The sequence below is a fragment of the Cupressus sempervirens genome, chromosome 1 (assembly GCF_028749045.1).
Source record: "Cupressus sempervirens isolate cs-2001-9-10 chromosome 1, ASM2874904v1, whole genome shotgun sequence".
NCBI lineage: Eukaryota > Viridiplantae > Streptophyta > Pinopsida > Cupressales > Cupressaceae > Cupressus > Cupressus sempervirens.
In genome coordinates, this window is record NC_143118.1 from 549,465,136 (window position 1) to 549,609,314 (window position 144,179).

Genomic DNA, 144,179 nt, shown 5'->3' on the forward strand with positions numbered 1-144,179 from the left:
TTATTGATGTTGCGACTTATCTCAACTTGTCACTTTCTCTATATTAGAGAGAACTTAAATGGGAAAGTAACTCATCACGAACAACTGAGATTACAAAGCACACTAACAAACTCGTCAATTGAGTTTGCTTTACAAAAATTCTAATATAATTTAATAATATGGACGGAATAAAAGTTTCTCACATCAATTAATTAGTACGAAAAAAAATGGTATGATAGACAATGTTAATTAAGAGTAGTCTAAATTTATGTAATCTAGACATTGACCTTATTTAAAAATAATAATAGACTAATTGGACTCATTCAAGTATAAACAAGAGCTCTTTGCAAGCTAGAGTCCCTTCCTTTTGGCAGGATATAAAAATGAACTATTAGAAGGATTATTTAGGAAAATGCATTTAGTAAAATTACCATTGTCGATTTGCAAGTACATTGTTTAACAAAATATAGTAGGAACAAGTATTTTAAGTTAGATGGTTTGTTTGTAAAAATTTAATAGTAATGACAATTTTATTAAAATCAATAACACACAACTTATTTGTAAAATTATAATGTTTTTCTTTAATAACATAGACAACAATGATTCAAAGCTCCAATCGAAAGTCATTTCCAATCAAAAAACAAAAACTCTTTAACATATGGATAATATTGAAATATACACCGTCAAATCCATACAAATAAAAATAGAAAAAGAAAACCATAAATTAATTTAATAATAATAATTTAAATTTATTATATTTAATCAACCTAAATATTGAATACTAAAACACAAGACTAATACCTATTCATGATGATTTGTTCACTACTAATATTTCTTTCATTTCTAAACTTTTACATAGCATACTCTCATGAATTCAAAATCTTAGTAGAAAAATAGATAAATTACTATTAAAAATGTCAAATATGCCTCCATAATTTATTTCAATGGAATATTGGTTTTCTTATTAATGCCCTCACTCGTTTTTCCCGTTAACAAAACCCCATGAACCTACTAAGCTAAAAACTTAGCCTCTTTGGCTTGATTTTTAGGCATTACAACACAAATTAGACTAAACAGCTCAAAATTTAGAGTCATTTACTATGATTAAGATGCATTAACAACAAAACTTAGACAGGAACTACTCAAAATGTATGGTCTTTTACCATGATTATGATGCATTTACGACACATATTATAAAAATAAATTGGTTGAACTTACCTCGCTGAGCATGACGAGATAAGCCATCGCCACATCATGGGTAGGTGCCTTTCACTTCCATTGGGTTTTTCTTTATTCAAAATTGAGAAACTTGGATTCATTTAATGGCCACAAATTACAAGGTCTCAAAACAAACAATCATATTTGCAATCCATAGGAAAAGAGCATGTACAACATATACTGCTACACATCAATGGATTTCATGAGAGCCCAAACAAAAACTTTACCTTATAAAAGTTTTTCTTGAGTGTTCTCTAGCCCAAAGGTCGTGAGTTTGAGTTCGAGCTCAAATATTGGCATGGTGGGGTTCAAGATTTGCAAAATTCTTGTTATTTTTCTCTGTGTTTTCAGCAGCCATGCGTTGTCAGTTTGACTTGCGAAAAAATCACGATGGATTGTGGATGAGCAAAGTGGTGTGAGAGTAAAGCTGGTGTGCGTGAATTTGATCTGGCATCTTGAGCACATGGTCATAGAGAGGCTGAATTGACAACCACTGAGCTAGATTGCAAGCATAGTGGCTTTGTAGGGGTTTAACTATGTCTGGCTTACTTATGCAATGTTCATGGTGACTAGGCTAGAATACTAAACCCTGACAGTGAAATGAGATTAGAAATGACAATTCATAAATGAATTTTGACTAGTATATTAATTGCATTCTTATCTTTATTGATTTTTCTTACATTTTTCAATTCAAAAAATAAAAGATATCCCTAGGAAGATAGCATTTAGCCAATTAGAAAAATATATTTTTGTTTTCATAAATGAATTACAAAATATACAACATAAAAACCTTAGCAATATGATAATTGTTTCCAGGAAAAGAAATAGAGGGGAGGTAAATAAAAATATTAGTTCCCTGTCTTATTATAAGGCAGGGACTAATAAATATGAAAAACAATAGTTTAGTTTGAATGTTGGGATGCATTAGATTATCTCATAAAGTCACAACTAAAAGATCCACCACTTTTCTTCATGAACACATTCATCTTCATCTAAATACTATAGAATCATTAATCACTATAGACCTAAGGAGATTGGTTTGTACTAAGGAAAAATAAATAAATTTATGATCCTTTGCCTCATTTAAATATATTTAAAGGCTATGTTGGTTATGTACAAATTATTGGAGGCTCGGTTTTATATATTATTTTTCTATTTAGGTTTGTATAATATTTTCTTATTTGACATATGATATAATATAATTGTATATTATTAAGTGATATATATATATTGCTAATTTTGATTCATTTCTTAATTCTTATTTATTCTTATTTTGTATTCATATATATTTGTATTTATGTATGTTGTGGTATATGATTAGTTATTTACATTCAATATATTCATTATCTTTAATTATTTAATCTATTAATTAACATATTCATACACTTTATTCTTATATCAAGGTTTACAATTTCTTATTACAATTTAATCTTATGTGATATTTATGTTTGATTTCAAGTGAACTCATGTTTATAATCCTTATTCATTAGGAACTAATTAACACATGTTTCCCATCTTAGTGCTACATATCAAAACGTAAAGACATTTATTTAAACAATAAATTTATTTGGAGAAACCTATAAACATTTGGTTACCAAGGAGAAACTCCTTTTATGAATGTAATTTATTTAGAGTTTAAAATAAATTATTGTACGTCCTACATTTGCATTTTGTTCCATGATTATTTTGACTTGAGAGACACTTTGATTATTATTACTTGTTTATTTAAATTATGATATTCTTTGATGACAATATATTATTTTGATTACCAATATCATAATGGTTAGATGCCAGATGATGTTGGTATTCAATTTGATCATATTTGCATGATATGCTAGTAATGTGACACGATGCTTAGTGATGATACTTGATTTATTTTGTATCCAAACTTAGATTATGGTTTATATTTTATTATATGAATGTTATATGATTTATTTCTAGTGTGCTTTTATGTTGTGGATATCTATCTTTTACTATCAATAGATATATGCTCATATGATTGTAAATGATTATATAAATTCTATATCATGTGATTATATATTGTTATGTTGTACTATACCAATGCTATGTGTTGTTAGTTGTTGGTGCTAGTATAAAATGAGAACGGATTTGTAGTTTCTTGCGAGATCTACACAATGTCTCATTTTCCTTCAATGTGACTATGTGTCTAGTTGTGCTTCAACAATTTATATATTGAGCACCTATACTTGATGTTTTCTTGTTCACTGAAAATGTATCAAGTACATTCACCTTAATTATGGGATCTGAGTGTGTACTTATATCCTCTATAGTAGCACTAGGAGATCTAGTAACCTTGACCTTTCATTATGAGTCAATCTTGTCCTTGTATGGGCAATGTATTTGTAATATTGTATTATTATTAACAGTCTAATTATTGTGGTAAATCTAGATTTATAATTGATTATGTGATTAGACTAGTGAATGTGTTTGTGCATTTAGGGTTCCACTGTTGCCATGAAAAATATTAATTAATATGCTAATTAATTGAATGTTGAGGGATTTTATTTTATTTACCAGCTAATTTTCTGTATTTGAACACCAAATATCTTAAATTATTTAATTTAATTTTGGAAAGCAGCCAATTAGTCTATTAAATAGTCCAACTTATAGGTCACTTTAATAAAAGTGCTTATATAAAGAAAAAGTGAGTTTTAATACTCCTCACTTTGTAGATTTGAAAAATTGCTCCAAAACCCTTTTGGAGAATTTAGATTATTTTGTTCATTGTAGGAGATTTTCTTAGCGGATCATTGTGAGGATAAGAATACTAGATTTTTAGTAGGATTCCTCATCTTCCTCAAGATTTTCTTCATCTTTGGAGTTCTCTCCAATTATTTCTTTCATTTCTCGATTTCTAGCTTTTGGAGTAAGGTAGGGCTCTCTCATTTATTTATTTTCCTTCATTTTAATGTGTTATTTTATTTTCTAAATGGTTAGATGCTAAGAATTAGTGTTCCTCTCCATTTTCATACAATTCCATAACCCAGTTGGACAGTTATGACTATTGATATTTTTTTACAATTGAAATGTAAGTTTTTATGTTGTTATGCTGCCAAATTTTTCATGTGGTCTTGGAATAAGATTTTTAATTTAATTTTGGAAATTTGAATATATTTGAAAAGGGGGTTTTTGATTTTATTAAATTCAAATATTTTTATTTTTTGTGAATTTTTCACGTCTCATTTTGTGCACCATTCTAACTTGGGATTTTTTGGTGTGATTTGTGAATATGAAAATGCATTACCCTCCATATTTCCATTCATCTCATGATTTTACTTTATAGCCTTTGTATTTGTTGGTTAATTTGTGCTCCCAACAAAGTGCCTAGTTGCGAGTATTTGTATACTTCTTTCATTTGATTACATTTCTTTAATCTAACCCTTACATTATTGTATATTATTATTTACATGGAGTTGGTTGTGCCTACCCATGTGCACATGAGCGTACCTATGGAAAGATCTTGCGAGACCTGGACTATTAGATTTAGTCTAGTTGAATGTTTGCTCATTTTGGGGATTGGGTTTGGAACTTGCATTTCCTTATGACACTAATTGTATAATGAGAAGGGTATGCAGGGTAGAGAGGTGGAGTAGCCTCTTGTGGGTACTCTAAATTGAAAGTGGTTAAAAAGGTAACACGAGGAGGTTCTAAAAAATGGCAACCAAACCAAACATATGGGATAATAAAACCTAATAAAAGATAAGTGATCTACACATTTTTATGGTCCTCAAGTATCACAAGGGAGCTGACATGAGGGTTTGGTATCTGTACGGTTGCTAGTCTTCTCTGAAAGTTGGTGAAAGGACATAATATGATGTCTCTAGAGGGCATTGAGTGACCATACCCATATACAACTTGGGCTAGTACAAGCCAGTAGTACCTACAAGGAAACATTATGTTATTGGAGACAATATTTTTTCATATAAGAAAACACATGCTCTTACTAATCTAGTAATTTTGTCATTTAAACTATGAGAATCATCATGCTAGGGCCAATTTTATCTTGTACAACAATCTAATGTAAATTTTCATGCCTTAAATAGTGGACACTTTTGCACATGTTTGAAAGATCCATATTGGATTTTTGGATACTGTTTTGCGATGTTCTTCTTCCAAATTCAAAATAGATTAGATATCAACAACCATTGGAGTAGTTGGATGTGACACATTGTTTAATTATATGGTTTACTTTGGAAATGAACTTGTTTTCTTAACCACATAGGGATTTTTACTTTAGGTTTAAAATTATCATTGAATGAATTGTTAACTTAGCAATTGAATGAACCTTGCATGTTAATCACTTAGTAATGAATTGTTGACTCATAGTTGTGGGCTTGGGAATCTTTGGTGGTGTATTAGTCTCCACTCGAGTTACCTTTATATGTTGGATAATACTATATTTTAATAAAATAAAATATGTTATCAGATATGCTTGATTCTTTTTTGAAAGGATCCTTAGGTGGGGAATTACATAAACTCGTTGTATTCTTGTTTGAAAGGATCCTTGAAAATATCATTTCATAAGGGAATGGCCAAAGGTCATTGTGGTCACTATTAGATAACTAGGAGGGGAGGGTGAATCAGTTATAACTAGTTATCCTACAAGCCTTAAAAAAAATTCTATACCAACTTCAACTTCATAAACTTTAATTTAAATTAAACGACAAACACAAAATGTTATACTTCATTATTGCCATACAAAATTTTAGGTGCCTACCATTCATGTCTTATGTAGAGTGAAATGTTAGGGTAAAAGAAGGCCATATAGCATTACAAGACCCAAAATATAGAGAAGAATCAACTAGAGAAGAAATTATAGGTGAAACACAATATGCATTACTAAAACTAATTAGAAATCTGGACAACCAAGCACATGTTGATCAAATTGATGATAACTTTTGTTTCCATTTAAAAGTAAACACCAACATATAAGAGCATATGTTGGCAAATACACATAAGGAAAAATGCATACAATATTTTCAAACAAGGAATTGGCAAAAAGAACAAATTTAACACAATAATCAATTATTTTAAATTGCAAAATGTGCCTATTTATAGTGTAAGCTGGAAAGAAACTTCAATGCAACATGAGGCAAAAATTGACACCTAAAGTTTGTTAATTAGCAATTGCACATCTTTGGATGTGTAAACCTAACAATTATAGGAGTAACAGAAAGGATGTATAGTTGTCATGAGTGGGTACCATTGGTGTAGAATTTTATGAATAATGTTATGATAGTTTATTCTTTTTAATTTTTATAATTTTTATTTTTGATTAAAAAAAAGTTAAATTAAAAAAGTTATATAGTGATAGAGTGTAGAAAAGAAAATATAGTAACGAAGTATTTAGAATGCTAATATTGTATCAGGGTGATAGAATATTTGTGTATTGATAAAATTTGTAATTTCAAGAGAAATATTAATTAGCAGATTTTTTTTTAATATTTACCTTTTATAATAGTAAGTTTGCATCATAATGAATTTAAAAATAAAATGCCAATAGTGAATTTAAGAATGGCATAAAATAATTAGTAGATACAAGTAAACTTGTTTATTTACATTTTATTTTGTTAAGTATAGTTAAAGATAAATCTTTATAACGAATTAAAAATTAAATTGTTGGAAATTAATAGTGCAACATGAAGCATGACAAATTTTACTTTAATTTAAGATTTAATCATAATATGTGATATTTGAAAAAATAGCATGGAGGTGTAGCATTTCCTAAAATATGGTTAATAAGGCACCAAAAATTTCAACCAATCACCAAAAAGAAAATAAATTTTGATAACTTTTAAAGTAAAAATTTAGTATGTATACTATACGAAAATCCAATAAATTTTGTTTTAATTTTTTCTCAATCGTTATTCATAGAATTTGAATAATTTAATCAATAGTTAATCAAAAGTGATTACAATAATATTTAGCTTATGAAAATACTAACAAATACTAATAAATAAATATGAGAAATAATAGTTTGGTTTGAATATTGGGATGAATTAGATTATCTCATAATGTCATAACTAAAAGACCCGCCAGTTTTCTTCATGAACACATTCATCTTCATCTAAATTCTATATTTAATCATTAATCATTATAGGACCTAAGGAGATTGGTTCCTACTAAGGGAAAATACCAAAAATTTATGGTCCTTTACTTCATTTAAATATATTAAATGGTTATGTACAAATGATTGGAAGCTCGATTTTATATATTATTTAAATCTACTTAGGTTTGTATGATATTTTCTTATTTGACATATGATATAATATAATTATATTGTCTTAAAATGATAAAACTTCCATGTTAAGAGTGTTTAGCCCTCCGAGTAAGTGGTCTGGGGTCATGTCAAGCACCTTTAATGGGTCTTTATAAGGATCTAGTTGCTTTCCCCCTGTTTTGCTTCTCTCTCTATTTTTAGCTTGTTTCTAACAACTTTCTCTATGAAACTAAGCACTTTGAATTTCTTAGTCAAGGATGACCTAAAGGGTCAAGGTTGACCTTGATCTTGATCTAGGTCAAGGATGACCTCAACCCTAATCTAGAGCAAGGTTGATCTCATCCCTGACCCTAGGTCCAATTTTTAAATTCCAAAGGTTTTGAGATATCAGGCTTTGGAAAGTTTCATTTTCCTGCTTCTAGGTCAGGTATTTCGAGTTTCAGAATGGTACACTCTTAAATTACATTTAATCTAGGTCCATTTCTAGGGGTGAAAGTTAATAGGGATTTAATTCTCCAATGTCGACCTTCTCTAGAAGTTTGTGCCCTAGATCTATATATAAGGAAGCCTTCTTCTCTCATTTTGACATCCATGAACCATAATATTATCATCCACCTACTATAAAGTTTACACACACTATCTATCAAGCATTCGAGCATTCAATCATTTCAAGCATTCAAGATCGAATTCAAGGAGGTCCATTGTTAGCTATTGAAGGATTCAATCTCTATGGAGCTCTCTTGTTGAAGATTTATCCATCCACACTCATCCAAGCCTCTTTCTATTCAAAGATCCATTCAAGATTGGTGTTGAAGATCTAATGCCATTGATTTGAGACATCCTACATACATTCCTACATTCATTTGGAGCATCTATACTTGTGGATTCAAGGATTCGAATCCCCCACATGGATTTCAATATAAGAAAGGTGAATAGTTCCATTTACTTTGTTTATTCATATTTCAATTTCAATTACATTTGAAGGTTGATTCCAAACTGAGGTTTGACCAAGGCAAACCCCCCACCCAAACAAAAAAACCCTTTTTCTTGTAGATATAGGTACTAGACAATGAATTAAAGTGCAAATTTGGATACCCTTTTCATCAAACTTGCAGGATCTACGAACAATTTTTTTATCAGAGCTGTACAGGTCAAGTTTGACTTTTTGGGGCACAATTATGCTCTAGGGTAAGATTGTTCCCTAATATCTGGGTCAAGGTCAACCTACCTTCAAAAGGACAAAATTTTTATGGGTTTTCTCCATTTCAACATTTCCAGTTCGAAATAGGTTGCAAAATTTCCCAAAATTGTACATAGATTTTAGAAATCAACATTTTCTAGATTCATCCTACATTGAGGTTAGTATTTTCCTTTTAATCATTCAAGGTTTCAAGTACTTACTTTCTATAGTGGATTATAGGATTTTCTCCTTTCTTCATATTCTCCATTGTTTGATTCATTTGTGCATTGATCACTTTCTTGTGGTTAATCAAATTGGATCATTCCTTTTGGGAATTTGGGTAAGGATAGGTCCTATATTCCCCACACAAATTTCTTTCCATCATCTATATTTTCCTCTATGCATTTAGGTGAGCACATTTTCACCCAATTCATTTTCGTGAACTGGACATGCTTACCCTCTTTTCTTTTGTAGAATTAGATGCCCTATTGTGTTTTGCAGTGTTACATTTCATTTCATATTTTTTAGGTCTTTTCTTGGATTGAGATTATATTTAGTTTATAGTCTTTCACTTTAAAATTTAAAAAATACAAAATATTTGCAAAATCTCTTTCAAAATACAAAAATATTCATGTTTTATGTTTTCTTAGTTTAGTTCATTTGCATTGCATTGGTTTATGAGATTTATTACTTCTAGTCCTAATTCTAATCTTCTAGTTAAATGCAGTCATAGAATTAAGGGTATCTTGAATCTAACCCTTACATTATTATATATTATTATTTACATGGATTTGGTTGTCTTTACCCATGTGCACATTAGTGTACCTATAGCAGGATCTTGCTAGACCTGAGCTCTTAGATTTAGTCAAGTTGAGCGTTTGTTCATTTGGGGGTTGGGTTGGGAACTTGCATTGCATTATGACACTCATTGTATAATGATAAGGGTATGTACGGTAGAGAGTTGGAGTAGCCTCTTCTAGGTACTTTTACTTGGAAGTGGCTGAAAAAGGTAACATGAGGAGGTTCTAAAAAATGACAACCAAACCAAACACATGGGATAATAAAACCTAGTAAAAGATAAGTGATCTACACACTTGTATGGCCCTCAAGTATCCCAAGGGAGTTGACACAAGAGTTTGGTATCTATACAGTTGCTACTCCCCTCAAAAGTGTCTGAAAGGAGATAATACATGATGCCTCCTAAGGGAATTGCGTGACCACACCTATATACAACTTGGGCTAGTAAAAACCAATACTACATACAAGGAAACATTATGTTATTTGAGCCAATAGTTTTTCATATGAGAAAACACATGCTCTTACTAATCTTGTAACTTTTTAATTTAGAACTATGAGAATCATAATGCTACGGCCAATTTTAGCTTGTACAACAATCTAAGCAAATTTTTGTGCCTTAAATAGTGGACACTTTTACACATATTTAAAAAATGCAAATTGGATTTTTGGATACCCTTTTGGAAGATTCTTCTTCCCAATTCAAAATAGATTGGATATCAATGACCATTGGGGTAGCTCAATGTGACACATCATTTAATTATTTGGTTTACTTTGGAAATGAACTTGTTTCCTTAATCACATAGGATTTTTAAGTTTAGGTTTAAAATTAACATTGAATAAAATATTAACTTACCAATTGAATGGACCTTGAATTTTAATCACTTAGTTAGTAACTGATTACTGATCCATAGTTGCAGGATTTGGGAATCTTTGGTGGTGTGTTAGTATTCCACTTGAGTTACCTTTATATGTTGGATAATACTATATTTTAATAAAATAAAATATGTTATTCTATGTTTGAATCTTGTTTGAAAAGATCCCTAGGTGGGGAATTACATAAAGTCATTATACTTAAATTTTCATATAGATCATTTGCATCCTTGAAAATATCATTTCACAAGGGAATGACCAAAGGTCATTGTAGCCATTGTTAGATAACTGGGGAGAGGGTGGGAGGGTGAATCAATTATAACTAGTTATCCTACAAGCCTTAAAAAAAATTCTATATCAACTTCAACTTCATAAAATTTTAAATCAATAACTTGGTAGCCACATCAAGCATATTAATTACAGCTTATAACAACTTCACACCAAACTATTATCTCATTGTTCTTTAATATATCAAGTATCAGAGTAATTATCTAGCTTATACTAAATTGCAACATTAAATAGTTAACATAAAATAGCATTTTGAATGTAGTAGGAAATCACACATTTGACACAAGTATATAACTTGTAAACCCTGTAAAGGGAAAAACCACCAGGGAACTGACAATCCAAATATTTTTCTCTAATGAAGTGAGATCTTTTGGATTCCAACCTTGTTAAAGGCTAGACAAACAATTTTAGTGTGACCTTGTTAGAGTGTTTTCACCAAAGATCATCTAGACCTTATCACTCTTTGACATTTCTAAAGAATGGTTTCTCTAAAGAACTTACAAACATTAGTATTGGATGTTTTTGATAAGATAAACAGGTTTTAAGGGATCCTGAAACCCATAAGTTTTACAAAAAACAAGGCTGATAATAAGCAAAAGAAGCCCAGCCAAAATAGAGGACCAACAGCTGAAAAAAAGCCCGAAGGCCCAGCCCATAACAAAGGTCCACAGAAAGGCTAGAAAACAAACAAACTAAAATAGACTACAATAAGCCTGTCCAAAAGCCAAAAGCCAGAAAGACAAAAATTCAAAAGACAAGAAAACTAGTCTTTAGTAATCTTCTCCATTTCCTGCATAGTCTGAGCTACCTTGACTATCTTTTGTTGCTCCTTAGCCATTTGATCCTGGACCTTCTCCATGCCCTAATCCATACTGGAGAACACACTAGTAGTAGCCTTATCATCATCCGGCTTGGCCTTCTCCCTGTTCTGTCCTCCCTCATCCACCAGGAAGACCCTGTCCTTAAGTTTACCAGCTAGGGATTAGATGTTGTCATTCATTGAACTCAGGAGAGAAATCATCTGACTTTCCAAATTGTGGTTATAGTTTTCAAGATTTCTAATTCTCCTTTCACTTAAGCTTTCCCTGTTATCCTGGTCCTCTTGGCTATCAATACCATTCTTTTTCTTAGTACTTTCCATCTGGGATACCTTTTCTCTAAATTCCTCTAGCTCATGGAAGAGCCATTTGATTGATCTGAAGTTGTTAATCATACTACTATGGGCATTATTTAGAAGGTTCATTCCAGTCTCCCTTTCATTGTCTGAAATGGCCAAGATAGCTGGGTCTATGAGCTCATTGAGCCCAGGCTCCTCCAGATTGTCCACTAGGATCTGAGGGTTCATAACTTCCCTAAAAATCCTCATAGTAGCAGTCCTCATAGTGAAATTTTTACAGGCCTTTCTCCTATTATTGACCTACACTTCCCCCTCATTCTCACCAGTGATGACATTCACTTTTTCCTCTGAGGGAGGCTGAGACTGGACAGGGGAGAGGGGAGGAGGAATAACATCCGTCCTTTGATTTCTAGTCTCCTCAACTCTTGGTACCTCCCTCTTCTATTTTTTCCTAGGTTTCTCCTCTTCCAACTCCTCCTCCGACTCATTGTCAGAATCTTCCATATCCATTTCCTCTTCCTCCTCAGCATAACTCTCTTTTGCTTGAGCTTGGCCATGATCCCTAGGGCTTTTCTTGCTAGGAGTTGTAGCCGTGGACTATTTCCTGCCTTGACCTTTATTCTTCTTTCCTGAGGTAACATTCTCCTCCTCCAATCTAATGCTCTCAATTTCATCAGAGTTTGAAGAAGAGCTGGAGCTGCCTTTGTCAACATCCTCAACTTGAGGAGGGCTTTTGCATATAGACTGAGCTTTGAAATGTTCATGGATGAGGAGCAATAATCCCTCATGCAAAGCAGGGTTAACAGTGGCTTTCTTCTTGAAACTAGAGATAGCCTTGTTCATAGAAGTGAGAAGGTAAAAGGGAATGGAAATTCTACTCTTATTGCAAAAATGGTTTAAAATCACAAAATGGTGAGTTCTGAACCGATCAAACCTAGGGTCCAGGGTAACATAATCAATGAGGGCATATAAAACATACCTCCAGAACTTCTTTATAGTCTCCATCACATAGAAAGACTCTTTCTTTTCTAGCTTGTTTGTCTCTGTAGAATTTTTCATGAACTCCTTGACAGCATTGGACGAAAGTTTCTTGTCCCTGTAGAATTTAAAACCCTCCATAGGGATACCAATGACCTCCGCAACCACCTCCTCTGTGATTTGGAAAGAAACCCTGTTCACCTTGACCTTGCCATTGTTCCATGAGTTCACCATGGTGTTGGTGACCTCAGGGTCAAAACCATGGAGTTTCTCAAAAAAATTCACAACCCTACGCTTTTCTAGTTTTTTCCAGACTTTGCCCATATTCTTCCACTTGTCCACTTCACCCACTAGTTCTTTTATGCTCCGTTCTTCAGTCATGGCATCCATTTTTTCTTCAAATATTCTCATCAACCCCAATCTCTACAAATTTTTTCCAGCCAAGATTTTGGCTCTATTTCTATTATTGGGTTCGTGATCCTTCGCCTCTCTGAAACAATAGCAAGTGAAAATGATAATGATCCTCCAAACATGTCGAAATGATGGAAAAAATCCCTTGAGATTATGACAACCAAGAAACTTATTATGGCTCGTACCAACATCTAATATTTCTGTATTAAATTGATAACAGTTAGATTGACCCATACTTCCATGGATTTTCTCCAGCTCGATTAGTGACTTAGCCTCCATCGAAATTTTTTTTTCGGAATGCTAGGTCATCTCTTTGTCTGCTCCCACCCCTTTGTTAGTGAACTAGTCAGCAACTGGGTTTGCCTCTCTAAACACATGAGTGACGTGGACCTTCTCAAATTTTATGAGGGCGGCATGTGTCTCATCAATTACATTTGCAATCAACCATGAGGGGGAAGAGATTCCATTAATTTTGTTAATTATGTTTTTGGAGTCCCCTTTAAGCCAAAGTTTGGAAACACCAGCTTCAAAAGCCAGCTTTACCACACTACACACAGCTTTGGCTTCTGCCAAATGGTTGGTCTGGGTACCAAGTGGGAGAGAAAAGGCCACAATACCCTCACTAAAACTGTTTCTTATAATTCCACCGCTTCCAGAGGGGCCTGGGTTTCCCTTAGAAGCGCTATCGAAGTTGGATTTTGACCACCCTTCTAGGGGTAGAATCCATCTGGCATCCTGTCTTTTTCTTTAACCATCTTCCTATCCCCTATATCAACTTCCCCCTCCTTCATCACTTGAAGGTTTTCTTTTATGTTTTTCAAAATCTTCCTGCCCAAAATTATTGTCGGCTCCTCGCTGTCCTTGAAAATTCTATTGTTCCTTTCCTTCCAGATGCTCTAGCAGAAGTGAGGCAAAAACTAGGCATAATTATCCTACCGACTAGCAATTTTACAAAGGCTTTTCCAATGACTAAAAAAGTTGATAAGGTTATCCAGCCAGCACCAGAGAGTCTCCATATCCTGATTAAGAGAACTCCACACCTCCCTAGCAAAGTCACATTGAGTGAAGATATGATTTCCCAACTCAGACTAGTTTTTACAAAGCGGGCATCTGCTGGGCATAACATGGCCTCTCTTCATGAGATTATCTTGCATTAGGATTTTGTTCTAAAGGGCCAGCCAATAAAATATGTTGATCTTTGGAGTGACGCCTGTGAGCCAGGCATCCACCCAAGGGGGTTTCTCCTTTAAACCCCAGAGAGAGTTGTAGCCAGAAGAAACATAATAACTTCTGTTGGGATTATCCCTCCAGACTAGCTCATCCTTATTATTACTAGGGATCAAAGAGTTAAGCATAGTCATTATTAGTTTCAAATCCTTGAAAATGAGGGAAAGGTCTCTCCGTTCCTGACCAACCTTGTAATTGCTTACTTTAAACCCATATAGCTCCATGCATTCTTGCATCCATCTCGCAAATACTGGGTTGTTAGAAAGAGGGCCTTGACATAACCACCTGTCTGACCAAAACTGAATATCCTCTCCATTGCCTAGTTTCCAAGAAACCCTTGCCTTAGCTAGGTCCCTGGCCTTCAAGATACCATTCCAAATAGTCAAACCTTTAGGGATGTCCTCATTGAATAAAGTAAAATGAAGAGATGGTCTTCTGAGGTATTTATTTTCCAGAATGTCTCTCCATTCACTAGTGTTATTGAAGATTCGCCAGATTTGTTTTGCAAGAAGCACTTTATTGAGATGGGTAAGCTTTCTGATGCTCAGACCTCCATACCTCTTGGGGAGGTAGACCTTCTCCCAGGCAACAAGAGGGTACCTTTTCTTTCCTTCAATTCTGGTCCATAGAAAGTCTCTTTGGATTTTCTCCATTTTCTTTGCAAATTTCATAGGAATTCCAAAGAGGCTAAGAGCATAAATGGGAAGGTTCTGAAGAGTGGATTTGACCAGTAAACATTTCCCAGCCTGGTTGAGAGAAGCACCTTTCCATCCAACCATCTTCTTGTTAAATCTATCTAGAATGCCATTCCAGAAAAAGTCAGGGGGAGAGGAGCCCAAGGGGAGCCCTAGATAGGATGAGGGAAGAGAGCCCACCCCACATCCAAGGATTCTGGCAATTTTCCTTTGTCTAACTATAGGGGTGTTAACAAAGAAGGTCGAGCTTTTTTTTTAGTTAATCAGCTATCCAGTCCCTCTGGAGTAAGTATCAAGAACCTCTTTCAAAGTCTTAGCTTCTTTCATAGAAGCTTCCCCTCCATAATAGTGTCATCCACAAATTGCTGATGAGAGAAGGGGGCATTTCTCAAAGAAGGCTTAATCCCTTTAAGACTTCCTTTAGAATTTATACATTCAATAAGCCTCCCAATGTATTCAGCTAAAATAATGAAGAGGATAGGAGAGAGGGGGTCTCCCTGCCTGAGACCTCTAGAAGGTTTAAAGAAATCAGAGGGGGCTCCATTAATCAGAACAACAAGAGAGGAGGTAGTCACCAATTGAGAAATGAGTTTACACACTTTATTGTCAAAATCAAAGGCCTAAAGAACCTTCCCAAGAAAGGACTAGTCCACTCGATCATAGGCTTTTGAAAGATCCAGTTTGAGCAACATACCTTCCCGCTTGGAACCTTCTAAATAATGAATAACCTCATGAACCATCAACATCGAGTCCAAGATTTCTCTCCCAGGAACAAAGCCAAATTGTTGCTATGATATGATCAAATGCAGGATTTTAAGCATTCTAGAAGTGAGAACTTTAGAGATGATCTTGTAGAAAGAGTTGCGCAAACTTATAGGCCTGAACTTGTCAAAAGAGTCAGCCCTTGGGGATTTAGGGGTGAGAACCAAGAAGGTAGAATTTATCTCCTTAAGAATACTTCTAGCTTTGAAGAACTCTTGAATTTCCTTAACCACATCCCCATGACCACCGGCCAGTACATTTGAAAGAAAAAGGTGGGAAACCCGTTCGAACTAGGAGATTTATCACCAGGTAGGGAGAAAAGGGCCTCTCTAACTTCCAAAGCATTAGGAATAGCATACAGAAGTTTATTTTGGTGAGATTGAATAATCTGAGGAATACAAGAGATGATATCCTCTTGGTCCTCCTTGGAAAGCAAGGGGTTCTCAAAGAGAAGAGAAGAGAAGAAGGAGATCACTTCAGTCGAGATATCTGGATCTTCAGACAGCAACACCTGCCCCTTCCTGATTCTAGAGATCCTGTTGTTAGCCCTATGTTTTAGGGTGGAGAGATGAAAGAACTTCGTGTTCCGATCTCCATCCTTAAGCCATGTGATTCAAGATTTTTGCCTCAAGAACTTTTGCTCCCTGTTGATTAAGTTGTGAAGATCTGACAGGATCAACAGCTCAGCCTCCCTATTACTCTCATTATATCCTTCCTTCTATATGCTATCTTGGATAACAGATAGATTGTCTAACAACTCCTCCTTGTCATGGAAAATATGGCCAAAATTAGACTTGTTCCAAATTTTTACCATCCTCTTTACATTGCTAAGCTTTTTGGTGACTCTGAACATGGCTGAGCCATCAACACCAATCCCCCACCATCTTTTGATATTATCAAATAAGTCAGGGTGAGTAGTCCACATTTTTTTGAACCTAAAAGGGCAATTTCTCCTAGGCTCAAGAGGGGACACTACAAGAGAAATGGGGGAGTGGTCAGAACCAACTCTAGGAAGCATAGATAATCTACAGCTAAAAGGATGCAACCAATCTAGAGAGATTAAAGCTCTGTCCAATCTGACCTGAATGTAGTCCTAACCAACTCTCTTGTTAGACCAGGTTAAGGTACCCCCCGAGAGCTCCAAATCCATTAGGGCCAGGTCATTGATGAAATTGGAAAGATCCTGCTTACTTTCCCAATCTGGGGGCAATCCTCCCATCTTCTCCTTGTCCTCCAATAGAGAGTTGAAGTCTCCCAGGATTATGCCTTTCTTAATGTCACTGGTATGCACCAAATTTCCAACTTTGACCTAGTAATTTTTTCTATCTCTCTTGTTGTTGGGAGCATAAATGTTCACTAAAAACTAGCAATAATTAGTTTGCAAATGTTGAACTCTACAAAAGAGGATATTATCCTCATCATACTCGAGCACAATATTGAAATGTCTATTATTGAATAATAGCAGCGACCCTCCAGATGCTCCTTCTAAGTTTGAGGCAATTCCATTCATGTTGCTGTTGAATCTAATATTTTCCAATTTTTCTTTCTTCATTTTCATTTCTTGAATAAGAAATATATCAGGCCTTTGATCCCTTATCATATTCCTTATAACTTCTTGCTTGTGGATTCCATTGAGTCCATGAATATTCCGTGAGAGGATCTTCATGCTTTAATTGATGAGCAGGCTTCCTGGATGGTGCGCTGCGTTCCATTCATGATGTTTCTTCTTGCTTCCTCCTTTCGGATTTCATTCTTGTTTTTCCTTCCCATCGGGTTGGTTTTATTACCAAGATTTGCCTTGGCCTTGCTTCTAGTTGAAGCAGGAGAGGCAGGAGAGGGGTCTTGTCTATTCTTCTTCTTTCTCCTTCTAACTTCTGTCCAGGGTGGCTCTTCTTCTTCTTTACATAAATCAAACAAAGCATCTAGCCTGGCCAATTATTCTGATGTTGAAGCAGACATCCGTTCTAAGATTCTATTCACTATCACAGGGGGTTCCCTACTAATCGAGTTTGTGGAGTTTTGAGACATTGGTTCCCCTTCCTTTTGTTCCTCCACAAAGTCTGGGATAGAGGAAAGGTTTGGATCAACTTCCTCATAACTGTCAGGGATTTGAGACTCCATAATACTTGCCTCTTCAAGATTATCCTTGGTTTCCTTCACATGGGAAGGGTTGGTTTTGTCCTCAGTTGTCTCATTCCATTCTACTTCCAGTGCTTTCACTACAACCTGGAGGTCCTAGGGTTCAACTTGGTGATCAGGAATAGAATCATTAGCTTTTCCTTTAGCCTCTCTATTTTTCTTGACTTGTATTTCTTTCTTCTTCCAAATCTTTTTGGGAACATGAGCAGCTTTCTTCCCACCTTTAGGGCAGGCCTTTCCCCCCATTCCCTTTCCTTTGAATAGTGGGAAAAATCTAGCCTTGTGGTCTGCCTTCTTACAATGGAAGCACGCAAAAGGCACACTTTCATAGTCAATATTTTGGATTCTGCTTCCCAATCGAGATTGAAATTCTATAACTTGAGGCATATCCTATCCTTTGGTCACTCCTACACATATCCTTGCATAGGTGAGTCTCTTCTTAGCTGCCATTATAGGATCAATGGAAAGAAGCTCTCCAAAAGACCTGGAAATGCCATCAAAGACATCCTTATGCCAGTATTCCATGGGCAATTTTAGGAGTCTAATCCAAATTGGAGCTTGGGATAGGAAATCATTATTCAAGTCTAGATTGGAATACCATTTCTGCAAGATTAAAGTAGATCTACCCAAAGACTAGTTCCCTGTGCACAGGATTCTAGAAAAGTCTTCCAAGCAAGAAAACTCAAAAGTCATGAAACCTTTAGCCATTTTTGTCACCTCTACATGCCCCTTTAAATCCCATTTGTTTCTAGAAAAAACCCTCATAACATCTATGTTGGGCCTTGGCCCTATAAATTTTCCCACCAGAGTATTCGCCATACTGAGGATATTGTGGTCTATAATTTCCCAAGGAACTTCCAGAGCAAAGATACCCTTCTCCTTGTTTGATTTATCAATGAATTTTGAGAATGTCGACTTACCTGATGGTTTGACTCTGAAAAGGTTCGACCAGTGCCCCTAGGCCCTAGGCACATACCACCCGAGTGAAGGGGAGGAATCTTCTCACCTGGGTGAGGCAGCAACTCTTGTGGGTCCCCATCCTTTGAGGTGTCTGCATCATTCACCTCTAATTCCTGCCCTACAGCTGCGAATTGCCCCCAACGCCCATGTTCTCCTGATTCCCGCCTAGCTGTTGATTCAAAATCCCATTCTCACCTTGCTGCTGATTCAAAGACCCATACCCGCTCACTCCGCACGCTCCCCTCCCCATCTAATTGTTATCCCTGCTAGTCCTAGTTGTTGGTAGTGGTTTTTACATTAGTATTAAATGTTAGCATGTAGGATTTCAAAGACTTGTTAGGTCCACTCAGTTAAGAATATTTTTTCTACAATTGTAAAAAAGTAAAAATCAAGTGATCTATTAGGTTTTAGCACTACCTTTCTTTTTCATATCTCTACTTCACTCTGTCTCTTCCTTGTGATCTCTGTTTGGCTGATTCACACACTCACTCTTTCACTTAACACTTCCTCTGCTTGATCTTCTCAATTCTATTCTTCTTAGTTCACATTCTGTCTTATTTTTCCACTTCAATTCACATAATAACTAATCACCATTGATTGAAAACATCAGCATAATCAATAGAAAAAAACATCATGTTCATCCCCTCAAATAACTAGCTTTTTCCTTTCTATAATCTTCTAGATTTTCTTGCTTACTTATAGTGGTAGATCTCAAATTCAATGAATTTAGTCACTTGAAAAATAAACTTCCTTCTTGAAATTTTTGCTCCATTTCATATGTTAAATCTTCTCCATTATACCTCCTTTGAATTATTATAGTCGTCAATCTCATAATTGACTTTTTCATTATCTTTTGGACTTCTTAAACATTCTTGATTTTCACCAAATGTCGTCCTTAGGTTGATCTTTAAAAAAAAAATTCTTTATGTTCATGCTCGGTGAACACTAAAACTTGTTTGTTTAATACAAGAGTTAGTTGACATTAAATTTTCATGGTTAACACTAGCATTCAACACTTCTTCCTCATATGCTCAGTGAAAACTGTAGTAGCTTTGTTAATGCTATATTCCTTAATCCACCATGTGAGCTGTCTTGTATATAGATCTTGCTCAAGATCATGTAAAGCAATCAAATCACCATTATATTGTTTGATTCTAACTCACTCAAGTTTCCATTGAATACCATACACTTATCAACACTTATATCATCATACTTTCTACAAATCCTCTTCATCAATCAAATGAATGATACTCTAGTAAATTAACATAATGTATAAAAAACTAAGGCTTAACATGAATGCCAACATAACAAGTGATATGATTCTTACATATACATTAATTAACATTGTCAATTGGGGAAAACAATCTCCCCCTTTGGCATTGATTGCAACACATAAACATAAGATCTTACATTACAAAAAATTACATTGTAAGATATTCAAATGTATGTATTGACAAAAAAACAACTTTTCATCTCTTTGACTTTATTCAGGTTCTCTACAATTGATTCAACATTTCCATCTCAATTTATACTTTGACAAATTCTACCCCTTCAGGTGCCCTTCACTTTATGTTTAGCAAGATAACTTCATATCAGGTTCTCTCCTTCATACAAATTCTCTTCCTAATTGGCTCATTATATTTTTTCCCTTATTGATTCTCTCCCCCTTTGACAACAATGCCAAAGGTAACTATAAGTTCCAATTTGAAACTTATAAAACCATATAGTAATACCTTGTACCTTGCATGCACATAATACATCAATTTCATCACATTGACTTTTCACAACTTCAAGAAATAGTCCCTAAAGAAGGAACTCTTGCATCAACTCCAGAAATATATACCTGATCATCCATGAATTGATGCAATGTACATCCTTACTTAGTGAATATTGGATAGGGGAAGGACCCCTAATTTACCTCTCATATAGTTAAAATCATCCTTAGGTAGCGACTTTATGAATATGTCTTCAATTTACTCCTTAGACTTCACATATTCAAGACTTATTTACTTCTTTTGTACTCACTCCCTAAGATAATGAAACTTGATAGATATATGCTTGGTTTTTTCATGCATTATAGGATTCTTGGATATGTTTACTAAACTTGTGTTATCATAATAGATAGTAATAGGCTTAATAACTTATTCTTACATTCCTTCAAATAATTACTTAATCCAAACAATATTTGAATAGTTAAATACAACAAAAACATACTCAACACCAGCTATAGATTGTGATATGTGGATTTTTTTCTTGATCAACCATGTAAATAATATTTCTTCTAAAATAAAAAATCCACCATTTTTTCTTTTCCCATCATCAATATTATTATCTCAATTAGTGTAAGTGTACACTCTAAGGGTATGTGCAAGATCACGGTGTACCAAACTATGGCCTTAAGTGGCAGTGAAAAATTAGCAAATCAGGTTTATGTCAACTTGACACATAATTTTGAAGTGGTTATGGACTTTATATAAAAAAGTTGTAAGAAAATAATATGTAAAAAATTGAATATAGTTTCTAAACTACTAGGCCTTATCAAGAGAAAAAAAATAATTAATTGGTCAAAAGTTTGAATTTTAATGTAGTACTAAGAAAATTTTAGGGCAAAAATAAAAAGTAGGTGTATGTCTAACCACCTTAATCAAAATCAAATCATAATATTTTTAAAATATAATTATAGATATGAAAAGTAGACTCATGCCCGGATGTGACACATATTTTTTGATATTTTTATTCCAAATAAATAATTAAATATGAATTTTCTACCAAAACTTTTTTGGAAACAAAAAAGTCCCATGTCTGACCACCCTAACTAATAGAAAATTTTACCAAATTAATATATATATATATATATATATATATATATATATATATATATATATATATATATATATATATATATATATATATATATATATATATATATATATATATATATATATATATATATATATATATATATATATATATATATATATATATATACTAGGCGAAGTATAGAATGTGACACAACTTTTAGATTTAAAAAATATTATACCATTTGAAAGTTATAGCTATTTTTCAATCAGTATGTCAATCAACACTTTATAATAATTTTCATTGATAATTAACTAATAAATACTTATCGAACTCAAAATTTGATAGAAATTATATTGATGGAATCTAGAGAGCGATATTAAAAAACCCTTTTCATTTTATTCAATTTTGATCAAAATAACATTGTCAGATGACTACCTGAAGTCTGAGTATCACTAAAACCCTTTTCAAACACGTCTTTTGGGTTGATTGGGAAGGCTTGGTAAATACCAAGCCTAATCGAATATCCAATTTCAAATCGGATATCTTTTATGCTGCAATGGAAAAATTTCAAATCCCAATCCATTTTGAAAGGAAAATTGGGTTTAAATGTTAGAGCTTATGATTTATAAATTATTTCACTTATATTACTATGTAAAGATGTATTTTAATATTATATATATATATATAATAACATAACGTAAAGATATAAGATATAATCTAGTAATATATAATAATATATTATGTTAATCTTATTACAATCTATAAATATAATTTATATTATTATTATTTTTACTAAATATAATAACGTAATTTATATATATATAATGTAATATTTTCATTAAATTTAATATGTATTATATATTATTATATTAATATGTATAATAATATTATATATATATATATATATATATATATATATATATATATATATATATATATATATATATATATATATATATATATATAATAACATAATATTTTCATTAAATATAATATGTATTATATATTATTATATTAATATGTATGTTATTAATATATATATATATATTAAAGTAGCATTTTCATTAAATATAATAACATAATACATATATATATAATTATATATTATTATATTAATATGTATGTTACTAATATATATATATGTATATTATTAATATATATGAGTCAAAGGGGGTCATAGGTCAACCATTGACCCCCTTTGATGCATTAAACGAAAACTACCATTAAATGACGACATATGTCCCTACAGGTCCTAAGACCCCAAAGGACATATTTGAATCATTCATATGGGTCAAAGGGGGTCATAGGTCCCTTTGACCCATTAAATGATGACATATGTCCCTAGGGGTCCTTGGACCCCTAGGGACATATTCAAATGGGTAATATGGGTCAGAGGGGGTCATAGGGTGACCTATGACTCTCTTTGACCCATTAAACAATGACATATGTCTCTAGGGGTCCTAGAACCCCTAGGAACATATTCGAATGGGTATTATGGGTCAAAGAAGGTCATAGGGTGACCTATGACCCTCTTTGACACATTACTTGATGACATATGTCCCTAGAGGTCCTAGGACCCCTAGGGACATATTCAAATGGGTTATATGGGTCAAAGGGGGTCATATGGTGACCTATGACCCCCTTTGACCTATTAGATGATGATATATGTATTTAAGGGTCTTAGGACCCCTAGGGACATATTTAAATCATTCATATGGGTCAAAGGGGGTCATAGGTGACTTATGAACCTCTTTGACCCATTAAAAGATGACATATGTCTCTAAGGGTCCTAGAACCCTTAAGGACATATTCGAATCGTTCATATGGGTCAAAGGGGGTCATAGGGTGACCTATGACTCCCTTTGACCCATTAAATGATGACATATGTCTCTAGGGGTCCTATAACCCCTAGGGATATATTTGAATCGTTCATATGGGTCAGAGGGGGCCATAGGGTGACTTATGACATCCTCTGACCCATTAAACGATGACATATGTCCTTAGGGGTCCTAGGACCCCTAGGGACATATTCGAATCGTTCATATGGGTCAAAGGGGGTCATAGGGTGACCTATGACCCTCTTTGACCCATTAAATGATGACATATGTCTCTAGGGGTCCTCGAATCCCTAGGGACATATTCGAATGGGTAATATGGGTCAAAGGGGGTCATAGGGTGACCTATGACCCTCTTTGACCCATTAAACAATGAAATATGTCCGGGACATATTCGAATGGGTAATATGGATCAAAGGGGCTCATAGGGTGACCTATGACCCCCTTTGACCCATTAAACAACGACATATCTCCCTAGAGGTCCTAAGACACCTAGGGACATACTCGAATCGTTCATATGGGTCAAAGGGGGTCATAGGTCACCCTATGACCTCCTTTGACCCATTAAAGGATGACATATGTCCCTAAGGGTCCTAGGACCCCTAGGGACATATTCAAATCGTTCATATGGGTCAACCCATTAAACGACGACATATGTCTTTTGGGGTCCTAGGACCCATAAAGACATATTCAAATCGTTCATATCGGTCAAAGGGGGTCATAGGGTGACTTATGACCCCCTTTGACCCATTAAATGATGACATATGTCCCTAAGAGTCCTAGGACCCCTAGGGACATATTCGAATCGTTCATATGGTCAAAAGGGGTCCTAGGGTGACCTATGACCTCCTTTGACCCATTAAACAACGACATATGTCTCTAAGGGTCCTTGGACCCCTAGGGACATATTTGAATAGATAATATGGGTCAAAGGCAATCATAGGTCACCATATGACCCCCTTTGACCCATTAAAGGAGGACATTCAAATCATTCATGGGTCAAAGGGGGTCATAGGGTGACCTATGACACCCTTTGACCCATTAAACGATGACATATGTCTCTAGGGGTCCTAGGACCCCTAAGGACATATTTGAATGGGTAATATGGGTCAAAGGGGGTCATAGGTCACCCTATGACCCCCTTTCACCCATTAAACGATGACATATGGCCCTAGGGGTCTTACCCTAGGGCCATATGTCATCGTTTAATGGTTCAAAGGGGGTCATAGGTGACCTATGAGCCCCTTTGATCCATTAAATGATGACATATGTCTCTAGGAGTCTTAGGACACCTAAGGAAATTTTCGAATGGGTAATATGGGTGAAAGGGCCCTATGACCCTCTTTGACCCATTAAACGATGACATATGTCTCTAAGGGTCTTAGGACTCCTAAGGACATATTCGAATAATTCATATGGGTCAAAGGGGGTCATAGAGTGACCTATGACCCCCTTTGACTCATTAAACGACAACATATGTTCCTAGGGGTCGTAGGACCCCTAGGACATATTCAAATGGTTAATATGGGTCAAAGGGGGTCATAGGGTGACCTATGACCCCTTTTGAGCCATTAAACGATGACATATGTCCCTAGGGGTCCTAGGACCCCTAAGGACATATTCAAATCATTCATATGGGTCAAAGGGGGTCATAGGGTGACCTATGACCTTTTTTGACCCATTATATGATGACATATGTCTTTAGGGGTCATAAGACCCCTAGGAACATATTTGAATGGGTAATATGGGTCAAAGGGGGTCATAGGGTGACCTATGACCCAATTTGACCCATTAAACAATGACATATGTTCTTAGGGGTCCTAGGACCCCTAAGGACATATTCGAATGGTTCTTATGGGTCAAAGGGGGTCATAGGGTGACCTATGACCCCCATTTGACCCATTAAACAATGACATATGTCCCTAGGGGTCTTAGGACACCTAAGGACATATTCGAATCATTCATATGGGTCAAAGGGAGTCATAGAGTGACCTATGACCTCCTTTGATCCATTAAACGATGATATATGTCCCTAGAGGTCCTAGGACACCTAATGACATATTCGAATGGTTCTTATGGGTCAAAGGGGGGTATAGGGTGACCTATGACCCCCTTTGATGCATTAAACAAAGACATATGTCCCTAGGGGTCCTAGGACCCCTAAAGACATGTTCAAATCATTCATATGGGTCAAAGGGGGTCATATAGTGACTTATGACCCCCTTTGACCCATTAAATGATGACATATGTCTCTAGGGGTCGTAGGACCCCTAGTGACATATTTGAATAGGTAATATGGGTCAAAGGGGGTCATAGGGTGATCTATGACCCCCTTTGACCCATTAAATAACAACATATGTCCCTAGGGGTTCTAAGACCTTTAAGGACATATTCGAATGGTTCTTATAGGTCAAAGGGGGTCATAGGTCACTTTACCCATTAAACGATGAAATATGTCCCTAGGGGTCCTAGGACCCCTAGGGACATATTCAAATAGGCCATATGGGTCAAAGGGGGTCATAGGGTGACCTATGACCCCTTTTGACCCATTAAATGATGACATATGTCCCTAGGGGTCCTAGGACCCCTAGGGATATATTCGAATGGGCCATATGGGTCAAAGGGGGTAATAGGGTGACCTATGACCCCCTTTGATCCATTAAATGATGACATATGTCCTTAGGGGTCCTAGGACCCCTAGGGACATATTTGAATCGTTCATATGGGTCAATGGGGTTCATAGGTCACTTTGATCCATTAAATGACAACATATGTCTCTAGGGTTCGTAGGAATGCTAGGGACATATTCGAATGGGTAATGTGGGTCAAAGGGGGTCATAGGGTGACCTATGACCCCCTTTAAGCCATTAAATGATATCATATGTCCCTAGGGGTCCTAGGACCCCTAAGGACATATTCAAATCGTTGATATGGGTCAAAGAGGGTCATAGGGTGACCTATGACCCTCTTTGACCCAATATATAATCACATATGTCTCTAGGGGTCGTAGGACCCCTAGGGACATATTTGAATATGTAATATGGGTCAAAGGGGGTCGTAGGGTGACCTATGACCCCCTTTGACCCATTAAACAATGACATATTTTCCTAGGGGTCCTAGGACCCCTAAAGACATATTTGAATGGTTCTTATGGGTCAAAGGGGTTCATAGGGTGACTTATGACCCCCTTTGACCCATTAAACGATGACATATGTTCCTAGGGGTCCTAGGATCCCTAAGGACATATTCGAATCGTTCATATGGCTCAAAGGGGGTCATGGGGTGATCAATGACTCCCTTTGACCCATTAAATGATGACATATGTCCCTAGGGGTCTTAGGACCCCTAAGGACATTTTCGAATGGTTCTTATGGGTCAAAAGGTGTCATATGGTGACCTATGACCCCCTTTTACTCATGAAACGATGACATATGTCCCTAGGGGTCCTAGGACCCCTAAGGACATATTCAAATCATTCATATGGGTCAAAGGGGGTCATAGGGTGACCTACCTATGACCCTCTTTGACCCATTAAAAGATGACATATGTCTCTAGGGGTCATAGGGTGACCTATGACCCCCTTTGACCCATTAAATGATGATATATGTCTCTAGGGGTCCTTGGACCCCTAGGGACATATTCGAATCGTTTATATGTATATGGGTTACAAAATCAAAGGATATATATATATATATATATATATATATATATATACTTTTTATACTATTTATACTATTTTATGATAATAATAATAATATAAATAAACACTAAATATTAATATTATTATATCTATAGTGATAATAATAATAATATTAATACTATAGCTATATTAATACTACTATATATTAATACTATTATATATTAATACTATTATACTATTAGCTTAGTAATAAACCAAAGTCAGTTTTTCTCCAATGATTTTCATAATATTAATATAATTATGGCAAAGGAGGGAAATTATAGCAAGTTTTCCCCTCAAAAATTTACTATACAAAATTGGATATCCGATTTTACTGGCACCAATTTCTAATATTTCCCTGTCCCTGTAGACCCGACAACATCACTTTTTCACTTCTTTTTTCCCAGGTTTTGCAAAATGATGGGGACACAACCCAAGCACAGAATGGACACAATGAGAAAAAGGAAATTGTATTAACTGTGAAAATAAGCTAGTGCATTTAGAACAGAGATAATAGACTTCAAAACATGCCCTAAGGGCTTACAATAGCACAAGACTGGAGATAATTTCTCCTTTTGGTACCTCCTCTCAAACTCCACTCCAAACTGCCTTTTAAAATGCCAAAAATGTCTTTAAATAGACCTTGAAGGGTTAAGGACTAGGAGTACATTCTAGAAAGTGCTAGTAGGCTTCCACTGACCAAGTAGAATGCTCCAGAAGCCGCGTTAGAAGTTGGTGCAAATCGATAAGAATCCAAAAATGGTAACCGAACTTTTGGGAGGCATAACTTTTGAGCCGTAGCTCCGATTGACAAATTGTTTACATTTTTGGAAAGCTCTCAAAGCGCTCTATAGCCCTATAGACCAGCTTCTCTCATCCCCCATTTTTTGGCCTTTTTTGAGGTCATTTAATGCCCCTAACCTGACTTTGAAGCATTCTTAGGAGGTCTCCAAAAATTGAAAAACTGCGATAACTTTCAAACCATGGGGCTTTTTGACTTGATTCTTTTTCTGGAATGCTCTAAATTGCAATCACATTCATCTGGCCAATTTACACCTCCTAGTTCACCAAAATGATGGCTCAATTACATACTCCTATTTTTTTTATATTTACACGTATCCCAAGGTGTTCAAATACTCTATCCTAGAACACTGATAGTGGAACTGTGAGAGTTGGAACCTTTACTTGACCCAAATGGGTATCCAAAAATGAAAATACATGAAACAGAAACTAAGTCTAAGTACATTTTTTGGGTGACACAGGATTGCCCTTATACCTCTAGATGCTCCTGCATCACAAAAAGTCGCATTTTGGGGCCCAACCAATCGAATTTTTTTTGAAAATATAACCTTAGGTGTTTGAATTTGTCATCTAATGGGGAGCAACATTCGTTGAAAGAATAAACACAAAAGGAAGATATCCAATGAAGACATTGCGGCATATAGGAAAAGGGACAAAATGTAACACCAAAGAAAAAGACAAGGTATGCTAAATATTAGTCAAGTTGACGATGAATTAGTCGAAGGTGAAATCATAGAGTCAGATAATGAATATGTACAGCTGGGGAATGAAAATGTACCTATTGAAAATGATAATGCCAAAATTGAAAATTTGAAGAATGAAAATTTTGAAGAAGAAATGCCACCAAGTCATAATCTAAATTGCATAATTGACCATGTCGAAGATGACAATGCACAGGAACCTAATGCACAAGAACCTTACATATCTCCTAATTATAATTGACATGAAGGTTCTAAAACACCAAAATGGATAATTGAAATTGATGAAACAATTATTACTAGTTTGGAAGGAAAAAAATTAGAAAGAACCATTCGGTTATGGGCTTCAAGACTATATTAGATGTTTTTCGGCAACAAGACAGTGGTAGAGCAATGTCAGCTTTTCATGCACTTATTAAAGATGCAAAAGATGAGACCTATGATTTCCAAATTGAAGATTCATGTCAATAAAAAGTTAGAAAGAAATGCCATTATTGTGAAGAATCTTTTCAGTGCTCTTAATAGCAGTGGAAAAAATAGCAGAGAGAAGGATAATAGAACTACTTGAAGGGTTATTACAACCTCTTTGGTAAGTCATCATTTGAGAAAGGGTAGATATATGAGACAAACTTGTATTGATTTGAATCTAAATTGTACTACTTTGAGAAGAGCACTTAGTTGAAGAGAGAAAATTGATGATCCTCTTCAAAATAAAACATGGGCATTTGGTGGGAGACTTCTACGTTTTGATAAGAAGCTATCTGATGATGTGAAAGAAGAAATTACACAATTTTGGCACTCTAACTCACGAGTATCACCCAATGCTAAAGACATCTTAAAGTTGAGAATTGGCATCAGAGACCGCATGCCACATCCTAAACACCATTTGGAGGTAAGTCAAACTATGTTGTTCAAGAAATTTAGAGAAAGTCATCCAAGTCTTCATATATCACAAAAGGCTTTTGAAACTTTGAAGCCATTTTATTGTGTGCCACTCAAAATTTGAAATACATGTTGTTTCAAATATCATGTTGAGTTTTCTATGCACCATGAACTATTACGCTCCATCCGTTCTACTTTGCATAGTAAAGAAATGTTGGAGGATTGTGGGGCTAGTGGGCTTCCAAAATCATCAAGAGACTTGCTAGATCAACTCTTATGTCATAGAGTTGATGGTTGTTCCTTTTATAGAAATGCTTGCTTAAATGAGAAGTGTTCAAAATGTGGTGGCTTATCCAAGTTTGACACATGTTTCCATGAGGGGTGCAAACAAGATCTTGAAAAGATGATACTGAAAAAAAGGGTATATGAAATGGTGAAATACACATTGAAGAGTGGGAGTGAGAGCTCTATATGTGAATTGGTTGGAAAAGATATCAGTGTGGCTAATTTTATTTTAGATTTCATGGAAAATCTTTTTTACAAGTATGCAAGACATAGTCACAGGTTTTAGTGGTTGGATCAACAATTTAGAACGTGTAAGGAGACTTTTCCCATTGGCACTATTATATCAGTTGTTGATTTTGCTGAGAACTACACATTGCAACCTCAAAATGAGACACAATCTCAGTATTACAACTCCATTCAGATTGCAATTTTTGTTTACATAACATATAGACATGCCCCTGATAGTGTGGAAGATAATTGAAAGATTATTAGAGAGTATCATTTTTTTATGAGTGATGATAGATCTCACTCTCACGAGTTTCTACAACATTGTTTCAAGAATGTTTTTAATTTCTTACATGAGCATGCAATTTCTATGGATAGACATATCATTTGGTCAGATAACTATACAGGTCAATTCAAGAATGCTCGCATGTTTTATTGGTTGTGTAGGATGCATGTAGAGAGAGAGGTGCCTCATATTTGGAGTTTTTTTGAGTCTGGCCATGGAAAAGGGGAACATGATGGAGCAGGGGCATGTGTGAAGAGAGCTCTAGTTAAGGAGCAACTGAAGATTTCAACAACAGAGCTTCTTGATACTCGTAGCATTGTTGATTGGTGTAGTTTAGCATTATCACAGGGGGGGACTCTTGATTCAGTGGTACACAGGTTCTTTTGGTTGGTTAAGGAAGGGTACATAGGTGATAGATAAGATTGTGCTACAGTGAGAGACTCATCAAAAATGCATTCATTTCAGAGCTCTAATTCTAGTACATGGACCATTTGGACACAACAACTAGCTTGTTTTTGTCGTACTTATTTTTAGTGTGATTGGGATCACTGTGAGTCAAGTGAGTGGGTGGACACATGGGCTCCACATTATTTTACTCCATTGTCTATCATACCCTCTATCAAAAATGATGACATGAAAAGTTCACTTGACCATAACCATCTATCAGATCTACTTCAGCCAGGAAATGTCTTTGCATTGGTTGCACCACAGGGGAATGATGAGAAATCTGATTATTGGTTAGCACATTGTGTAAGAGGTAAACAAAAACTTGCACAACCAATCACATATGATGATGGATTCACATATCCTACTGGTTTAGTAGTTGTTGCTAGAATATGGCTACGAACATACATGCTTAGAAGGAACGAAATTCATGCATTCAAAGACTATTAGAAGCACAAAGTAATTCTAAAATATTCGCATCTTATTATAGCAACAAATGTAAAGTTATTGAAGCATCAAGGAAGACCAAAAGTAAAAGAACTTTTTACTATTGCTAATGCTGATCATGAAGCCCTGTTGGAGACCCTAAAATAGGGAGAGGACCCTATTGGAATACTCGACTAGGTATATATACTTCTTATGTTATTTTCTTCATAATGATTTAATGAATTGATGATTATCTTGTTTAATACAATAAGTTACTAATTGTTTTATGATATTGGAATGTAGGTACATCATGAAGAGTTGGAGGGACGTGGTATTGGGGAGAATTTCTAAAATTTATGATGTATTATGATGTAAAATGTGTACTTTTTTTGTATATGGTTTTTGTATTTTGGTAGGTTCTTTGTAAGGAATTATAAGAGGAAGATATTGAATAAGTTCTTGCAAATCATATTTGCATGTGATACAAGGCTGTAAGGACAATTTTAAGAGCATTTATAACTATATGAAAGATAATTGCTTGCGGATATCTTATTACAAATTTGGTTTTTTCCTTATTTGACATAAAGCTGACATTATGATTATTGAAACTATTTTTATCAAACTAATCAAATAAGAAAAATCTAGAAAGTATAGATGAACAATTAGAATACTTGATTTCTTCCATTTTGCAACCAATCATGGCATTTGAAAGCATAAAGAGTCATAATATTGTATAATTTTTTGAAAGACTTTCATATTGAAAAGTTGTATGAAGCACATTTGGGATAAGCAATGAAATCCATGAAAGAAGATAGCATGTAGGATAAGCAATTAAAGCCAATAAGAAACATAGCATATGCATAATGACTAGGGATAGTGACTAGGGATTTCAACATCTTTAGAGTGAGTAGCATGACCAAAGTCATCAATAGACTCATGAGTACCTTTTATAGGAGAAAGACTTTTGATAGGAGTGTTTGAATCTTGAGCATAGTTTTGAAGTGGATATGGAGAAGTAGAACATGAGGGGACACTTTGATCTTGACATGTTTCTTTATATAGCATAGAAAGATCACTTTTCCCATAAGTTTCAGTAAGCTCAATGGAGGTAGTGGAAATGGTATCCTCATCATATGTAGAAGGTGGGTAACACACAGGATATAGAAAGGTGAAATTTTGGATGAGATGAAAAGGTGTTTGATCTTGATCTTTATTTATATATTTTTCTTTTTGAGAGTCATCTTGATATGGAGCACCTTCTAAGGACAAGGAAAAATGTGAGCTGTGCATGATAGAATCTTAAAGCAATAATGTAGGATTAGCTAAAGTGGGCATAGTAATCATAGTATTGCATGAATGTTGAGGATCTTTAGTCTTAGTAGCATGGAAAAGGTTTGCAGACAAGTGAAGGTTAGCTTGATTTTCTTTTAGTTGTAGCCCTTGAGGGTACACATGGTCTATATGGAAAGAATTAGGTTCTTTGTTTGGTGGAGGAATTTTGGAAAGCTTTGACACTTTTGGAGGTTCATTAGTGTTATAAGAAGTGAACATGTCAAGGAAATCATCACTTGAAATAGGTTCATCAACATGATCTTGTGACACATGAGTCATTAGAGGTATGAACAATCCCACCATAAATGAGATCTTGGATTTTATGTTTCAACACTATGGAATCTTTAGTTTTATGAAATTTTCTTCCATGGAAGTGGCAATAATGACAATTTCTCCACCATGGAGGTTTGATTTTGGGTTCATAAGGTCTACAGTTGTCTAGTAATGTGATGGATTCATTATCAAGATGTGTTTGCAAGATGTTATCATGAGAATCTTCCAATGGAGTAAAAGTTCTCTCAAAAATTTCTCCATGATAATTTTGTTGTTTCTTAAGTGAATAGAATGCATCCATGTCTTCATCACTATCTTGGTCAAAGATAGGTCCATAATGAAAGTTTGGCATAGGCTCAAAGGAGTTATCACTTGCTTGTTCTCTAAAGAGGCCTTTAGATCTAGAAGATGAAGATATTTGATGTCTTGGAGTAGAATATGTAGACCTTGAAGAAGATGACCCATGTGTATGTAAAGGTCTTAAGGGAGATTAATTTAAGAATGCAATATTCTCCTCTAACCTTTTCTCAAGTTTAGAATTGATTTCTATCATGTGCTTAGAGAGATGAAGGTAAGAAAGATTATTTGTCTCTTCTAGCTCTTTGTATTGAACATATAGATCTTGAAACTCTTTAGTGTCATGGAGGATATCATTATCATCAAGATTTGGTTGAGGTTTGATAGCACAAGGTTTGAATACCATAGTGGTAGATAGATAATAAAGCATGAAGGAAACTAGAGGAAGCTAATAAGGTGACACAATATAACTTGATGTCCAAACTAGAGAGGTAGAGTGTTCACATGTCAAAGAGAGGTAGAAATGAATGAGTGACTTGTCAAACAAATTGTCCAAGCATGTTACAAAACTAGTGACTCAAGTGAAGAGCTACAAAAAAATTCCAAATAGCAATGTAGATAAAGAAAGAGAGATGACAAGTGAACAAATTTAAGTGTAGTCAATAGATCAAGGAAACCATTTAGTGGAAGAAATTCTTAGTATGCATATCATAGACCATGAAGTTAGAAAATACCAATAGCTCTAAGACCAAAGAGCCATTTAAAGCATGTTCAAGCACTAGAGACATAGAAAATCAAAATCAATTTATGAAACTCCCCTTAGCAAAAAATGCAAACAAATATTTGCTCTTGATGTTTTGACTTGGTTGAAAAAGTTTGACAATAATTGATAATATTGCAAGCTTGATGTTCAAAAGCAATTTTTTTTCCAAGAAAGATAGTGACACATGGAGTAGTCTTCAAACAATCAAGCAAGTCACAAAGCAACCTTTCATGATACAAGTCAAAGAGGTCAACCTTTCTTGACAAATTTTCAAAATCTAACTCCTAATAGCTACAAGTTAGTGCCATTAGCTCTGAGTGGGTGGGTGAACCCTAGTGACACCCTTGTTCTAACCATAGAGACCCTCTATCGTCCGTGGCCACCCCGTACCGAGGAGTCCCCAAGGTTCTCTAAGTGCATTTTGAGGTCGATCTTTTGAGGGTCATAACTCAGAGCTCGTGAGGGCTATCAATAAACTATTGAATGCTACAGGACATTGACGTTGAGGCCTAAAATAACCCATCTCATTTTTGAGAGATCACATTCTATTTGGATTTGGCACAATGATCTCATTTGATGCCAAAACTCGCAGTGTGCCTTAGTTCATAGGTGCACCACAATGTAACTTTGAAACCACTGATCTTGGCATCAAATCATCAGTGCCATTAGGTCTGGATGGGTGGGTGAACCCTAGTCACACCCTTGTTCTGGCCACGGAGACCATCCATCATTTGCAGCCACCCCGGACCGAGCAGTCTCCAAGGTGCTCTAAGTGTATTTTGAGGTCAATCTTTTGAGGGTCATAACTCAGATCTTGTGAGGGCTATCAATGAACCATTAGAGGAGACAAGTTTGTAAGAAGTAGTGGCTTAGTGTTTTTGTTAAAATAAGTTAGCAGGAAGGCTTTATTAGAGGGTCTTGGCCAAACTAGTGGGGTGTCTGCCCACTCTCTAATTTTAGAGACAGTTAGGTTTTGGAGGGAGATTAGGGGAGCTCTACTACAACTATCTTTACCCTAGCTTGGACCAAGGTTGGTATCTCAAACTTTCTTCTTTTCCATTTTTTCTTTTAGCATGGTTAAGAAAATATGCAAGTGTGGAGTTTATCAATGGAGTATGCATTGCATTGCATTGTGGAGTAGCATTCATGTGAGTGCTTGAATGGTTTTCATTCCATGTAGATTAGTGTGACACCATTGTGCATCTTTTTGTATTGTGTGGAGTATTGTGAGTATGAGGTTTGGATTTCCTCTATTTCGTTCTTGTATTATGGGTGTTGATATTGTGTTGTGAATATGTGATGTGCTCTTGAAAATTTCTTATTTTATTTCTACTTGGTTTTGTTTTCTTGTTTTGTGCTTGAGTGTTTTTATGGGTGTGGGACTTACACTCACCCTTGTGGGAAGGGAAGAGAAGTCCAGGGTGAAGGGCTTAAGTTGGGTTCGAAAAATGTATTAAGAACCTTGGAGTATGGGATCCATTGTATGCCATAACCATTCATATCTTGCTGGGGGTGATAAGGAAAGTATGGTGTAGAAAGGAAGTTTGAGGAGTTACAGTTGATGGTAGTGGGTTTGGAGGAGGAAATGTGGGGGCTCCGAGAGGGCATTAACTTGTTGATTTATGATAGCCCTGAGAGGGCATGGAATTTTCTGAATTATGATAGCCCCAAGAGGGCATGAAAATTGTTTATTATAGATATGGTTTGGTATGGAAAGTCTCCATTTTAGAACACACCTTCACCCTATGTTTATGGTTCCATCTGTGAAGCCATTTTGAAATAGCCTTGGGGGGAAATTGTTCAAGTTTGAAATGTAATGTTTATTGATTGAAATATTGTATGTGTATCCCAGTTTGAGCCTTGTTCCCTAGCGCGGGGGTGGTCTCTTTGAGGCCTATGGTTGGGTGGAAAGCACCCATGGTCCTTGTTATTTTTTTGTGTTGCATATGCAAATTTGTGTTCAAGGGAGCAATGGAAATGGCTTGGAATGACCATCTTGCAGATTGATGTTGGATGAGAAAATTTGACATTGTGCCCTCATTTGTGAAGGAGGATTCACCAGCTTGTTCATGTTCTCAACGATCATGTTGGACAATGTTCATGCTACTCATTGTCCATATCTTTCAATGTTCATGTTCCTTATGATTTTGAAAATTCCCTTATGTTGCTCCATTATGATGGAAGAAGATTGTATCATTGTTACCTAATGTACGTGTAGAGGAAATAATTGATAAGGTTGTATATGCATGTTTCATTTGGAGTTTATATTGTTATGAAAGCATTGGTATGAGTCATAGATTTGCTTTGACATCATTGTTATCATTTGAAAATGTGAAAGAGAGTTTTCTCCTTGTGGTATTGTAAATGACTAGTTGATAATAACAATCCATAGATGTTATGTGATACCATTGATTGTATAAATTTAGAACTTAGTAGATTGCTTATAATCTTGTTGTGCACTCAATAATTTGGAAGGAAAATTTTATGTTCATATCACATGCATGGATAATATTGATTTTAATTACCAAGATTAATGAAATTCTAAGCAAGGAAATCATCAAATTAATTTCATGATATAACAAAATGAAGTTTGTTGTAAGAGAAGACATAATAAAATCTATGAGATATATTGCTGTAGGCACGCATTTTCCTCTCTAAGAAATGTATGGTAAAGGAAAATAAATCCCTTCGTTAATATAGAGTAATAAAATATTAAAGAATATTCCCAGATTCTAAACTACTATCCAATAAAAATAAAAATAATGATAGCATATAGAGACTAATGATTGTCCTAGACTTATATATTTCCTAAGTGACAGAATGGTACACATTACGATCTTGTGACCTCTAAGTCACATCCAACACTCAAATAATAAATTAGTAATTGAATAGATAAAGGCATATTAGTGTGCATGTTAGAGAATATGACAAATTTAAATATTTAACTCAAAAATAAAATAAAAGCCAAGATTGATCTTGATCGCCCTTCTAGAGTAGCCCCCAACATTTCCTAAGCCATCATAATGCAAAAAGTTTTCCCCACTCCCCAAGGTGTATTGTTAAATCTGACATTCATTCTGACATGTCATGTCAAAACTTTTATCCTTGAGCTTGCTCCTTGAAAAGGGGTTTTAACCCCATTAATATACTTGGGTGCATAGGATAAAGGGTTTATGTCACATCCTTGTCTTATGCACTAGTCATCCCCTCCTTGTAGCAGTGGTCACGTGTTCCCAAGCATAGGTAGTTGACTTGAAATTAAGGGGGAGTGGGATAGAAATCCCAAGGGATTTTTACTTAGGATAATGTCAAGTTGACATTTAATATGACTTGTTCACATTAGGATTGTTGATTGGAGGGATGGGAAAAATATGTCCTAAGGCTTGGATTAGTCAAAATTCTTCACATGACCCATGTGGGGACCATGTGTAGGAAGAAATGTGGCCTTGGTAAGAGTTAGGGAATGATGAGGATTTAAGATAGATAGGAGATTCACCCTTTAGATTTTTTTATATTTTTATCAGATAATTATTTAATCATTTCAAGTCTTGAATAGAGGATAATGACACTTAGTGTATTTGAGCTTAGTTTAAGGGTAATATTTATAGCAAGGGGCTCGTTTAGAAACATGTAAAAATTAAACCATATAGTAATGGAAAAGCTCAATATAGGAAAATAAATTAAATGAAATAAATAAGTTTACAAGAATGCATATATAATTGAACATGATGTTAAGTACGAAGGTTTTAATTAAATTAGTGTTAAGACTGTAAATTAGGATAGTTGGATGTGGATATAATAGGGTTAATATGAAGTAAGTTGTCGGGATGATGGGATTGGAGAATCAAGGATAAGGATGGATGGTGGATTAAAATAATAACTCAAATCTAGTTTTATCTAGTCAATAAAGCACATTGATAGATAAGAGTTACTAGATAGAATTGAATGCATGACAAACCTGTGTAGATGTTGGATTTAATGTCAAGTGAATTTTATATTTGGCTTGAGGGAATGTTAGTTAGATAATGAATGTTGTGGATTCGATTGAAGATATTAGTAGAATATCAAAGTCGATAGAATATATATACCAATTTGAAAATGTAGTGTAGGAATAAAGCATTAGTTAGCTAGTATGTAATAAGGGTCAATAGGCATGTCATTAGAGGTAGCTTGTTAGCTCATGTACCTTATGTATAATTAATGATAATATAATTCATGTACACCACATTTTACTATGTTAGTTGCATGAAATGATGAATACATATATGTCAGAATGACAAAGTATGTTATATACAAACCTTATTTATATGCTTGCACCTAATCCTTGCATAAACAATTCATCTAACAAATTTAAATTGACACACTCAATACGATGGTGTAGTAGGATGTGTTTAAATAATGATCATGAATTATTATTCAGTTAAGTACTTTGAATTGGCCCTTAGACTTACTAAGAGTTCCTCATTTTATGTGCTTACTAATTCGTACTATGAAACTACTTTGAATCTTAACATGCTTTGATAATAATAATATTGATAGTGAGAAAGTGAGCTTATGGTGAATAATTAGATTTAATAATGTAAAAAGTAAATGTAATAGTATAGTAATTATAGTAATTAAAATATTAAATGTAAAATCATGTCAATGTAGCTAGATTAGTTAGTAGTTGATGAGCTAGATAGTTAGTAATTGTCTTTTGTTAGAGTGAGTTTAATTTATGAATTGAAATAGTAATTTTTGTGTTTAGGAAACTGTAGTGAGTGCTAGTTTGGTGAGGAAGCAATGTTGATAGAATGCATAAGGATGACTAAATAGAGTAAAGAGGGAGAAAATAACTCAGTATTGGTCCAATCTTCAAGAGGACCTATAACCAGTAAGATATGGATGCAAGCACATGATACACGTTTGGCACATAAAACAAATTGTTTATTCCATAAGTTGTGTATAGTATGTGTTGAATGATGGATACTATCAATACAAGTGGCCCCTTCTCCATCATGTAGACTTCGAAGTTACCTTTGGGGCATATCTTTTCTAATTTCCAATGGTTAGATCTGATATAGTGTGGTAGATAAGTGCACATTTTCTTATTTGACTAAGGATGCTCATGTGATGAGTACTAAATCTAAATTCTCTAGATATATGTGTTTAATCAATTAAGATATACTATACTTCCACACCATATAGTAATTGTCACATTAATATATATTGTAATGATTAATGAATGTGTGTACATTGGTAATGAGGATAATAAGTAATTCTGATCCCCTTCCCTTACATGCTAGAATCATGACCTAGTCCATATGATACAACTGACAGACCCTAATAGAATATTAGTATTAGAGGCTTGTTAGGATATGAATTACCTCACTAATTTATGAGTGTTGTATCTTGAACTTTCTCTTTTGACTCATGATGCTAACTTGAACTAGACTGTCATCCAATCTATTTGAAAACCACCTATGACTAAAATGTTACAACCGAAGGACACTATCCACATGAGTCTTGAACTCCTATTCAATGATAACCTTGTTTTACAATATGTAATTTCTTATGCAACTTCATAAGCTACAAAATAAATAAATAAAAATAAAAAATTGTTGTGTTTTTACTAGTAAAATTTAGGGCATGACACATGCTCCACGATAAATTGAACAATACTAGATACTAAATTAATATTTAGATCATTGTGCACATAAATGAAAAAAATATATATCAAAATACATGTATCCATAGATTTTTTTTTACACAAATATATATCAAAGATCATGTATCCATAGACAAAGTACTCAAATATATATCAAAATACATAGATCCATATACAAAATATGGCTGATCATGCCATCAGAATGTGTATAATATCAATGTTTCTGTATACAATGTGGCATATGCCATCTCAAAATGTCTCATGATATATCCTACAAAAACTATACTATCTTAGGGTGTTGGTGGATGATCAAAATGCAGCCTCTTCACTGCACTAGGTGGATCAGATGCCTCCTATAGAAACAAAAAAGGAAAACCCAATGTTAGACTACTAAATTTATATGATTCTACATATTTAACATTGAATTACTTAAATGCATAATGATATTTTTTGTAATGGAGATTAGTACTATCAAAATTTCATAATAAATACCTCTCTCATCGACCTCCTGTGCCATTTAGGAGTCCTCTCGTATGATCTCGACAATGTTGGTACCTCTCTGATTATGGGCTGTATATGTTCAAATACTTTTGTCAGATGAATCTACAATTTAAACTATAAAGTTATAATTCATAGCATGCTAAATTTATAACATATTTAATCATGAATTCAAACTACAACTTACTATTGTAGGCTCCTCCTCAGGAGTGAGTGGTCACGTCATCAAATCTACATAACTATCTCGTCGGACCTCATGTGCACTAGGAGTCTCCTATGAGATACAAAATAGTAGTTGTTAATATCATGGAAATCAGTTTTGAATTTATTTATGAAGATAAGGATAATAAAAAATAAATGATACTTATACATACAATGGGGCTCTCAGTGCGAATGGAAATCCCTAATGGTCTACGACACGAAATCTGTACAAGCTCATCACCAGTAGCGACGCCCTATATACAATAAAGAATATAATTAAATGGGATTACAACAAAAATTTTACAAGAATGCATCGATATTTAATCAAATAGAAAGTGCCAAATTACATTTCCTTTGTCAGTGTGTGTTGGCTCACCCTCCGCACTTTGTCCCTTCGGGATAGGTGCTACCTGCAAGATAAAAGAAAGATTAGCAACCATATATGCTACAATATCAAATAGAAAAAAAATGCGAACACAACATAATGTACCGTAGATGTCTCAAGGCCAAATGAAATGGCCGAGAGCATGGCATCATAAATCTATCTAAGCTCCTCCTCAGTCATCAACTAAACGTAAATGAAGATCACATACATATAAAAGTCAATATGGCTTAATAATTAAAATTACTCTATTATAAATATTAAATTTAAATCACATATTTCATAAAAAAATATATGTATAAACATACCAACACCGAAGGAGTCCATGCCTTTGCATTCCCCTCCTCTATCACATCAGGGTCTGTAGCCTCTGCATGTGTGTTTGGTGTATCCTTGTCTAATACAAAATGATACTCAAGAAGATGACCTATGGGACCCAGGAAAATATTCTTGCACGTAATGCAAGTGTGAGGCACACAAACATGTGATGAGCTAGCCGATGATGAACTGGCACCAGCATCATCAACATGAGGAGGCAGGATTGACCTAACTTGAGACATCATTAGGTTGCTCAGCCTATGAATGGCTCTGATAGTTTGAGAGCTAGCCTCTATCATAATACCTAGATCCTACACTCGAGGAGGAGGGGAGATATCAAGTTGGGGGACAAAAGTGCCAGCTTTCTTCCATTGGGAAGAGGGTCTATCCTGAGGAGCTCCTAGTCCTAAGCCCATGTTGCGCTTCATGCTCCAATAGTTCACTTTAAGTTTCAACACAAATTTAGCATATAATTTTCTAAGGAAATAAAATGGTATATCTAATTTTCCATGTGGAGGGATATCAAAGACCATCCACCAATGATCCCAAAAGTTTGCACGTATGGCATCATTTGTGCACCATTTAATCGATAGTTTGGATTTTTTTGGGTCAACTGGTAAACCCATTTTTGGGTTCGCAAAAAGGTTGGCGAAAGTGTTTTTGCTTATGTTGAGGGCCGCAACCTCATCATAATCCAAAACATCCTCAAAAAAATTGTCATGCCTGACCACTACTTCTATAAAACAACATTTTAAGACTTTATTGTTTGGAGTTCATTTCAGTTGATATGTTGTCTTTCATTGCAGAACTTGGTTATATTTTGTGTCATTTGGAACTCAAGACTTATGATGAATGTATTTTCTATTCAAAACTATTTGTTTAGTTTTGAAGGTTACTTAGGATGTTATGATTTGAAACTATAATTGCATGTTGTTTGGGTATTGATCATGTTTTTTATGTTTCTAACTTTATGTAAACTGCATTCTGAGTTGAATAGATATTAGAAAGAAAGTTTTAGTTGTATGTTCAACTTGTTATTGCAAATACAATTGTGTGTTCATATGCTCTATGTGTTTGAATTTTTCATTGTATTTTCATGTGTGACTAAGAGGGAGTTGAATTATCGCTTTGGTTTTGATTATCTAACTTATATTGACTTGTCATTATTAACTGCAGTTGGCATTGCATATAGATATACTTGTTTTTGAAAGGGTATAAATACCCTAAATTGAGATTAGCAAAAACATTTTTCAATTTTCTTATTTTAAATTTTTTTAATTACCTCTTATTATCAAGTAACCCTAAGTGGGTGTCGAATGCCTTGAATAAGGTAAAATGTTCATTGTATAAAAGCCATATATAGCGGTGGCAAGTAGACTGTCATGTGTACTCGGTAGTGAAGTGTCTCAATGGAATTAAATGCATATTTATGAAGGAATTATATCATTGAAGTTTGGTCAGCCTTTTTTTTGTATGCGAGTTGGGTTTATTGTTGTAATTGGGCCGAAATCTTGGCCACATTGCTCTGTTCTGTTATGCATTTGAGATGCTTGTTGCTAAGAATCAACATCATGGAGGAATTGGTCGAAAGGGAATTCATGCTTATGAAGCCGAGCATTGTTAGGTTTCGCACTACAAATCATTATCTCTCAATCGAATATTGGTGTTTCCAATTTTGGAAGTGTGGGTTTGATTTGGGCATTTGGGGCTTTGACAACGAGTTTATTTACAGAGTTTTGTATCGAGCATTTTGGGAACCTATTGTGATTTGAGGTAGGGGGCATTTTCTAACCTATTCCTTACTGTTAATTGGGTGTTAATTATTTGAAGGAAATAGGGAATGTTGTAGTTTTTTTTTTTAAATACTAATACCCAAGTATGGGTGTATGTAGGATTGGGAAAATAGGGTGCCGTGTTCTGTATGTATCCATATTTGGATTGAGGGTACTATGTATTTCCTTGCATTGTTGTTTGCATTTGGAATTAGTTGTGGCTTATATCGGGTTTTCTATATTCAGTTTTATAAATCTGAGGTGTTATTTTGGTGTGTTTCATTTCCATGTTTGAAATAGGCTTTTGTCATATAATCGGCATACAAGATAGGGCACAATTTCATTGAGAAATGTGTTTTAGTTAGAGCTTGGTCTTTATGTAAAAAAGTTATATACATAATTGTGTTCAATCAAACCTAGGGAAGAATGTGGTGTCGTTGTTGGCATTAATATGTGGTTTCACAGATTGAACCTGTAAGGAATTTGTACTTATGATTTTATAAATTTACATGAACCATGGGTTTAGTTATAATATCAAAGAGTTCATATGATGATTGAGACGTTGTTATTGTTTTACAATTTGTATGTGTCTGGAGGTGTAAAACCTGAGCTTGACTGTCAAAAATATGAACACGGGTTCGATGTGCAGTTTGACCCACAGTGGTAGTATTTAAAACACTAGTATTTAAGAAAAAAACTTATATGATATGCGAATTTCATGAAACCAATAACATAGACAAACTAACATATAACTGTATGAAACCAAGGGCAGACATTTTGTCGAACAATTATATGAAATGAGAGTAGACATTTGGTCATATAGTTAGCACGAAACATAAGGAATGTTGTATTAGCAATTTTTAGTATAGTGTTATTATATGGCTAAAAGGTTATCGAATAGCTGATACTCTGTGTGAACTAGCATCATGATTCAACTACAATTTGGAATTTCGTATGTTGATGGGTTTTTTAAGTTATCTTATGCTATTATGAAATTTTGGAACTGGGCAGTGACATTTTGTCATATAGTTAAGAGGAAACTTGAAATAAGTAGATATATTTGTGATAGCATGATTTTCTCATTAAGTTATGGAAATATGTAGAAAGGTATCAAGTGATAATAGCTGTTGTTTAATTGAATTGTGCATATGATTGGGTTTCGTTCACAATTGTATAAGTTATTATGTGATAGTTGAAAAATTACAATAATTGATGTTACTCGATGCTCAAAATGAAAATAATGATTTGATTTTAGTTTCACAGTTTTGTATGTTATTGAGATTCTAGTTATGGGCAATAGCATATTGTCAAACAGTTAGTGTAAATTCAAATAAAAAGGGTATTAGCTTATGAGTTGTCCGTAAGTAGAGCTTGCAATTGGATATTGGAAATAATGTTAAATATACAATATCATTATTACTATTCTTTTGTATAAAACATTAAATAAGACTAGACATGAAGAAGTCTACTAGATATGATTAAATTAGTTGATTATGTTATGAAGCTTTTCGATGAACAATGATATGATGTTTTGACATTAAAGTTTTATGAATTAGAAATATTTTTTGATAAAGATGAATTTCAGTTCATAATTGAAAAGAAAGTTGTTTCAAGTATTGAAGCAGATTATGATATGTCATTTATAGCAAGAATATCATGTGCATTTTGATTTATATCTTGGTCATTTTGAAGTTAAGTGTAGATGGTTAGGTCAGCAAGAAATTGAATGTATAGTATGAAGATTCAGTAAGTATCATTGAACTGAGACAACAGATGAAATGTATTTGCGTGATCTTGATATTATAAGTTTGGTTTTTGTTGTTATAATTATCTATATTTACCTTTAAAATTGGCAGAATAAGATGTGTTACAGATGGATTAAAGGATGTAGTATCATGTTGTAAACTCATTTTATATCTGTTGCATGTACATTCTTAGTATATCTGTTTGATGTGTATTTTAAGAATAGCTGTGATGAACATATATCGGGGTGGCTGAATTGGGTTTATCCTATTCAGTTAATTAATTTAGTGATAACTTTAAAATGAATTGGGTGGGTTAATTACATATAAAAATATAATTGGCATAACCTATGACTTAAACCTATAAGGTTAAGTACGAAGAACAATGCAAATCTCTATTTTGTCATTGACAAGTATAATAGAGAATACCATTATGTGTTGACTATGAGCATACCAAACATGGATGTAGAATCTTAGTGCCATAATGATGACACCTTAGTATATATATATGATTCATTTATGGGTTATTCTTAGTGTGAGTTTAATTTTGCATTGTTAAGTAAATGTTTACTTCTTGCATATTAATTTTGGAACTGCACTATGTTAAGTGAATCATATATCTACATTATGGTTATGTATGTGTTTATTCTAACATGTATGCAAGTGGATTATGCTTTTCAACTCAGTGTGTACTGAGCCCCCTTTGTGTTTTGTTGCATTTCTATGTGTTTTACAGGTGCTTCAAGTTTATTAGCAAGAAGCTATGGATAACTGTTGAAGTTTCTTCTTGAATCAGTATTTAATTACTTGTAGGGTCCATATGTTGGACATTAGTGATTAAGAATGATATGGTACTTCAATATTGTACTGAACTCAATTTGTATTAGCATCATAATGGAAGCATATTTCGATGATATGTTCTTGTATTTTGAGGTTTTCAGATTGAGTGTGGCTCAATCATTGTACTTGTGCTTGTAATTAGTTGTATTAATAAAAATAAATTCTTACAATTATCTTATTTGTTCTTTGTTTTCTTATTTCTTGGGTTTTTCTTAGTGTAGCATTACATTTGGTATTAGAGCCAGGTTGAAATAACCAAGACTCTCGGGCTATAGGTTTTAACCCATCATCGTTGCATTATTGATAGTTGTTTGTTTGTAGGTTGCTATCATGCCTCCCATCACTAGAGGAACTCGAGGATGCAACATTCTTGAGGATAACCTTGCTGGAAGAGGTAGAGGTAGGGGCAAGGGCCATGGTAGAGGTCCTAGGCACTAGAATGATGATGGGGTTGGAAACAACCAGGATAACCAGGCAGACCAACCTTTGGTACTTCAGAGGATACTGGAATGTCTTCATAATATTGAGGCTAACAACCAGATTCCTAGTGGGGAAGTGAATGATAGGAGACCTCTTGTGCAAGGTATTAATCTACCTATAGAGGAAGATACAGTGGCAAGAGCTTAGCTCAAGGATCTTTCCAAGATGAAAGGGCCATTATTTTATGGTACAGAACAAGGTACAACAGCAAAAGCTTGGTTGCTAAATATTGAGCGATGCTTTGTTTTACACCGTTACTTGAGTAACATGAAAGTAAGATGGACGATTATGCATTTGAGAGGATTTGGTTCCTTGTGGTGGGAATAGGAGTTGGAGAAGTTTGGCATTGATATTTCTCTAGTTACTTGGGAGCTCTTTGTAGAGTGATTCAAGGAGAGGTTTATGTTTGAATATTGGCGACAGGCCCGTGCAGAAGAGTACTTTCAGATTATGTAGTCTGGCTCTATAGTGGAAACTTATGAATGTAGGTTCTATGAGATTAAGAATTTTTTTGGTTGGGATGAAAATGATAAGGCCGTGATACAACACTACATCAGAGGACTTATGCCCAAGATTGGGGAGCAAGTGAGAACTTTCTGACCTTTGACTATGCAGGAAGCTTCAGAATGAGCAAAGTTGATTGAGATGAAGTCTGGCTATCATGGGACTTCATACAAAACTAGCATGAATCCACCTACTCCGAATGTCAGTTAGAATCAAAAGCCTCCATAGAGTAGTTCAAAATTAGGATTTTCAGGTGGGAAATTCAAGAAGAAGAAGTTTGATAAGGATTCCAAAGATTCAGAATGACCTAGACCATCTCAACCACCTCAAAGTGTGCAGAGTAACAATCCATCTCCTAATCCTTCTAGTCAGATCATGGGATTTAGGAAATCTGTTGAGTATTTTCATTATGGTTAGTTGGGTCATTATCAGTCTTAGTGCCCTAACTAGGACAAGCCGAAGGTTGGTCCTAAGCCAACTAGGTCTGAAGCAACAGTTGGTGATTCTGCCAGGAACCACCGTATTTTTGCTACTCTGGATCAGAAGCAGGCCGAACACCAAAACACGGTTATTGAAGCTTAGGGTAATACTAAAGGTATGAAAGTATCTATCTTATTTGACTCTAGAGCTACAAACTCATTTATTTCTTTTGCTTTAGTTGCACATACTAGAATTCTTGTGGTTAAGGCAAGGAACAGATGGCAAGTGGAGTTAGCATCAGGATCTAAGGTGAACGTGGATATTGTTTCCCCTAACTGTAAGATTCGTATGAAATCTTTTACTACTTCAGCGAACCTTAGGGTTATACCTTTAGGATCATATGACATAGTTTTGGGTATGGATTGGTTAGAGCAACATCAAGATATTTTGGATTGCAAGGATAAGACAATCAATTGTGTGGATGATTTTGGTTCAGCTAGGGTTATTGTTGGAATCAAGAGACCCATCTCTTTGCGGACAATTTCTACCAAGCAATTGGTAAGGTGTGCTCGAAGAGGCTATAGTTTGTTTGGCATTTCAGTAAATGACTTAGAAGATTCTGTAGTTGGAGATTCTTCTCTCGATCATCTAGTTTTGTAGAGTTTTTTGGATGTTTTTGTTGAGGAGATTCTTGGAATACCTCCAAGAAGAGAGATTGATTTTCGAATCAATTTAGTGCCAGGAACGAAACCAATTTCCAAGACTCCATATAGGATGATAGCTCAAGAGTGGGTTGAACTTAAATTTTAGTTGGAGGAGCTTTTGGAAAAAGGTTTAATTCATCCTAGTGTATCGCCTTGGGGTGCTCCTGTAATCTTTGTCAAGAAGAAAGATGGCTCCTTAAGACTTTGCATAGATTATAGGCAATTAAACAAGGTCACTATTAAGAATAGGTATCCTTTTCCTAGAATTGATGACTTGTTTGACCAAGTCAAGGGTGCTTGAGTCTTTTCAAAGATTGATCTAAAATCTAGATATCATCAACTTAGAATCCAAGCTGATATTTATAAGATAGCTTTTTGCACCAAGTATGGACACTAAAAATTCATAGTAGTACCTTTTGGGTTAACAAATGCACCTTCAGTGTTCATGAGCCTAATGAACGGTGTGTTTAGGACTTACCTAGACAAGTTTGTAGTGGTTTTCTGGATGATATTTTTGTGTATTCTAACTTTTTTGAGGAGTACGAGTAGCATTTAGAGCAAGTTTTGGAATGCCTTCATAGGAATAGCCTGTATGCCAATCCTGAAAAGTGCGAATTCTTCAAATCAGAGATTTGTTACTTAGGACATATCATTTTAGGGGATGAAATTTTTGTAGATCCATATAAAATTTGGGCTATTTTCGATTGGCCAACACCTACGAATGTGTTTGCGGTTCAAAGTTTTATGGGCTTAGCAAGCTATTACCATAGATTTGTGTGAAACTTCTCCAGAATAGTGCATCCTATCACATCTCTTCAGAGAAAAGGGAAGAAATTTGTGTGGACAGATGAGTGTGAGGTAGCATTTCAAAAACTTAAGGAATGTTTGACTAGTGCACCAATTTTGGCAATCCCTAATTCTGCTAAGGAGTTCATGGTTTGCACTGATGCATCTTTGGATAGCATAGGGGCAATATTGATGCAAGAAGGTCATGTTATAGCTTATGAGTCCAGAAAGCTTAAGAGTCATGAGGTGAATTACCCTACTCATGATCTCAAACTTGCTGTGATTATGCATGCTTTGACCAAGTGGTGACATTTTCTTCTGGGTCAATGATTTGAGTTACATTCTAAACACCGAAGTCTTTAGTATCTTTTCACACAACCAAACCTCAATGCTAGGAAGTGAAGATGGATGGAGTTCTTGTGTGAATATGACTTCAAGATTAGATATGTGCAAGGGAAGGAGAACATGGTTGCTAATGCACTTAGCAGAAGGTGACATGAATTATCTTCTTTAATGCTAATAGTGGATCTTAAGGATAAGATTTTACAGAACTTTTCTATAGATCATTGGTTCTAGGATGTTAAGGCTGTTATGGACAATGACAGCATCTTGGAAGGGCATTTTGAGGGGTATTCAATGAATTCTGAAGGTTCACTACTGTATAGAGGAAGTGTGTATGTTCTTGAGTTGGGTGATTTGAGAAATTTGGTTATGGTTGAGGCCCACAAAGCACCATATTCAGCTCATCCGGGTGTCAAGAAAATGCATGCTGACCTTAAGTAGTATTACTATTGGCCTGGAATGAAGAGAGACATAGCAGATTTTGTGGCTCATTGTTTGGAATGTGAAATGTCCCTTTTCTGATTTTATATTATATTTCAAGCCTCTAATCAGATTTTTAAGATCAAACAACCAATCTTTCAAAGATCCACCAATTTCTCAATAAACCCCAAATCGGGTATGCCGAAAATAGTGCCAAAAACTTCACAGCTTCACATATTATTAGTAAATCTGAAAGTAGAAATTTTTATAGAAATTTCAGCAGCATAACAGCCTTAAAAATGACATTTTCATATTTGTATAACATTTACATAACAGCTCCCAAATGGAGGATAAAAACAATGCTCATCGGGCTCTCGAAAACAACATAGAATAGCTCGGAAACACAACAAAAACACTAATAATCTATCACAAAAGTATAATAATGAAAAAATATATATATTCAGATATATTTTAACATCTAAAATTCTGAAATACAGTAGCAACCCAAACTGATATGAAATACTCAACCAGAAATACCAAACTCTTACAAAAACACACCCGAAAAACCACAAATCTGCACTGTTCAGCACAAAGGCAAATTTTGCATGAGCATTCACATGGAATGGCTTCAAAATCCCATCCTTATCCTTCCTAAAAACTTACAAAATCTCATTCTTGGGTCTCCTTCTTCACAGGTTTGGCAACCTCTGAAGAATAACAAAGAAATGAGCAAAAATCAAGTTCTAGAATGAGCCCAAAATGCCTCCAAACTCCTTAAAAGAGGGCATAACCCTAACTCACATACAAGAGGGGTTAATAAAACATATTTTAATAATAATTTTCATTTATTAGTCCATTAGCTTCCAAATATTATCCCCTTTTTCTTAAACTTCACCTTTTTGGGCCTGCCTGCCTTAGAAAAGATTATTATTTTTAATTATTTGAAAAGGGGACATGACAAGTCCTCCCCTTCCAAATATTGCTTGTCCTCAAGCAATGGCTGAACAATAAACCAATCAATCCACCTGGAGCCCAAATGTAGTCATGAACTATACTATTGTCAATTAACACAGGCTCCTGCAATATCCCCTGCAATATAACAAAGAGGAATCCATAATCAAACTGACAATTACTGCTCAACCAAACTCCAAAGTCATAACTTCCATAGTAAAAAAATCATGAGACACAAACTCTTAGAACATCAAAACCCAAGTAAAGTGGACAAATCAAACTACCAACACAATAAATACCATCAACGCATTCCACTAGCCTATACAGAATGTACAATCCAACTTTGCAACAATGGTGAATGCTCTCGAATGAAACTGTACCAAGTATGGAGAATCCACACACTATAAAACTCCTGCAATCAACACAACTCTGTAGATCACTGACCACTATCTCATAACCATAACTCCCATGCACCCCTGATGTTGAAAAGCCATCACAAGATAAACAGCAAGAATTAGAACCCAAACCAAATTTGCCTGCCATCAACTCCTCAACACAAGGATCAAATGCTAACTAATGTACATACCTTGCAATATAATGTTGATAAAAAAAACCAACCTCAATCAACAACTCACCATGAACAAGTGATACAACCCACTATGACTGATCACCAGCTAAGTTAGGAGATGTCATAGCCAAAGGAGTAGAATCAATAACAACACCCGCTGAAGCATCACTCTGAAACTCCTGCTCTAAGTCATGTATTATCAAGCTGTCAATTGTAGAACCTATCGCCATGTCATGCCCATCAAAACTCTCATCCTAAGGCATTAAACTATCCCATAACTGATGATAAGCACTAGGAACCAAAGTACATCTCTGTATCATCATCTCATCAACATGGTCATCAAAGGTAAATTGATGAGCATACCTCACAATGTAATGCTAATAGAATGCACCAATCTCAGTTAGTGGCTCAGACTGCAATCCAGATGTAACTAACTGCAATCGATCACTAACCAAGTTGAAACTGACTACTACCTCTAAAGACATTGCCAAGGGAGTAGTATTACTAGCAGGAACCATGCCAACTATCGGCTCACCAACATCACGCATGGTCTTTGATACAACATCTCTAGTCTTCGTGCCATTAGTGCTAGAAGTCACCACCATGTCAGACATACCACAACAATCTGCTGTAGCACCCAACTCAACTAAACCTAACTCTAGTGGGGATGAACCTGATATGCCAATGTTAGTATCAAGGATGGATGCATCCCCATCTCCACTATCTTTGACAATCTTGACCATGGACATCCTTGGATCATCAAACACCACAGCTTGTGACTATACAGAATCTAGTAAAGACTATAGTTGCTCTAACTCCATGGTCACCTTAACCAAATGAAACTATGACTCCTTGAAAGCCAACTGTGTACTCTCAAGAATCTCAGAAGTCACCTCAAGCTGCTTAGTAAGCTCACTCACCTCATCTTCCTTGGCCAACAATGCATCATATGCTGTATTGCCCCACTCCATAAGATAATATTTGTTGGCTACCAACTGCATATAATCCTATCTCAGAATCTAGATAGCCTCCCATAAAGAGTGGAACTCTATCAAGGAAAGATAACTGCCTCCCTGCTCATCACTAGTAGGAGAACCCCATCCATAAACTGCTAACAATTGATGAGCAACATCAAAATGTTGGCAAGCGATAGCAATGTCTCGCTCACTAACTCTCAACTGATTAGACACATGATGGCACTAGCTTGACTATCTCCTACAAATCTCCTCAGATGCACTATCTAAAGGAGTATCCTCAAAGTTACTAGTCTCTAGATTATTACCATCTATACCCTGTGAATTAACTCTAAAGCTCATATCAACAAACAGAGTATCAAAAACTATAGCACTGCTATCCAACTCCTTTGTACCCAAAGAAACTAAGTCTTCAAAACTGTCCACTGCATCCTCCTAGATGTCATCAATGCCGATATGATCTTGGGACTCATCTATACACACTGCCAAATATGAAAGATCATCAACACATTCTAGCAAGTATGGTTGACTGGATATATGAACAAAGCCCAACACCGATGTATAAAACCTATTACCAACATCGGACAAGCTACTAGCACAAGAAAAGACAACATTGTGCAATCTGCTAATCAAATCCATGATAGCACGCAAACAAACACTGCTACCAAAAAGTGTTAAAGATCTCCAGTCAACTGAATCCCAAATGCCAATATAACAATCTCAAGTCCATATCTGTAAACTAGAATCAGCTGGTAACTCAAGAAAAATCCTCACTTGAGTAATATGACCAATACCAACTAACTCCACATACCTGTCATGATGAGATAATGAAGTCACAATACTATCTTTGTTCACTTTTAGCTGGTTGGACAAATCGTGTGAAGTACTACCAGGTTCAACCTCATGTGACGAAGCATCTAACTGTGCTTGGTACTCTTTCTCAGCAAAGTCATGAATGCTCAATGTCTGCTCATCTCTACCAGGTATCTCACCATCATGCACAACAACATCCTCATAATCATCATCTGAACCCACTATGTTGTAGTCACTACCTATTGTAACAATACCATCCTGAATACCTGTGATATCACCCTTTAACAACCTGTATACAATTGTCTCAATTTGAGTATCAAGTTGACCATTACTATCAATCTGCGTAATATCCTTTCTCACTACCTCCCGTGGCAGAGTAGAATTCGAGACCTCTTCCTAGCTATAAGCTAGTTTCTCAAAATCCTCATGCAAGTTCTTGGTAATTGTATCACCTACCCTATGAGAAAATCTACCAAATAGAAATATGGTCAACTTATCCACCTTAGCTGGGTCAGACAACATGTCATTCATCATACGGTGGTGCTCAACCAACTGTTCAGACATGTCATGGCTTATTTTCCTAAGTTTATCTCGAATGTCTAAATAACCATCCTTTCTACTGTTCTGACTCTGGATATCAATTATCCAAGATCGTCTCCTTTGAGACTTTGTACTATACCTGTCCATTTTGGAAAAAGTAGAGTGTAACCCCAATAGGTTATAACTTCTTCAAACACCAAGAATTAACATGCAAATGATTAGAAGTAGCATGCAACCATAGATTTTGACATGTAGTTGATTAGAAGCAACATGCAACCACCAAATTCACCAAGAACTAACATGCAAATAATTAGAAGTAGCATGCAACCATAGATTTTGACATGCAACTGATTAGAAGCAACATGCAACCATAAATTATGACATGCAAGATTTGGGTAGTTATCAAAACTGACATGCAAACTTCTACAAACCCTCAAGCTGGCAAGATCATAGCTCTGATACCACTGAAATGTCCCTAATTCTAATTTTATATGATATTTCAAGCCTCTAATCAGATTTTTAAGATCAAACAACCAGTCTTTAAAAGATCCACCAATTTCTCAATAAACCCCAAATTGGGTATGCCGAAAATAGTGCCAAAAACTTCACAGCTTCACATATTATTAGTAAATCTGAAAGTAGAAATTTTTATAGAAATTTCAGCAGCATAATAACCTACAAAATGAAATTTTCAAATCTGTATAACATTTACACAACAGCTCCCAAATGGAGGATAAAAACAATGCTCATCGGGCTCCCGAAAACAACATAAAATAGCCCAAAAACACAACAAAAACACTAATAATCTATCAAAAAAGTATAATCATGACAAAATAAATATATTCAGCTCTATTTTAACATCTAAAAGTCTAAAATATAGAAGCAACCCAAACTGATATGAAATACTCAACCGGAAACACCAAACTCTTACAAAAACACACCCGAAAAACCACAAATCTGCACTGTTCAGCACAAAAAAAAACTCTGCATGAGAATGCACATGGAATGGCTTCAAAATCCCATCCTTAGCCTTCCTAGAAACCTACAAACTCCCATTCTTGGGTCTCCTTCTCCATAGGTTTGGCAGCCTCTGAAGAATAACAAAGAAATGAGCAAAAATCAAGTTCTAGAATGAGCCCAAAATGCCTCCAAACTCCTTAAAAGAGGGCATAACCCTAACTCACGTCCAAGAGGGGTTAATAAAACATATTTTAATAATAATTTTCATTTATTAGTCCATTAGCTTCCAAATATTATCCCCTTTTTTTGGAACTTCACCTTTTTGGGCCTGCCTGCCTTAGAAAAGATTATAATTTTCAATTATTTGAAAAGGGGACATGACAGAATGTCAGTGGGTAAAGGCTACACATCAGCACCCTGCGAGATTATCACAGCCACATAGTATTCCAGAATGAAAATGGGATACCATTTCTATAGATTTTATTATTGGATTTCCTATTACAGCTCATAGGCATGATGCTATTATGGTGGTAGTGGACCGATTTTCTAAGGTTGCTCATTTCATTCCTGTTAGATCATCCTATAATGTAGCAATGGTTGCCAAAGTATATATGGAACAGATTGTTAAGTTATATTGAATTCCTAAAAAGATTTTTTTTGATAGGGATCCAAAGTTTACTTCGTCTCTTTGGAAATCCATGCAGCGAGAGTTAGGTACTCATCTAAATTTCAGTTTAGCTTATCACCCAGAGACAGACAGACAAATTGAACGTGTCAACCAGATTCTGGAAGACATGCTTAGGATGTATGTAATGGATAGACAAAATAAATGGGAGGAGTATCTACACTTGATTGAATTCACATATAGTAATGGATATCACAGTTCCATAGGTATGGCACCATTTCAAGCATTGTATGGTAGACCTTGTAGGACACCTCTTAGTTAGGATAATTTGGAGGACATGACTCTTTTAGGACCTAATATGTTGCAAGATTTAGAGCAGTAGGTTAAGAGGATTAGAGAGCACCTTATTACTGCTTAAGATAGATAGAAGAAATATGTTGATAAGCATAGAATTGACCGTCAATTCTTGGCTAGAGATAAAGTGTTTCTCTGGGTAAGGCCGCATAAAAGTCCAATTCATTATGGAAAGGGATCCAAGTTAGCACCATGATTTGTTGGTCCATTTGAAATTTTGGAACCGATAGGACCTGTTACCTACAAACTTGCCTTGCCACCGAGTCTTTCACGCATTCATAATGTATTTCATATTTAAATTTTGTGTAAGTATATACCTGATATTGCCCACCTACTTGACTAGAAAAATTTGCAGATTTTCGATGGTCAAATCATGCTGGAACCAGTGTAGATCATGCAAAGCAGAACTATGAGTTTAAGAGGAAGAGAAATAAAGCAGGTAAACATCCTATGGGACCCCAATGATGAAACATCTACTATCTGGGAGGACACTAAAATGATGAGAGTAGCTCATCCGCACTCATTTATTGACTTCTAGGAGAAAGTCGAATCCTAGTGGGGGAGAGTGTCATGCTTGACCACTACTTTTGTTCAACAGCATTTTAAGACTTTACTGTTTGGAGTTCATTTTAGTTGATATGTTGTCTTTCATTGCAGAACTTGGTTATATTTTGTGTCATTTGGAACTCGAGACTTATGGTGAATGCATTTTTTGTTTAGAACTATTTGTTTAGTTTTGAAGGTTACTTAGGATGTTATGATTTGAAACTATAATTGCATGCTGTTTGGGTATTGATCATATTTTCTATGTTTCTAACTTGATGTAAACTACATTCTGAGTTGAATAGATATTAGAAAGAAAGTTTTAGTTGTATGTTCAACTTGTTATTGCAAATACAATTGTGTGCATATGCTCCATGCGTTTGAATTTGTCACTATATTTTAATATGTGTGACTGAGAAGGAGTTGAATTATCGCTTTGGTTTTGATTATTTGACTTATATTGACTTGTCATTACTAACTGCAGTTGGCATTGCATATAGATATACTTGTTTTTGAAAGGGTTTAAATATCCTAAATTGAGATTGGAAAAAACATTTTTTAATTTTCTTATTTTAATTTTTTTTAATTACATCTTATTATCAAGTAACCCTAAGTGGGTGTCGAGTGCCTTGAATAAGGTATATTGTTATTGTATAAAAGCCATATATGGCGGTGGCAAGTAGATTGTCATGTGTACTTGGTAGTGAAGTGTCTCAGTGGAATTAAATGCATATTTATGAAGGAATTATATCATTGAAGTTTGGTCAGCCTTTCTTTTGTATGCGAGTTGGGTTTATTGTTGTAATTGGGCTGAAATCTTGGCCACATTGCTCTATTCTATTATGCATCTGAGATGCTTGTTGCTAAGAATCAACATCATGGAGGAATTGGTCAAAAGGGAATTTATGCTTATGAAGCCGACCATTGTTAGGCTTTGCACTACCAATTATTATCTCTCAACCGCATATTGGTGTTTCCAATTTTGGAAGTGTGGGTTTGATTTTGGCATTTGGGGCTTTGACAATGAGTTTATTTGCAGAGGTTTTGTTGAGATAAGGGGTGTTGCACACATTGCATAATATTGTTATTTTATTATTTTATTTTTATTATGTAATGTTGTACCTAGATGGACGTGCAACATATAAAAATTCCCATGGAATATTCTTGATGAGTTGTATTGTAACATTGTAAAAATATTTCATGTAATTATTTAATATTGGGGAAAAGAATTAGATGCCCAATATTAAATGTGGGGTCAGTGGGTTAGGTAGCACATGGTTTTAGCACATGGTTTATGTAATACCACTTAGTGGTTTTGTGGGACTTGCTACTATATAAGCAGCCACAAGGGTAGTTGTTGTAGTGAGAGAGTGACAAGGAGAAGACAAAAAGCAAGAGTCGAGCGGGACAAGGCTTGACAGGTTAGCCAAGGGAGCATTTGTGAAGGTTGAAAGCATGACATGGGATGCATGGATTCATGCTTGTTCACATAGTTTGCTCAGTTGTGGCTATGGCCATGAAGGCTTTCATGGTTGTATGACAATGGTATTTTTGTTGAATAATACATGATGATGGATGCTTTTGGAGGCTGGGTTTTTTCCCTCAATGAGGGTTTCCCAAGGTATATCTTGTGTCACATTTTGTGGGTATGTTTTCTATTCTCTTGCATGTGGATTTTAATTCCATGTTTATTTTAGATCTATTATGGGTTATGTGGAAATGGTTATATTCTTTATTGCCAAGTTTCCTCACAAGTGGTATCAGAGCTATGGTTTTATTATTTGTAACCCTAGATTGAATCCATAGAAATGCATGAGAGGATAAAAGAAAGGGCAAGATATATGAATGATTTATTGCAGATCTAAGGCTTTTGGATTTGTAGTTATGATGGGATGTAAAAATATTTGGGCATGTGAAATTGTTGGACAAAAGAGTTTTTCGGATGTTTCATTTAAATGAGAGTTTTGGGGGGTAGCTTGTAGAAATGACCTCCTGGGTAAAAACAGACCTCACCATTGGATCCGGGTCAACATTTTCGTAAATTTTGATATATAATATGCCCTAGTTTGGCCATGTTCAGAGGAAATGAAAGAGTTTTTTAGTTTCAGCCCATGATGGCTGTCAAATTTAATCCCATCAAAATTTTTGTCACTGAAAAAATTAAAAAATGAAAAATCGTACTAAAAATGGTAAAAAGACTGTCTTAGTAAAATGGCCATAACTTTTTGTCAGAATATCGGATTTCAGAGTTCTTATAGGCGTTGGAAAGCTAATTCAGAGAAATACAAGATGGTGTAGGTTTGGTTCTATGATTTAAAAATTTTGTCAAGTTTTAAGAGCCCTAAATTCAGATGTTATTTATTTTGAGCACGAATTGAGGCATAACATGAGCATACAGAGTCAGATTTTGGAGTTCGAGTAGTCAACAGAAAGCTCTTAGAGAGCTCTACACATTGGTTCAGATTTTGAGTAGGTTTGGCATGATTTATTTATTGATATATTGATCTGAACAGTTTATAGGTATATTTTGACTATGGTAACATTGTGAGTTTATGGCATTGGAGATTTAAGTTTTGATGTCATTGTATACTCAGTTCATATTTTAGATTGGTCTCATGATGGTATGGTTATCAATGTTTGGTTCGGATATGCATGATGACTTGTTGGGTCTACAAGTTGTGCAGTGTTGTAAGCGGTCTATACTTACAGGTTGCATTTATAGCTTGGTTATGGGTTGTCTTTGCCCATTGATCTTTTCATTATTGATGCATATTCAGATTGGTGGCTTGGATTTGGGTTGTCTATGCCCTAAGTCACATGATTTAATTTTATCTTCATGTAGAAAGGATGAGATGTTGTTACCAGGTACAGTCATGGTGGAGGATTGTGGTTGACTATTTTATGCTGACAGATTGGACACTTTGAGAGCCAGATGCTCGGTTCATGGATGTGATCATGGTGCCATGGATTTTGGCATGGCATGATTGGTTATACAGGTACATCCTTGATGTTTATTAGCTTGGATTTCTGATTCAGTTATGGTGGTATATCTTCTTAGTTGAGGATCATAGTTATTTGGTTTCTTTTGAGGAGCTCATGATGTGCACTTTGAGTTCTTTGATGGTTTGATGCCTTGGTTGATTCTCATGGTTAGAAGATGGTTTTTCATCATTATGTCATGGATAGCTTGGATGCACGGTTCAGTGGGAGCTTGTGACAGTGATGGGGTGATAGTGCAAGATTAGTTCCTGGTTTGGTTTATATCTTCTTGGTTTGGAGAGGATGGATTTTATGATGCCATAGGTGACTTGGTACCACGGTTGAGTGGGAGTTGTTGGCATTGATATATTTATTGAGTGTTTGCAGATGTTGGAGGTTTGTCTTAGATCCTGTTGTTGCAGAAGCGTCTTTGACATTTGCATGGTGCACTTGTTATCTTCATGGTGTTTGAAGATGGTTAGATCTTGAGGACTCATGGAGTTTTTGGTTATCTTCATGGTATGTGAAGATGGTTCTTTTTGGTATGTGGAGATGGTTTTCTTCGTGGTGTATGGAGATGGTTGCATCTTGAGGACTCACAGGGTTCTTGGCAAAGGTGTGGTTTATGCTTTTATTTGGCATGTTATCCTTGGTATGAGGATGGTTTCATTATTATGTCATGGTATACTCTTGATATGCATTTAGAGTTGTGACATGTTATGGTATGTTCATATGGAGCATGTTATCTTTTTGGTTGAGATGGTAAGATCATGTTGTCATGTTTATGTTCTTGAGGCCATAGTTGGAACTTTGACATTGATCTTGGTTTAGTTTCTTGGTATTGAGTACACTGATCATAAGCTAGATACTTCATGATATTGCTATGTTGCATTTGGAGTTGGCATGGATTGATTGGTTACAGGTGCTCATGGATACTTAGAGATGGTGATGATGCTGATTTCTCTTGGATTAGAGAAGTATTTGTTGGGACAGTTGATGGTTTCAGTAGGAAGTTTGAGGGGCAGTCACCTGATATGGACTTGAGAGGAGATTGTTCTTAGATGAGTCTTGGTTGGAGACTTGGGTATCTTGATGAGCATTCTCATTCCCCACTCTTGGTCTACTCGGCGGTTTGCTACTTGAGAGGTATAACCCATTGTTTCTCTCAGTTGCATTATATTTATGCTTGTCTTTCATGGATATGGATCTTGAGCTATGGTACATGAGTTAGTTTTGGAGGGTTCATTTGAGAGATGGTTTACCATTGGTTATCTCCATGTGCATATGTTGTTATGCTGGTTGAGTTTGGGAGATGGTTTTATATTTGGGCATATTCTTTTGATTAGGAATGGTTATTCTTTGGTTTAGGAATGGTTTTATTGAGTTTGATCTTCTTGTGAGAGGCTTACATCCATGATTTATTATATGGTATGATTTGGGTGTTGTTGAGGCTTCTTGTTGGAGTTTTATGGAGGAGATCATACTTGCACAGTTTACATCTAGAGGTGTGTGTAGAAGGACATGATACATGTTATGATTTGCATGGTTTCTCTGGTCTTGGTTATCTTCCTAGATGTTTAGTTTTGCCTACATTGGATTTGAGATTGGTTAGAGATTGTGATCACTGGTTTGTGCTCATGCATGTCATGTGACAGATGACATGGTTATTCCTTTATCTCTTTCCTCTGTTGGTTGTGGTGAATTTGGGAGACTATTGGAGACTTGTTATGAGAGTTGTTCTTGCAGGATATCAGTTTATGTATTGTGGATGTCCTTTATGCTACATGGATTCACTTCTTTGAGATGTTGTGAGTGGATTGGTTATAGATTTGACATTATCTTTTGTAGTGGGAGCTTCTTGGTACATATGTGGCAGGTTTTTCTCTTGAGACTTGTGATTGCAGATTATAAATTGGATATGTCGGTGATATGAGATTAACTTGTTATACCTTTGAGGTATGGATAGCTGGATGGGTTTGGCACTTGATGTGGGTGCTATTTCAGCTATGGATATTTTGACAACTACAGATACATGTGATTACCTTTGGATTGAGTTATTTGTGCTTGGAATTTTAGTTGGTACAAGATTTTATGATCTTCTAATGCAACAAGTTGGGTGGTTTTTCTCTTTGGATGGCTTCTATGTATGTCCAGTGGGAGTGGCATAATAGGAGGTGAGATCATTCATGTTTGAGATGCTGGATACTTTGATTTTGTTGCAGGTACCAGGATGGAGCACTTCTTGTATTTTTGATCCATGATGGTGGATGTGCTGGGAGGGATTGTTCCCTTGTTCATTTTATGTGGCTACAGATTGACCCTATGCAATGTATACAACAAGTGGAAGATTGTTGAGATAAGGGGTGTTGCACACATTACATAATATTGTTATTTTATTATTTTATTTTTATTATGTAATGTTGTACCTAGATGGATGTGGAACATGTAAAAATTCCTATAGAATATTCTTAATGAGTTGTATTGTAACATTGTAAAAATATTTCATGTAATTATTTAATATTGGGGAAAAGAATTAGATGCCCAATATTAAATGTGGAGTCAGTGGGTTAGGTAGCACATGGTTTTAGCACATGGTTTATGCAATACCACTTAGTGGTTTTGTGGAACTTGCTACTATATAAGCAGCCACAAGGGTAGTTGTTGTGGTGAGAGAGTGACAAGGAGAAGACAAAAGGCAAGAGTCAAGTGGGACAAGGCTTGACAGGTTAGCCAAGGGAGCATTTGTGAAGGTTGAAAGCATGGCATGGGATGTGTGGATTCATGCTTGTTCACATAGTTTGCTCGGTTGTGGCTATGGCCATGAAGGCTTCCATGGTTGTATGGCAATGGTATTTTTTCTAAATAATACATGATGATGGATGCTTTTGGAGGCTGGGTTTTTTCCCTCAATGAGGGTTTCCCAGGGTATATCTTGTGTCACATTTTGTGGGTATGTTTTCTATTCTCTTGCATGTGGATTTTAATTCCATGTTTATTTTAGATCTATTATGGGTTATGTGGAAACGATTATATTCTTTATTGCCATGTTTCCTTACAAGTGGTATCAGAGCTATGGTTTTATTATTTGTAACCCTAGATTGAATCCACATGCAAGAGAATAGAAAACATACCCACAAAATTGTGACACAAGATATACCCTGGGAAACCCTCATTGAGGGAAAAAAAAACCCAGCTTCCAAAAGCATCCATCATCATGTATTATTCAGCAAAAATACCATTGCCATACAACCATGCAAGCCTTCATGGCCATAGCCACAACTGAGAAAACTATGTGAGTTAGTTCTGGAGGGTTCATTTGAGAGATGGTTTAGCATTGGTTATCTCCATGTGCATCTGTTGTTATGCTGGTTGAGTTTGGGAGATGGTTTTATTGGGCATATTCCTTGGATTAGGAATGGTTATTCCTTGATTTAAGAATGGTTTATTGAGTTTGATCTTCTTGTGAGAGGCTTACATCCATATGAGTTATATGGTATGGTTTGGGTGTTGTTGAGGCTTCTTGTTGGGGTTTAATGGAGGAGATCATACTTGCACAGTTTACATATAGAGGTGTGTGTAGAAGGACATGATACAGGTTATGATTTGCATGGTTTCTCTGGTCTTGGTTATTTTCTTGGATGTTCAGTTTTGCCTACATTGGATTTGAGATTGGTTAGAGATTGTGATCACTGGTTTGTGCTCATGTATGTCATGTGAGAGATGACATGGTTATTCCTTTATCTCTTTCCTCTGTTAGTTGTGGAGAATTTGGTAGACTATTGGAGACCTGTTATGAGAGTTTTTTTCTTGCAGGATATTAGTTTATGTATTGTGGTTGTCCTTGATACTACATGGATTCACTTATTTGATATGTGTTGAGTGGATTGGTTATAGATTTGACATTATCTTTTGTAGTGGGAGCTTCTTGGTATATATGTGGCAGGTATTTCTCTTGAGGCTTGTGATTGCAGGTTATAGATTGGATATGTCGGTGATATGAGAATTCACTTGTTATACCTTTGAGGTATGAATAGATGGATGGGTTTGGCACTTGTTGTGGGTGCTATTTCAGCTATGGATATTTTGACAACTACGGATACATGTGATTACCTTTGGATCAGGTTTTCTGTGCTTGGAATTTTAGTTGGTACAGGATTTTATGATCTTCTAATGCAACAGGTTGGGTGGTTTTCTCTTTGGATGGCTTCTATGTATGTCCAGTGGGAGTGGCATAATAGGAGGTGAGATCATTCATGTTTGAGATGCTGGATACTTTGATTTTGTTGCAGGTACCAGGATGGAACACTTGGTGTATTTTGATCCATGATGGTGGATGTGCTGGGAGGGATTGTTCCCTTGTTCATTTATGTGGCTATGGATTGACCCTATGTAATGTATACAACAAGTAGGAGATTTTTGAGATAATGGGTGTTGCAAACATTGCATAATATTGTTATATTTTATTTTGTTATGTAATGTTGTACCTAGATGGACGTGCAACATGTAAAGATTCCCATGGAATATTCTTGACGAGTTGTATTGTAACATTGTGAAAATATTTCATGTAATTATTTAATATTGGGGAAAAGAATTAAATGCACCCAATATTAAATGTGGGGTCAGTGGGTTAGGTAGCACATGGTTTTAGCACATGGTTTATATAATACCACTTAGTGGTTTTGTGGGACTTGCTACTATATAAGCAGCCACAAGGGTAGTTGTTGTAGAGAGAGAGAGTGACAAGGAGAAGACAAAAGGCAAGAGTCGAGTGGGACAAGGCTTGACAGGTTAGCCAAGGGAGCATTTGTGAAAGTTGAAAGCATGGCATGGGATGTGTAGATTCATGCTTATTCACATAGTTTGCTCGGTTGTGGCTATGGCCATGAAGGCTTCCATGGTTGTATGGCAATGGTATTTTTTGCTGAATAATACATGGTGATGGATGCTTTTGGAGGCTGGGTTTTTCCCTCAATGAGGGTTTCCCAGGGTATATCTTGTGTCACAATTTTGTGGGTATGTTTTCTATTCTCTTGCATGTGGATTTTAATTTCGTGTTTATTTTAGATCTATTATGGATTATGTGGAAATGGTTATATTATTTGTTACCACATTGGAGATTTAAGATTTGATGTCATTGTATACTTAGTTCATATTTCAGATTGGTCTCATGATGATATGGTTATCAGTGTTTGGTTTGGATATGCATGATGACTTGTTGGGTCTACAAGTTGTGTAGTGTTGTGAGCAGTCTATACTTACAGGTTGCATTTATAGCTTGGTTATGAGTTGTCTTTGCCCGTTGATCTTTCATTATTGATGCATATTTAGATAGGTGGCTTGGATTTGGGTTGTCTATGCCCTAAGTCACATGATTTACTATTTTCTTCATGTAGAAGGGATGAGATGTTGTTACCAGGTACAGTCATGGTGGAGAATTGTGGTTGACTATTTTATGTTGACAGGTTGGGTGGCTTTCTCTTTGGATGGCTTCTATGTATGTCCAGTGGGAGTGGCATAATAGGAGGTGAGATCATTCATGTTTGAGATGCTGGATACTTTGATTCTGTTGTGGGTACCAAGATGGAGCACTTGGTGTATTTTGATCCATGATGGTGGATGTGCTGGGAGGGATTGTTCCCTTGTTTATTTATGTGGCTACGGATTGACCCTATGCAATGTATACAACAAGTGGGAGATTGTTGAGATAATGGGTGTTGCACACATTGCATAATATTGTTATTTTGTTATGTAATGTTGTGCCTAGATGGATGTGCAAGATACCAATTGTTGGGCCCATTTACCGTTGCGCCAAAAGCCATGACTATTATTGAACATGGAACACCACATTAACCACCTGTGGGTAGGGGAGCGCGTCGCATCACCCAATAGTTTTGTATCGAGAATTTTGGGCACCTATTGTGATTTGAGGTAGGGGGCATTTTCTAACCTATTCCTTACATTTAATTGGGTGTTAATTGTTTGAAGGAAATAGGGAATGTTGTAGTTTTTTTTAAAATACTGATACCCAAGTATTGGTGTATGCAGGATTGGGCAAATAGGGTGTTGTGTTCTGTATGTATCCATATTTGGATTGAGGGTACTATGTATTTCCTTGCATTTTTGTTTGCATTTGGAATTAGTTGTGGCTTATATTGGGTTTTCTATATTTAGTTTTATAAATTTGAGGTGTTATTTTGGTGTGTTTCATTTTCGTGTTTGAAATAGGCTTTTGTCATATAATTGGCATATGAGATAGGGCATAGTTTCATTGAGAAATGTGTTTTAGTTAGAGCTTGGTCTTTATGTAAAATAGTTATATACATAATTGTGTTCAATCAAACCTAGGGCAGAATGTAGTGTCATTGTTGACATTAATATGTGGTTTCACAGAGTGAACCCGTAAGGAATTTGTAGTTACAATTTTATAAATTTACATGAACCATGGGTTTAGTTATAATATCAAAGAGTTTATATGATGATTGAGACATTGTTATTGTTTTACAGTTTGTATGTGTTTGGAGGTGTAAAACTCGAGCTTGACTGTCGAAAATATGAACACGGGTTCAATGTGCAGTTTGACCCACAGTGGTAGTATTTAAAACACCAGTATTTTTAAAAAAAACTTATATGATATGTGAATTTCATGAAACCAATAACATAGACAAACTAACATATAACTGTATGAAACCAAGGGAAGACATTTTGTCGAACAATTATATGAAATGAGAGTAGACATTTGGTCATATAGTTAGCACGAAACATAAAGAATGCTATATTAGCAATTTTCAGTATAGTGTTATTATATGGCTGAAAGGTTATTGAATAGCTGATACTCTATGTGAACTGGCATCATGATTCGACTACAATTTGGAATTTCGTATGTTGATGGGTTTTTTAAGTTATCTTATGCTATTATGAAATTTTGGAACTAGGCAGCGACATTTTGTCATATAGTTAAGAGGAAACTTGAAATAATTAGATATATTTTGTGACAACATGATTTTCTCATTAAATTATGGAAAGATGTAGAGAGGTATCAAGTGATAATAGCTATTGTTTAATTGAATTTTTCATATGATTGGGTTTTGTTCACAATTGTATAAGTTATTATGTGATAGTTGAAAAATTAGAATAACTGATGTTACTCGATGCTCAAAATGAAAATAATGATTTGATTTCAGTTTCACAATTTTGTATGTTATTGAGATTCTAGTTATGGGCAGTAGCATATTGTCAATCAGTTAGTGTAAATTCAAATAAAAAGGGTATTAGCTTATGAGTTGTTCGTAAGTAGAGCTTGCAATTGGATATTAGAAATAATCTTAAATATATGATATCATTATTAATGTTCTTTTGTATAAAACATTAACTAAGATTGGACATGAAGAAGTCTGCTGGATATGATTAAATTAGTTGATTATGTTATGAAGCTTTTCAATGAACATTGATATGATGTTTTGAAATTAAAGTTTTATGAATTAGAAATCTTTTCTGATAAAGATGAATTTCAATTCATAATTGAAAAGAAAGTTGTTTTAAGTATTGAGGCAGATTATGATATGTCATTTAAAGCAAGAATATCATGTGCATTTTGATTTGTATCTTGGTCATTTCGAAGTTAAGTGTAGATGGTTAGGTCAGTAGGAAATTTAATGTATAGTATGAAGATTCAGTAAGTATCATTGAACTAAGACAACAAATGAAATGTATTTGCATGATCTTGATATTATAGGTTTGGTTTTTGTTGTTATAATTGTCTATATTTACCTTTAAAATTGGCAGAATAAGATGTGTTACAGATGGATTAAAGGATGTAGTATCATGTTGTAAACTCATTTTATATCTGTTGCATGTACATTCTTAGAATATCTGTTTGATGTGTATTTTAAGAATAGCTGTGATGAACATATATCGGGGTGGCTGAATTGGGTTTATCCTATTCAGTTAATTAATTTAGTGATAACTTTAAAATGAATTGGGTGGGTTAATTACATATAAAAAGATAACTGGCCTTACCTATGACTTAAACCTATAAGGTTAAGTACAGAGAACAAGGCAAATCTCTATTCTGTCATTGACAAGTATAATAGAGAATACCGTTATGTGTTGACTATGAGCATACCAAACATGGATGCAGAATCTTAGTGCCATAACAATTGCACCTCAGTATATATATGATTCATTTATGGGTTATTCTTAGTGTGAGTTTAATTTTGCATTGTTAAGAAAATGTTTACTTCTCTCATATTAATTTTGGAACTGCACTATGTTAAGTGAATCAGATATCTACATTATGGTTATGTATGGGTTTATTCTAACATGTATGCAGGTGGATTATGCTTTTCAACTCACTGTGTACTGAGCCCCCTTTGTGTTGTGTTACATTTCTGTGTGTTTTACAAGCACTTCAAGTTGATTAGCAAGTAGCTATGGATAACTATTGAAGTTTCTTCTTGAATCAGTATTTAATTACTTGTAGGGTCCATATGTTGGACATTAGTGATTAAGAATGATGTTGTACTTCATTATTGTACTGAACTCAATTTGTATTAGCATCATAATGGAAGCATATTTGGATGACATTTTCTTGTATTTTGAGGTTTTCAGATTGAGTATGGCTCAATCATTGTACTTGTGCTTGTAATTAGTTGTATTAATAAAAATAAATTGTTACGATTATGTTATTTGTTCTTTGTTTTCTTATTTCTTAGGTTTTTCTTAGTGTAGCATTACACAAATCGTGCATTTGATCATGCCAACAAAGAGAAAATTTTTGTTGGTTTGTAAGGGTTTCAATGCTATCCACTATGGTGTTTAACGTGGATAACATAGGAGCCAATGCAGGTACATTATTATATTTTCTATGCAAACCTCTCAACTCGGTGAGATTTTCATTTATTAAATCCTCGATTTGAGGAGGGTTTTGAGGAGGTAGAGGATCATTTAGTGGACGGTTTTGTGGTGGTACTAGATCATTTGGTGGTACTAGATTCAACTAAAACAAACAAAATCATGCTAAAATCTATCAAATTTAGATTAAAAATTAGTTTAAAAAACAAAAAAAACTTACCTCAATATTCGATATTCGATTTTGTATCTAATATCCACTTGCGTGGTAATATTGGCCTTCGAACATTCAAAAATAAGGGCCTGTGGGTCTGTTCTTTTGTTTAATGTATGCTATAGGTATCAGATATCCAATACTATATCAGATATCCGATATTGGATCAAATATCCGATATTGAATCAGATATCCGATCACGCCCATGTCTTATATTTTATATATAAGATATATAACATATTTCATATTTTATATATAGCTTTGAAATATTATATTTTATATATATTATAATATAAAATACTATATTATATTATTATAATATAATATTATTATTATAGTTTATAATATATTATACTTTATTATTATTATATTATATTATAATATTAAATATTATATTGTATTATTATAATATAATACATTATAATATAATAATATAATATAATTTTATTATTATAGTATAATATTATACGATTATAATATAATAATAATAATAATATTATATTATATTATATATTTAATAACAATATTATATAATGATTTGAAAAGATTGGAAAGTTAATGATTTCGTGGAGTGATCAAATTATTGCCAGATTTTCATTCCCTATGAAGTACACTCAAATGAATGCGACATGGTGTTCGCACGTTTCTCCGAACAAAGGTGTCTATTTTGGTGGGAAGAAAAATAGTTTTCTTTCTAACCCTCTCCTTCTATGCGTCTGGTTTTTCTGGTTTGAATGTGTTTACTGTTCTCTGTTGATGGGGGGCGAGCTGCGCAAACAAGAACCAAAAAATTGTGAGGCATGGAAGGCTCATAAGGATGTTTGGAAAATTTTGTAGAAAGAAAAAGTGACTCGTTACATGGAGCGACTCAATGGTTTTAAGCCACACATCACTACAACTTTCTTTAAGAACTGGTCCAATGAAAAAGTCACTCTCCATGGTGTGATTGTGAAACTTACAGAGGAGTTTATTGCTAAGATCATGGGGTTTCCTATGGTGGGCATAAAATTCACTAAGCAAACTAGTATTTCAAATGCAGCCTACAAAAAGTTTCCAAAAATGGAAGAAGAGGAGTAGCTTCTGGAAAAGAATGGTGATTTCTTTGATCTGAACCAGATAAAGGAGATCTGGAGGGATATTCTCTGTTGCATCCGTGAGTATTTCATACTTGATGGAAGAAATAAAAGAGTTTATAAATGTCATTTTGTTTTCTTAAATCATTTTAGATATAAAGATAGAATATCTTTCCCCTTCTTTTTGTGGTTTTCTTTACTTAATAGTTTAGAAGCCCATAAGAAAAAGGAATCCAAACCCATTCTTCATGAAGGTTTGATCCTTCTTATTGAGGGATATTGTAAAAATAAGCGCATTGCCTCTACTCCCTCTAAGGACAAGAAGAAAGAACCCATTAATAGTAAGAAGGGTGACTCTGTTAAAGGTAAAGAAAATGCCCTGACTTTGAAATCCTCTACCTCTCAAGTTCTTGAGGATGAGGAGTCTGAGACTGATAATTCAAAAAGCTGTGAGAATTGGAAACCTGAGGATGAGGATGATACTGAAACTGGAGAGTTAAGTTCTAATTTGGACGGGTATCTGGAGACTGAAGCTAATAATGAAAAAGGAAAAGAGGAAAATAATAGTGAAGGTAACTTTGAACAGAGTAAATCTAATAACGAGGGCAACCAGGTTATTTCTAGTGGGGGTAATAAAGTGGAATATAACACTATTGGGAATCTTGTTGAGAAGAATAAGGAGGACCATATGGCTATTACTGCTTCTCTTGTTAAGGGGATAGAGGAATAAAAAAAGGACTCTGCTCATCCTGAAGACTATGTTGAGGGTCGAAAGGAGGATCAAACGAAAATGGAGGATATCAATGATAATGTCTGCTCCCCCCCTCACGAGACTGCTGAAGATGATTGTGACGCTATGCAGAGGGATACCATGCTTATCTTCTTGCATTCTGCTAAGGAGAAAGCCGACACCAGTCTCAAGGTTGATTCCTAGATCTACAATGAAATAATGGGTTTGAAGAAAAAGGTGGAAATTTTGCAACATAACCTGGATACTATCAATGCTAAACTTAGTCATATGGAAGGATAGATGGGAGGCATCCCTAACAAACTTAACAACTATGAGTAGAACCTCACAATGTTAATCAAGGAGAGTAGCACTAAGATGGAATAGGTCACCTCGAGTATTTGGGCAGCCACTACTAGCTTGGGCAAAAGGGCGAATGAAGATATCATTTCGGCTGAGGGTCCGAGCAAAAGAACTAGGCAGAGCTCAAGGAAGAGTGCTATGAAAGCTGCTGCTACTATGGATGTTGTTTCCCTTCAAGAGACTGCTGCTATTGGTAAGGAAGCAACTGAATTGATCCTGGAGCTGCAATAGTGGCACTGGGGTGGGTTCTCTGGTTCAGTGCCTGTCTGGTATTGGTCGATGGTTGGGGACTCTGGTCTTGGTTTTTGGTTTTTTATATAGTTTAGACTGTTTGTGGTTCCAGGTCCCTATAAAACCTGGGTTAGTTTGTTTTTGGACTTTTCTAGTGGTTTCAGGTCCCTGTAAAACCTGATTTTGATACTGTTCTTCAGTTTGTTGCAGGTTTTTTTCCTGGTTGGGCTGTATTGCTTTATCTTTCTATTTTTTGTTAAAGGGTTTTGGGGTCCCTTCAAAACCTACTTTTACCGTAATCTAAAACAATATTATATAATAATATTATATTTAATAATATTATATTATAATGTATTATACTGTTATAATATAATGTTTTTATATTATTATAATTTTATAATAATAATGTAATGTAATTATCGGATATCCAATATATAATCTTATATTTGATAATATCGGATATTCGATATATAATCGTATATCCGATAATATCGGATATCTAATATTAAATCGAATATCTGATATTAGATCGGATATTCGATATGGCTCGGCCTTTCCTTCCAGGCTTGGTACTTGGATAGGTGAAAAAAAGTCAGAGTGGATTTTGAAGCACTTTTAGACATGTTCAAACTCTATTTTTTTCACATCGCCACTTTTTGGCACACCATGATCCTGCACATACCCCTAAGTTCAATATCATCTTCTTGTTTGTACCATAATCCATATTCTTATGTTTCTTTCAAGCATCTAAATATCCTTTTAACATAAGTCATATGTGGTTCCTTTGGATTAGAGGAAAACCTTAAAACAATACCAACTACATGTACAATATCAAGTCTACTATGCATAACATGTTGATTTATGGAGGAGTAAACTAGATACTAAGAGTGGGGGTGGGGGTGCGGGGGGGTTGTGGATTAGGATCTGTAACAATTTTTACCTTTTCCCAAATTCATCCACATCCAATAATAATTTATACATATAATACAATAAATGTAAACGTGTTGTAACATGTAAATCAATTCAATCACATGCATGAAAGTAATAATACATAACACAATATTTGTTACCCAAAAACCCTCCAAGGTAAAGGTAAAACTCGGGTGGGGATGACACCCACAAATCTTCACTATTGCAATAATAAGGTTAACTAGTTAAAGGTTACAATGTTTGAACATAATATGTGATCTACTTTGTGAGGAGTCTAACCTATTAAAGACTTAAGAAATTGTTAGGTTTCACCTGATTAGAGGTTTTTACACTTACAACTAAGTAAGGACTCTATTAGGATATTTACAAAGATGTGTTAGGACCAGTTTGTTAAGAGATTTACCATGATTCAAATCTATAAAAATTGACTTAGTACCTAACTCATAGTTTTCTCTGTAAGCTAATTTTAAGTCTTCTCCTTAATAACTGATCCTCTCCTCTAATATGATACTCTTTTTCCTTCCCTTCCACTTTCACTACTTATGAATAAGTCACTTGTTCTGTTAGATGATAACATAACCCTTAAATGACTTCTAATCTCCTTCTTTTCTCTTCACATACACACATACAACCACTTTCTCATCTCTCACATCCTCTTAATCTAGGTTTAGATCATCACTTTATAATGATTCCATGAAGAGTCTTCTAGATGTTTCCATGTTTTGCCTCTTCATCTTGATCATTGAACATATACATAGGATATGTGATCCACACCATGTAAATATTTTGTAACAACCTCAACAAGTATTAAATGTTTTATAATAACCTCTTCAAAACTTAAATATACTTTCTAAGTCAGCCTGATAATCATTTTACCTAAAAGTCTGTTCCATTCTTGACTTTTATATAAACTCTGCATTGCCTGGCCTCTTCTATTACTAGTGCTTGACATTGCTATTGCTTGACCTTTATTAACTTCCTGACGATTGACATATACTGTGCTCAACACATACTATATCAATTAGTAGTTATATATTTGGAATTATACCTGGTCACTAACAACTTTCTTGGTTGCTGAATAATCTTGGTTCATATATAATACTTTACTCAGATTTTATACAATTGCTCGGTACATACTAGCTTATGTACATGACTCAGCCTATGTAGAGTAGTTGAATCATAGTGGTGAACATCTAACTTTTCCCTATAAATGAATAAGTTATTTACACTAAGAGACAAGAAATATTATAGATACCAACAATCCCCCCCTTTGACATTTATGGAAAAAATAATGTCATATTTACACTTTGCCATATCAAGACAAAAATGAATGAGCTTTCCCAAAATGAGCTCTCCCCCTAAGTCTTATGACTTGTGAAAAATGAATACAAAGAGAAAATTCATTACAAATTTTATTCATTATCTATACATGATCCTTCTATATACTCTTCTCCCTTGTACACATTTCCTCCTTATTTTTGAACACTTGATGTCACTGCTATTGGGGTTGAAAGAGTTGAAGTAATGCACATGTTTCAATTAATTCCTTGTGAACTCTGGTAACTATGGCCAATGCATGATTCCATGTGGTCCTTGTTAACTCTAGAATTTGATTATGCAATCATAATCTTGTAGCTAAATCAATCAAACTCTAAGCCACTGATAAGTTATGATCTTATGTAGTAAGATCTTAGGCTCTTTTCAATTCTCTCTGTATTACCTCCAATTGAGGTATCGATATTGCTTGAATTGAGATCAAATTGGATCTTATGGTGCTATTAGCTACTTGATGCTCAACCATTGTACCTTGAGCATTTAGTAGAACATTTTAGTGATCTATGCTAGATTCTACTATCTCTAAGATAACACTTTTGGATGCCTTCATCTCATCTTGAGTCTTATCTACCTATGCCTGAATTTCATCTATAAAGCTTGGCACATCTAAAAAAATTGTATACATCTGTTGTACCCTCTATATAATATCCATCATTACCTATTATTTTTCCTATAGTAGCACCTTGTACTCTGCTATAGTTATGAAAACTTTATCCACAATCTTGGTCTCAACTCTTCTTGCTGACCAATCCATCAACTTATCATTGGATTCAAAATTTTCTACACTAACTTGATCAATAATATGTACACGTTGATCAATAATAGATATCTCTTCATCTACATTCTATATGTCAAAAGCTTCAACAAAAATATGTTTTACATTTTAAAAATGTTTGTTACTACTTTAGCTCTCTCCTGAGCTCTTCTTGTCTCTTTTTCTTCTACAAAATTTCTTGTAGCAAGAAGTTTTGTTGCAAGGTGAGATTTTCTAGATCAAATTATGGCATCTCAATATGTTCATCTAGACTGACTTTAACATCTGGTGAAATGCCCTTTATTTATCTTCTCTTCCTTTTTAATGAAGGGGCGTTGCTGCTCGACAATGACTTTGGAGCTGGTGAATGGGTATCACCACTTGGTTCTTCTTGTGCATTTATGTTCTACACAACAACAATAGAACTTGGTTCAACCTTAATTGATTCTATGCTTACCTCAATTGAGGTGCTAAAATAATATTATCATTTTTATTAGCTTCTTTATCTTCACCATCTTCATCATATGTGAGCCTTGAATGCTCAACTTTTGGAGTGTTAGGGGTGTCAACATGTATAGGGGACATGCTATCTTGTAGACTCGGCACACCTGAGGTTTCTCCACTAATATGTACATCATCAATATTCATATTTTATACCTTTAATACCCACAACAATTCATTGTGCTATCATACAACTTCCTCTTTATTTTGTAAAATTAAGAACATTATGTATTTAGTAACAAATCTTCTCTCATGTTGTTCCATAAATTTATCCTTTTGTTCTTAAGATAGATCAGGCATAAATCTTACTAGTGTGTCAGTTCTTATCTAATTTTCTGTTTAATTCAGGCTACTACCATTTCCTCTCTAATCTATCAAATAGATCCTTGGGTATCTTATTCTCTATTGCACTAGAAGTTAGCCTTTGATTTGAATCATTTCTACCATAGCTTGCTCCACTTTATTTTTATCATTATTGTCTAATGTATCACATTTCACATGTTTGAAACTAGTTAAACCTATAGATCTTTTTATGGTGTCACATACCTCATCAATAGTTTAGATCTATTAATAGGTGGTCCTCTGACCAATCTCTTCCCTTGGTTTGAGGTACACTTTACTCAATAGTCTCTACTAGTTTTAGCTTTATAGACTACTCAACAATAGTAGCTACCCTAGTCCTTGGCTTAGTTTGTGGTGGAGCTGTTGCTGCCTTCTTCTTCTTTGACCTTTGAGCCTTCTTGCTTGGTAGTATAAAAACAATGAGGGCTTTACCCTTGTGAGCTTCTACCTCTTCTACTTCTCCTTCCTCTTCATTACTATCCTATTCTTTGTCTTCACTAAGAAGTTGAGTCAATTGCAATGGTTCTTTACCCTTGCCTATGGTGCCTAATTTAGCTTCTAGTTCTTCAATTTTCTTCTTTCTTTTCTTTTTTTGGAATCTATCTTGCTATTTACTTTAGTCCTTTCCTTTTATTCCTCATATCTTCCAAATGGTTTTTCCTCAGCATCAATAATGCATCAATTTCTATACTCACATCATCACTCTCTATTTTATATCCAAAACTCTATAGCCATGCCTTCCTTGGCTTTACTGCTTGCACAAATGTGTTATCTGTATCAACAAGAAAACAAATGTCACTATAATATTTTGTGACTGATTCCTCTAGAATTCTCATTCTCCTTTTCATTCTCAAATTGAATTCATCAAAATATCTAATCATTTCTTTATCAAATTTGTCTCCCAATCGAGTTATAAACTCATTAATTTTCCTTGTTATTGGTTTTTCTTGTTGCCATACAATATTTTGATCCTATTCCAAGGAAAATACTTTTGAATGTAAAAAAATGCATAAACAATTAGGTAACAAAACTTACACATAAAATTCTTTGCCTTTCTTATTAATGATAGGTTTTTTGCTAGTTGTATCATTTTCAGCTTGACAAGATCATACTCATGATCTCTCGTCACAATCTTCCATGCTTGGTCCATAGCCATACTTGACACACTAATTTAATTGCTAGATTGATAGAATTTGTGAGCAATGACTTTCATTGAAAATTATATAAGTGGATTAGAAATGCTTCTAATAGACAAACCATGTCCATTCCACTCGGCTCCTATATTAGCCTCAACTTCTCCTTAGCTCAAGCATCACATGGTTATCTTCCTATATAGGGCTGGATAGCTAGTAACCCTATAAATCATCATCTTTGTGATTTATACTAGTCCATCCTATAGATAGCACTTCATATCATGAATTCTTCTTAAGATGTCTTTTATCCATTCTATTCTAAAATTTATTAGAAATTATAGGGCTTGAGTTAACCCTTTCATTTCAAAATTTTTTAACTCATCGATTAAGGTTCCTTCATCACACAACTTCTCATAAGCTTCTCTAATTTTATAGTTTCCAACTTCTCCAATTTTATACATGTTGCAATTTTGACATTGTGAATCATGATGACTTTGGGTGGTATCGAGGATAACACACCCATTGAGTCTCCTTTAACAATAATTTTTGGAATAGCATAAAATTTAGGTGGAGGACAGATGTCACTCATCACCAATTGTATTTTACTAACCTTTTGGCTCATTCTAGTAGTTGATAAAGCTTCCATGATTGTAACTAGCATTTGATTTATTTCCTTCTCTAGATGCTCAACACTCAATCACACTCTTGTTCAACCTTTTTGATCAATTTTCTTCTTGAGATCTTTGAAAGTTTCTTGAATTTTCTTTATTGCTTAATCACTTAATAACTTTGAGCTCTTTGAAAATCTATATACAAGGTATGAAATAATGCATTTCAAATTTGTTATATACCTTTCCTTTTGATCAATTAGGTTTTCCATAAATGCTTTTGTACTTTGTTGAGTGGGAGCCAACTAACATAATAGCTTGATCTCTTTCGTAGCCTTCAATCTCTATTATAAATGCCCAGTCTGTTGGAAATATTCAAGATATGACAAGTTACTGAGAGGGGAGGGGTGAATCAGTAACTTCTAAAATTTCAAACAATAAAACTGTATACTGATATATTCACCATTCATCCAAGTAACCTACTGTAAGCATGAAACAAAATCATTTGCAACACTTGAACACACAGATTTGGTGACCCAGAAACCTTCCAAATAGAAAGTAAAACTAGGGTGGGGATGAAACCCACAAGCTTCGTTACTGCAGTAGGAAGTTGGCCGGTTAAGGCTTACAATGACCACTTCTGGTGATCTGCCCTATTAGGAGCACAAAGGATTGCTAGATCCACCTTGTTAGAGGATTTCCAAACATACAATAAAGTATGCACTCTGTTAGGAGATTTACAAAAGACTGTTAAGTCTACCTTGTTAAAGGATTTACAAAAACTGATTCACCTATTAGAATGAAATAGTGGATCTGATTACAACTGATTCCTGATAAGATCCGCTATGCTCTGATTCAACTTGATGTGATAGATAAAACTTTTTTGCTCCAAAAATCGACCTACTGAATATCTTCACAATTCAGTCCACATACTTTCACACGCATGTATTTCTTTTGCACTTTCACACTTTTACACTTTCACATTTCCATTCATTACCATTGTCATAACAACTATATTTGAATGATACAATACATTGCATATATATACCATCCATATAAACAATACATGCAAGGTCGGCCAAAACAACAAGCGCAAATCTTTATACAAAGTCGGCCCAAGGTAAAAACTCGGGTTCACTGAATTGACTCGGTGTCCTTCTGATACTCGGCGTCCACTATGTTACTCGGCATCATCATGCACTCGGTAGAAGTGAAGGCATGGTCCATACTAAACACTTCGAGTAGTTCTGAACTCGGTAACCACTGGAGACTCAGTAGAAGAGATGTCACTCGGTGAATACTTCTATCTGAATTGTAGCTCGGTGATCAAAGGAAACACTTGATAGAACCTTGTGACTCGGTGATAGTTAGTTTCCTTGATAGCCGTCTGAGCTCGGTAAAATTAATTTCCTTGATAACCTCAGGAGCTCGGTTATCACAAAGTTCTCGGTTACATCTTAGTACATCTTCACTCGGTCAAAACTGATTCCTTTCTTAACCTTGAACACTCGGTAAACACTGGCTGCTTTGTTCACCTTGATCACTCGGTAAATACTGACTTCTTTGTTCACCTTGATTACTCGGTAAACACTGAATTCTTTGTTCACCTTGATTACTCAGTAAACACTGAGAACTAGGTAAAGCTTGGCTTCCGGTGAGAGCTCGGTAAGCATTCAGAATCCAATAAGTGTTGTAACTAATGACAAAAATGTATCATAATGCCAACAATCTCCCCCTTTGGCATTAGTGACAAAAACACTTATGAGACAAAATTTATCTGACACGCTGATGACTGATTCTGAATATACATAGCTCCGTTATATACAACTCCCCCATAGAATAGCTTTGTTATATACAACTCCCCCATAGAATGTACATACATTATTTGCATGAGCTGTATATCTCTTCCTTTGTACAATTTTTCTGAAAACACTTATTCACCCATAATATACATATCCAACAATAATCTCCCCCTTTTTGACAATAATGCCAAAGAATAAAAGAATATATATACTTATATAGAAACACCAAAATGAGAGATGAACTCTAAATGTACCTGGAGAATAAGCTGGAGAGTTTTATCCCAATTCTCTTGCAAAATTTTGCAGGTGGAAAGAGCTATTTGAACTTTAGCCGAAAGTTCAATCACATGATCTGCAATGGAGAAGTTATTATCATGGATTAATGTCTTTGAATGTGCAATATGCTTCTACATTGAATCCATGATGGGAAGGATCATGTTTTGGATATCTATCAATGTAGATCGGATCCTTGCCTCTTCCCTCAACAGCTCTGCCTGCTTCTTTGACAAAAATTTGATTCTGAGGTGATGAGATGAGCTTGAACTGGGATCAAGCTTCAAGTTCTATGCGCTTACCTTCAGATCTTCATCAATTTTATTTAGTTTCTCTCTTATTCCTTTAGTGTACTCGGTAACATCACAAAGTTTAGCAAAAAGAGATGTTACATTATTAAAAGAATTTTCCATATCTGCCAAAACTGAGGTTAATGCAACCTGATTTATTGCAATGTTCTGGGCAATATGCCCTAATACCTTATTATCAAATTTCTTTTCTGCACGCTCAATTAGCTTTTCTTGTCCGGAGGCATCTTCATTGAATTTATTAACTACCTCTTCCAATTGAATCAAAATGTGTTGAGAAGTATCAACATCAACACCTATAGCCTCAGTAATTATGTTCCAGGCTTCCTCAATTATCCTATATTTCTTATCCCTTTCTGATCTTAACTGCATCTGAGTAGCCTTTTTCTCAATAAGTTGACTAGCATACCTCATTTCTTCAATGGTAGCATTATCAAAGTCAATCTTTGGAATTACTATCTCTGTGTCCAAGTCAATGTCTTCAGGAATTTCCTTTCCAGTGATCATAAGTCTTAATGGTTGCTTTTGTTTGACTTCTGAGATCATTGGTTTTACCTTTGGAATAGACACAACAGTAGAGACAGAAGGACTAGCAGTAAAAACTGGGATGCTTGAGGTTTGAGTGCCAATAGAAGTATGTACAGGGTCAAAATTTTGAATGCTGGCCAAAAATGGTGATACACTCGGTAATATAGTATCTAAGCTCACTATGCCTGAAGTAGATGGCGACAAAATTGTAGAACAAATTTGAGTTGTCAAAATTTGAGAACTTACAGCAATACCAACTGATGATGATGGAGTCGAGGAGGCTAACTCAGTAGATGAAAAGGGGTGCAGCTCGGTAGTCGAAGAGGGATGCAGCTCGGTAGATGAAGTGGTAGTCACTTCTACTGATGATACCTGGAGCTGAGATATGGCACGTGTAGATGGTAAATCTGGTGTAGCTGAACCTACTGAAACTGACTCCAACCTTGATGATGTCACAGGTTTGGCTGGGGAGTGAGGAAGGGATGCAATAACTGCTGCTGCAATTTTTACCGTATCATCCTCCTTATCTTCCTCTTCAGCTTCTTCCTCTTTGTCTTCTTCCTCTTTCTCTTCCATCATTGCATGCAACTCTCCTGGTGTAACTGTGATGGATGGAGTGCTATCTGATTCATCACTGCTGCTGCCACTATCATCATCCTTTATTTCTACTGGGTCTACACTGGGCTTATGTAGATGATAGATGTTTTTCCACATGTTTGTAGCATCATTTACAACATGCTCTATATCTTTGATCAAAACCAAAAAAGTGTGGAATCTGATCATCATTTTACCTTCATAGGTTTTCAATTCAGATTTTACCTCTGCTCCAGTGAGACTAGGCCAAAGATTCTTCAGGGATTGCTCATATATATCTTTTACCGTCTTGGTGGCTAACTCCCATCTTGGCTGTACTCTCTCCAGTAGTTCTTTAGAGATATGAGGAGCAATCTGGTCCGGGGAGTATTTCCATTTTCCCATTTTGTTAAGTACCAGTTCCTCAATTTGCATTTTCTCTGCATCAGTCCTTGTCTCAAATCTTAATGCCTTGAAATTTGCGATGCTAGCTCCTTCTTCCAATGATTTGAGCCTTTGCTCGAATGTAGGTGCAGGTTTGACCAATACAGGTTCCTGAATATCTTTTCTCGTTCTCCGAGTGAATACTGCAGTAGGCTGCTTCTTGGGCTTGGTAATGATTACCTTGCCTTTCTTCTTTGCCAGTTGCTCTTTTTCTGATTCTTTTTCTCCTTCTTCTTCTTCTTCACTTTCTTTATCTTCACCTTTTCCCTCGGTGACCATAAGAGAACTCATTTCAGTTTTCAGTTTGGCCATTTTCCTTTTACCTTTGCTGATGGCCTATGGAATTTTGATTTCCAGTTCAATTCTGGCCTTTGCTTCATCATAAGTACCAAAAATTCGTTGCCTTGGGTCTACTGGCTCATTTACCAGTGCTTCAATGATATCCCTTGTTTCATCAATATTTACCTCATATGGAAGAGGTTTCACCCATGCAACTCGGGGTCTGACTGCCTGTATGTATACCTTGTCACAGTCAACCATGAAACATACATCATCCTTATACTCTTCAACAAGTTTTGGAGGTATTCTGAATCTTTTGTTCATCCTTTCCTTGAAATCTTCAAAATAATTGTCCATTACTTTGTCAAAATTCATACCCATTTCTACTATGAATTCATTTATTTGATACAAAATTGGAGTATCTTTCCTCCATACAACTGTACCTTTGGATGGAAAGAATTTCTGTACATAGAAAAATAAAAAAACTAGCAAAGAACCAAATTTACAAGGGTTTGTCTTTGCAGTCCTTATGCTTTCCATGTTTTTATTGAATTATTTTAATAGCACATCAGCTAGGTCAAACTCCATATTTTTCTTTACAATTTTATATGCCAAATCTACAGCCTCACAAGGTACACTATTCAGCTTGCTGGAACTATACAGTTTGTATGCAATAACATAAATACCAAATTTTAGTTCTATATCTAAAACATTGTTGAGTTTTAAACCTCTGCCATCCCATTCAGCTTGGGTTTTCTTCTGTAACTCATCCCGTCCTAGGGTTTTAGTGGTTTTGGCTTTGCTGAGCATTGGGAGACCTGTGATTTTGTGAATCATCTTCTTGGTTATCAAAACTGGTTGTTCCAACCACAACTGACCATTATGTACTCGGCTCAAGATATACCTCACCCATTTCACTTGGAAAGTTCTTGGCAGATGCGGGATATGGGTTAAGCCTTTGGTTTCCAAATGTTTGAACTCAGGTTTTAGGGTTCCATCCATGCATAACTCAGCTAGGGTGCTATCCATATCTAGTGTCCCTATTTCTTGCACAGTACACTTGAAATGAGTATGAATATCATTGATTAGAAGTACCTTTGGAGGAATCTGTGATTGAGCTCCATGCGGGTCGAGTGATCCAGCGATGGCAGGAACAAGCTTGAACGTTGGTGCCTTCCATTCCATTCCCTTCACAAGCATTTTGGATCCTTTCTTCGCCTTGCTGCTGCTAGTGCTTGCGGAAGCCATTGCTGCTCGGTGAGTAAGAAGATTTCGTAAGAATACTTCGTTGGAAAATCTCTTCAACTCACTTGAATTCGCTTGAAAGCCCTCTTTTTGTAAATCTCGAATTTGTGGTGAAAAATGAGGTTGAAATCTTCCCTTTTGATGAAAAATTTGCCATTAATGTTCAGTACGGAGGTAGCTGCGATCGACAGATTGTCATCCACTAGCTCGGTTTAAACTTCGCAACTCGGTGACCAAAAGAAAATAGGTTAAACCACTCTTAACTCGGTAAGAGAAGAACCAACCATGCTCGATAAGTGCAACTTGGTGAACGAGGCCTTATTGCACCCGACTGAGCTCGGTAAGGTCATGTACCGACCATGATCCTCATGTATCTGAAATACTGATTTGATCATATTTTCATTCTAGGACTGCTTAGGAATTTGCTTTGTAGCTACAGTCCTGATCTTATCCTGATGAGTCTTAATTGGAAATGGTAGAGTCACTCACTTCTTGAGTGACCATTCCATCACTTGAATTATTTGGCTCGGTAGACTTAGAAATCCATTGCTGCTTCATTTGCTTCCAAATATTTTCCACTTTGATTTTCTTTTCATCCTCGACTTTCTTTATGTTCATGTAGTTTTTAGATATATGACCAAGTTCTGTACATGTATAACATCTTACAGTGGTATCCCTTTTTCTTAGGTGATGCCTTACATAGTTTATGCCAGTATGACCATATTCTCCACAATAATGACATCTACACCAAGTGTTGTAGTCCCAACCAAATATTGCTTTGACAAGTTGTTCAGCTGGATTAAATGATTTGAATTTGCATTGTGATGCCTTATGACCTTGCTTTTGGCATTTGTGACATTTACCTTCAAATTTTGGTTTCTTTTTGCATTCATTGGCTTTGTGTCCATGCTGATTGCAATTGTAGCACTTTCCATTAAATTTGCCTTTTCCATTGCTCCAACATCCGTTAGATGTATGACCTAACTTACCACAGTGGCTGCAAGTAGGTTTTTGATTCTTTTGAGTACCCTGTTTGGAGGATTCACCTTCTTCCTTGTATCCAAGGCCTACTTTACCATTTTGTTTATGAAAGTTTTCTTCATTTTGCAGATTCAATTGATCCATGTCCTTTTGAGATTTTACCATTCTCTCATTGACTTGTTTTTCAGAGATTAGATCACTTTGTAAGCTTGCATTGATTTGTCTTTCAGTAATTAAGTCATTTCTCAAATTCTCATTCTCAGATCTCAGATTCATAATTTCTTCATTTGCATTAGATAATTGAGTTACAAGATTTTCAAGCTGAGAGGATTGATTATTCCTTACCTCTAAGTCTTCAGCTGCCTTGTTCCTTTACTCCAAGATTTCGCATAGCCTGATGGACTGGATTCCTTGTTCCCTTTTGAGCTTTCTTACTTCTTCCTGCAGAGATCCATTCTTTTCTAAGAGTTCTTTGATTGCTTTGTCAGCTTCATCTGAACTATTTGATGGTGAGATATCTTCAATCTTTTCTTCAACATACTGATGGTCATTCATTTTCTTTGCAAGTTCTTTTCTTCTTTTCAAGGATTGTGAAAGATGCTCTTTTGCTTCATTGAGTTGAGCCATGGCCATATTCAGATCTAGCTTTTCATTCTCAATAGTTTTGTCAAGTCTAAATATCTCCATTGTCCTTGATCTTTGCTCAAGCTGTGAAACTTTTATCTTGAGAACCTTATAGCTCTGATACCAATTGTTGGAAATATTCAAGATATGACAAGTTACTGAGAGGGGAGGGGTGAATCAGTAACTTCTAAAATTTCAAACAATAAAACTGTATACTGATATATTCACCATTCATCCAAGTAACCTACTGTAAGCATGAAACAAAATCATTTGCAACACTTGAACACACAGATTTGGTGACCCAGAAACCTTCCAAATAGAAAGTAAAATTGGGGTGGGGATGAAACGCACAAGCTTCGTTACTGTAATAAGAAGTTGGCCGGTTAAGGCTTACAATGACCACTTCTGGTGATCTACCCTATTAGGAGCAGAAAGGATTGCTAGATCCACCTTGTTAGAGGATTTCCAAACATACAATAAAGTATGCACTCTGTTAGGAGATTTACAAAAGACTGTTAAGTCTACCTTGTTAAAGGATTTACAAAAACTGATTCACCTATTAGAATGAAACAGTGGATCTGATTACAACTGATTGCTGATAAGATCTGCTATGCTCATATTCACCTTGATGTGATAGATAAAACTTTTCTGCTCCAAAACTCGACCTGCTGAATATCTTCACAATTCAGTCCACATAATTTCGCATGCATGTATTTCTTTCGCACTTTCACACTTTTACACTTTCACATTTCCATTCATTACCATTGTCATAACAACTATATTTGAATGATACAATACATTGCATATATATACCATCCATATAAACAATACATGCAAGGTCGGCCAAAACAACAAGCGCAAATCTTTATACAAAGTCGGCCCAAGGTAAAAACTCGGGTTCACTGAACTGACTCGGTGTCCTTCTGATACTCGGCGTGCACTGTGTTACTCGAGATCGTCATGCACTCGGTAGAAGTGAAGGCATGGTCCATACTAAACACTTCGAGTAGTTCTGAACTCGGTAACCACTGGAGACTCAGTAGAAGAGATGTCACTCGATGAATACTTCTATCTGAATTGTAGCTCGGTGATCAAAGGAAACACTTGATAGAACCTTGTGACTCGGTGATAGTTAGTTTCCTTGATAACCGTCTGAGCTCGGTAAAATTAATTTCCTTGATAACCTCAGGAGCTCGGTTATCACAAAGTTCTCGGTTACATCTTAGTACATCTTCACTCGGTCAAAACTGATTCCTTTCTTAACCTTGAACACTCGGTAAACACTGGCTGCTTTGTTCACCTTGATCACTCGGTAAATACTGACTTCTTTGTTCACCTTGATTACTCGGTAAACACTAACTTCTTTGCTCACCTTGATTACTCGGTAAACACTGAGAACTAGGTAAAGCTTGGCTTCCAGTGAGAGCTCGATAAGCATTCAGAATCCAATAAGTGTTGTAACTAATGACAAAAATGTATCATAATGCCAACACAGTCTATGTTGCAACACTCGATCAACACAAAAAAAATACTACTACTCGACAAATTTTTACAAACTTTGTTCTCTTGCATCTTATATATGCAGATATGAACTTTTGGCACACAATTATGTAAGGAACTGATGTATGATGTACTATTTAGGTATTCAATTCCATATATATCTCTTTTTCTTAGTTAGAGATGACACTATCACCTTCTCCATTGGATTGGGTGACCTCAGCTCTATTAACTCCACTATTTCCATCTTGAGGTTTCTTTTTCCATTTTTGGTTCATTTCATTCCTCACTTGCTCAATATCTACTTTTCCTTTTCCTTTATCCTTTATTTGATTGTTTGAATGAACTTGAGTTCTGGAATTCTTGCTTTGATGTCCAAATTTGTGACATTTGGAACATACATTGTTAGGAGCATAATTCTTATTTCTTTGATTTGGCTAGTAGGGTTTCATGTTTGATCTACATTCAAATGCTCTATGCCCATATTTTTGATAGTTGTAGCAGTACCCTTAAAATCTAGGTGTAGTAGGTGCATTCCACAATGTTGAACTACACTCATGTATTTGATGTCCTTGTTTCTTATAGTAAAAATAGTAACCAATAAACTTAGGTTTAGAGTTTTGCATACCGACTTTTTCTTTGACAAATATTTGCAGTATGACCAATTTTTCCACAATGATAGTAAGTTGGTTTGTCTTTTGGTCTTGTATTTCTCATTTCTCCATTCTTGGATGATTCTTCTTTCTCAATGCATGAATGTCATGACCTATTAGATCAACTTGAAGAATTCATAAGTTCTTCAAAATATTTCATTGCTTTCTTTGGTTTGTTGAATTTCTCCATAGATTCCTTCTCATTCTTTAGTTCATTCTTTAGTATCTCATTGTGAGATTTTAGGTTGGTAATATCCACATCTTTGTAATTTAGTATCTAATTTTTAGTCAGTAGTTGATTCATTAGATCCATTTGTGTATTTGTGAGCTTTTGCAAATTTGATAACCTTTCTTCTAGTGTAGTGACCATTACCCTCTTGTCTTCTTCTTCCACTGTTCTGTCTTCTTCAACTTTCTTTCTTTGCTTAGTCACTTCACATAGTCACACTAATTGGATTTCATGTTCTCTCTTCAATGCTCTTATCTCTTCATTGAGGAATTTTCTCTTTTCTAGTAGTTTAGTAGATTCTTTTTCATTAGGAATGACTGGGTCAAATAATCCTTCAATTTCAACTTCTTAATAAGAGAATTGCTTTATCTCTATGACAATTTCCTTTCTCCTTTTTAGTGAATCCATCAGATCTTCTCTTGCCTATTCTAATATATATAGTGTGAGTTGGATGTTGATCACCTGACTATCAATAGTCTTATCCATTTGAAATCCTCCATCTTCCAAGACCTAATCTCCAAGCCTTTAAGATTACTTTAGAGAACCAATTCTCTAATACCAATTATTGTTTTATGGAGGAGTAAATTAGATATTGAGAGGTTTAGAGGGGGGGTTTGAATCAAGATCTATAAAAAATTGCATGTAATGTAATAAATGAAAACTTGCTATAACATGTAAATCAATTCAATCACATGCATGAAAGTAATAACACAACGCAAAATTTGTTACCCAAACACCCTCCAAGGTGAATGTAAAACTGGGGTGGGGATGACACCCACAAATCTTCACTACAACAATAATAAAGTTAACTAGTTAAGGTTATAATGTTTGAGCATAATATATGATCTACTCTGTGAGGAGTCTATCTTGTTAAAGACTTAATAAATTGCTAGGTTTCACTTGGTTAGAGGATTTGGCAATTACAACTAACTAAGGACTCTATTAGGAGATTTATAAAGATCTGTTAAGACTACTTTGTCAGGAGATTTACCCTAGTTCAAGTCTATTAAAAATGACTCGGTATCCAACTCTCAATTTTCTTTGCAAGCTAATTTTGAGTCTTCTCCTTACTAACTAATCCTCTCCTCTAATCTAATACTCTTTTTCCTTCCCTTCCACTTTCACTTCTTATAAATAAGCCACTTGTTTTGTTAGATGATAACAAAACCCTTGAATGGATTTTGATCTCCTTCTCCACTCTTCATATGAATGTATACAACAACTTTCCCAAATCTCACATCCTCTTAATCTAGGTTAAGATGTTCACTTTATAAAGATTCCATGAAGAGTCTTCTAGATGTTTCCATGTTTTGCCTCTTCATCCTGATCATTGAATATACGCATAGGGATATGTGATCCATGCCATGTAAATGTTCCATAACAACCTCAACAAGTATTAAATGTTCTATAAAAGCCTCTTCAAATCTTAAATATACCTTCCAAGTCAGCCTAATTATCATTTTCCCTAAAACTCTATTCTGTTCTCAACTTTTATGTAAATTCTACATTGCTTGACCTCTACTGTTACTAGTGCTTGACATTACTGTTTCTCAACTTTTATTAACTTCCTCATGCTTGACATATACTATGCTCAACACATACTATATCACTCACTATTTATATACTTGAAATTATACTTTGTCACTAATAATTTTCTCAATTACTAAATAAGCTCGGTCCATATACCATAATTTACTTGGCTTCTATACAATTACTTGGTACATACTAACTTATGTACATGACTCGACCTATGCAGAGTACCTTGATCATAGTGATGATTGTTTGACTCTTCCTTCTAAATGACAGTGATTGACACTAATAGACAATAGAGATGAGAGATACCAACACAACATACTGTAATTTTTCAATCATTGATTTGTATTATGTCTCATTTAATTCAGAAGTAGTATCTTCTTTAGATAATTTACATCTAGTCACCATAGGTGTATCAACTGGCCTTGAACCATCCATACCAATTTTTTCAAGATCTCTTTAATGTACTTAGACTATGTCACATATATTCCTCCTATTTCATGAACTTGTAAACCAATGAAAAATTTGATCTCACTGAACATAGACATCCCAAACTATTTACTCATTTGATCAACAAATTAGTTGCACAAAAAATCATCCCCACCAAAAATGATATTATCTAGAAATATTTTAGCAACAAGTACCTTGTTTTCATACCATACTATCAATGCTTGCTTCTGTCTATATAGTGCTTTATTCAACTTGTATACTAGATGCTTCTAATTTAGTTCTTTAAACCCTTCTAGTTATTCAATGTATACCTCTTCTTCTAGTATTCCATTAAAAAATATAGACCTACAATCCATTTGATATACCTTGAATTTCTAGCAAGTTGCATATGCCAATAGAGTTTTGACTCCTTCTAGTTTGACTATAGGTGCAAAGGTCTCACCATAATCAATACCTTCATAGTCATAACCTTTACAAATTAATCTAGCCTTGTTCCTTACAACTTCTCCATTCTCATTAATTTTTTTTTCAAAATCCACTTTGTTACAGTTACATTCTTGTTAGTAGGTCTTGGAACTAATGTCCATGCATTTTTCTTCTTAGTCTAATCTATTTATTCATTCATATCTTTGATCCAATCTTTATTATCAAGTACAACTTTCATAGTTCTTAGCTTAAACTCAAAAATTAAATAAGTATTATCCTTCAACCTACTTCTAGTCATACATCAAAAAATCTTATCTCCAATGATTTGTTCAGGTGAATGGTTCTTTCTCACATAATTTTCTAGGATAGGCTCATATTTTTGATCTCCAACATTATTATTGATCAGCTAGGTATCAACATTCTGCTTGCGTTATTTTGTCCATGACTTGGGTAATGTAGGATCACTTGGTAACTCTCTGCTATTCCTTAGGGGTAGCACTAGGTGTTGGGAATATGGATAAGTAGGACAAGTTAGGGTTTTCATTTATGAAAACATACATCTCAAGATGAGAAGGTACAATGGATAGATAAAGATTCCATAGTTGGATGCAAAATATCTTCTAAGTATCAAACAATTTCACTAGTAGCAGATGAACAATTTTGTTGAGTATAGATGATAGTAATATTTGGCACATGTGTGGTTAAGGATAGGTAGTATGGTTTTCATGATGAAATGGTTAAGTGCACAAGTCTATATAGACTATACAAAAGGAGTTATGTAGTAAACACTAGTAAAGGTAGTAAACAAAGCATAACAAAGCATAATAGTAAAATGGTGAATTAAGAGTTAAGGAATTATTTTGGTTTCAAAATAATTACTTAAGAAATTAGGGATGGCACCCTACATGTGTTAACCCTTTGTCATAAAGAATTAATTTTGTGTTATTCCAAGCACATGAAAGCTTGAAGGCCAACATGAGAAGTTTTGTTAAAAAGAAAGGTATAAGTAAAAGATCAAATTATGAAAAGTTGTGTGAAAATATGAGTAATATGTGAATGTACTAATTATGGTATGTGAAATTATGTGAAGGACATGCAGGGTATATGTGATGGGAATTCTAATTAATGATCAGAGATATGTGAAGTACAAAAAAAAATAGTAAAGGGGTTTTTGTATCTATCTCTTTTGTATATAAGAATTGCATTGTATAATTGCATGTTTGGGTAGTGAGCTCATCTTGCATACACTTTGTAATACCAAATATTAATAGGTTAAAGAAACTCCTAATAGGGTTGAGGCTTTTAATAGGGCCTATTCCTATAACAAGGACTAAGACACTATATGTATTTCATAGACTCATATTAGGGTCAATATCATTAATAGGATTCTTTTTTTTAGTGGATCATTTTGTTGGTACCATCCCCACCAAGGTTTTCCCTTGGCCAAGGTTTTCCTAGTTAATAAAATATGGTGTTATGAGTTCTCTTTGTGTATGGATTTATTTATTGTTCAACATTGTTGGTTTTGTGCATGTTATAAAGTAATTAACAACATTCAGTTGTGGGTAAAAGTTTGTAGAATACTTATTCACCCCCCTCTTAGCATTATCTATTTATAAAAACTGGTATTAGAGCTCAATTACTTAGAAGAGGCTTAATAGCTTTAGTAAGATCCCTATTGATATGGAAAAATTAAAGAGGAATATTGAAGAAGCCCTTGAACAAATTGGTCTTCTTAGTGAAGAAAGAGACAACTTGAAAGAAAGGTACAAAGATGTCAAAGATTACATTGGTAAATTGAAAGATAAGATTGATCATCTCAAATCTAGAAAAGATCCTAGAGAGCAAAAAACATAGTGATGAGGTAGAAACTCTAGAGAAAGAAAATGAGATCTTGAAACATGAGTTGAATATTGTTGAACTAAAGTTGAGATTGAGAAGGATTGTAGCAAGATTGAATTAGATCTAAAATTTGAGAATGCAGATCTAAGATCTCATCTTACAAAAGTGACAACTAAACTTGAACTTATCAAAATAGAGCACACAAACTTGAGAAGTACAGTATCATTGTGAAAGGAGAATTGACCTAGTCCAAGAAACAATTAGAAAAACTATATTCCAATAGTGAGAAAAATGATGAAAAACTATTCTATTAGAGTTCTTCCTATGATAAGATGTGTCTTAGATATCTCATTGGAGAAAAAATAACAAAGAAAACTAAAGCTAGAAAAGAACCAAATCCATTTTTTGAGACCCCTGAACATATGAAGAATGATCAAAATAAAATCCAGACATGTAAATTTGATGATGCACCTAAATAAATTGAGCAACAAGGTCAACTTGAGAAATGTGATGAACTCAAACAAACATAGCAAGTTGAACCACCTAAAAAGGTAATATATGAATTCAAAGGTAGATGCTATATATGTAATGAAGTTAGTCATATGAAGAGAAATTGTATACATAATCCTTTCAAACCTATTATTAATTTGTATTGTTATAATTATCATGATTTTGGAGTTAGACTATAGGAAACCTAAGTTTGATAGTAATAACAATAATAGTAGAATGTTTAGGGATACTAACCATACAAGAAATGAAAGAAGGAGATCCTCAAGAAAATATAATGAAGGAGAAAGAGATAATGGAACAATGAGAAATATTTTGTGCTACAGGTGTAACAACTTTGGACACATTGCAAAAAATCAGAGAGCACCAGTTAATCAAAATGGACCTAATCAAAGAAGAAGTACACTTGCATGCTAGTTATGCAATAATTTTGGTCACATTATAAGATTTTGTAGAATGGATATGAGGAACATAAAAAAGAACCCAAAATTTAGATGGAACAACAACAAAAATGACAATAGCAATAGCAGTCTGAAAGAAGTACTCAAAGAGAATGTTGTAGAATTCAAGGAGTTATTTATGAAGGAAAATGATCCATCAATTTCACATGTGGTACTAGAGGAACAATATTTTGATTGAACTGATGAGAGATTGAAGTTAACCATTATGTGTGATTCATTATATTTTAATTAAGTACTTTTCCATTGAAGAAATCATACTAGAACAATATAACAAAGGTTAGAGATTGAATTAGAACCTATGAAGTTGGCAGAAGGAAAAGAAGATTGTAAGGTAGCTCTAGGTAAGAGTGCAAGTTATTTAGAGATCACATGAAGATGTATCAATAAAAATAAGTTTACTGATGATTAGGAATGTATTTTTGTAGATTGAGTAGTTGCATAATCAATAAAAATTCCAATTTGAAAGGATTTAAAGGATTAGAATAATATTATGTGTACCATTTGATTATGTGAATATTTAAGAAGAATTTGAGAGTGATTAGACAATGAATTGAAGGAGAATTAAATTGCAAAGTAGGAAAGTCCCAGTTACACAAATTCTAGGTATTTTATGGAGTTTTAATTGTGTTCTCAAAATCCTTGAATTAGTTAAGATGGGAAATCCTACTCTAAGTAATGTTAGTGGGAGACCATGATACATGTTCAAGAAACACCCATTTGTGTCTTCAGCAGATGATCCTTTGGGAGAATTTTCATAAGATCCACTGAATGTATTATGTATAGAGGATGTAAGGGAATACATTCACTGCAAATTTGATACTATTGGTGATATTGATATTCAAAAGGATTTGGATGTGGTATGTAAAACGATTTATCCTTGAAGCAAGGTTTTCAACACTTAGAACAATTGAACATTATCAGACATATGTTCTACATGGAGTTTGATAACCATGGGTGGGCCTAAATAATCTTGAGAATAATCCATGAGGGAATGTTTTGGGTAGGAGAAATCCCTATTATGATTGACAATAACATGATTGACAGGCTTACTAGATTAATGTAAGGTTCCTCCTTGTATGTAATTATCATTACGAATGCTCTGTTAAAAAACTACTATAGGATATTGGAATGGATAAGATGTAATGTTTTATGTTGTGAATTCCCTAATGAAAATTGTGATCAGTTAATTCTTCCCTATTTAAAATTCTTAGTGACTTGAGAACTACTACATTATCTCAACTATGTAAATATTAAAATTCTACTAATGACAAATCTAGGCATTTTTCACCCAGTGATAAGGATGTTGATGTTGGTACCTCAATGATTAAGTTTTATGCTTTTAGATAGTTCGACATTCCTAAATTAGTGATATAATGATGTTAGGTAAATGCATGCCTAAAAATGATTATTCTAGTATGTTAATATGAATTAATGAATAAGTTACATTATATTGATTTTGTGTCTACTGATGATTAAATGTGAGAAGAAATGAATTAAATAGTTAACTATATGAAGGATTCATGTTTTGATTTATGTAACTATACAGATAAGTTTTGAATATATGTATGTGATTTTTTTGAACTACTAATGTGTTCAATTAGTGTGCAAGATACTTAACCGGGAAATCAAATGAAAAGACAAGATTGAACCCCTTGCTATTTGTGCTAAATTGCATTGTTATTCTTTGAAGGTTGTTATATAGTCTTAAAATTCTCCTAACTTTTGATGGGTTCCTATTAAGTCTTTAAGGCCTAAAATAATTAAATTTAAGTGCCCTAGGGGTAAGGGTATGGGTGGGGAGTACTTTCCACCCCCTTAGCCTCCTTGGTTGATTTTTAGGGTCACTCAAAAACCCCACTTTTGGTTGATTGCGAAAATGGATTGTCTCCTACTTGAGTTGGTGACTCAAACTTCATCTTGAGGTTACTTGAAGTCTAGTTGAGTTAAAGATCATACTTAGAGGCATTTTGGAGTAGTTTTGGTTTTGTTACCCAATCTCTAAGTTTTAGAGAGAAGTTGAAGATGGAAGGAAAGGAAGGAGAAGCTCTTCTCAACTTACCATTTTACCATAACTTTTTGTGAAGGTAGGAGTTCTTCACTCTTTTGAATTTTTTCTTCATGTTGTTCATGCTTGAATTATGCATAAAGCATTGTGTTGTTCTTTTTTTTGCTTGCTTGTGTGTTGGGATTGATTTGGAGGGATTTTAACTTGTTCTTGATGTTATTCTTATGCTTGTTTTGATGTTTTATTTTGAAGGGATTTCATGGGGATTGTTTTGGCATTACTCACCCTTGGATAGGGAAGAAGTGACCATGTACGGGGGAAGGGCCTTAGTTGGACCCCAATGGTGTAGATTCTCCTCTCATGGTGAGAGGAGGGAAAGAGGGTAGGGTTTATGGGCCCCTACATGTCATCACATACCTTGTTTGATATGGTGAATTCTTGATATGGAAAGGAATGAAAATCTTTGTGGTAATAGCCTTGAAAGGGCCTTGTAGAAGAATGGAAGTTCTTGAAGATTTAGCCTCAAAAGGGCTATGTTATGGTATGGTGATTGATATCTCCCATTGGGAAAATCCACCTTCCTCCCTATTTAGGTTCTATGCTTAAACCTATTGTGTAAAATTAGATTGGGGTGTATGCTTGAATTGTTCTTGATGTGGTGATGTTTTTACCCCAAGTTAGCTCTCGTCTTCTCCTTATTTTCCTTGAGGTTTGAAGGTATTGGAAGAATTCACTTGTGAAGGACTTAGAAGAGATTTCTTTTGAATTGCAACATTATGTAAAAATGTATGTAAACTTTGATATAATTGGCAATGAGGTTGGGTTTTCTTACTGGTTCTTTCTCGATGGAGCCCTTGAACTAGGTTGATTTATAGAAGATAAAAGATGGAGCAACACTTATTGCATTTGAATTTTAAATATTCAGTTATGTATATGCGTATGGAAAACTGGATAAACTGGGGATGATCAACTATGTAATTTTCAATTTCAAATATGTTGTGAGAGTAATTAATGTTATTCTTGGAAACTTCAATTCATTATCATGATTATTAGGAGTTAAAATAGTCTTACATTATGGTTAAACAATATCAAAACTCAATAATTATCAACATTAGTGAGAAAAAATATATTTCCCCCTTGATTAATTAGATGTGTTGCAAACTTTCAACACTTAAAGGAGAAGGATTATCATTCCCTTAAACTAGAAATATAAACTTTACTCAAAAAAATCTACACTTAGTATGAATATGGACAAAAGATAAAAAAAGAGAGATGTCCTAGGAGCAAATAAGCCCTCTGGATTTTGTATGGGCAAGTGAAATTTTCTCTAAATGACAACAAAGAATATTCTCTATAAGATTCTTATTTTAAAAATTTATTTTAAAAAAGAGAGGAAAGAAATAAAAAATGCACAAATGTATCCTTAGAAAATATCCTCATCAGCTTATTCCCTAGCTTCATCCACAAATCTTTATGGATTAACTCATACTCTTTTTCCCCACTCAATCTTCCTTAGCATCAGATTGGTCGAGGTGGGGGGGTAGACCTATACTTAGGAGCTTAAGTGAATGGATTTTATAATGGATGCGACCCTTGTTCCCCCCTAGATCTACACAGGCTCACGTAGACTAGTCGTTTGGCAAGGAAGGTGATCATTGTGTGTGGGGGCATTCAAGCCAAGTTTAGAATATGAGTGTTTAACACTCCTCCTACCCATCTTAGTGCCTAACCTTTTTGGGGTTTTGACCACATGTGTGTGTGGGGGATTAGACCTGTGAGGATAGGCTTTGGGATAGTGCACAGGCCTTGGGATCCACCCAAGGAAGCTTAGGATAGGGGGTGGCCAAGTGGCCAAGTGGAGAGTTTGTGGGAGTAGGGTTAGGGAGTAGAGTGATTAGATTAGTTTTTAGTTGAGTTAGTTCAACAATGAAGTTTTAGTTATTACTATTTTAGAGTTAGTTTTGATAAAGTGGTGAGTAGTATTGTTATTTGTTTATATTAGTATCATGTTAGGTTGAGTATTTTTGTATGTTTGTGTATTAGTGTTATTTTATATTATATATATATATATATATATATATATATATATATGTATATATATTTGTAAAGCTAAAAATTTAAACTTAATTCTTAGATTGGTGTTGGTATAGGATGAAATTTAGTTGTATAATACTAATAACTTTTAGTTTATATGTTTTAAATTTAGTGAAATGAAATTTTGTTCTAATTGAATAGATTCAGTTTTAGTTATTATGTTATTAAGTTAGTATATGGTTGTTTTTGATAAGAAAAATAGGTTTTAAGGGATCCTACAACCCATAAGTTTTACATAAACAAGGCTGAAAATAAGCCAAAGAAGCCCAGTTAAAACAGAGGTCCAAGAGCTGAAAAAAGACCCAAAGGCCCAGCCCAAAACAAAGGCCCACAGAAAGGCCAGAAAACAAACAAACTAAAATAGACTACAAAAAACTTGTCGAAAAGCCAAAAGACAGGAAGAAAAAAAGACAAAAGACAAGAATACTAGTATTTAGTTATCTTCTCCATTTCCTGCATAATCTAAGCTACCTCGATTATCTTTTGCTGCTCCTTTGCCATTTGATCCTAGACCTTCTCAATGCCCTGATCCATACTAGTGAGAGTACTGATTGTGGCCTTGTCATCATCTGACCTAGCCTTATCCCTGTTCTGTCCTTCCTCCTCCCCAACAAGCCCCTGTCCTTAAGTTTACCAGCAAGGGATTGGATGTTGTCATTCATCGAACTCAGGAGAGAAATCGTCTGACTTGCCAGGTTGTGGTTTTAGTTTTCAAGATTTCTTAATCTCCTTTCATTTAAGCTTTCTCTATTTTACTGGTTCTCCTAGCTATCATTACTTGTCTTATTCTTAATACTTTGCATCTGGGATACCCTTTCTCTAACTTTTTCCAGCTCATGGAAGAGCCATTTGATTGATCTGAAGTTGTGAATCATACTACTGTGAGCATTATTCATAAGGTTCATTCCAGTCTCCCTTGCATTGTTCGAGATGGCCAGGATAGCTGGGTCTATGAGCTCATTGAGCCTAGGCTGCTCCAGATTATCCACTAGGATTTGAGGGTTCATAGCTTCCCTAAAAATCCCCATAGTAGCAATCCTTGCATTGAAATTTTTCCAGGCCTTAATCCTATTTTTGACCTACACTTCCCCCTCATTCTCACCAGTGATGACATTCACTTTTTCCTCCGAAGGAGGCTGAGACTGGACAAGGGAGAGGGGAAGAAGAATAGCATCTGTCCTCTAATTTCTAGTCTCCTCAACTCTCACAACCTCCCTCTTCTATTTTTTCCTAGGTTTCTCCTCTTCCACCTCCTCCTCTGACACTTTGTCAGAATCTTCCATATCCATTTCCTCCTCCTCCTTAGCATAACCCTCTTTTGCATGAGCTTGGCCATGATCCCTAGGGCTTTTCCTGCTGGGAGTTGTAGCAGTGGACAATTTCTTGGCTTGATCTTTTTTCTTTTTTCCTGAGGAAACATTCTTCTCCTCCGAGCTAATGCTCTCAATGTCATCAGAGTCAGAAGAAAAGCTGGAGCTGCCTTCATCAACATCCTCAACATGAGGAGAGTTCTTGTATATAGACTGAGCTTTGAAATGCTCATGGATGAGGAGCAATAATCCCTCATGCAAAGAAGGGTTAATAGTGGATTTCTTCTTGAAACTAGAGATTTCCTTGTTCATAGAAGTGAGAAGGTAAAAGGGTATGGAAATTCTTTTCTTATGGAAAAAATGATTTAAAATCACAAAATAGTGAGTTCTGACTTGATCAAACCTATGGTCTAGGGTAATATAATCAATGAGGGCATATACAACATACCTCCATAACTTCTTTATAGTCTCTGTCACATAGAAAGACTCTTTCTTTTCCAGCTTGTTCATCTTTGCAAAATTTTTCACGAACTCCTTGACTGCATTGGATGAAAGTTTCTCATCCCTGTAGAATTTGAAACCCTCCATAGGGATACCAGTGACCTCTGCAACCACCTCCTCTATGATTTGGAAGGAAACCCCATTCACCTTGACCTTTCTGTTGTTCCACGAGTTCACCATGTTGTTGGTGACCTCAGGGTCAAAACCATGGAGTTTCTCAAAAAAATTTGCAACTCCACCCTTTTCCAATTTTTTCTAGACTTTTCCCATAGTCTTCAACTTCTCCACTTCACCCGCCGGCTCCTTTCTGCTCCGTTCTCTAGTCATGACGTCCATTTTTTCTTCAAATTTTCTCATGAGCCCCAATCTCTGCAATTTTTTTCCATCCAAGATTTTGGCTCTTTTTTTATTATTGGGTTTGTGATCGTTCACCTCTCTGATACAATAGCGAATGAAAATGATAATGATCCTCCAAATGTGTTGAAAAGATAGAGAAAATCCCTTGAGAATACAAAAACCAAGAAACATATTATTGCTTGTACCAACATCCATTCTTTCTTTATTAAACATGATTATAGTTAGATTGACCCATACTTTCGTGGATTTTCTCCAGCTCGATTAGTGACTTAGCCTGCATCGAAATATCTTTTCTGAAATGCCAGATCATCTCTTTGTCTGCTCTCACCCCTTTGTTAGCAAACCAGTCAGCAACTGGGGTTGCCTCTCTAAATGCATGAGTGACGTGGACCTTCTCAAATTTTGTGAGGGTGGCACATGTCTCATCAATTATATTTTCTATCGACCACAAGGGAGGGGAGATAACATTAATATTGTTAATTATGTTTTTGGAGTCCCCTTCAAGCCAAAGTTTGAAAACTTCAGCTTCAAAAGCTAGCTTAACCACACTGCATGCAGCTTTGGCTTCAGCCAAATGGTTGGTCTGGGTTCCAAGCGGGAGAGAAAAGGCCACAATCCCCTCCCCAAAGTTGTTTCTTATAATTCCACCACTTCCAGAGGGGCCAAAGTTTCCCTTAGAAGTGCCATTTAAGTTGGCTTTTGACCATCCTTCCGGGGGTAGGATCCATCTGGCATCCTGTCTTTTGGGATCCTTGTCTTTTTATTTGACTGATTTCCTGTCCCCTATATCAACTCCCCCCTCCTTCATCACTTGAAGGTTTTCTTTTATGTTTTTCAATATCTTCCTTCCCAAAATTATTGCTGGCTCCTCTCTGTCCTTGAAAATTCTATTGTTCCTTTCCTTCTAGATACTCCAGCAGAAGTGAGGCAAAAACCAGGCATAATTATCCTATCAGCCTAAAATTTTATAGAGGCTTTTCTAATGACTAAAAAAGTTGATGAGGTTATCCAGCCAACACCAAAGAATCTCCATTTCCTAATTAATAGAATTCCACACCTCCCTAGCAAAGTCACATTGAATGAAGATATGATTTCCCGACTCAGACTAGTTTTTACAAACTGGGCATCTGCTGGGCATAACATGGCCTCTCTTCATGAGGTTATCTTGCATTAGAATTTTGTTCTCTAGGGCTAGCCAATAAAATATGTTGATCTTAGGAGTGAGGCCTAAGAGCCAGGCATCTGCGCAAGGGGGTTTCTCCTATAAACCCCAGAGAGAGTTGTAGCCAGAAGCAACAGAATAACTTCCATTGGGATTATCCCTTCAGACCATCTCATCCTTATTATTACTAGGGATCAAAGCGCTAAGCATAGTCATAATTGGTTTCAAGTCCTCAGAAATGAGGGAAAGGTCTCTCCATTCCTGACCAACCCTATAATTGCTTACTTTAAACCCATATAGCTCCATGCATTCTTGCACCCATCTCTCAAAAACTAGGTTGCTAGAAAGTGGGCCTTGACATAACCACCTGTCAGACCAAAACTATATATCCTCCCCATTTCCTAGTTTCCAAGAGACCCTAGCCTTAGCCAGGTCCCTGGCCTTCAGGATACCATTCCAAATAGTCAACCCTTTAGGGATGTCCTCATTGAATAAAGTAAAATGAAGAGAGGGTCTTTTGAGGTATTTATTTTCCAGAATGTCTCTCCATTCACCAGTGTTATTGAAGATATGCCAAATTTGTTTTGTAAGAAGTGCCTTATTGAAATGGGTAAGATTTTTGATGCCCAGACCTCCATACCTCTTGGGGAGGTAGACCTTCTCCCAAGCAACAAGAGGGTACCTTTTCTTTCCTTCCACTCCAGTCCATAGAAAGTCTCTTTGGATTTTCTCCATTTTCTCTGCAAATTTCATAGGAACTCCAAAAAGGCTTAGAGCATAAATGGGAAGGTTCTAAAGAGTGGATTTGACCAGAAGACATTTCCTAGCCTAGCTAAGAGAGGCACCTTTCCATCCAACCATCTTCTTGTTGAATCTATCTAGAATACCATTCCAGAAAGAGTTAGGGGGAGAGGAGCCCAAGGGGAGTCCTAGATAGGATGAAGGGAGAGAGCCCACCCCACAACCAAGGATTCTAGCAATTTTCCTTTGTCTTACTTCAGGGGTGTTAACAATGAAGGTTGACCTTTTGTTCTAGTTAATTAGCTGACCAGTCCCTCTAGAGTAAGTATCAAGAACCTCTTTCAAAGTCTTAGCTTCTTTCACAGAAGCTTCCCCCTCCATAATAGTGTCATCCACAAATTGTTGTTCAGTGAAGGGGTCATTTCTCAAAGAAGGCTTAATCCCTATAAGACTTCCATCAGAATTTTTATGTTCAATAGCCTCCCAATGTAGTCAGCTAAAATAATGAAGAGGATAGCTGATAGGGGGTCTCCTTGCCTGAGACCTCTAGAAGGTTTAAAGAACTCAGAGGGGGCTCCATTTATCAGAACAACAAGAGAGGTGGTAGACACTAGTTGAGAAATGAGTTTACACACTTTATTGTCAAAACCAAAGGCCTGAAGTACCTTTCCAATAAAGGACTAGTCCACCCGATCATAGGCTTTTGAAAGATCCAGTTTGAGCAACATACTTTCTCACTTGGAAGCTTCTAAAGAATGAATAACCTCATGAACCATCAGCACTGAGTCCAAGATTTGTCTCCTAGGAACAAAGCTCAATTGTTGCTACAAAATGATCAAATGCAGGATTTTAAGCATTCTGGAAGTGAGAACTTTAGAGATAATCTTGTAGAAAGAGTTGCACAAACTGATGGGCCTGAACTGGTCAAAAGAGTCAGCCCTTGGGGATTTAGGGATGAGAACCAAGAAGGTAGAATTAATCTCCTCAAGAATACTTCTAGCTCTGAAGAACTCCTGAACTACCTTTACCACATCCCCCATGACCACCGGCTAGTACATTTGGAAGAAAAAGGTGGGAAATCCATTCAGACAAGGTCATTTATCACCAGGTAGGGAGAAAAGGGCCTCTCTAACTTCCAAAGCATTAGGACTAGCATAGAGAAGTTTATTATGGTGGGGTTGAATAATCTGAGGAATACAAGAGATGATATCCTCTTGATCCACCTTGGAAAGCAAGGGGTACTCAAAGAGAAGAGAAGAGAAGAAAGAGATCGCTTCAGCCAAGTCAATAGGATCTTCAGACAACACCACCCGCCCCTTCCTGATTCTAGAGATCTTGTTGTTAGCCCTATGTTTTAGGGTGGAGAGATGAAAGAACTTTGTGTTCCGGTCTCCATCCTTAAGCCAAGAGATTCTAGATTTTTGTTATGAAGATCAAATAGGATCAACAACTCAGCCTCCCTGTTACTCTCATTATATCCTTCCTTCTAAATATTATCTTGGAAGACAGATAGATTATCTGACAACTCCTCCTTGTCATGGAATATATGGCCAAAATCAGACTTGTTCCAAATTTTTACCATCCTCTTCACATTTCTGAGCTTTGGTGACTCTAAACATGGCTGAGCCATCAACACCAATCCCCCACCATATTTTGACATTATCCAAAAGGTCTTGGTGAGTGGTCTACACTTTCTCGAACCTAAAAGGGCAGTTTCTCCTAGGCTCAAGAGGGGACACCGAAAGATAAATGGGAGAGTGGTCAAAGCCTACTCTAGGAAGCAGAGATAATATACAGCTAAAAGAGTGCAACCAATCTGAGGAGATTAAAGCTCTATCCAATCTGACTTGAATGCAATCTTGACCAGCTCTCTTGTTAGACCAGGTAAAGGTACCCCCCGAGAGCTCCAAATCCATTAGGGCTAGGTCATTGATGAAATTGGAAAGATCTTGCTTGCTTTCCCAATCTGAGGGAAATCCTCCCATCTTCTCCTTGTCCTCTAGTGGAGAGTTGAAGTCTCCCAAGATAATGCCTTTTTTAATGTCACTGGCTTGCACCAACTTTCCAACTTTGACCCAGTAATTTTTTCTATCTCTCTTGTTGTTGGGAGCATAAATGTTCACTAAAAACCAGCATTCATTAGTTAAAAGATGTTGTACTCTACAGAAAATGATGTTATCCTCATCATACTCGGGCACAATATTGAAATGTCTGTTATTGAATAATAGCAGCAACCCTCCAGATGCTCCTTCTGAGTTTGAGGCAATTCCATTCATGTTGCTGTTGAATCTAATATTTTCTAGATTTTCTTTCTTCATTTTCATTTCCTGAATAAGAAAAATATTGGGCCTATGATCCCTTATCATATTCCTTACAACTTCTTGCTTGTGGATTCCATTGATTCCATGAGAGGATTTTCATGCTTTAATTGATGAGCAGGCTTCTTGGATGGTGCGCTGTGTTCCATCCATGATGTTTCTTCTTGCTTCCTCCTCCCTAATTTCATTCTTGTTTTTCCTTCCCACTGAGTTGATTTCATGACCAAGATCTGCCTTGGCCTTGCTTCTAGTTGAAGCAGGAGAGGCATGAGAGGGGTCCCAACTATTCTTCTTCTTTCTTCTTTTGACTTCTGTCTAGGGTGGCTCTTCTTCTTCTTTACATAAATCAAAAAAAGCATCTAGCCTGGCCAACTGTTCCAATGTTGAGGCAGGCAACCATTCTAAGATTCTATTCACTATTACAGGGGGTTCCCTACTAACTGGGTTTGTGGATTTTTGAGAGAATGGTTCCCCTTCCTTTTGTTCCTCCATAGAGTCTAGGATAGAGGAAGGGTTCAGATCAACCTCCTCAGAACTCTTAGGGATTTGAGACTCCAAACTTGCCTCTTCAAGATTATCCTTGGATTCCTTCATTTGGGAAGGGTTGGTTGTTTCCTCAGTTGTCTCATTCCCTTCTCCTTCTAGAGCATCCACTACAACCTGGATGTCTTGGGGTTTAGCTTGGAGGTTAGTAACAGGATCATTAGCTTTTTCTTCAACCTTTCCATTTTTCTTGACTTGCGTTTCTTTCTTCTTCCAAGTCTTTTTTGGAACATGAGCAGCTTTCTTCCCACCATGAGGGTAGGCCTTTCCCCCCATTCCCTTTCCTTTGAATAGTGGGTAGAATCCAGCCTTGTGGTTTGCCTTTTTACAATGGAAGCATGCAAAGGGCACACTTTCATAGTCAATCATTTGAAATCTGCTTCCCAAATGAGATTGAAATTCAATAACTTGATGCATATCCTATCCTTCAGTCACTCCTACACATATCCTTGCATAGTTAAGTCTCTTCTTAGCTGCTGTTACAGGATCAATGGAAAGAAGCTCTCCAAAAGACCTGGCAATACCATCAAAGACATCCTCATCCCAGTATTCCATGGGCAATTTCAGGAGTCTAATCCATACTGGAGCCTGGGATAGGAAATCATTATTCAAGTCCAGATTGGAAGACCATTTCTGCAAGATTAAAGTAGATCTCCCCAGAGACCAGTTCCCTGCGCACAGGATTCTGGAAAAGTCTTCCGAGCAAGAAAACTCAAAATTCATGAAACCTTTTGCCATTGCTTTCACCTCTACATGCCCCTTTAAATCCCATTTTTTTCAGGTAAAAATCCTCACAACATCAATGTTGGGCCTTGGCCCTACAAATTTTCCCACCAGGGTATTTGCCATACTGAGGATATTGTGGTCTATAATTTCCTAAGGAACTTCTAGAGCAAAGATGCCCTTCTCCTTGTCTGATTTATCAATGACTTTAAGGAATGTTGACTTACCTAAAGGTTTGACTTTAGTATATGGTTGTTGGTATCCTTTGCTATTGACTTATAATAGAAGAAAGTTAATTTTCCATTATTAGTTTAATATATTGTCTAAGGTTAGTCAATTTATTTAATTTGTTTAAAGAGATAATTATTCGTGTCTGTTAAGATGAAATTTAGTGTAAATTAAAGTGGAATAATAGATTTGTAAATTAGTTCCTTTTAATATTAGTGATCATATTGTCTATAATTATAGATAGCATTATTTTATCTTAAATTTGGCTTGGATTAATTCAGGTTATAGGTAAAGTTTGACCATTAGGTTTAACTTAAAGTATTGAATTCATAACTCGATAGTTGTCTAGCATTTCATGTTACTTTGTTCTAAGGATGTACAATCTCAATTGGGTTAAATCTATATGAAGTTGGTGAGTGTTATGTTTAGGTTAGAAGGTTACTATTAAGACTGTAAATTAGTAATTATTTTATCAGATTTTGGTAATAGTATTTTAAATTTTAGTTAATTTATATTTTTTCTTATTGGCAATTATAGTTGATTTTAATTAAATATAGTTGTTGTATAGTGTTAGTTTCTAATTAAGTGGTCTTTAATATTAGTTAATATTAGAAATTATTTATAAGTGTTAATTTGGACAATAGTTGACTTGAACTTGTAATGGAATGTAAAGTTATCCATAGTAGAGCATGTTCTATCTTACTTCATTCATGTATTTTAACTTTTGTGAATGAACTTACCGAACTTGGTGAACTTAATTTAAAATAAAATAAAATTGTGTGTGTATTTTTGCCCTTGTATTTTGGGCATGACAATTAAGGAATGAAGGGAGAAATCTAGTGAATGAAAAGAATGTTAAGAAAATGGTTGAAACCAATCTAAAGACCAAGTCAGATGGGAGAAATATGAGAGTTGATTTTATTAAGGAGGATGATGTAAGAATCATTAGCAAAATTATAGGTTACAAGATGAACCATATCTAAAGAGTAAACTCTATACCTGCTAGATTCATGTGACATACCTAATGACACTGAGAAAGGAAAAGATTAATCTATGTGAAATTGTTAAGCAATAGTTGCTTGAAAATATTGAGAAACTAAAGAGGACAAGGAATGCAGTATTTAGTTTTGAATCATTGATAACTCATATATTCTTTCAAGTTATCAAAAAATTTCTAGGTATGCTACACCATGAATGGAATGGAAATAAGTGCACAATTAACTTAATCACTTATCATTACATAACACAGTAAGAGGAAAGAACCACTAAAGATATAATTAAGACGATGAAGATTTTCCAATCTAAAATGAAGAACATATTCAAAATCACTCCATCATTGGTAGAGAAGTACAAGGGTGAGATTGTTTCATGGTTTCAATTGATGTCACATGCATGGAAGTAGTAGAACCTAGAGTCAAGTTCATAGGCCCTATGGGCTATGAAATGAGTGAAGATCTGATAGAAAGCTATGAAAATATCATCATGGAGTCTAATAGAGATGAGGACTTCCCTAGATGGGGTAATTTTGATGAAAAGATGAAAGAAGTTCATAGTGAACTATATAGGAAAGACATTAAGAAGAAGGTAGACAAAAATATAGAAGAAATTTTGAATGAATCTGGTATGACCAGAGAGGAATTCAAAAAAATTAAATGTAATACCTTGGAAATGAAGGAAAGTGAACAAATAAAGATATTGGCAGCCACACCCCTTGTAGTGATAAGACCTATAGAAGGAGTTATAGTAGCAGGATATACTTCTCAGATACCCACTATTCCTTATGCTATGGTTGCACAAGTGCAGCCTATTTCTATTCAAAAGAAGAAAGATTCAGAGAAAGTGAAGATAGTTGAAGAAAAATTAGTCACTTCTCCAAGTTCTAGGAAGTTAGAAAGACTTTATAAAGTCAAGACTAAACCTATTGAGTCCTCCTCTTGGAAGAGAGTCTAAAAGCTAGTAGACTAGGGAAAAGGAGAAAATCATTAGAGATGATTGAGTCATAATTTGACGAAGATGAAGAAGAGAAAAAGGACATACAATTAGAAAAGGTAGTTGGGGAAGTAAGGTGTACATCCACTGGGAAGAAGCCTTGGAAGCCAAAGGAAGACAATTTAAATGTTCAAAACATTGATAATGACAATTTTGTTCAATTGAATAAGTATTATATTCTGTATAGTAACATGGTTAGACTACAACTAGAAATATTGTAGTTAGGAATATTGTTTTGAGGAACAAGAGATTTGAAGACATTTAGAAGTATATTTGACAAGACTTATATAACAAACTAATCAATAGGAAAAGAAGATTTTTCGATGAGGATAGAAGTATTAGAGAAATGTAATCAAGAAGTTTTGTGAAGTTAACAATGATGAAGACATGAGAAGAATATTGAAGGGTATTGAGCCCTTGCAGAGGAGCAAAAGAAGAGTCATTATTTTAATGGGAGGAAATTATGAAGAATTAAATAAAGAGAAAGAGGAAGCCATTGTTAAATACATGACTTATGTACCCAAAATTGTAGAGAAGAGTGTGAAGTTAAGGGGAGCAATCCCTATGTAATGTTCCTGATGAAACACCTAAGAGTAAGTATCTAATGGAAACCACCTGAGGGAAAAGTTCCTAAGGGAAACCACCTAAGGGAAACCACTTGAGGGAAAAGTACTAGGGAAATCACCTAAGGAACAAGTGCTTGAGGGAAACCACCTAATGGAAACCACCCAATGGAAACCACCAAAGGAACAAGTGCCTAAGGGAAACCACTAGAGGGAATTTCCCTAGAGGTAGCTGATGTCATGTCAAAGTGATCCAAGGGCTTAACTAGAGGGAAATTGAGGCCATGCAAGAGGAATGTGAAGGCAAGGGAAATGAAGGTAAAGGCTACAAGGAAGGAAGATACTTAATGCCAGATATTCACTAGATACCAAAAGCAAGCTACATACAGAGATGTATTAAATTGTAGACAATTCTCAATATTATATTATAGACAATGATGACACTTAGACTTGTTAGATCCAAACAAGTAGTATAGAGGATAGAATAGGGTGGGGTTGAATACCACAAAAACCAAAAAGCCAAGTAGGGATGATCTTTCACTTCTGAAATGAAAAATAACACAAAACTCCAATGGGAATTTTCACATAATAAAATAATCCAAATTACATGCCTTAAAAACCTACAAGAAGGTTTAATAAAGGGCTTTAGGGAAGCTTCTTGAATGATTAAAAAAATGTCGATAGGTCAGCTAGTACTAAACAAAAATAAAGAGTGGGCTCGAGAGATTGAAAACATTGATTTTTAGCCACATAAAAAAACAAAATTATTTAATAATATTGGGGACATCACACCCTATGTCTATTAAATAGAGTACACTAGCATCAACAATAATGGAAGCCAAGGACACCAAGGTGCCAGACTCACCTCTATAGATCCCAATAGGTACTAAAACCATGCAAGTGGACAATACTCATATAACCATTGATGCCAAGGAAAATCCTTTTAATGACTATGGAAGAAACATTGTTGGAAATATAACTAGATACTCTAGCTTTGATGAGGAAGATGATACAAAAGAAGAGAGAAGAAAGAAAGAGGAAGAGGAGAATAAGAGAAAAGAGGAAGTAAGAAAAAAGAGAGTGAAGAGAAGGAAAATAAAATAGTAGAAGATGAAAATAAAGAAGAAGAAGAAGAAGAAGAAAGAAAGAATAGACAGGAAGAAAAAGAAAAGAGAAAAGATGAAGAGGAGAAAAGAAGACAAGAAGAGGAGAAAATAATAAGAGAAAAGAAGAGAAGAAGAGGAGAAAAGGAGAAAAGAGATGGAAACTAAGGAGAACATGAAATATGGCTAGAGAATTGTGATTCAAGAGTCTTCATTCTAACCATAGCTTAAACATGTGACTACAAAGGAGGACAAGGTAATATTTTAACATGAGACAGATATATTTTTAGCTACTCCTATGAAAGATAAATAACTCTTGATCCCCATACTATCAATAGTATCTGATGATGATGATGATGATGAATAGAAATGTCTCATGTCTTCTTTGAGAAAATCACTAGAAAAGAATAAGTCAATGAAAAATCTGCAAAGAACATTGGAGAATTCTTGGAAAGAATTTAGAATATAGTGACTTCAAAGGTAAAAGAGCCTGATCTATAGAAGAAATAAAAGGAAACGGTAAAACTCTTTGATGCAAATTTTACCACTTTATTAGGCACTGCACAAGTACATGCACAAATAAAGCATGATGCACAACTATTTTATACAGTTTGCACAAATGTGCATAATGATTTGCAAACATTAGATGTTTGTGTAAAGGAATTGAGAAACTATTTGGGAGAAGGAAAAAAGTTATATGGACAATGTGTTATGTCCTATAACTATTTGAAGGTATTAATGATAAATTATTAGTTCAGACAAGTGAGCTTTAAGCACTCACTAAAAAATTGCAATAACTTGATGTTAACATTGAAGATGTTGAGGCTGAGATACAAAAAGTTCATGATGCTATTAGGATCAATGAAAGAAGAAAGAAAGGGTAAAAAAAGGTTCTCTATACTTAGAGAACGTCTCTTAGTAAAGATTAGTATTCTATTGAAGAAATTAAAAGAATGTCTTTCTGCTAAGACTTCTTATGAGAAATTTGCTTATACTAACTTGCATGCAGTTGAAATGGCATATTATGCATTGTGTGCACTATTGACCACCATAGAGGGCATGAGGGACACATGGAATAAAAATATTGAGAGGTTGAAAAATGATTTTGCAGTTTTATTATCTAGAAACTCGAGCTAATGTCACAAGGTAACCAAATTTTTTACATGTGTATATATTTTGAAACCTTTGTCATTGATGTCAAATGGGGAGATATGTATAGGAAAATCATATAGACAATAATGTAATGGGGAGTAATAATATAATAAGGGAGAGTGGTATAAGGAGTTATAAGAAAAGATGGTTACAATTATATGATCCACAATTTTGAATTTTGAAGTTTTGTAAACTTTTGAAGGCCAATTTTGAAGAAGTTTTGTACAACATTTTGGGAATTAGCCAATTTCGCCATATGTGTCCATCAATGCCAAAGTTTGTTGGAAATATGGATAAGTAATAAAAGTTAGGGTTTTCATTTATGGAAACATATATCTTAGGATGAACGTTAGAGAAAATAATTAATTTATTAATTATTTATTCTATTTACTTAAGCTTACTTAGGTAAATGCATTTATTTATTAGTTATAATCTAGGAGTTAGTTATAAGTTGTTGACAATATGGGAATTTGTTCTCTCCTAAGTCATACTTATCCTCTCACATTGTTTGAGGACTTTCCACCTTATGTGTATGTATGCTTAGTTGTCACACTTATCTCCTAGTGTCTTCTAGCTTGTTCTAGGAGATTCCTAGAGCTCTTTATGTTCAGGTTCCCTCATTATATCACATAAAGACATTTAGCATATTGTAAATACATATTTTATTGTGTTGCAATATCTTCTCTCTCATGTCCATTTAGGGTTTTTCCCTTGCTCCATGCTCTTCCTTCCTTGGCTTCCTTTTGACAGGTTTTTGCATGCAAGTGATCTTGGGCATCTTTGGAGTTGGATTTCATCAACTCCAACAATGAGAAGGTACAATGTACAAATAAATATTCTACAATTGATGCAGATAATTGTCTAAGTACTAGAAAATTTCACTAGCAACACAAGAATAATTTTTTTGAGTATAGATGACAAAGTAATATTTGGAAAGTGTTTGGTTAAGGATAGGTAGTATGAAGTGTCATGATGACATGGATAGGTGCACAAGTCTATATAGACTGTATGGAAGGAGTTATACAATAAACACTAGTAAAGACAATAAACATAACAATAAAAAGGTGAATTATTGTTTAAGGAATTATTTTGGTTTCAAAATAATTACTTAACTAATTAGGGATGACATCCTAGATGTTAACCCTATGTTATTAGGTATTAATTTTTTATTATGCGAAGCGTGTGAATGGTTGAAGGCTAACAGGGAAAGTTTTGTAAAATGGAAAGGTATAAGTAAAAGATCGAATTATGCAAAGTTGTGTGGAAATGTGAGACATATGAAAATGTGCTGATTATCATATGAAAACTTATGTAAAGGCTATGTGAGCTATATGTGATGCAAATTTTGATGTATAATTAGAGATATGTGAAGTATGATAGACAATAGTAAAGAGGGATTTGTATCTATCTCTTTTGTATATAAGAACTGCATTGTATAATTGCATGTTTGGGCAGTGGGCTCATCTTGCATACATTTTTTTATACCAACTCCTAATAGGGTTGAAGTAACTCCTAACATGGTTGAAGCTTTGAATAAGGCCTAGGCCTCTAACACGGACCAATACACTATATGCATTTCATAGACTCCTAATAGGGTTAATATCCTTAATAGGATTATATTGTTTAGTGGATCATTTTTGTGGGTACCATCCCCATTAGGGTTTTCCCTTGGCCAAGATTTTCCTAGTTAAAAAAAATGGTGTAATGAGTTCTCTTTGTGTATGGATTTATTTACTGTTCAACATTGTTGGTTTACTTTCATATGCATGTTATAAAGTAATTAACAAATTTAGTTGTGGGCAAAAGTTTTGAGAATACTGATTCACACCCCCCCCCACTCTCAATAATATCTATTTCTAACATTAGGTACATCTCCATATACATAAACAAACTCGTTATAATCCTCATGTTCCTTCTTTCTTTATTCATCATTCTTATATGCAAACTCATCAAATCTTACATTTGCACTCTCAATCATGGTGTTAGTAACATTATTGAAACACTTGTAAGACTTTCTCCGAGTAGAGTAACCTAGGAATATACCTTCATCACCTTTAGAATTAAATTCTCCATTCCTTGCATCTTTATGAATATAAAATCTACTTCCAAATATTTTGAAATAACTTACATTTAGTGTATGACCATACCAAAGTTCATATAGTTTCTTTCTTGTTCTTTTCTTTAACAAAAAATTATTGAGAGTGTAGACTACAGTGCTTATGGCTTCCCTCTAGAACATTTGTGCAACACTTTTTTCAATTAGTAATGTTCCAACACAATCAACAATTGATATCTTTCTCCTTTTGGCAATCCCATTCTTTGTGGAGTCCTCAGTTCTCAATAAAAAAGTTAGTGAATTCATCATAAATAAAACTTAGGACCTCTATTAGATCTCAGACATTTCAACTATTTACTAGTTTCCTTTTCAACTCTAGGTTTATACCATTCAAACATTTGAAAAACATCAGATTTAAACTCTAAAAACATTATGTGTCATCATTCTTGAATAGTCATAAAAAAATGTATAATATCGATCTTCATTATAGCTTTGAACTCTCATTGGTTCACACAAATCAATATGAACAAGCTCCAAAATATTATTAGTTGAATTTTATTTTCTTGAAAAACTAGATTTAGTCATCTTATTCAGAAATCCTCTCACTTTCTTCTTTCTACTATATTTGACCATATTTTCAAAATTGACATGAGATAATCTTCTATGCCACAACCACACATCTTAAACTTTTACAAATAGACTTATATCAACTGTAGGATCTAGGTAAAAAAAATTACCTCTTGTTTTCTCTCCAATACTAATAAGATTTCTATTATCATCATAGATATTTACTTTTCTATTCTAAAAATCTAGCTTGTGACCTATATTATTCAACTAAATACTAAAAAGAATAAATTTTAGTCCTTGAATGCAATCTACATCCTCACATCTAATTTTATCATTTAGCATAAATGTGTTGACATTAGGGTCAATTTGTCTATTAGCAAATCACACTTAGTCAATACATAGTTGCTATCGAGCTTCAGAACCTATGTACAATTTATGTTGAGTGTAGTAGTGTTTACCAAGTTGTTTAGTATAAGTGATGGAAACTCCAATGTTAACCCAGTTCCATAGTGTTAACTAAGTTACATAGTGTCTATTGAGCTAATAGTGTTAGTAATGTGAATCTAGTGTTGACCAAGCGATGGAGTGTCAATTGAGTGATTCAGTAAATGCTGAGTTTCATAATGTTGACACTGGTTATTGAGTATCAAAACATTACTGAGTTTGTCTTCAGAACCTGATTTACAATAGTTGGGTTGACTTTGTGAATTTTGGTGAAACTTGTATTGAAGCTGACTCCAAAAAGTTGTGATTTGGATTGGTATATATGTAATGTATTGTACCATATCCAAATGAATAAGTGGAAGTATATGATGAGCATAAGTGCAAACTAAAGAAGGCTACAAGAAGTATAAGGGACAAGAAAGTATTTTCTATCACAACAATGCGATCATTACAATTCAAGGAATCTCATTCAACAAATCAGAGTTGCTAATCAGAGATTAGCCACTGGCTCATCGTAATAGGTTTATCAGTCAAATCCTTTAATAGGGTAGACTTAATAGTCTTTGATAAATTTCTTTACCGAGTGCATACTTCATTATGTGTTTGTAAATCCTTTAACAAGGTGGACCTCATTGTCCTTATTTCTCCTAATAGGGTAGATCATCAGAAGTGATCAATTGTAAGCCATATCAGGCCAACTTTATACTACGATACTAAAGCTTGTGGGTATCATCCCCATATTAGTTTTACTTTCTATTTTGGAAGGTTTTTGGGTCACCATATCTTGTGTCAAATTGTTATGAATGTTTATTTTCTTTCATTCTTTCATGCATGCATTTAGATTAGAATATTATATAAAGGATTAATTGGTGAAATAAGATTAAGTTTTATTGGTCCTCGATTCAACCTTCCCCTCTTAGTAACCTTGCCTACCTCATATTTCCAACAATTGGTATCAGAGCTCTACAGTTCTCAAGGTATACAAGATAGATAAGGCTATTGACAATGAAAATTTGGATCTTGAATTGGCTATTGGGTAACTGAAGAAATAAAAGGAGAAACTCTCTCAATCATTGAAAAAAAAAGGAGAGATCTTGTAGTACGAAGATCTATCTAAAAAGAAACTTAGATGAAGCTAATGAAGCAATCAAATACCTATTAGAAAAGAATTCCAATCTTCAAGAAGAAGTTGGAAAGCTAAAATGAGAAGAAGAAATCTAGTGAGTCAGATTATGTGAAGTCATGGAAGAAAAAGACAAAGCCAAAGAAGAGATAGAAGAAAAGAAAAATTAAATTTAGCATCTATCCCTTCAACAAACAAACTTTATTGATTAGCTCACTAATGAAAATGAAGGACTCATGAATCTAAGGTCAAAAAATGAAATACTATAGAATGATCTTAACATTGAAAAGAAAACCAATGAAAGGATGATGAAATATCAAGAAAGCTTGAATCAACTAAATGAACTATAGACACAAAGGAAAAGCTAGAATAGGATACATAGAAGAAGGTAAAATCATCCTAGCAAGGAGCTCAAAAAAATAAAATTCCTACTTGCAATCACTATGGTAAGATAGGTCATACATCAACGAAATTGATGAGGGGCCAACACCACCCGTACCAACTCACAACCAAAAATGCAACAAGATGGAGATAGAGAGATGACAAAAAAAATGCGTCATAAAGCATCCATTAATATTTGAAATCCACTAGAAGAGATTACATTTGAAGAGCTTACAATTCAAGAACTTCTATTTCTCCAACTTCCATTAGAAGAGCTTCCATTTCTTCCACTTCCTTTAGAAGAGCTTCCATTCCTTGAACTTCTTGAACTTGATTACAAATGATTATAAGCCTCGCTTAAATAGGCACTTCTAACCCAAGACATTACAAACACAACCAATGTGGGATAAAAGGTAAATACAACTACCTTTAAATAAATATTAAATTCCCACCCAAATACAACTAAGCACCCAACAAATATTAAATACATGATTTAAGGATCTTTCCACAAACTTCTAAATTGCCACCTATACACCTCGATTAATGGAATGACAACTATTTTTATTATTTTTCTTTTTACGCCACCTATGCGCCTTGAAAATAGAAATCTCCTTTTCCTTTCTTTTCTCCTTTTTATTTTTTTATTATTTCTCCTCTAATTTTCGTCACTTTCTCTCTCCTCCACAATTTTTTTTTTTTTTTTCCTCTCTTTTTTTTTTTTTTTCTAATAATTTAATTTTTCCATGTAAGATGCTCCTGCATCAGACTCCCTTGGTAGATAGAAAAGTGTGTCCCACACTTTGATGCCAAAAGAAAGATATACATCCATCTTCATCTTCACTAAAGGCTTCCACATTTTTTTTTTTTGCTGATGCATGATGCTCCTGCATCCGACTCCCATGGTAGGAAAAATTTTGTGAATATGGATTCACAAAATGAAGTAGCCATTGTTGACAGATTTTTTTTCTTTTCCTCCAACACATAGCTGGAACAAGTATCTGATGCCGATATATTTCCTTCTTTCTTCTTTTCCAACACCTAGTCGAAACAACTGTTTGCTGCTGAAAATACTCCTTCGCAATGAACTCTATCCAAGTATAACTCTCATCCTCATCCAATCTTGTTGAATTAATCACACCTGTAATAAATCCAGCAACACCATACCAATCTTCCTTTGCATACCGCACATGACTAACAAGATCCTCATGCAAAAAATCATCAATATCTTTTAAACTCATATCAAAGACAACATTCCATGATTCATAAGAATTTACCTGTTTGACATCTTCATCTTTGCTTGCCTCTTTTATGTCATCAACAATGCACGTAACTACTACACTTGCTTGATCTCCAACTAAGGCACTATACTTCTCCTCCATTTCTACAATCTTCAAATTATCTTGATCTACTTCAGGTTCGTAAGTCTTGTCATCTTTATGCTCTTCCTCTTCTCATTCATCTTCTTCAACTTTAGGTTCGCAAATAATTTCCTCTTCATCCTCTTGCTCTTCCACTGGATCATCTTTCTTTTCCACATCCAAGGAATTATCAACATCTCTTTTCTGGTGACATGCTCTTCTCTTCTGCAACTCAGCTTCTAATTCATTCACTTGCTTCTGCAAATCAACTAGCAATAATTGTTGATTTCTTGCTCTAAATTTCTCAAGTCGAGGAATCCTCAGAATCCATCCAATCACAAAAGTCATCTTCTTCTTTCCCTTCTCCATAGTCAAGTCTTTAGAAGACAAATCTCATGCAACACAAGAACCTCGTGCAAACTGCCTCACAGTCGGCGCTCTGTCTACACAATCAAGAACTTCTTCACAAACTTCACCCCACTCAAGGTCCTGGTGCAAACTGCCTCACGTTCGGTGATCTGTCCGCACGCTCAGGAACTCCTGCTCTGATACCACTGATGATGGGCCACACCACCCGTACCAACTCACAACCAAAAATGCAACAAGATGGAGATAGAGAGATGACAAAAAAAATGCATCATAAAGCATCCATTAATATTTGAAATCCACTAGAAGAGATTACATTTGAAGAGCTTACAATTCAAGAACTTCTATTTCTCCAACTTCCATTAGAAGAGCTTCCATTTCTTCCACTTCCTTTAGAAGAGCTTCCATTCCTTGAACTTCTTGAACTTGATTACAAATGATTATAAGCCTCGCTTAAATAGGCACTTCTAACCCAAGACATTACAAACACAACCAATGTGGGATAAAAGGTAAATACAACTACCTTTAAATAAATATTAAATTCCCACCCAAATACAACTAAGCACCCAACAAATATTAAATACATGATTTAAGGATCTTTCCACAAACTTCTAAATTGCCACCTATACACCTCGATTAATGGAATGACAACTATTTTTATTATTTTTCTTTTTACGCCACCTATGCGCCTCGAAAATAGAAATCTCCTTTTCCTTTCTTTTCTCCTTTTTATTTTTTTATTATTTCTCCTCTAATTTTCGTCACTTTCTCTCTCCTCCACAATTTTTTTTTTTTTTTTTCTAATAATTTAATTTTCCCATGTAAGATGCTCCTGCATCAGTGTTGGAGTCATGGTAAAGAAAAATTCAATGGAAAGTGTTACAGCTGCAACAAGCATGGCCATAGAGTAAGTGCATGCAAGGAGAAACCTAAGTTTGAAGGTAAATATCACAATTGCAAGAAACAAGGACACAAATATTTTGAATGCAAAACTATGATATTGAATCCAACATAACATATTTTGAAATCAATATTTGGATGAGACTACAACATGTGGTGTAGATGCCACTACTATGGTGAATTTGGGCACATTGGAGCAAACTTTGTATAACATCATATGAGGAAAAGAGGCACCACCAAAAGATGCTTTATTTGTATAGAACTTAGACATCTTGCCAAGAACTGTATGAACATAGGAAGAATTAAAGATAAAAAGAAAGCCAAAGCTGACAATATCAGAAAGAAGATGAAGTAACAATGGATACCAAAATCTCTTGAGAATGCAAGTTTGAGTCATGAAGTAGATCTCACTCAAGAGTTGGGTGACTCAAGAATCTCAACTTGAATCCCTATGGGAATAACTAGAACTAAGACTCTAAAGCAGACATCTCTCATTAGTTCCATCCAACAAGAAGAAGAGATCCATATTAGCATTTAAGATGCACAAGGATCATTGAGCGGTAATAGAAATCATAAACCTTACCAAGCTAGGTCAGGTCACAAGACCCTACCAAGAAAGGTCAAAAGACACTAAAGTATTGTATGTGGATACTGAGCAATAATGATTCTATTGAGCTATGAATGTCTACTGAGCATTAAAAGATAAACTGAGTAGAAGAAAACCTATCGCTGAGAAATCAAATGTACCAAGCATTAATGGTGATTGTAAAGAGGAAATTCATTAAAAGGAAGGAAGTGAATGCATTATTTCATCACAAATTTCCAAAGCTAGTTGAGAAGAGTGATTCAGATCTTTAGAACAATTTGAGCATTTGTTGTTGAAGAAATTTTGAGTTTTCCAAAACCCTACCAAGCATGGAAACTTCTAGCAACAAAATCAAAAAGGGGTCTAAAATGTTGGTTTGAGGAGTCAATTATAAGGCACCAAATTTCAAATTGAGTTCGACAATTAAAAAAGTGTTTGACCCAACTGGTGCACAATCACAAATTTTTCCCAAAGTATTTCTTATACACAATATCCATTCATATTATAAATGTTCTACCCAGAGCTAGGCACTCGTGAGATGAATGAAGCATTAAACAAGTTATGTGTGAATGACATTCTAAAACCTTAGCATCAACATTTGGAAGCTGAGTGCTTAACACACATTTCACATATGCCAAGGAACTTTCAATCAACGTGGATAAGATTTATCTTGAGCCAAGTTCACAATGGAAAATTGTGGTTAGATCAACCCATTTTGATTACAAGGAAAATGATTCACAAAATTACTAGTCTTCCAATGTTGGACAAAGCCAAAGTGACCAAAACCCTAGATTAGGTGCAACTGGAAAAGAAAACTCTTGCTTAGTGGGATGGTAGAGGAATGAATATCAATGATGTAACTAACATGGAACTAAAATGTGGCATCCATATTATTGCTCATAAGATCTACAATTCCATTCATTTCAACGATGTGTCATGTGAAGCAATTGATCTGGCTCTCAAAGTAGTGAAGAATAACATGTCATTTGACCTTGTATAGTTGTTATTGAATCAATTCAATAAGAACATGGAGAGCATTAGAGGTTCCAAGAAAAATCCATGTAAGTTTGGTTCACTCTTGATTTGTTTATTTTTCTTCGTGCAAATATTATTCCCTTATAAAGGATCAATAGTATGGAAAAAAGATGTCCCTATTTTATATCAAATAAATGAGTATATAGTAGAAATGGGTGAACATTTTGATAGCATCATGGACAACTACTTTGAAACATTCAAAGAGAAGATGCAATATAGATATAAGATACCCATGAAGCTTGTAGAAGACTACAAGGATGATACCTATTTTATGGTAGATTGTAACAAGGTATATATTTAGGTAGTCAAGCCTAGAATAGCATGGGTTAAAACTCTAGAGTATGAGGTTAACATAGATGATACTAGAGATATCATTGAGGCTTAGATGAATGTGCCTATGGATCCTAAGACATCATATTTTATGACTTATGAAGAAGCCAAGGCAAGAATTGAACTTGAAATTAATATTCCTCAAGAAGTTGTCAAAGAGAAAAAGAGGATAGCAAAACTAAAACAAGAAAGTTCTACTCTCCTGCTAATAGAAGGAAAGGGTGATGATGTGGAAGAAAACACTATAGAGGATAAAGATGAGGAATCCAAATTTGAGGAAGGATAACCTATAAGAAAGAAATGCAAGGTTATCATAACCAAACCTACTAAGTCATCCACTACTATATTCACAAGAAGAGCACCAAAATTTAGGAAGAAATTGAAGTTAGGTGAGGAAGATGCCTAGAAGATTATCTTCAAAAAGCCTCCACCTACACTTCAAGATAAGTTAAAGAAATTAGAAGGAGGAGCTAGAATGGAAAATTTCAAATCTCTCAGATATGATACCAAGAATGTAGATGAGAAGAAATAGATTGAAGACATGCTTATGTCAAAATTGGGAAAATGGAAGTACTCACCTGATCAACTTGTACAATAAATTCCTGATGAGCGTATACAAGTAATCAAGCCTAGATAGGAGCATGTAAAGAAGATTGCAAAATATATTTTTGAAAAGACTCTAAGGTAACTCATGCTGAGTCTTAGTGAAAAGGAGGTTAAAGAATCTTTGAATAAAAATGAAGAAACATTCACTTTTAAATTCAATACATGTATGATATTGATAAAAGATATTGAATATATAGTAAAGGTAGCCACAACTACATGGAAAAATATTTCCAACTTGCATCAACCTAGTGATTTTGTTGTTCATGTTAAAGAAAAAGATGATGATGATGAGGAGGAGGAAGAGGATGTGGAAACAAAACATGATGAAGTAGATGATGTAGATTTGGATGATGATGAGGAAGAATAGGAAGCTACTAGAGGAAGTCTTCTAGAGATTGAAAGCATTTAGGAAATTGATGCCCAAAACATTGCAGCAATAGTAATGGCTTCATTTACTCATTGTCTAAGAAAAGCCTCAGTGCAATCTAGCTCCAAGAAAGCTTCTACTAAGTTGGTTGTTCCTACTACTACAACCCTATGCACCCAACCGAGCTTAGGACCCGTTCAACTAGGTATTCCATTAACTGAAGTGGCCAACACTTCATTTAGTGAGAAACAAGTGTCTCCATCATCAAGTTTTATCATACAAAAACAAGGTATTTCTACTATCAGTACCATATCTAAATTTTTTTCTAGCCCCTCTATTTCTAATATTGTTTCCATTCCACATATAGCTAGTATAATGCTAGTTGAGAACAAGTCTCAACTGAGTACTGAAGTTTCAAATAAGGATAAGGGTAAAGAAGAGGATATTGATCTTGATAAGGATATAGTTATTCCATATTAAGATAGCTCTACTCTCAATCTTGATCAAATGAAAATCATGGGTGAATTATTGCAAAAGAGAGCTAAGCAAAAAAAGCTTAGAGAAGAGAAGAGAAAGAAAACCCAAGTGTTTAAAGATGTAAAGGACATATTTGGAAGTGCACTAAATATTGAGGTTGGTAGTACACAACCTATTTTGGATCAATTAGCAAAAGTTGTCTAGAAATTCAATGAAGACTTGAATGGATAGGATAAGTTGCTATAAAAGTAGAAATAAAATTTGAGAACACGGTATTGGAACAAGTGGCATAGAAAATTGCAATAAACCAAGTAGAATTGTCTACTATTCTTGTTTCATTGGAGACATTTGTAAATAATGTAACTTTATTATTTGTTAAGTTATGTGATACATCTATCATCACACAAGACATTAAAAAGAAATTATCAAAGATAGATAAAGACATGAAGGCAAGTGCACACTAGCTATCACTTGACCAAAGCTATAGTTCTACTCACTATTCAAAGATCAAATTTATGAAAAATTTGCAAGTAGAATTACTAAAGAAGAAGAAGCCAAGATTAGGGACACACTTGAAAAAATTCAAGGCATGATTCTTCCAAACATGGATGCACTGTATACACACATTTCACAAGCTAAGACACTCACCCATGACAATAACTTCTCCATAGATGATCATATGATGGAATTATCAGCAAAAGTTCAGATTACATTGCATTCAAGCAAGGTGTTACAAGAAAATTGGGACAAGAAAATACCATTAATCTTGAAGGTACACTCTAAATTCTTATCTCATTTTGGTATTAGCATATAATATACACCTTTGACATTTATGCCAAAAAGGAGGAGAAGTATAGATGAATGTATATATGTATAAAGAGGGAGAAGTATATGTAAAGATATGTAAAGGATACATGTATGGGGGAGCAACACTCCAGGTATATGTATGGGAAATCAGTATTGTACACTTAAGTAGAAAACATCTTTTACAAAACCAATTTTGAAAGATCTTAAAAAAAGAGTTGTTATCGAGTTGTAGACACAAAATGGAAATAAAAGAATGTTTTGACTTATAACTTTGAGTATTCAATTTTTGGATTATAAGTGTTTTTGTCATTAATGCCAAAGGGGGGGATTTTTTACATTAAGGTCAATTTGTCTATTAGTGACTCACACTTAGTAAATACACAGTTGCTATTGAGCTTCAGAACCTATGTACAATTTATGTTGAGTGTAGCAATGTTTATCGAGTTATTTAGTGCAAGTGATGGAAACTCTAGTTAATCGAGTTCCATAGTGTTAACTAAGTTTCATAATGTGTACCAAGCTAATAGTGTTAGTGATGTGAATCTAATGTTGACTGAGCCATGGAGTGTCAACTGAGTGATTTAGTATATGCTAAGTTTCATAGTATTCACTGAGTCACACAGTGCTAACCAAGTTCAAGCTAGTTAGAAGTGATGAATATGAACCAAGCCTCTTTTTCAACCGAGTGCTAGATGATGCCAAGTGTTGAAAGTGGTTTTTGAGTATTAGAACATTAGTGTTTTTGTCTTTAGAACTTGAGTTACAATAGTTGGGCCGACTTTGTAAATTTTGGTGAAACTTGTATTGTAGTCGACTCCAGAAAGTTATGATTTGGATTGGTATATATGTAATGTATTGTATCATATCAAAAAGAATAAGTGGAAGTATATGATGAGTAGAAATATGAATTAAAGAAGGATACAATTAGTATAAGAGATAGAAAAGTATTATCTATCACAACAAGGTGATCATTACAATTCAATGAATCTGATCTAGTAAATCAAAGTTACAGATTAGAGATAAGCCATTGGTTCATCCTAACATGTGTATCAGTCAAATCCTTTAATAGGGTAGACTTAAAAATATTTGATAAATCTCTTTATCGAGTGCATACTTCATTGTATATTTATAAATCCTTTAACAAGGTGGATCTCACAATCCTTATTGTTCCTAATAGGGAAGATCATCAGAAGTGATCAATTGTAAACCTTAGTAGGCCAACTTTATATTGTATTACCAAAGCTTGTGGGTATCATCACCATCCCAATTTTAATTTCTATTTTGGAAGGTTTTTGGGTCACCATACCTTGTGTCAAATTTATATGAATTTTTATTTTCTTTTATTCTTTCATGCATGCAATTAGATTGGAATATTATATGAAGGATTAATTGGTGAAATAAGATTAAGTTTTATTGGTTCCTAATTCACCCCTCCCATCTTAGTAACCTTTCCTACCTCATATTTCCAACCAAATGTACCTCTACCTTTTAAAAGACATGGAACATCATTTCCAAGTTTAATAGTTCCACCATCATACTCCCCAAGTCTATCAAACTTATATCTCTAGTTATGTAATATGAACATCCACCATCAGTAATCCATGTGTCACTTTAACTAACATGAGAAATAAGAGCTTTTTGTTCCTCATACCTTTCATCATTTGGATATTCTTGAACTAAAAAATACACCACTTCTTCTCCTTTTTCATCTTCTATGTCTAACTCAGTGTGCTCTTCCTTAGTAATGTAGCATGACTTCTTCCCTTTGTCTTTTTAGTCCTTATTCTTTATATTTTTGTGCTCCTTTTTGCCATTTTTTCACTTCTATTCTTGTTAGAATTGTTATAATATTAGAATAACTGAGGGGGGTGGGGGTGGATTAATTATCCTTAGGTCTAGATGTACCAATTCAACTTTTACTAACTTAATAAAACTTATAAAATTTTATAAAACCACTTGGTCTATATAGAATATCATCAAAAACTTAATATATTGATTGATCACTTAGCTTTTTGTTCACTATATGCCAACTAATAGTAAATAACATGTATCACACTTATAATGCTCACACATGTTTGACACCAAGATTTAACATGGAAACCCAATTTGGGAAAAACAACCAAGTAGTATGGTACCACCTTTCACTCTTCTAAAGTGAGCTCAATTAAGAGCCAACACTCAAAAAGTTTACAAAACACACTATTAGGCATGACCCTATTAAAGGATTTAATCACCCTGTTAGGAGTGGTTGCATCAGAGGACTTTGGATCATTCCATTAAAATGTCACCTTGATTAAAGGATTTGCATAATGACTATTAAGTCAACCTTGATTAAATTATTGTCAATGCAACAATGTTTAGAAAGTAACAATAGATTTGATCTTTTAAGACACAACTCACTTTGTAGATTTAGATCTCCATTCACCTCATTTGATGGTTCACTGACTAGACTTCATTAACTTCTCCATTTATGATCTTATTGGCAACCCTTCAAGCAATTGCACTTCACCAATATTATCACTTTTCTTCTACTACTCTTTTCTTCACATGCTCTCCAAAAAATTTCCAATCAATAATGAACCAACCTTAGAAAATATTTGTTCTGCCTCCTTAAATAGGTAGCTTTTATCTTTTTCATTTTAAACATGATTGCATATCTTAGGGTTTAGTTAGATTCAACAAATCGATCCACCATTTTGTCCTTCTACTCTTTTCTTGGCACTTCTAGAAACCTCACTTTAATTCCTTGCCTTTCTTTGCATGCTGGAACTTAATTTGTGCATTGAATATGCTATCTTGTCAATATTTATCATCCACACATTTAACAAATCCAAAATTTCAACTATGTTGGCCTTAAACTTAGTTCTTTCACAAACTATTATTTTGCTAACACTTAGTCATCACTGAGTTGTTTTGCTTGGTCAACACTATGTACCTCAGTCTCTACTATTTTGTCTCACTTAGATTTCACTGACTTGCTCAGTTTTCACTATACTCAATTAGTACTATATTTTCCTCCATAAACTTACTTAGCTACAACTATCACTTGGGTAATACCTTTTACTAAGCTAACTCTTAAGTTCCTTAATCTTCTACTTCATTGACCTGGGAAAACTACCACTTGATCAAGCTTAGTATTTTACTTAATTACTTTTCTTCTCTTCGAAACATAACCTCAACTATCTTCCTCACTTCATATAATGATTAAATGACATATTATATTGTCAAAGACTAACCAATCAAGTTCCCATTGTAATTCCATCATACTTTCTCTTCTTTACTTAACAACTTCACTAGTTCATCTAGTTATTTCTCTTTTCAAATCCTCTTCATCAATGAATAGATATGGAATTCTACACTATTAGTAAATATCTCTCTAGTAGGTTTAACATCAATGATAACATAATAATTGTTTCAATTATAGATTCCAACAATCTCCCTCCTTGGCATTAATGAAAAACCATTTTGTTACTTTACAAAAGACATTCTCATGATTTATCATTATCAAATTCTTCTATGATTTGATATAGATTTTCATTCATAACCTTAGTTTCATTTTGATTCTCATCTTTCAACCTTTTACATTTCTCCCTCTATGATACCAAATGAAAATTCAATTCCACACCAACTATAATACCAATTATATCAACCCCCTCTTTAACATCTCTTCCTCATAGGTGCCATATCTCCCTTACCCATTTTGATATTGGATGGTAAATGCACATATATCTCCCTCTTTGAAAATAATGCCAAAGACATCATCCATCATATTTCTTTGGTTTTATCATATACATCATCTCCTTGATTATGGTTTGACTGATACTTCAATGTCACTTCCTCCTGTCATCTTTGTTTTGACTCCTTGTAGTCTCATCTAATCATGCATCTATCCATCTCTTCAAAATCTTTAGGTATCTCCTAAAGTGTGAGTTCCTGCATCAATGTGTAGGATATTCTAATCATATCATTTGATGTAATGCTGGATCTCTTCTCAGCTTGATTAAGATAGGGGTATGACCCCTAACTTACCTCTTAGATACTCATAAGCATCCTTAGGTAATGCCTTGGTGAATATATTGGTTATCTGCTCCTTTGTGTTCACATATACCAATCTCACTTCTTTATCTTGTACCAACTCTCTCAAGTAATGATACTTGATAGCAACATGTTTGGTCTTTGTGTGCATCACATGATTCTATGATATGTTAATAGAACTCTATTATCATAATATATCATAATAGATTCAATAATTTTTTCCTTTATACCTTTCAATAATTTCTTAATCCATAGAATATTAGAGTATTCAACTAATGCAACAACATACTCAGGCTCTATTTTGGATAGAGAAATATAATTTTGTTTCTTTCTTATCCATGAAATCAATCTCTTTCCTAGAAAGAAAGCAACCCCACTTGTACTCTTTATGTCATCAACATTTCCTACCAATCAATATCTGTATAGACCTTTAGCTCAAACTTGTCACTTTTCTTGTACTATAATCCATAGTCTTACATTCCTTTTAAATATCTTCGTATTCTTTTCACATTCATCATGTTATTTCCTATATGATTAACAGAAAGTCTAGCAACGATTCTAGCTACTAATGCAATGTTAGGTTTTCTATGTACAACATATTGCAATTTTCCAATCACTGACAAGTATAGTATTTTATTCACTTCAGCTAAATCATCATTCTGAAAGTTTGCGACCAATAACCATAGGTGCTAACTAGTCTTGAGTCCTCCACTCCAAAAAATTCAATATCTCCTTGATATACTTTGATTATTTAATGCATATTCCTTTCTTCATCTAATAAACTTGAAAACCAACAAAGAATTTGATCTCTCCAAACATTAACATCTCAAATTATTTCTTTTTCTCATTAGCAAATGATTTACATAACATATCATGTCCTACAAATATGATATCATCAATAAAAAATTCAGCTAGCAATATCTTCTTCTCAGATTCACTTTTCAAGTATAGATTGCTATTGTCATTAGTTCTTACAAAACCAATTTTTACTAAATAAGTGTGTAACCTTTCATACCGTGCTCTAGGGGCTTGCTTCAAGACATATAATTCTTGTTGCAACTTGCATACCATATTCTTATTGCTAGCATCAACAAATCCTTTGGGTTGTTCAATTTAAACCTATTCTTCTAAGATTTCATTGAAAAATACAGATTTGACATCCATTTGGTATACCCTAAATCCTTTTTAAGAAACATATGCAAGAAAAAATCTCACTCCTTCCAACCTTGTAATTGGGGCAAATGCCTCTCCATAGTTAATTCCTATAGTTCCTCTCATGTTTGCAGTTTGTAGCTTGTTATATTTTGATTCCTACTTGCAGTCTTGTTATTATTTTGCATTTGAGATGACCTTATGTTGCATAAAAATGTAACAATGGAATAAACACTAAGCAACTAATGCCTATTCCTACATGTTCATTGAAACCTAAAATATGAAAGACAACATGTAAATAAGGATAATTTAAAATCAAAAGAGTTTAATCTACTCAAAATAGCACTAATGCAAACCTCATAAAATCACCAAGTGTTGATGATTTCATTGTTGTGGGATGTCATTGCTCACAAATCCTACAGCATAACAATGGGCTAGATAGTGCCTCCTAAAAATAAGGAGAGGGATCTCCTTATATAGGAAATGAGATGAAATAGATGGTTGAGATTCAATGCAAGATGAAGGGCTAGGATCTTTCAAGATCAATGAGGTGTCCATGAGGTGGAGGCCAATTGGACTCCATGTAGATTAGGGTTTTTGACCCTTTGAAGGGGGGAAGATGCTCACACGTGTAAGCAACCTTTGATGTGATAGGTCAATGATAGGTGCAAGAGGTGTGAGAAGAATGGTCTCTCACACATGTGTGAGACACTTTGACTCTCATGTGAAGGAGGACACATATGCAAGAGGTGTGGAAGGCATGAGGGGTGTGGGAAGTGTGAGTGCTCCTCACACATGTGAGGATTCCTCACATATGTGTGAGCAACCTTTGATGTGATAGGTCAATGAAAGGTGCAAGAGGTGTGAGAAACATGGTCTCTCACACATGTGTGAGACACCTTGACTCTCATGTGAAGGAGGACACATATGCAAGAGGTGTGGAAGGCATTAGGGGTGTGGGAAGTGTTAGTGTTCCTCACACATGTGAGGATTCCTCACACACGTGTGAGCACACACTTAGGATTAAAAGGGAATTAGCAAGGTGATTAGGAAAAGTAATTAGGATTAGGTAGTGGGTAGGCTTAAAATTATGGGTTAGGTTAGGTGAGGGTTAAAGTTAGGATCCATGTGCTCAAATAGGATTAAATTTAATATTTAATTCCAAGTGGGATTAGAAGGAATTAATTAAGTAAACAAAGTACTTTACTTAAATAAAGTGAATGGGTTAGGATGCAAGTAGAATGAGGGGAAGTAGGTTAGGATTAAAATAAACCTTAGTTTATTTAAATCAAGGAAAGGAAAATGTAATTAAATAAATGTAAATTTATTTAATTAAAGGTGGGGTAAGGCTATAATTAAATAATAATAAATATCTATTTAATTAGTCAGGAAAAGGGTATTTGGACAATTTTAGGTGTCTACATTTTTTCCCTCTTTGATATAGCACTAGTAATGTTATATCAAAGAAAAATAAAATATAGTGAATGGAAGGATAAGACTAGTAGCATGATGCCCCAGTAATGGAAGGATGAGGAAGGAAGATGAGGGCGGAAGGGTATGCCCCCTTGAGAGGACATGGGGGTTAGGAGAATACAGATGTTCTCTCAAAATGGATGGGAGGGTGGAAGAGAGTGGGGAATGATAAGAGTGATGAAGTTATGCTACAATGGTGTGAACAACCTAAGTTTGATATTGTATTCAACACTATGCACCAAGGTATGAGGAACCAAGATTACAATGTGTCAAGTACACGATAAAAGGAGTCTAGTACAACCATATGCCTTATGAAACCATGATATGAAAGATCATGATTCCCAGGGAAAATAAGATGCAAAGACAATGATAAATGTAGAAAATACTAATTTAGAAAAGTAACAAGCAATCATGCACAAGAAACCAAAAGCAAACCAAAACTTGCCCCTAGTAAAGCTAAAAACCAATTAATGGATTGATTAATGATGATTGATTAAGGATGACAAAGCTAATGATAAGCACAATGCACATCTAAGGATTAGGAAGGATACATCCCATGATAATGTTTGAAAATGGTTAGTGGTTTATCAATTGATTGAGTCAAATTGATGAATTGATTAAGGATTGATGTACAAGATTGCAAGATTAGATTGCTTCAATTAGTATTTATTGCATAGTGAGTTTTTTTATTTTGATGTATTTGATTTTATGGAGAGTTGGATGAAAAGATGAAATTGAAATGCAAATAGAAGAATGAATGTGGATGAGATTGGAAGAATGATGTTGATAGGATGAAGAATTATGAGAGTAGAATATAAATTTATTTGATGTGAAATGGTTAGAAGAAAGGAAAATTGATTGAATTAGAGGATAAATGAATTAGATTGAACGTGATATGCACGAATGCGGGATAGAATGGATTGGGACCAATGACAAGGGAGAGCCAAGGCATGGTAAATGGAGGAAAACCAACATGAGTCAGTGAATGAAAGGAATGGTAAAAGGATATGAGGTGCCAAATGATATGGTATCAAAAAATGGGGAGCCAAGGACCATGTATCAAAGGAGCCCAAATGCCCCATACCAAGGATAGGAAAATGGAAGAAAATATGGTGGGAAAGGATGCATGGAAATGGAAAGATGGTATGAAGGCTAGCATATGGAGGAAGAGAAGGCATGTGCTCTTCCAAAGCATGTATGAACATTTTGGTAGTGTGCCTCTAATAGTGATCATGAGCATGGGTATGAAAGTGGAATGAATAAGGGATATGGGAGGGAGGGTATGAAAAATGGATAATGATATGAAGAGTATGGATGACATGGGGGATATGAAGTGGAGGAAATGGAAGGGATAACCAAGATCAAGGACATGTGAAAGGGGGATGGAAATATGTAGGAGTATGAATGGAAAATGGATGAAATGAACATGACAAGGACTATGAGAGGAAAGATATGTCAAGATCAAACATATGAAAGGATTATGGGAATTGATGGACATGGAAAGTGCATGTGGATGCATGAAAGGAAAGATAAAGTCAAGATCAAAGATTGAAAAGGATGATGAACAGTAGATAGAATTATGGAAGATACATATGGAAGTGTAGTATGGATGGAGCTTGGCCCTAGTGTAGAGTGAAAGTGGAAGAGGAAAGGTGAATGAATTGGTAAGTGGAAGTGGAAAACAATGGATACATGATAGGAAAATGAAGGGAGGATTCAAGCATCTAGTTACATGGATGGTATCCCTTGATATTGTTTCCTTTTTTTTTGGGTTATTTTCAAGGAATTTTGACTATTTTCTCATAGATGTTGGTAGGATGGTGAAAAGAAGGATGAAATGGGTTGGGGAATGGAGGAAAATGACCCATGAAAAAGTTTGGATTAAGGGGGTGGAGTGGGTGGGAGGAAGACATGGTTGATGGATGCTACGTTGGAAGACTTGTGGATGGGTGGATGAAGGAGGTGGAAAGATCTTCATTGACACACATCTCTAAGGGTCATGGAAAGGAGGAAATTGTGGAGGATATGTAAGTTTGGATTTTGGGATATAGGGACCCAAAATGGATGAAACAGATGATGGATTTAGGATGTAGATTTGGGAATATAAGGACCCAAAATGGATTTGGAAAATGGAAGCTTTGATGGTTTATGAATGAGGGAAGCCTTTGGATTAGCAAGATTGGATGCCATCTTGAAGTTTTCTTTGAGATTCATTGCTTCATTAAGTAGCTCTAGGATCCACAAAATTTTCCCATTTTTTATTTTGAGCCTTTGTGGCCTATGAGTTCTGTTTGGGATCATATTTTTCTTTTCTTGGACATTTCTTTTAGAGGGGACATGTTGATTCTTGGGCTTTTTTGGATTTTTGGCCTTATTCTTTTTTTCTTTGGCATCAAATTTCCTATTCTTATGATGTTATTACACTTTAGTAGTGTTGTCCTCATAAGACATCTCCAACTATCTAGTTAACAATTTGGGATGTTACACACGAGGGATGGATAGGACCTACGAAGTCTCATCATGCTATTATGGTTGGGAGGAATTGCACATTTAGTTTGGTTGTTTTAATTCATTACAATGTTTCTTCTATTCATTAGGATGTTTCTTTAGTATGTTCTTTTACTACTATGTTTTAGATGGTTTTTGTACTTCCATCTTGCAATTATACTATTCAAGTGTCAATGCCTTGATTATGGATTTGGTACTCCCTGGTGTGCAAGAAATTCATTTCCTAGCCTTTTACCTTTTTGGTTTCTGGCTTGCAATTTTGGATTCTCACAAAAAAATGTACTTTCTAATGTGAGAATGTGAAAGTTCACATGGTGTGCTAGGTTTTCTCATGCAAATCCTACCAATTTCTTGACCAAAACCCCACACAACATTTTGGGTATTTTGGCTACTAGGAAACGTACTTTCTTGTGCCATTTGGTGAACTTCCTCACATGAAAGGTAGTTTCTCATGTGGCATTCTATACTTGCTCACACGAGATTTCTATTTTTTGTTATCCTTGCATGAAAAACAAGGGGGCATCTAGGCTTGGCCGATGAAAGTTTGAAAGTTGGTTTTGGACACATTCTTGGATTTGACACCTTTATAGTACAAAATAGTCTTTCTATGGGGATTTAAAATACATCATTAAAGTATAAGTTGACATATATTTAATTCCTTATACTCGAGATATATTTTAATATATGCAATGATTCATTTGAGATAGGTTTTAGACCTCTCAAAGTTAAGATAAAGAATCTAGGAAATTTCAAGGCTTCAAGATTTTTGACTTAGCCAAATTTTAGAATTCTACATTTATCTTCCTGCATGGTGTTTTGTAGATGAGTGGTTGTAACTTTGAGCCCTCATCTTGTGCATGGCCATTGTTGGTCTCTATTTTTAATTCTTGATTATGTTATGGTTAGTTGGAAATGTACTTGTATGCTTAACCATACTAGGTACTTGTTCTTTGGGTTTAAAAAGAATATCTTGTTTGGGATTGTTAGTTTTATATTCCCTCTTTGAATTTTTAGATGTTATTTGAAGTTGATTTGGTTAGTCTCATGGTTTGTGTTATCTTTGGTGCTTGGGGAACTTTGGGAGTGTTTGTAAGACTTCCATTGGTGTAGGTGAACATGTGATCTTAGCCATGTTCCCTATTCTTATTCTTATTTTAGATGTTTCACTCTTGCACTAGGTTATGTTAGGTAATTTTTAAGTAACTTATCTAAAAAAATTAATTATTCAGTACATGTTTTATCCTTGTTCAAGGGATATCTGAGTGGGGCATTGCAATTACTTCCTCTTGTGCATATCACTTATAAATTAGTCTTGCCTTATTCCTTGTGACTTCACCTTTCTCAGTTAACTTGTTTTTGAATACCCATTTAGTTCCAATAACATTTTATTCCTTTGGCTTGGGTACTAATTACCATGTCTTGTTCTTCTCTATTTGATCAATTTCATCATTCACTTCCTTAATCCAATCTTCATTCTCCAAGAATCTTTAATTAATTTAGGTTCCACCTCACATAATAAACATGTATCATATTTTAATTTACTTGACATAACTCATGAGTCTTTGATTCTAATGATTTATTTTTGTGTATGATTAATACTTAAATACTTTGCTAAAATAGATTAGGGCTTCTCTTCACTTGTGGTTTAGTTAGTTCTTGATGCAGGGGACTCCCCTTAATACCATAAACTCATAATAGAAAGAAAGAAACAACAAAAAATGCAAGAACAAAATATGGACTTCTGATTATCATCAAAAATGTAGAATAATAGAATTCTCAATTACAATACGCTAACCCAAATGGGCACCTTCATTATAGTAATATGCAAGATAGTGCTATGAACTATCACCTAGAGCTGTCCTAGACAATGTTTAGACCTTTCTTCAATAGGCAGTTTTATGCCACTTGGGAAGATTCTAGATGCTCAAACTTAATACTTAGGGCCGATAGACCATAACAATACACATAAAGTTGGCCAAGTACATTTTTGAAAAATTATTATAGAAATTTTGATAGCCCAACTTCCTAAGGCCATAACTTACAAACCGTTGCTTCGGTTGGCTATTATAACCACCTTTTAGAAATGCCAACTCCAGATCTAGAGGCTTGGAACATCACTAGTGCCCTTTTTTCGAGTTTCCAAACCTCATTCAGGAACTCTAAGGACTCCAATAGTGACCTTGAAGATTTTTTTGTACATTTTTCCACCAAAAATCTGCAATAACTTCTTTGATACTTAAGCTAGAGCAATGAGACATTTATGGTAGGTTTATATCTCTAAAATGAACCTTCCTATAGAAAATGAGAACATTCTAATCTCATATGAAAAACTTACTAAAAATAGCAAGTTTCCATAAATAGTAACCACCTTGTTTATTAGTCCTTATTAAAATAGAAAAGACTAAAAATAATTTTTTTTGAGTGATGCAAGATTGCCCTTGCACACAGGATGCTCCTACATTAGTCACACAGGGTAATTTAAGAAGTGACCCCATCATGTCTTAGGTGTTCAGAGGAAAACCAAGATGGTTGACCTCCTCCTTTGCTAGCCATGATGAATCTTCAACTAGTCTCCCTTTCCATTTGACTAGATATTCCTCATAAGTTCTATTTCTAGTACTTTTTCCAATATAATTATCTAGTATCTCCTCAATCTTCTTGGTAGCCAAACTAGTTGTTGGAATGCTCCACTACACTTTTGCAACTTCATCTCCATCACCTCCTTCATAATACTCTATCAAATCTAAAATATTAAATAGTGGTGAAATATTCAATTCAATAGGAAACTCCACTTCATGCACATTTCTAGAATCATGCCTCTTCACTATCTTGGATGGTCCAAACTTCTTCATCTTTAACTTATTATACGTCCCTACTGGAAAACAATCCTTTCTCAAATGAAACATGACTTCATCCCCAATTTGAAATTCCTTGGATCTCCTTTTCACATTTTCCTTAGCCTTATACTATGTATTTATGTTTATGATGTGCTTCCTCACCTCCTCATGGATGTTCTTTAAATGTTAAAAAAAATCTTCTACTTTAGCACTACTTATCTCTCCCTTATCCAACTTCCTCAATTCAGAAACATTTCTAGGACTACTCCCATATAAAATTTAGAATGGTGATTTACCAGTACTCCTATTGAAAAAATTATTATATGAAAATTCTACCTTTGGTAAAAACATATCTGATCCTTTTGGCTCATCTCCAACCAAGCATCTTAGCAAGTTTTCCAAACTATGACTCACAACTTCTATTTGCGCATCAGTCTATGGATGATGTGATGAATTGAACTTCAAATCTATCTTCAACTTCTTTGACAATGTATGCCAGAAATACCCAAAAAATTTGGTATCTTGATTTGCAACTATATTCTTTGCCAAACCATGTAATCTCACCACTTCTCTGCAAAAAAAATCTGCTACATGAAAAACATCACTAGTCTTCTTGCAAGGAATAAAATGTGCCATCTTTGCAAACCTATCAACCACCACAAAAATAGAATCATGCCCATAATATGTCCTCTATAATCTAAGAACAAAATCCATGTTGACATCCTCCCGAAGCTTCTTTGGTATAGGTAATGGCTAATACAATCCTATATTCTGCTTCACTACTTTTGCCATCTGACACACTCGACAACTTTGTACAAACTTCATCACATCTCAAATCAACCCCTTCTACAACAATTGTTGAACTTGGCTGTTCAAATCTTCACTTTCTACTAGTGTGATTATGTATGATGCCTTTTTTGGAAAACTAGCTTTTGGAACCAAATCCATCTAGTGATTGATCTTCCTCATTGGGGTCAATCCATTAGGTACATTATCTAATATAATATCGAAAAATTCTTCCAACATATTTGCAACATCTATAGGTACCTTCTTGACATCTTCTTTACTATCTTTAGGAATTATAGAAAAACACATATGCTCATGTTTCATACCTTTAAGAAAATATTTTGCATCAACAAAACATATTCTAGCAGCACTACATACCTTTTCTTCTTTACCCTTCAATGACTTCAACTTATGTTTCACTCTATCCTTAGCTAGAGTGTAGGTATTTGTTCACACATCATGTACAACATGCCTATCAAACTACTATGACCTACCCAACAACATATGACATATGTCCATAGGTATCATATCATATAGTACCTCATCCTAGTAGCTCCCAATCTTGAACTTCATTAAGCAGTGCTCATTGACCATAACCTTTTGGTCATCTTGCATGCAAGAAATATGGTATGGATGTTGGTGTTTCTATCTCTTTAGCTTTAACTTGGTGAGCATCATTTCTGACACCAAATTGTGAGTACTTCCATGATCAATGATCACATCACAACACTTGTCTTCACATCTGCACCTTGTTTGAAACAAAATCCTTCTTTGATTAAGTTTATTCTCACAACTTAGTAGGAATCTTCTATTAACTAAGACTTCTCCCCTTTTAGCATCTTTAGAATGTGAGGATCTAACATCTTCATGTACATGTGCAACTCTTGCCTGACTTTCTGTTCTTTGATCTATCCTTCTTTGGCACTGGGTACATTCAAATTCTCTATGCTCTTCCTCTCCAAAGTGAAAACATTTTCCATGGAAGCCTCCTCTTCTAGATCCTTGTCCTTCACCTCTTCCTCTCTAATCTCTATTATTCTAATCATGGAAACAATTGGAATTGTTTTCCCTTTGGTTCTGATTGCTACTTCTAACCTCCTCCTTGTTCTTTTGATCATCAATACGACCTCCATGAGATTATCTACTAGATCCTCCACCACAACCTATTCCACTATTCTTATTGTCAAACTTCTTCCTCAATTTCTCCTCAACTCTTAGGGAAAACTAGTATGCCTCCTCAATATCGCTCATCTAAACCAGACTTAGCTCATCATAAATGCTTGGCCTTAACCCATTAAGATAATAGGCAACTTTCTCTTGATCAACTTTTGCATGGCCAGTTCTAATGAGAATTCAGTTGAACTCTTTGGTATACTCTTGACTAGATTTTCTCACTTGCTTCATTCCTTGCATCTTCTTTAATAGATAAAGCTCATAATCCATAGGAATGAATTGTCACTTCATTTTAGCTATCATCCAATCCCATTTGGTGATTTTGTCTCTTCCCTTTCTATTTTGCTCCAGTTGAACCTCTTGCCACCAGATCTTTGCATGTCCCTTTAGTTTTGCCTTCACAAACTTGACTCTATCTAGATCTTCAATATCTTCAAACTCAAAGTACTCCTCTAGTTCATTGATCCAATTGATTAGCTCTTCTGGGTTAAGATTTCTTGAAAATGTGGGAACCTCAAACTTAGGTCTTTTTCCAATCTCGGAGATGCCCCTAAAAAGCCTCTCTTCCTCTAGATTAAGAATTTCTTCTACTTCATCCTCATCCTCACTTTAATCTCTTATAGGAAGATTTATTCCTCTTTACATTTGTTCTTCCAATGGTTGCATTTGCCTTTGGAGGGCTCAGAAACCCTCAGGTGTAATAGCAATAGCTCTTCTACCATGCTCTCTTTATGGAGGCATTTTTGTGTTTTCGCTAAAAACATAGTGCAAACTATCTCACAATTGGCAATCTGTCTACATGCTCAGCCCAAACCATCATCCTAGTGTAAATTGCCTCACAATCGGTGTTCTGTCCACACACTCAATAACTCTAGTTTTGATACCACTTGATGCAAGGACTCCCCTTAATACCATAAGCTCATAATAGAAAGAAAGAAACAACAACAAATGTGAGAACAAAATATGGACTTCTTATTGTCACCGCAAATGCGGAATTACATAATTCTCAATTACAATATGCTAACCCAAATGGACACCTTTATTACAGCAATATGGAAGACAATGCTGTGAACTATCACCTAGAGCTATCCTAGACAATGTTCAAGCCTTTCTTAAATAGGAAATTTTATGCCACCTAGGAAGGTTCTAAATGCTCAAACTTAATAGCTAGGGCCGATAGACCCTAACAATACACAGAGTTAGCCAAACATATTTTTGACAAATTATTTTAGAAATTTTGGTAGCCCAACTTTCGAAGGCCATAACTCACAAACTATTGCTCTGATTGGCTATTATAACCACTTTTCAGAAATGCTAGCTCCAGATCTACAACCTAGGTAAGTCTACTACCCTTTTGTCAAGTTTTTGGACCTCATTTGGGAACTCTAAGTCCTCCAATGGTGAGCCTGAAGATTTTTTTGAAAAATTTTCTACCAAAAACCTACAATAACTTCTCTGATACTTAAGCTAGAGTAATGAGACTTTTATGATAGGCTTATATCTCTAAAATGAACCTTGCTATAGAAAATGAGAACATTATGAGCTCGTATGAAAAACTTACTAAAAATAGCAAGTTCTCATAAATAGTAACCACCCACTCTACTAGTCCTTATTAAAATAGAAAAGATTAAAAATACAATATTTTTGGGTGATGCAAGATTGCCCTTGCACCAAAGATTCTCTTGCATCAGACACCCTGGGTAATTTAAGAAGTGAACCCATCACATCTTAGGTGTTTAGAGGAAAACCAAGACAGTTGACCTCCTCCTTTGCTAGCCATAATGAATCCTTAACTAGTCTTCCTTTCCATTTGACCAAATATTCCTCATAAGTTCTATTTTTGAAACTTTTTTCAATACAAATTTCTAGTATCTTCTCAATCTCCTTGGTAGTTGAACTAGCTACTAGAATGTTGCACTGCACTTCTATAACTTCATCTCCATCACCTCCTTCATAGTCTCTATCTACCCATCAGTCTATGGATGATGTGATGAACTAAACTTCAAATCTATCTTCAACTTCTTCCACAATGTATGCTAGAAATGCCCAACAAATTTGGTATCTTGATCTGAAACTATACTCTTTGGAAAACCATGAAATCTTACCACTTCTCTAAAAATGAACTCTGCTACATGAACAAAATTGCTAGTCTTCTTGCAAGGAATAAAATTTGCCATCTTTAAAAACTTGTCAACCACAATAAAAATATAATCTTGCCAACATTGTGTCCTCAGTAATCCAAGAACAAATTCTATGCTGACATCCTCCCGCGGCTTCTCTGGTATAGGTAATGGCTAATACAACCCTATGTTCTACTTCACTCCTTTCACCATCTAACATACTCAACAAATTTGTATAAACTTTGTCACATCGTGTTGTAACTATTGCTAGTAATAATTTTTAGTAACCAAAGCTATAGTTTTATCTTTGTGAAAATGTCTAGCCAATCCTCCAATATGATTCTCCTTGATGAGATTCTCTCTCATTGAACTTCTTGAAATGTACAACTAGCTTCCTTTGAACAACATATTATCTTGGATCATAAAATCCAACCATTTTGTCCTTTCAAGTGTAATAGGTTCTGTACAAGCCTTCCATGCTTCACCAAAATAAGGATCACCTGGACACAATATACTAAGTTCCTTGAACCCAACCACCTCTATCTACATTTCTATCAGCAAAAGTTGTCTTCTACTAAGAGCATCTACAAATGTGTTAGACTTCCCACTTCTATGTTTCAAAACAAATGTAGAACTCTACAAAAGCTCAACCCACTTTAAATGCATTTGGTTCAATTTTCCTTGACTATTCATATATTGCAAAGCTTGATGATTAGTATACAAAACAAACTCCTTGGAAAGAAGATAGTGTCTCCACTTCTTTAATGCTTGAACTATAACATAAAACTCCTGATCACAAACGTAATATTTTCTTTTTGCATCATTCAACTTCTCACTAAAATAAGTAATTGGTCTACCTTCTTGGCTCAAAACAACTCCTATTGCAATACCACTAGCATCACAGTCTACTTGAAACACCTTGTTAAAATCAAGAAGTGCTCAAACAAGTTGCATAGTAACTTTCTATTTCAAACACCTTGTGAATATGAATCAAATGCTTCTCTATTGTCTTACTAAACATCAATATATCATCTAGGTAAACAATGAAAAACTTACCTAGAAACTCCTTTAGTACCTCATTCATGAGCCTCATGAAAGTGCTTGGTGCATTGGTTAGCCCAAAAGGCACGACTAACCACTCATATAGTCCTTCCCTTGTCTTGAAAGTAGTCTTACACTCATCACCTTCTTTGATATGAATCTGATGGTACCCACTCTTCAAATCTATCTTTTTGAAATACTGAGCTCCACTCAAGTAGTCCATAATATCATCCATCCTTAGCAAAGGAAATCTATACTTGATGGTGATCTTGTTGATGGAACAAGAATCTATGCACATCCTCCATTTCCCATTCTTCTTTAGTGCTAATACTATTGGTACAACACATGGACACAGACTCTCTCAAATCAACCCCTTCTACAAAAACTCTTGAACTTTCCTATTCAACTATTCACTTTCTTCTAGTGTCATTCTATACATTGCCTTTTTTGGAAAATTGGCTCCTAGAACTAAATCCATCTGCTGACTAATCTTCTTCATTAGGGACAATCCATCAAGTACATTATCTGATACAATATCAGAAAACTCTTGCAACATATCTGCAACTTCTGCAGGTACCTCCTCTACTTCTTCTTTACTAACTTTAGGAATTATAGAAAAACACATATGCTCATGTTTCATACCTTTAAAAAACTCTTTCCAATCAACAAAACATATTCTGGCAGAACTACATACCTTTTCTTCTTTATCCTTCAACAACTTCAACTTATGTTTCACTCCATCCTTAGTTAGAGTGTAGGTAATTGCTTGCCCATCATGTACAACATGCCTATCAAACTTCCATAGTCTACCCAACAACATATGACAATTTTCCATAGGTATGATATCACATAGTACCTCATCATGAAAACTCCCAATCTTAAACTTCATTGAGCACTGCTCATTGACCACAACCTTGTGGTCATCTTGCACCCAAGTAATATAGTATGGATGCAGGTGTTTCTATCTCTTTAGCTTCAACTTGGTGACCATTATTTATAGCACCACATTTTTACTACTTTCACCATCAATGATCACATCACAACACTTATCTTCACATCTACACCTTGTTCGAAACAAACTCCTTCTTTGATCAGGTTCATTCTCACCACTCAGTAGGACTCTTCTATTAACTAGGACTTCTCCTCTTTTAGCATCTTAAGAATGTAAGGATCTAACATCTTCATCAACATGTGCAACTCTTGCCTGATGTTCTTTTCTTTGATCTATCCTTCCTTGGTATTGGGTACATTCAAATGCCTTTTTTCCTTCTTCTCCGCAATAAAATTTTTCTCCATGGAAGACTCCTCTTCCAAATCCTTGTCCTCTACCTCTTCCTCTCTAATATCTATTATTCTGATAATGAAAATGATTGGAATTGTTTCCCCTTTGGTTCTAATTGCTACTCCCAACCTCATTCTTTTTCTTTTGATCAACATTACGACCTCCATAAGATAATTTTCTAGATCTTCCACCATGACCTCTTCCACTATTCTTATTGTCAAACTTCTTGCTCAATTTCTACTCAACTCTTAGGCCAAACTGGTATGCCTCCTCAATACTACTTATCTAAACCAGACTTAGCTCATCCTAAATTCTTGGCCTTAACTCATAAGATAATGGGTGACTTTCTCCTTATCAACTTTTGCATGACTGGTTCTAATGATAACTAGATAGAGCTCTTCGGTATACTCTTGAATAGATTTTCCCACTTGCTTCATTCCTTGCATCTTCTTTAATAGATCAAGCTCATAATCCATATGAATGAATTTGGGACTTCATTTTAGCTATCATTTGATCCCATCTGGTGATTTTGTCCTTTCCCTTTCTATTTCACTCCAATTTAACCTCTTGCCACCAGATCTTTGCATGTCCCTTCAGTTTTGCCTTCGCAAACTTGACACTATCTGGATCCTCAATATCTTCATAATCAATGTACTCCTCTACTTCATTGATCCAAGCGATCAACTCTTCTAGGTTAAGATTTCCTAAAAATGTGGGAACCTCAAAATTAGGTCTTTTTCCAATCTTGGAGATGACCCTAAAAATCCTTTCTTCCTTTGGATTTAGAACTACCTTTGCTTCGGCATTTTCTTCTACTTTGTCCTCATCCTCGCTTTTAGCTATTATAGGAAGATTTAGTCCTCTTCATGTTTGTTCTTCCAACACTTGAATTTTCCTTTGAAGGGCTTGGCAACCCTTAGGTTAACACCTACAATTCTTTTGCCATGCTCTCTTTATGGAGGCATTTTCACGCTTCCTCTGAAACCCTAGTGCAAATTGTCTCATAATCAACAATCTATCTATATGCTCAGCTCAAACTATGGTTCTGGTGCAAACTACCTCACAATCAGTGATCTATCCACACACTCAAGAACTCTAGCTCTGATACCACCTGATGTAGGGGACTCCACTTAATACCATAAACTCATAATAGAAACAAAGAAACAACAACAAATGTGAGAACAAAATATGGACTTCTTATTATTGCTGCAAATGTGGAATTACAAAATTCTCAATTACAATATGCTAACTAAAATGGGAGCCTTCTTGATAGTAATATGCAAGAAAATGTTGTAAACTATCACCTAGAGCTATCTTAGACAATGTTCGAGCCTTTCTTAGATAGGCAATTTTTTGCCACTCGGGAAGGTTCTAGATGCTCAAACTTAATACATAGGGCTGACAAACCCTAACAATAAACATAGAGTTGACCGAATACATTTTTGACAAATTATTTTAAAAATTATGGTAGCCCAACTTTTGAATGCCATAACTCATGAACCATTGCTCTGATTAGCTATTATAACCACTTTTCAAAAATGCTAGCTCTAGATCTATAGGCTTGGAATGGCGCTAGCCTCCAATGGTGAGCATGAAGATTTTCTTGCAAATTTTTCCACCAAAAATCTATAATAACTACTCTGATACTTAAGCTGGAGCCACGTGACTTTTATGGTAGGCTTATATTTGTAAAATGAACATTCATATAGAAAATGAGAATATTTTGAGTTCGTATGAAAAACTAACTAAAAATAGAAAGTTTCCAAAAATATTAATGACCCAGTCTACTAGTCCTTATTAAAATAGAAAATACTAAAAATAAAATATTTTTGGGTGATGCAAGATTGCCCTTGTAGCCAAGATGCTCCTGCATCAAACACGTGGGGTAATTTGAGAAGTGACTCCGTCATGTCTTAGGTGTTCAAAGGAAAACCAAGATGGTTGACCTCCTCCTTTGCTAGCCATGATGAATCTTCAACTAGTCTCCCTTTCCATTTGATCAGATATTATTCATAAGTTCTATTTCTGGTACTTTTTTCAATATGACTATCTAGTATCTCCTCAATCTCCTTGGTAGCCAAACTAGCTGCTAGAATGCTCCACTACGCTTCTGCAACTTCATCTCCATCAAATCCTTCATAATACTCTATCAAATCTAAAATACTAAATACTGGTGAAATATTCAATTCAGTAGGCAACTCCACTTTATATGCATTTCTAGAATCATGCCTCTTCACTATCTCACCTAGTCCAAACTTTGTCATCTTCAGCTTATTAATTGTCCCTACCAGAAAATGTTCCTTTCTCAAATGAACTGAGACTTCATCTCCAATCTAAAATTCTTTTTATCTCCTTTTCACATTTTCCTTAGCCTCATACTATCTATTCATCTTTATGATTTGATTCCTTACCTCCTCATGGATGTTCTTTAAATGTCTAGCAAAATCTTCTACTTTAGCACTACTTATCTCTCCCTTATCCAACTCCCTCAATTCAAAAACATTTTTGGGACTACTCACATATTCAATTTGGAATAGTGATTTACCAATACTCCTATTGATAGAATTATTATATGCAAATTCTACCTCTGGTAAAATCATATCCCATCCTTATGGTTTATCTCTAACCAAGCATCTCAACACATTTCTCAAACTGTGATTCACAGCCTCTATTTTCCCATCAATTTGTAGATGATGTGATAAACTAAACTTCAAATCTATCTTCAACTTCTTCCACAATGTAGGCCTAAAATACCCAACAAATTTGGTATCTCAATCTGAAACTATACTCTTTGGCAAACCATGTAATCTCACCACTTCTCTAAAAAAAACTCTGCTACATTCTTGCAAGGAATAAAATGTGCCATCTTTGAAAACCTATCAAGCACCACAAAATAGAATCATGCCCACATTGTGTCCTCAGTAATCAAAGAACAAAATCCATGCTAAGATCCTCCCATGGCTTCTCTGGTATAGATAATGGCTGATACAACCCTATATTTTGCTTCACTCCTTTTGCCATCTAACATACTTGGTAACTTTTTACAAACTTCATCACATCTTGGTGTAACTGTGGCCAATAATAATTTTTGACAACCAAAGCTATAGTTTTATCTCTCCCAAAATGTCTAGCCAATCCTCCACTATACTTCTCCTTGATGAGGTTCTATCTCATTGAAATTCTCTTAATGCACAACTGGCTTCCTTTGAACAACGTATTATCTTAGATCATAAAATCCAACCACTTTGTCATGTCAAGTATAATAGGTTCTGTACAAGCCTTCCATGATTCACCAAAATTAGGATCATCTAGACACAATGTACTAAGTTCCTTGAACCCAACCACCTTTATTTGCATTTCTGTCAGGAAAAGTTGTCTTCTACTAAGAGCATCTACAACTTTGTTAGACTTCCCACTTGTGTGTTTCAAAACAAATGTATAACTCTACAAAAACTCAACCCACTTTAAATGCCTTTGGTTCAATTTTCCTTGACTATTTAAATATTTCCAATCTTGATGATTAGTATGCAAAACAAACTCCTAAGGAAGAAGATAGTGTCTCCATTTCTTCAATGATTGAACTATAGCATAAAATTCCTGATCATAGACAAAATATTTTCTTTTTGCATCATTCAAATTCTCATTGAAATAAGCAACTAGTCTACCTTATTGGCTGAAAATAGCTCCTATTGTAGTTCCACTAGTGTCACAGTCTACTTGAAACACCTTTTTAAAATTAGGAAGTGCTAAAGTAGGCTACTCCATAACTTTCTATTTCAATAGATTGAAACTCTTATATTCTCCTACAATCCACTTAAACTCTATCTTATCTCCTCTTATTGTTTCAATCAAGGGTCCACAAATATTGCTAAAATTTCTTACGAACTTTTTGTAAAATGTAGCTAGTCATGAAAAGATCTTACCTCTATCACATGCCTTAGAGTAGGCCATTCAAGGATAGATTCACTTTCTTTGGGTTCATTTTTAGACCTTCTCCTAAGGATACAAATCCCAAGTACACCAACTCTTTCTTTACAAAACTGCACTTTTTCAAGTTTATCAACAACTTTTCTTCCCTTAACTTATCAAAAACCTTGTGAATATGAATCAAATGCCCCTCTAATGTCTTACTAAAGATCAATATATCATCTAGGTAAAAAATGACAAAATTACCTGGAAACTCGTTCAACACCTCATTCATGAGCCTCATGAAAGTGCTTGGTGCATTGGTTACCCCAAAAGGCATGACTAACCACTCATATAGTCCTTTCCTTATCTTGAAAGCTGTCTTCCACTCATCACCTTCTCTGATACAAATCTAATGGTACCCACTCTTCAAATCTATCTTTTTGAAATACTGAGCTCCACTCAAATAGTCCATAATATCATCCATCATTGGAAAAGGAAATCTACACTTGATGGTGATCTTCTTGATAGCATAAGAATCTATGCACATCCTCCATTCTCCATTCTTCTTTGGTGATAATACTACTAGTACAACACATGGACTTAGAATCTCTCGAATCATCCCCTTCTCCAAGAACTCTTGAACTTGTGTGTACAACTCTTCACTTTTTGATGGTGTCATTTGGTCCATTGCCTTGTTTGGAAAACTGGCTCATGAAACCAAATCCATCTAGTGACTAATCTTCCTCATTGGGGGCAATCCATTAGGTACATTATTTGATACAATATCAAAAAACTCTTCCAACATATCTACAACTTCTAAGGTACCTCCTCTACTTCTTCTTTACTATCTTTAGGAATTATAGAAAAACAAACATGCTCATGTTTTATACCTTTAAGAAAATCTTTTCCATCAACAAAAAATATTTTGGCAGCATTATATACCTTTTCTTCTTTATCCTTTAATGACTTCAACTTATGTTTCACTCCATCCTTGGTTAGAGTGGCAATATTTACTCACACATCATGTACAACATGCCTGTCAAACTATGACAACCTACCCAATAACATATGACATATGTCCATAGGTATGATATCACATAGTACCTCATCCTAGTAGCTCCCTATCTTGAACTTCACTAAACACTACTCATTTACCATAACCTTGTGGTCATCTTGCACCCAAGAAATATGGTATGGACACGAGTGTATCTATCTAGTTAGCTTCAACTTGGTGACCATCATTTTTTACTCCAGATTGTCAGTACTTCCACCATCAATGATCACATTACAACACTTACCTACACATTTCCACCTTGTTCGAAACAAACTCCTTCTTTGAGCAGGTTCATTCTCACCACTTAGTAGGAATCTTCTATTAACTAGAACTTCTCCCCTTTTAGCATCTTCAGAATGTGAGGATCTGACATCTTCATCAACATGTGCAACTCTCACCTAACCTTCTATTCTTCTATCTATCCTTCCTTGGTGCTGGGTTAATTCAAATGCTCTATGCCCTTCTTCTCTATAGTGAAAACATTTTCCATGGAAGCCTACTCTTCAAGATCCTTGTCCTCTGCCTCTTCCTATCTGATCTTTATTATTCTAATCATGGAAATGATTGGAATTAATTCCCCTTTTGTTCTAATTGATACTTCTATCCTCATCCTTGTTGTTTTGATAATCCTTACGCCCTCCATAAGATCATCTGCTAGATCTTCCACCATGACCTCTTCCACTATTCTTATTGTCAAAATTTTTGCTCAATTCCTCCTCAAATCTTAGGGAAAACTGGTATACCTCCTCAATACTACTCATCCAAACTAGACTTAGCTTGTCCTAAATGTTTAGCCTTAACCCATTAAGATAATGGGTGACTTTCTCCTTATCAGTTTTTGCATGGCTAGTTCTAATGAGAACTCAGTAGAAATTTTAGTATACTCTTGAATAGATGTTCTTAATTGCTTCATTCCTTGCATCTTCTTTAATAGATCAAGATCATAATCCATAGGAATGAATTGTTGCTTCATTTTAGCTATCATCTAATTCCATCTAGTGATTTTGTCCTTTCCCTTTCTATTTCACTCCAACTAAACCTCTTGCCACCAAATCTTTGCATGTCCCTTCAGTTCTGCCTTTGCAAACTTGATGCTATCTAGATCCTCAATATATTCATACTCAAAGTACTCCTCTGTTTCATTGATCCAATCAATCAGCTCTTCTAGGTTAAGATTTCTTAAAAATGTGGGAACCTTAAACTTAGGTCTTTTTTTCCAATCTTGGAGATGGCCCTAAAAAGCCTCTCTTCCTCTAGATTTAGAACTGCCTTTGCTTCGGCATTTTCTTCTACTTCATCCTCATCCTCACTTTCATCTCTTACAGGAAGATTTAGTCCTCTTCACATTTTTTCTTCCAATGCTTGCATTTTCCTTTGGAGGGATCAAAAACCCTTAAGCGTAACACTGAAAACTCTTCCACCACGCTCTCTTCTTGGAGGCATTTTTATGCTTCCTCTAAAACCCTAGTGCAAACTACCTCACAATCAACAATTTGTCTACTCTCTCTGCCCAAACCATGGTCCTAGTGCAAATTACCTCACAATCAATGATCTATCCACACACTCAAGAGCTCTAGCTCTGATACCACTTGATGTAGGGGACTTCCCTTAATACTATAAACAAAGAAACAACAAAAAATTTGAGAACAAAATACAGACTTCTTATTATTGCCACAAATGTAGAATTATAGAATTCCCAATTGCAATATGCTAACCCAAATGGGTTCCTTTATTATAGTAATATGCAAGATAGTGCTGCAAACTATCACCCAGAGTTGTCCTAGACAATGTTTGAGCCTTTCTTAAATAGGCTATTTTATGCCACCTAGGAAGGTTCTAAATGCTCAAACTTAATACCTAGTGTTGACAGACCCTAACAATACACAAAGAGTTAGCCAAACACATTTTTGACAAATTATTTTAGAAATTTTGGTAGCCCAACTTCTAAAGGTCATAACTCATGAACCATTTCTTTGATTAGGTATTATAAAAACTTTTTAGAAATGCCAACTTTGGATCTATAGGGTTTAAATGGTGGTAGCACCCTTCCATCGAGTTTCAAGACCTCATCTAGGCACTCTAAGGCCTCCATGGTGAGCCTAAATATTTTTCTACAATTTTTTTGACCAAAAATTTGCAATAACTTCTCTGATACTTAAGCTAGAACAATGACACTTTTATGGTAGGCTTATATCTCTAAAATGAACCTTCCTATATAAAATGAGAACATTTCAAGCTCATATGAAAAACTTACTAAAAATAGCAAGTTCCCATAAATAGTAACCACCCTATCTACTAGTCCTTATAAAAATAAAAAAGACTAAAAATAAAATATTTTTGGGTGATGCAAGATTTCCCTTCCATCCAAGATGGTCCTACATCAGTTCTACTTGTTCATCTCCTTTAGGTATCTCTAGCTATAGCTCAATATTGTTTGTGTGATATTCAGTTTCCTCTCTTTGATGTTTGGCTTCTTCATTCTATGACTTGACTCTGATAGTATAATGACTAACATCATGTTGATTCTCAAAAGAGCCTTTCTACTAAACCTCAAGAGTAATTGAATGATGCTCGAAAACCTCTTTATATGGTTTAGGTAAGGTACTTGGTTCTCCTTCATAGATGTAGAAATTTTTTATGTAATCTTCAA